Genomic DNA, 144,179 nt, shown 5'->3' with positions numbered 1-144,179 from the left:
CTGCGCCTGCTGGGAAGGACAGCTAAGGAGGCAAAGCTAGTTGAGAAATATCATCTGGTAAACACATAACACCCCCAGCCTCCTCCATTCCTACCCCTCCCACCACTGTGCTTCGGAACATTCAATCCCCTCTTTGATGGACGTCCAAGAAAATACTTCTTCCACATCCTAAACTTGTTAGCACCAGTTAATCATCTTAACCTTCTTCCCCTCCAAATATATGCTCCAATGAGTTTCCCATCAGCGACAGTCACTGAAGACCACGCAATACTTCTGAGGTTGGGTTGGGTTTTGACGTTTAAAACTAGCAGCAATTAATGATTAAGCTGTTGCCTTCACCCTGAGGTAAACACGGGTTCTCTTTTTACTGGGTTGGTGCTCCATATTATTAAGCAAAAGGTATGATTATTAAGCAAAACAGAAGAACTCACTTCTTTCCCCTCAATTAAAGGAACCACTTCCCATTTTTGTATGTCTTTGCATGGCTGTGGAAGAAGAATTTCTGAAAGTAACAGCCTTCCACAACTGTGTGAAATTCAAATGACATGTGCTATCTTCATTCTCACAGGTGCTTAATTTTAGCAAGCCGACATCATGCTATTAAACTCCTGCTCTCTTTTTCATTGAGAGCCCATACAAAGAAACAAGCTAGTGTGCCAAGTTTAGTCAACTGTATCATCCTTCCAAGTGGTAAGGAGGATTTTACATGTCAGGTGCAGCTGTGTAGTAAAACATGTGGCACAATGTGTGGTAAAATGGTCGCCTTGATGTGGCTCTGAGAAAGTAATTAAACATAGGAAGGGCAGACTTCAGCCTTATAGAATCTACTTTGTATTTTATTAGGATCCTGAGGCCCACCAACTGGGATAGTGGGAGAAATGCAGGGGTTTTTTTTGCGAAAATTACCGAATTTGTACTTTCTGAAACAATAAATGAACCAAAATGCAGCTCTCCTTCAAAGTTTGCAATGCAGTTTTCTTGTAGTTGTGTACAAGTATGTGTATATTAGGGGGAAATGTATATAAAGTGCAGATACTCATTATCATACTGAAATGCATTAGACTGGAGGGGGAATTGCTTGCTAAAAATGTATATATTAGGGGAAATGCGCACTAAAATGCTGGCAATTTTTGATTTATTTATAAAACTATTTATATACTGCTAAGTGGCACTGTGGTCTAAACCACAGAGCCTAGGGCTTGCCGATCAGAAGGTCGGTGGTTCGATTCCCTTGATGGGGTAAGCTCCCATTGTTTGGTCCTAGCTCCTGCCCACCTAGCAGTTTGAAAGCACGTCAAAGTGCAAGTAGATAAATAGGTACCGCTCTGGTGGGAAGGTAAACGGCGTTTCCGTGCACTGCTCTGGTTCTCCAGAAGTGGCTTAGTCATGCTGGCCACATGACCCAGAAGCTGTCTGTGGACAAAAGCTGGCTCCCTCAGCCTATAGAGCGAGATGAGCGCGCAACCCCAGAGTCGTCCACAACTGGACCTAATGGTCAGGGGTCCCTTTACATTTTTAAGTCATAAAAAGAAACCCAGAGCAGTTTACAACAATCATACATTTAAACCATACAATAAAAAAGTTAAAATCAGAAATCAGGTGGCAGTTGTGAGCTGACAACACTAAAAACTTGGTTTCTTGTTGTTGTCAAATGAACCTTGCCAACTCATGGAACAACTAATGATGCTTCTGCAGATGATCTCAGTGATTCAACTGGAATATAACCACCCACCCAAAGGACACCAGAGAAGGGACCAATTCAGCTCCCCTTAGGAGGAAGTTCCACAGGGTACTGTGATCAAAAGGGCCCTGCCCCACATCCTACCAACTGTACCTACCTTCTTAGTGGGGTGCAGAGAGGAGGACTACAACTGATGGACAGGTTCATGTTGGAAGAGAAGGTTCTGAGCCATGTAGGGCTTTATATAGGTAAAATAAAATAAAATCAGCAGCTTGAATTTGGCCCAGAAATGAATTGGAAACTAATGTAAATGAAAACAAGACCAGAGCAATATGGTCAGAAAAACAGGCACCAGAAATTATTGTGGCTATTGCATATTTACACCAACTGTAGTTTTAGAACACTTTTCAAGAGGAGCTCTGTGTACAGTGCATTGCACTAACCTAAGATGGATTTGACTAAGGGGAGATATGCTTTCTCCAGGAACAGATGCAGTTGGTATACTGGTTCAAGCTGACAAAAGCACTCCTAGCCACAGCAGCCACCTAGCCATCTAGGAGCAAGGCGGGTTCAGGAGCACCCTTACCTTTGAACCTAGCTCTTCAGTGTGAGTGCAGCCCCATCCAGAAAAGGTTCCAATCCCCATTCACATTTCTGCTAACCAATAATACTTGTGTCTTGCCATGGTGGCTATATTCTAGCTCCACTTTTGGAGGCAGTTGCTGGGAATCACAAGCAAGCAAAGTGCTGTTGTGCTCAGGTCTCGCTTTGGGGCTTCCCATGGGCATCTGGTTGTCCTTTGTGAGAACAGGATGCTAGACTAGATGGGCCACTGGCCTCATCTGGCAGGCTCTTCTTATGTCTGCACATTCATTCCCTGTGCCTTTTGAACAGAACTTTAGTGCAAGGAAGCTAATAACTGGAGTGTGAAGATGTAACAAGCAGGCTATGAACATTCTCAGCCTGCCCAGTCATGTGTAAAGCAAATGAAGAGAACCAGAACCAGACATGCCTGATTGCCAGGAGATGACTTGACCCTCCATACTGTGTCTGTGTCTGTTTCAGTTAAACATCAACTCTGTATACAAACCTGCGAGCTCTGCAGCATCTCAATATACAAAAGACTGGGGGGTTTAAACACCAGAGTTTTAGCAATTCCATTATTTATGTGTTTGATTTAATTTCACCTATGAATCATTCCTCATAAAGCATCCCAAAGCGATTAACAATTAAAACAAGAAGGATGCATATAGAAGCAAATGTTAATCCAACATATATTACAGACTGGGGTAAAAATATCCACTTAAAAGGCTTCAATGAGTGCTGAAGACAATAGAGACTGTGCCTGTCTAACACGTGAGGGGAAGGAGCTCCAAAGGGTTGGTGCCACACTCTAAAGGTCCAATTCCTACATCATACGGAATAGATCTCCTACTGACATGGTATCTGCAAGAGGTATAAAGCACAGTTCTTGGTTGGGTGAGACAATCTTTTTGGTGTCCTGGTCCCAAGCTTTATAGGGTGTTGCACACCAGTACCAGCATGTTGAAATTAGCCCAGTAGCTAATTGGAAGCTAGTGCACTTATTTAGCATTTTAGACTCAAGAGTCTGGGACTAGTCTGCACAGTTTAAGACTTAGTTGGGTCAGACCAAAAGTCCACATTGTCCAGTATCGTCTTTCCAACTGTGGCCAGCCCAATGTTGCCACAATAGGGTGTGTTGAATTTTTCAACTTACATTGCCTCTCAGCATTAACTCATATTTTTACAATAAATTTAACTTGAGTCCTCAGGTGCAGCCTCCCTGGCTCTTTATAGACCCCCAAAGCCTTCTGTTTTTGCCTTGGAAACACTTGAAAATTCACCCACCAAGCTGAATGCAGCCCATCAGATGTGCATTGCTATCCCACCAAAGTTTGCACAGGCTTTAGTAGGAACATTGGAAACCACCTCACAATGAGTCAGACTATTGGGCCATCCATCGCAGTATTGTCTACACAGATTGGCAGCAGTTCTCCAGGATTTCAGACAGGGCTTTTTTCCAGCCTTGCTTGGAGATGCCGGGGATTGAACCTGGGACCTTCTGTGGGCAAAGCAGATGCTCTACCACAGAGCTACAGCCTTTTGCTTTGTGTTAGGCCGTCCTGTGGTTAATCTCCCTGCTGTAGTGGCCTATTGGGGACTACAAAAACAGGAAGGCTGACGGGTAAATGGCAGAGCAGAGTTCACCTCCAGTACACCTGGAGGCTTATAACTCAGAATCACCGAGCAGAGGAATATGACTGAGTGGAGGGTCCAAACTAGATAAAGCTGCATTGCTGGGTTCTTCTAATAAAATGTTTGGAAACTACTTGGCTAGAGCTCTGTCTGCTGCTAGTTGTATATTATACTTGGATTCCATATTGCAAAACCAGAAGGGTGAATCTCTTCATCCAGGTCCACTGTACTTTTCACCTGTTTGGGTGTTTGAAATATTTGAGGCTTATTCGAAAAAGGGGCATAGTGCCGCACTTGCAGAATTTTGTGCACAATTGCTAGCAGTGCCCTGACCACAGATCTGTCCACCAGAACACACTCTATGGCACTCCTGGGCCTTTGTGGAGAAAGGAAGGCTCTGTCGTAATGCACACCCACAAATCTTTCTTGCACATATGTTATGCGATTCATGCCACACATGTTATATCTTTGGTCTTATTCCCATATGTGCTCTTGAGAGAGTGGCATCAATCAAAATATTTTCATGTAATTCATTCATACTGATTTTCTTGTTCTAATAAGACTGCAAAAGGGGTTGCCCTCTCTTCTTTTCATGATGTCATTGCTGTGCTGCTTTGGCACCAGTCAGCTCAATCAGGACAAGGTAATTAAATAAGTATATTCCCCATGGAATCATGAGGATAGCAGGAGGAAGTGCAACACAGGTGGCAAAAAGTCTGATGAGTAGCACGTTTGTATACATACACTTGGTAAGTCACTTTGCCAGCAAGAATATTACTCGCATGTCATGCGCCTTTTCTCTCTCCCTGGAAGGAGGTCTATCTTCTCTCCTGCTTCCTCCCGCCTTTCAAAGTGAAAATGAAGATTATATCAGTCTAAATGGAATCTGAACTGACAGGGGGTTGTGTGTGGGACTTGTTTATTATGATTTGATATTGCTCCAGGCAACATGTGTAGTACAGAAGAGACCACCCAGCAAATTTCCTCTGAGGCGACACAGTCTTTGCCCCGCTTCCCTAAGCATCACAGCTGTGTGGGTCAGGCTGGGCCAGGTAGGGATGCAGTGGGAGATCAGGATGGTGTATGGAAAAAGTTAGAAAACATATGGGTTGCACAGTGTGGTCTCCCATGGAGTTAAGCTAATGGGCAAAGTTGAGACCTCTAGTGTTCCCCTTTTCTAAGTTTGTGTGTTTGGCTTTTTCATGGGGCCAAAGTAACAGCTGCTGGAATTGTGATCCTACGGCAGATCTGATCAAGCTGAGGGAAAGTCCTGATTTAATCTTAAATACTTCTATGTCAGTTAAGTGTTTTAAGCAATATATAAAGAGTGCAGCTACTCACAAATATTACTGCAATTGGCTAATCCTAACCTTTGGCCCAGGGACAAGCAGGCAAGCCCAGGTGCACTTTCGGTGAAAATAACCAAAGAAAAATTTGATGAGCTGGATGTTGTTGTTTTTAAATTCCACCATGTACTGAAGTGGCACTTTTCCATTTTAATTTTTAAGTGGCTTGGCTCCTTAGTACATGCCACTGCATTGGAACTTCAGTGAAAACTCCTAACTTTGAATGTCGCCATTGCTTAGCTTTGCTGGATTTCAACCAATTACTATTTGAATTCTATGGAATGCCAATTTTAATACAATAAAATACAATATAAGAAACAAAAGAAGCAATAAAAATTCAAAAATACAGTATCTAACACAGTCATTGAGATTGCTACAACAATCAGAAAAATCACTGAGTGCTCTGCCAAGGCTATCAGTAATTTTCAAGTCACCCATTGTGGGGGTGGGGAGGGGGAGAGTTTGGGAACCACTGGTTTGAATCATCATGTGACATCATATTTTATTTGTTTACTCAACTTTCCTCCCAAAACTAGATCTCAAGTCTTTTAAAAACATATATATAGGGAAAATTAGTTCAAAAGGAGCTCTGTAATGCCAGAAAGAATTGCGGGGGCTGGAGGAACCAACACATGACAGCTGGCACAACTAAAACCTGCAGTGGCTTGCACTCAGAAGAGAAGAGAGTCCACACTGCAGATCCTGTGGCATGGTGGGGGAAGCAATTAAAAAATAAGTTAACTAAGTCCTATGGGGGTGGTGGTGAGGCAGCCATGATGAAGTTCAATCACCAAAGCTCCTAGTGGGATTACATTCATCCCAAGAGCCAAGGAGTATCCAATGATGCATGGACATCTTATGTCTGTTTTTTTTACCAGACAATTAGTGTTGATGCTCTTTCTGTGTTGTAGGAGCAGGTACATTACCTTCCCTCCACCAGGTACATATGGCACGTGGTGGACTGACTGCACAGATGTGTTAACCAAATTTGTGTGATCTTTCTCGTCCCAAAATCATGCCTTCTCATAGAGCACCCACTTCACATATAGCCTGCTAAGTGCATACAAACTAAGGCAAAGGCTGTTTACATACTCCTGTTTCCTCTGCATTCAGTGTGCTCCCGCTGCCGGATTGGGAAGCGGTGTACACATGATGTTAGCCACAATCCATATCTGTCCTGTTGTTTCTCACACATGAAATTCTATGTTCTGATGTATTTCCCCTCCAAGCCAACTTTGAACTGAATTGAGACTTGAGACAAGGAACTGTGTTTTGGGCCAGAAATGTGTACATAGCCCTAGAGATCCACAGAAACTTTTTAGGTTGTCTTAATAAAATAATGGCATGCTTGTGCTTTGGTACTTCGAAAGGCATTCTTTGGCACACAAAAAATATAATGGACAAATTTATCCTTCTGCTAATTATGGGGATTTGGAAGACAGTGGTAGCCATTCTCATCTGCCTTTTAGGTGGAGTATCACAGGCTCCAAGAGACAGCAAGCTGACTATTTGAGGGATGGATCTGTGGCTGTTCTAAAATCAGTTGTGCTAATTAGTGGTTATCGGAGATAAAAGTCATCTTGGGTGGATGCGAGCTTGGTTAGAAGAAAGTCCTTTCTGTATGTTTAAGTATCTCACAAATATGTTGAACAGGATTGTGAAGAGCCAGTTACATGGAAGAATTAGAGACCCTAAAAAAATCCACAGGAACAACTGTCTTAACCCAGATTAAATGGTTAAGAAGAAAAAGAGAATCCCAAAATATCATGTAAGAAAAAGAGAGTGCTTCATCTTTAAAATACAAGCTGAATGTGGATGTTAAATGCCACATCAAATTAGTTTTATTATGAAAAGACTAAAGCATCTATCACATGCTGCCGTTCTGCTCACGCAACAGAACTTCCTCCTCCTCTCCTGTCCCCTGAAACCCTCTATGCACCCTCAAAATCTGCTCCAGAGGATGGGGGATCCTAAAGAACAGATTTTGAGAGCATGCGGGGAGATGAGAGGAAGCGGAAGTGCACCAAGGAATACATCTCTCCCTTCCTAATGAATAAACGTCAGCTTTAGGGTGGTTGATATTTTAATTAGCATTCATAGCTAACTGTTTGTCATAGCTATCTCGTTATCAATTAACATACTCCCAAATTTCTGAAAGTAATTGTGTCTCTGGGGGTTGTGGAATGCATTTGTCCTGCATAACATAGCACATGGAAGATAGTTTTCAAATTTTCCACTGATAGGATGCTTTGCTGCAGGACTTAATGAGAGAGACCTATTGTAACCGCTAACTAATACCCCGTAAATATCAGCACACAAAATAGACACCTGTTACACTGGGCCTAAATACCAGGAGGAACCTTATTTAATGACAATGCAAACCCAGCACTGCTCTCTCATACTCTGGGCACTCTGTAGGCATTCCAGTTGTGTCCTCCAGATCTTCCTCTATTTGGCTGTCTTTGTTCCCTGCACATTCCTAAAGGAGTGGCCCAGCCTGATCCCAGTGACTTCTTTTCTTCTTCATTTTTTAAATAAAAGTTTCTAAAACTTTGTATGTACAGATGTGTTTTAAATTAAGTTAGCCTATTACATACATAGTTAAAGCTATGGTTTCCCCAGTAGTGATGTATGGAAGTGAGAGCTGGGCCATAAAGAAGGCTGATCGCCGAAGAATTGATGCTTTTGAATTATAGTGCTGGAGGAGACTCTTGATAGTCCCATGGACTGCAAGAAGATCAAACCTATCCATTCATAAGGAAATCAGCCCTGAGTGCTCACTGGAAGGACAGATCCTGAAGCTGAGACTCCAATACTTTGGCCACCTCATGAGAAGAGAAGACTCCCTGGAAAAGACCCTGATGTTGGGAAAGATGGAGGGCACAAGGAGAAGGGGATGTCAGAGGATGAGATGGTTGGATAGTGTTCTCGAAGCTACCAGCATGAGTTTGACCAAACTGCAGGAGGCAGTGGAAGACAGGAGTGCCTGGCGTGCTCATGGGGTCACGAAGAGTCGGACACGACTAAACAACTAAACAACAACAACATTACATACTACACTACATACATTATTTCCCTGAAGAGGGAAGCTGGGAGCTCCCCATATGCATCAGATTGAAAAATGTTGCCCAGAAGCTGCATTCATGCGCATGGTGTTAAGGAGAATATTATTCTATATGAGCAGCTACGCTTGCACTTCAGCTCAGCCTTCAATACTCATAACAGGTAACATTATTCCAGAAATACATTCTATTGCCTGCCAGTGAGAGTTCCTTTATATTAAATGACTGTATCTACTTCCCTTCCACATTATCCTTAATTTTATAGAGGGTGATATAAAGAAGATGAACCTCAGAAACGCCTTTGATCTGAACATCTTAATGAATAGCAAGACGCAGGCATTACAGGATTTACTGCGTGGCTCAGGATGTAACAGCATTGCTGAGTTAAATTGCTGGAGATGATAAAGGCATGTATAGTTTTGAGGGGGATATCAAGGGCATTTCTAATTTCCTCTTCTGATACAAGGAAATTTGCAGCATTTGTGGTGAATGGTAAAATACGAATTTTCCCTACCACAAGAACTTTAGTTCAAGATATATGTATCTTGTAGGGGTATTTTATTTTCCCTTCCCAATTCCTGAGATGTCTATATATTTAAATTTAAAAAAACAAAAACAAAAATAAAATGTATATTTCATTTTATTCTGTAAAGGTTGAACATTTACTTGCAATTCCACATAAATCCTCATATGAGCATTTAAAAATGAAAAAAAGTGGAAAGTGAATTCCCGATCAAGAACAAAGCAGTGCCCTGCCAATATTTGCGCCTGTGTCTTAGGTCTACTTTTTCTCCAGAGTCCTGTTGCTGTGAAGGTCCCTACTAACCTTGTGGAAAGGATGGGGGCATCAGGATCAAGTGTAGCCATTTTTCTTCATCCCACTAGGCCACAAAGAATGCATCTTGGGGAGGGGGGGTCTACCTCTTAATCCAGTCTGAGTTCGTTGACTGATTCTAATAAAATACTTTTATATTCGAAGCAATGTGATGTGACAAGGCATCACCTGATGTTGTCATCCAGCGATGAGCATACAGGTGTGAACCAGCTCATAATGAATAGAGGTCCATTATTTAATTGTGGATTGTTGTTCTGTTTCTACTTTCCCACAATGTGGCTTCTGGGATGTGAGATCCCATATAACAACTAAATTTCTCCATACATGCCAACTATTTTCTTTGCAGTAATGGTTGAATGAGCTGGAACAGTCTTCTAGCTTCAGTTTAGGTTCAAAATGGGAGGTGTCAAAATCATACAGCATGTCTTGTTTCAATGTGAGCCAAAGATATTGGCCATTTAATTAAAATGACTCATCATTTATATTTTTTCCATCACTGGAAACCAAATTGTCAGAAGAAGAATTCTTCTCATAATAGTTCAGCTGCATCCAATCAGCAACAAGAAAATGATGCTCTCTCTCTGTCTCTCAGATTGTGGATAAGAACTGAGAGGATCACACAAGTAAGCTTAAACACATGAATGAGAATGTGACCTAGCCTTTCTGCCAATTCCAGAGGTTTCTGATTTAAAGCTCTCTGATTGTGGTTCACCTCCAGTTCTAAAACCTATAATGCAACGCAGATGTTGTTAGGGGGTGACTGATGGACGGATGCAATTAATTTCCATTTCTCCATTGAGATAGAATACTGAAGTCTGGCGAATGTATTTGTCATGGTCCATCAAATCTATGAGGAGAAAATGGTAACTTGATCTTTGACCTTTCCCTCATAGATCATCATAAATTCATCAGTCTTTCTAATCAGACTGTTATACTTAAACAGTCCCCTGAACTTGAGCATTCATGACTTTTGGAGCAGTGGTTCATTATGGTCTGGTGGTTAAAGAGGGTTTAAAAACTCAGTTCAACATTTTTAACTGAGGTCAACAAGAGGTTATACATCTAATAATAATAAAAAGAGAAAGGTTATCTCTTTCGCCAGGTAGTCAATCGAGCGTCATTATTTGCTGCTGCTGAAGGAGCATTAGAGAACTGATGTGAGGCATGAGCCCTGAGAGGACCCAGCCACCCCCTGGAAGGACAATACCACCTGCTCATTTGGCCGTGACTTTCAAGAAAGTTGAAGGGTCTGGGTATATCTTAGAGGCATGCCATGGATCCAGCAAAGAATGAAAACAAGCCAGCTGCTATAAGTGAAAACAATAACACCTAACCCAGGTGATTCCTACTGCCTTTTGGATCTCCCACTAGTATAACATTAAAATCAGGATTAATGGGCAAAAGGACTAACTTGTGTAATGGTTATGATGGCATCTCTGAGCGAGATGCAACTCTCAAAGCCCCACAGACTTTTTCTTTAGTCAGTCCATTTAGGGCATTGCTAGGTATTTAAAAGACTAGGTTCCTGGGGCCAAAGGATACAGTGTTCAGTAAAAAATTTGCACATGCTCGTTGATATGTATAAGCAATTTTGGGCTACCTCAATTCCTGTTCTCCCAGTAATCCATCCAGCTGCCCTGTAAGGGTGACCACCATGCATAAGGTTGAGGTTGCAAGGCCTGGTTTTTTGATTCACAGCTCACACTTTAACCACTACACTACACCAGTCCTCTCAAATCTTTGCACTCTGTATCCCTCTAAAAAGTACCAGAAAAACAATAATTCGTCACCAGCAAGATGCTGGTTGATCTCTGGAATAGAAAAATGGCACAAATGGTTGACATAATCATTCCCCTCCCCAAACCTCTCTCCCATCAGGAAGTGCTCAAGCTTCTTGGATTCTTGAGGAACCGGGGGGTGATGAAGCAACTGGAAAGAGTTAGAGCAAAGCTGGAGGAAGACTTGCAATGAATCTGACTGAGAATGGGCTAGAGCTCATTTTGGGAACTACCCCACAACACTCATCTACTTCGCTGCCAATGTTGCATTAGCACAGTGCTGGCCAACAGAGATTTTATTTAGGAGGTCTTATATTTGAACATCTTGTGTAGTGAGGAGGAACCTTTGGATGCCAGCTGTGATCAATCTGCAAAACAATTTGTTGGTAAAGTCACTCATATTCCCTTACTTAGACTCCACATTTAGAGCAGGATCGGTGGTTGTGACCGTAGCATCTGCTTGTCATCTTTTAATGTGTATGTTTGCTTGGAGGTTAGAGACCAACCACATGCCCTCTTGATCCTTGTCTGTTCTGGCTGGTGAAAGCCAATGAAGGAGGCCTGACTGATTGGGTGGCTGGAGTTGAATGCATCTGTTATGGAAGGTGTGGTACCATCTATTTTAAGCAAAGCAGTAGAAAGACCTCTGCTTTTTATATATATAAAAAAATCCTCATTGGACTCTGCTCTTTTACACCATGGAAATGTACTTTGTTCCCCTCACTCCTCCACTGAACAAAGGCTATTCAAGCATGTACCTCAGCACACTGGCCATTACCTGCAATGGGGCAACCATGTTTATTTATTTATTTATGTATTTATTCCTATATTTATTAGTCATCTAACAATTAATATCCTCTGGGTGACATACAACACATAATAAAAACAATAAAACCACAGAATGCAAAATACAATTTTAAAAGACAGCATTAAAACAGTTAATATAAAACATAAAATGGTTAGATGCCATACAGTAAGTGGCAATGCCTTATTATATGAGCCCCTAAACCTTTTCCAGACTTATGAAGAGGGGCGCCAACCTACTTTCCTTTTACATTTCTGCATCCCATTTGTACATCCAGAGCCCAGCACCTCCCCAGGACTGCTCCTCCAGGTTACTTGTGCTTATCAGTATGTTACTTTTGGAGCCCTGGAGAAGAATACGCTGATTCAGTGTACATATGGGAGATGCATATGACCTTCCATAGGATGTAATAACCAGCATGCAGTGGTGCGAGTGTGACTGGCCAGGGTAGAGGTAGGAGGGAAGCGATCCTTGCCTGAATGTTCCATTGTGTTGCAGAATTAAACTGCAGAATAATAGCTGCAACATGACCACTAGCAATCTCATAGCTGTCAAGTGTCCCTTATTTGAAGGGACAGTCCCTTATTCCAGCGCCATGTCCCGCTGCTGTCCCTTATTGATGGATGTCCCTTAAATGTCCCTTAAATGATGTCCCTTAAATTTCAAAGGAAGCAGCTCCTCTCCCTCCCTCCCTGCCGGCCAGGGAGGAGGGAGGCTCCAGCTGTGTTGCTTGGCTGTGTTGCTCACCCAATAAGAAGTCTAAGAACGACTGGGGGTGTGTGGAGCTTGCATGCCTTGTGTGTGGCTAGTTAATGCAAGCTGAGAGGTTTTTTGAATGCTGGACGCCATTTTGTTGCATGTGCTGTTGCAAACTTTGCAGTGCAAAGCCAGGCCGGGGAGCCATCTTAAGTTGAGGCTGCATAGGCCTTGTGGTGCATGTGATTCAGATTCTATTCAGTTGAACCTCTGGTTACAAAGTTGGTTGGACAGTGTTCTCGAAGCTACCAGCATGAGTTTGACCACACTGCAGGAGGACAGGAAGACTGGAGTGCCTGGAACAGGTGAGGCTGCAGGTCCCTTATTTTGGCTGCTGGTCCCTTGTTTTCAAGGCTGCTGGTCCCTTATTTTCAAATCTGTAAGTTGACAGCTATGTAATCTACTCTGACAAATTCAGCATTAATGAATGTACAAAATCCAGTGCCTTCATCTTGCCAGATAGAGAGAGTGGGTGGAGTTACGCCAGAGGCTGCAAGGAAATTCCAGGGCATTTGACTTTACTTTCCAAATTTGGACTTGATTAATTTTTCAGCGCTGTTACTTGTCTTACACCCCCAAATCCCAAAGCTGGTTTTGAAAGTGTCGGTCTTTTTATGCAGTGTTGCTTCTGCCTCCATGATTGGTGATGACTTTCATAAATATATTGTGCGTCCTTGCACTGTCAGTCTAGCAGCAAGCAGACTGCAGAGGCGGATTTAAGGCAACACAATTGGTTCTGCCGCACTGGGTGCCAAGCCTAGGAGGGTGTTGCAGGGTGTCACAACTATGATGTAATTAACTGAGCAGAATGGAAGGCAAGAGGCTGGGTGGGTGGGTAGGTGGGTGCAACAGGGCCCCGCTGAAATTTGAAACACCAAAGTCCACCCCTGCAGACTGCCATGAGATTCAAATGGTGAAATGGAAAAAGTTGGAAAACACATCCTTTTGCCAGTCTTTTGTTTCAGGGCTGACACATTTGCCATCCCATTTAACTTAAAAGGCAAGTCTGTTAGCTCTTGCCTCATATGAGTGAGTCTAGTATGTGACCTCTTGCCTTTAATAAGAGTCTAGAATATATGAAAAGCACTTACAGCTTTGACAGTTGTATTAAGTATCCCATTTCCCCTCCTTGAAAGGAAACCACAAAAAGTTATTTAAATCCGCTTTCTACTAGAAATATCCGTGAACATTTTGAGGAAAGCTCAGAAACCTGATGAAACGAGTCTGTCAACCTAAGCCCCAGATATTTTTACACAGTTAATCAAATATTTCAGTATATATTCTCTTCAGCTATACAAATTGCCTGTTTTCAAAGGGTGTTTCCAAAGGCATAGATACTGACTATGTAAAGGAAACATATTTTGAAAGGACTGACTGCTCCCCTGTGATCAGAGAAAGAAAGAAAATATGAAAATTATCACACAGTAAAACAGAAAGAACCACAAGTGACTAAAAAAACCAGCCTTAAAGACTAACAAATATATCGGAGAACAAAGTTTTGCCACAATATTATTTTGTCTTTGAGGTGCCACAAGAGTCGAGACTCTCTGGTTTCTGCTGCTGCAGACAAAACCAGCCTACTCTCTAGAATTTGTCATAGTAAAATTAAAAGCTGTCCTGTGGATTTGATAGTGCAAGGGGTGTGTTTCCTCTAGACCCAGCCAACACATTTATCTTTCAGGAGTATTTGAACCCTGGCTTTAGGAAAACAATCCCCCTCTCTAGCTATCACATAATCAGTCCTCCTCCCTACACCCTCCAAGGAAAAATATACTTCCTGCTTTCTTCCTTGCCAACACTGCAGGCCAAAGAAGACAAGCTTTGCCTATCCAGAGATTCCTGAGGCTCAAACTCTATTGCAAAGCACATCTGAGGTAGTCAAGTCCCAAGGCCTAAACATTGTCATATATTTGGTCATTTTTAATGTTTTAGTCAGTTAGTCAGCTTCAATATTGACACTTTTTCAGTGGTCATCCCATTTACAAGATAGCTGGGGGCGAGAACAATTCACTCATAGATTTGTCAAGCTTCATATTAAAGGTGCCATTCCCTAGCACTTTTATATGAAATACACATGAAGACTCATTGTTTCTCTTCTGAATGGTTCAGAATATAGCAAAGCCAAGTAGGGTCCGGTTTGGTTTCAAATTGGAAGTGTTGGGATTCCAGCATTGCAAGGGGTTGGGCTAGATGGATGACCCTTTGCATTCCTTCCTACAATTCTATGTGTGATGCAGCGGAATTTCTTCCCACATCATGATTAAAATTTGGTAGGGCCATGGCAACCCAGTTAAAGTTGCTTTGGGATTTTTTATTTGACCTGTGTTGAGTCCAGATTTTTTTGGCTTGGGCATGATGCTCTTATTGCCCCCTGCATTATAATAATAATAATAATAATAAATTTTATTTATATCCCGCCCTCCCCAGCCGAAGCCGGGCTCAGGGCGGCTAACAACAATCAAATAATCAAAAAATCAAATAATCACACAATCTAAAAATATTTCATTATAAAAATTAATTAAATCAAATTGATGGCAACCAATTAAGCAAAGTTCTGTGCAGGTTGCCAGAGGAGGGAGTCAGGCTGCGCCCTGATCAAAGGCCTGGCGGAACAACTCTGTCTTGCAGGCCCTGCGGAAAGATGTCAAGTCCCGCAGGGCCCTAGTCTCTTGTGACAGAGCATTCCACCAGATTGGAGCCGCAGCCGAGAAGGCCCTGGCTCTAGTTGAGGCCAGCCTAACCTCTCTGAGGCCTGGGACCTTGAGGATGTTATTATTTGCAGACCGTAGGTTTCTCTGTGGGGCATACCAGGAGAGGCGGTCCCGTAGGTACGAGGGTCCTAGGCCGTATAGGGCTTTAAAGGTTAAAACCAGCACCTTAAACCTGATCCTGTACTCCACCGGGAGCCAGTGCAGCTGGTATAGTACCGGATGAATGTGATCTCGCAGCGAAGACCCCATAAGGAGTCTCGCCGCGGCATTCTGCACCCGCTGGAGTTTCTGGGTCAGTCTCAAGGGCAGCCCCACGTAGAGCGAGTTACAATAATCCAGTCTGGAGGTGACCGTCGCATGGATCACAGTGGCTAGGTCAGGGCGAGAGAGATAAGGGGCCAACTGCTTAGCTTGGCGGAGATGAAAAAATGCCGCCTTTGTTATAGCTGTAATCTGCGCCTCCATAGAAAGGGAGGTATCGAAGATTACACCCAAACTCTTAACGGACGGTGCTGGCACTAATTGCACCCCCGCAAGAGATGGGAGTTGCCCCCTCAATCCCATATCGTCCCGCCCCAGCCAGAGGACCTCTGTCTTTGAAGGATTTAACTTCAACCGGCTCCCACATAACCATCCAGCCACAGCTTCCAGACATCTGGTCAGTGTGTCTGGGGCCGAGTCAGGATGGCCATCCATCAACAGATAGAGTTGGGTGTCATCAGCATACTGATGGCAACCCAGCCCAAAACTCCGGACAAGCTGGGCGAGGGGGCGCATAAAGATGTTAAAAAGCATCGGGGAGAGAATCGCACCCTGAGGCACTCCACACACCAAGGAGTGGCGCGATGACAATTCCCCCCCAAGCGCCACCCTCTGTCCCCGACCAGAGAGAAACGAGCGCAGCCATTGAAGGACTGTGCCCTGGATCCCCACGTCGGCAAGGCGGTGGTCCAGGAGTTCGTGATCGACCATGTCAAAGGCTGCTGACAGATCTAGAAGAATCAGCAGCCCCGACCCACCTCGATCCAGCTGCCTGCGGAGATCATCTGTTAGGGCGACCAGAGCCGTCTCGGTCCCATGACCAGCGCGGAAGCCGGACTGGAATGGATCCAAAGCAGATGTTTCATCCAGAAACCTACCAAGCTGTTCAGCAACCGCTCTCTCAATCACCTTACCCAGGAATGGAAGATTCGAGACCGGGCGGTAATTGGATAGATCTGAGGGATCTAATGATGTTTTCTTTAAGAGCGGACGCACCACTGCCTCCTTCAGTTCCCCTGGGAATATCCCGGTGCCAAGGGACAAATTGATAATATCCCCCAGGGGGGCCCGCACCTCGTCTGGACACGCTCTAATCAGCCATGACGGGCACGGGTCAAGAGGACAGGTGGTGGGCTTTCCAGCTTGGAGGAATCTGTCCACATCGGCTGGAGATAACTGCTCTTATTGTTGTTATTTAATTGAGATACTACTTAATGCCAAAATAGGCTTTTACATTATATTTTCATCTTTGTGTGCTTTAATCTGCATATGAATGCATATAGGTAAAAGGTAAAGGAACCCTGGAGAGTTAAGTCCAGTGAAACGCAACCATGGGGTGCGGTGCTCATCTTGCTTCAGGCCGAGGGAGCTGGTGTTTGTCTGCAGACAGCTTTCCGGGTCATGTGGCCAGCAGGATGAAACTGCTACTGGTGCAACGGAATACTGTGATGGGTGGCAGAGAGCATGAAAATACCATTTACCTTCCCACCACAGTGATACCTATTTATCTACTCCAGTTGGTATGCTTCCGAACTGCTAGGTTGGCAGAAGTTGGAACAGAGCAACAGAAGCTCACCCCGTCACACGGATTCAAACTGCTGACCTTCCAATCAGCAAGCCCAAGAGGCTCAGCGGTTTAGACCATAGCGCCACCCACTCCCTTTTATGAATGCATATATTAGTGAAAGTAACATGCCAAATGCATTATGTTCGGGAAGATTGCTTTGCTAAAATGTGCACATTAGGGGAAATGGCATGCAAGAATGTGTATATTAGGATAAATTTGCACAAAAATGCTGGTGAATTTTTATGAGGACTTAAAACAAATCTCAAACTGATATGGAAATGTGGAGAACTGAATTTAAGATGGGAACATATGAGAAACTGTGGAGAACCAAAGTTGACATATTTGCCTATTCTTAGTGGAGAATGTAAGTGCAAACAGTAGGTGATCTCCAAATTTGTCGTACTCTGAGTATGACTGTTGGATATCAACCAGTGTCATTTGGAAACACGGTGGAGACAACATTAGCTGTTCGAATCTAGTGTTTCCCTTGCTGAAAAGATTAAACATTATTTTATTAAACATAAAATAAATCATTTATAATTGCCACTTGTTTCTGCATGAGAGCCTAAACCACTGTTCTGTGAGAAGCCAGGTTAAAGGGCAACTTGGAAGTTATTTTGGCTTGACCATTTACAATTTGACTATGAGGGTAGCAGAACAGGGTTTTTATTGTCTCCATGTAAAGCCAAAGTTATGGTTATGCACAGGTCACCCACCTCAGTCCATAGTTCTAACAGTACATTCCCCATTTTCAACCCTCACAGTTGGCCTTTCTCATGCACTTAGATACTTAGCATCTGTCTCTGATTAGTGAAGCTGGTGGCTAAAATCAATAGACCGTCTTAGCTGTAAAATATAGCTCCATCCTCCTGACTTCAGCTATCTGTTAGAAAATTCACTTCAGGACCTCCTCCTCCTCTTCCTTCTAATGTGCAAATTGGTTTACAATCTTCCAGTCTTCCTGTTGTTGTTTTATTTACCTGTATTAAAAGCTACTTTTTCTTGTTAGGGATGCTCAAGGATTTTGTTTGGTCACATTTTTGAAGGAACCAATCTGATTAACACTTCCTGAACAAAGTGTTCAGCAATGTGTATGGAAGCCTGCTCCTTCATGTGAGCTTCCTTTTCTGAACTGAGGTAACTGTTAGTGTCTGCTATTAACCCTGATGTCTTGTACAAAGCTAGCTATAAATCATGTTAGCATGTTCACAGAACAATGCCTTCAGTTTGAGGACAAAGTTTTCCCACCCTACTGCAATTTAGATGCAATGTAAACACTGCTCTGTAACCTTTTTTATTTTAAGTGCCAACAGTCTGGTTCCATCCTGGTTCAAGCAGAGCCTGTCCCATTTGTGCAGGCCTGGCCTGCTCCAAAACATTCCTCAGGGCTTAACAAATCCAAACCGCTTCTCCTAACACCACCATTTTTATAGGTTTTGTTGAAATATAGCAGGCAATGCAAAGAAAACAACAGAGGGGGGGGGGAGACATAGGGGCAGTGCAAGAGGCTGGATATTATCTTAATAAGAAACAGTTGGTACACAGGAGATTGTCAAAATAACCAAATTCCGTGAGTAGGATAGAGACTTTTGTATATGCAAGTTCAAGGTGTATGAAATAAAGTCCCACAGATGGTGTGAAATTGTTCTGGGTTCTCAATACTCCTAGCAACACATAGGTTATGTATTATTTTTTCAGTGATGGCCAAGATCCACATATTTTTATACCACAGGGAAAACTGGAGATCTTGTAGCATTTTCCATTTCTGTGCTACAGAGATCCTGGCAGCAGCCAGGTTAAAAGTTCAATAGATCAAAAAGTTTTCATTGGGTCATCATCCCAATAATTCAACTAAGAGATTAATGGAGAAGACTGGATAGGATGTTTCATTATATTAGATATTTTCTGATAAACCACAGTCCAAAGTGATGAAGCTGAAGGGCATTCCCACCAAATGTGAAATTTCCCCTTCTTCCATGTCCTCACCCACAGTCTTGGGTAAGGTGTGAGGTTCCCAATACCACCATTGAGACTACACAGCTGTGCCTGTCTAGCTGGCTGGTTGTGGTGGGGAAATGAAGTGTTTAGGAACTGCATAAAGTGGCAGATGGAAAGGTAAGTTGATGAATGTGATAGCTGATGGATAAATTAATGTAATATGTGTGCAGTAAGGTGAAAACTGGGTAGGTTTTATTTTTTAATTGCATGTGCACTCAGTTCTTCCCACAAGGAGGTAAAGATTCCATATTGGGGTTGTCCCATTATATAATAGAAACTAAGTCTCTCTGAATCAGCTAGCTAACTGTCCAATTAACTGTTTTAACTACTGCATTACCCTGACTATCCACTTAAGTAGCTTTTGTAAATTAAATAGTATATACTGAGACAGTTCCCAACTTGGGAGTTCCAAAGTGGTGTACACAGATAGCCAGAGAGAGAGAGAGAAAGAGGATGGGTTTTTGACTGCGAGATCCATGTATCCCTACAAGGTGAGACAAAGTTAAGTTGCATTTTGCAAGCTGTGTGTGAAATGCAGCTTGCCGGCAAAGACAGTACATAGACTGTGCTGCTGACAGAGGTTGGCCTCTTCCAAGCCACTGAAGAGCAAATGAGGTTTCTGAGTGGCAGTCCAAAATTCCCATATGATGTCACTTAGTGGCTACTGTAATGGTTTATGACATCATCATGTATGGTATTACTTTATTTTAAAAACAAAGAAAGAAAGTCTTGCCATTGGGGATGCAAAATGTTTTCAAAAGGGCTGTCATCTGCTTGGAATCAGAAAAGTTCCACCCTGGGTTGTGCCTGGATTTGATGCTGAAAATGGAAGGTTAAAGAAAACCTTACATTTTAGTTGCAAAGGAGAGACTGGACTGGAGAGTATACCATAAACATGCCTCTAGGCACAGCCTTAGAGCAAAACTACACCAAATAAGAAGCATGTGGTTGCCGCCAAAAATGGCAGACTAATCATGTCCCCTATGTGTCATGTGTTGTACTGTATATCTCCATATCCTGACAGCCTTGGTCAGTATTGTCTAAGCACTCTAAACCAATGATTTTTAAACCATTTTCCAAAGAAGCTTGGCGCTCCATGAAAGCTTGTTAGTCAGAGTTCCATGATGGCAAAGAAGAATGGCAAAAAGCTGCTCCAAAGTGTCATGGCTAATTGTCTCCTGCAAGGTGCATATGCAGAAGGCAGTGCTAGCTGCATTCTAAAATGTATTCTCAGCCCACTTTGGTTGATGACTAGGATCAGGAGTGTTCTCCAAAATCTTCTGCCACACACAAAAGATGAATTGATGCAGGTGAAAGTTCCTTGAGGGTTGATAATCTTGAACTCCACTGCTCTAAATCGGACATCTCAGTTACTGTCCTGTATTAGTTGATGTATATGGTTTTTGTAGCATCAAGGTAACAGGAGCTCTTGTAGTGCAAAACCTAAAACACACCACCTTCACAGTTTAACATTTCCATGCTACATTTGAGTGTTTAAAGCACCTTGTACAAATTATTCAGTAATCCTTACAGCTTTGTAATAAGGGTCAGTGTTGTTATTCACATATTGCAGAATCCTGATAAGTTTATGGCTAAGGTGAGATATGAACCATCCACTTGCCAGTTCATAATCCTACTGAAAAATGATGGATCTGTTGAGGAAGATGTTATTAAAGATGCTATTTATAGAGGTCAATAGCATTAACACATTCCACCATGATAACTATTTTTCCTTTCTCTTTTCTTTCAGGCCCCCCTGTAAGTACCAAAACTTACATCTGTGTGTGTTGTGAAGAATGCATCTGGTGGTAAGGTGACTGGGCACTGGGGGAGAGGGAGGAACATTCCTGAAACATCAGGAATTCTTAATGGACAGAAAGGGCTTAACTGATAAACTGCTGCTGCTCTGATTCACAAAAGATTCAACTGCCTGTGCCACCTGCTCTTCCATATTTTTGGTACCTGTATATTTTGTTGTGGGAGGACCAGAAACATTCCGAGGCTCTCGCAAGCTTACTTAGAGAGCATTTATTTTATGACATTAAAAAATCTCTGGGAGATCCAGGGCAAAAAGTTAAGACGGGTGAGTGAAAATAAGAAAACTCTTATGTCCTCTCCGCTGATCTCCTTGCATCTCTCTCAGTTTGTGTCCTTAAGAAAATGCAGCAGCTAACTAATTTCTGAAAACACTATAGTTTTACAGACCCCAAGTGCTGCAAAACTGCTTGGTCCCAATAGTGCCAGCATGAAGTAGTCTGCCATAAAATGCAGTCAATGAAAAATGCATTAGCCCAACGTGTGTACATCTGTCCATGTATCTGTTTCATTTACACTGCTGCCAAATGTCCAGCTGGCACGGAGCATGGCTAGGGTGCATGTTGCTGGATGTGATCCTGCTCTTCCTTACGTGTCTGTGAACATGTAAGCAGGGAGGATCATGGGAACTCCTTTCTGAATCAGGCCATTGGTTGCCATCTGCTCTAACCAACAGGTTGTCCCCAGCCCTGCCACCCATGCTTTTTTTTAACTGAAGATGCTACAGATTGGAATAAAGATATTCTGTATGCAACATGTGCACTCTATCCACTGAGCTATGGCCCCTTGTGAAACAAACCAAAAGGAAGTTTGGAAAAAAGGAAAATATGCATTACATTTACCTGGGGTCTGTGTACAGACTTTAGAATATTTGTCATTTAGACTGCTGTGTGATTCCTATTAGCTGTATGTGGTAGGGGCTTAAAACAATGAGCCCAACCTCACTGTTCATTGCTAAGCAAAGAGTGTGATGTTTATGTTGTGAATTATGGCATTTGATTTGCTACAGTTGGCCATGACTGCATTATTTTCTGGCCATTGATTTTCCTGCCTTTAAACCAATTTGGTGGGCGCATGGTGCTTATTTTCTTGCCTTGTGAACAGATTGGTGATTGTGTGTGGTATCTGTCTTATATAAATAACTTAAAATAATAATTTAAATAACTTATAATATACTACTTGCATTCGATGTTTTTCTGCTTCGTGTTGATTTACAATGCCTCCTCATACCTCCACACAGAATTTGTGACTGTGGGCCTCCCGTGTCTAGACTTTTGAGATATTTCGGGATCTCAGGCTTGCTGGAAGTCTCTCATCTCATTTACTTTAATGCCCAGACACGTAGTCAGAAGAAACACAACATACCCGACAAAATATGGCCTGTTTCTTCACATCTTCAAGAGCTGTTTGGAACCCGCATTCCAAAGCCGAGAGGCTGAGGACTTTCTTAACAATGCTGATTTGTTGAACAAAACCCAGAAGGGTTTCCTCATTCATGTATCCTTGTATAACAGCATTGTGTAGGCTCAAACCATAGCTGACACCCATTTGTTGCACAGGCTATTTGACAGTCTCCGCCACGGGCATATGGTTGTGTCGTCCAGCCAAGAGTCAAGCTATCAGACCTGGCTTGCTAGAGAGATGCTTTGGGGCTGTAATTCTGTAACCATATATTTATTATTTATTTGTGTTTCACAATTGTATCATGCCTTTCCTCTAAGTTGTTCAAGATACAGCAGAGGTGGGTTTAGGGCAGCGTGACTGGTACCCCGGCAAAGGGGCCTAGGGGGCACCTTCCTGCCTTCTTCTCAAAGTCTAGTAAGTGATGGGCTTTGGGAAGCAGGTGTGAGGGCTCTAGCAGGATCCTAGAGTCCTCCTGTCTCCTTCCCAAAGCCTAGTTAGTGCTTGCCCAGCTTTGGGAAGGGGGCAGGAGGACCCTGCCAGAGCCTCACACCTCCTTCCCAAAGCCCTGCACCTCACTTACCCAGCTTTGTGAAGGCAGTTTTGGGATGGAGGGGTGTCAACATTTGGCCTCGCACAGGGCTTCATATTACCAAGGTCCGCCCCTGGATACAGTATACATAGGGTTATCTCCTTTTATCCTGTAGGCAACCCTTTCAGGTAGGTTATTCTGCTGGGACAGAGAGTGACTTAACCAAAGGTAGTTTACAGCTTACTAGGGATTTTGAACCCAGGTCTTCCACATACAGGTCCAAACACAATATCTGCTTTAACACAAGGGAGTACATGTGCCTGAAGAAATTTAGAGCTGAGCCAAAGGTTTTATTGATTCCTTTTCTGGCTCAAACATGGGGTTTTGGAGAGGAACAGGCAGAAGTTTCATGAAACCACACACACGCTTCACCTGCTTTCACAGCTGTTGCCACTTGTTTATGATTATATGTGGTATCATTCTAAAGCCAATTCAGAGTGAGGAATATTTCCCTCTGCTCTCACGCTGGCATCTTCTGAGTAGGAAGCACGCAGGAAACTGCCAGGCAGAAGCAGGGAGTTTAGAAGCTATTGTAGCAAATGGAGCAAGCATTTTGCATATGTTTGTGTCCCTTATAAATCACCGAACATCCCCTCCCCGCAACTTTGCTGCTTGCAGCCAGGGTGGTCAAGTTGTGGGGCATTTTGGCTCCGCACTAGTAAATAGGATTGGACAGTTGATGTGCTTAAGAGTTCTGCATTCCAGTTTTTTACACAAATTGTTTCCAGCAGCGACCTATACTATTGATACAATATAGTCCGCCTGCCATCATCCATCATGTGTGTGCGTGCTTAGATGCAGAGTGGGGGGAAGAGAGAAAGGCTCTCTTTAGCTCCTTTTATTGTAACTTTCCTTTGAATCGGTCATGCCTGAAGAGGAGTCACGCCGACAACATATTTGAACAACTGGCTCTTTTGAAAGACTACAACATATTTGAGCAAATAGCTGTCGTTTATCCAAGCACTCTCCTTCTCACTCACGTAGGGTGTGCTTGTTCTGTGCTTGTTCGCTGCACATACTCTCCTATGCTAGAATGAATCTACATGGACTAATAATGCCAGTTAATCCCAGTGCAGAAATGCACCTGCTGACTGCACAGCAGTGGGAGTGAATAGTAGCAGCGGGTGTGGTTCACAATTGTACTCAACAAGCTACATATCCTTCTTTAGTGAGCCCCACATCTTTGTCTAGGATACACAAGGCTAACTGCGCCAAGTCAGTTGTATCTGGCCCAGTCTTGTCTACTCTGACTTCCAATAGCTTGCCAGAGTGTCTGGAAACGCCTAGCTTTCCTGTCTATGATCACTTAACTGGAGATGCCACAAATTAAACATAGGGCACCTTATCTGCACAAAGAATGTGCTCTACCGCCACTGGAGTGGTATTCTTCACATCCAAGATTCAGTTAGCTTATGTCTTTATTGTTTCTCTGTACCAATCCAGTTGCCCATGCTCCTTGTGCCAACTTGTCCTTTGCTGTGTTTCTTTTCAGGGTCCTTCAGGAAGACCTGGGCTTCCGGTAAATATTTTTTCCCCTTTTTGTGTTTCTCCTCCTCTCTTCTTCCTTTCTTGCCAGCTGCCTAAAGTCTGTGAATACTGGGGAGGAGATAGCTGGCTACCCATTGCAAAAGAACATATTGTCAGACAATAGGTGTAGATGATATAGTACCCTTTAGATGGTTTTGGACTCACATCAGCTTCATCCTCAGCCAGCATGGCTACTGCTCAGTCCAGTAACATCTGAAGGGTGCCATGTTCACCTCTTCTGCTGTAAAGAGAACTGGATTTCAGTGGGACATGCAGACTGACCCAATGTCAGGACAAAGGTTCTAAGTATAGAATTTCCCAAGTCTTTCTTGTAATGGAGAGCACACATTTCCTTTAAGAAGTTCTTTTGATTTCAGATGAGCTCATAGCACTTAGGGTATTTCCTTCCCACATTGCAGTTTTCATTCTTGGAGTTGCTTCTGCAAGCCACTCCTGCAGAAACATACAAAGGATCTATATCTTGGTCTACTTACAGGTCATATAATAAAGCTCTCAGGAGTTTTCAGATTCTTGGCATACCCAGCATTGACTTGTGAGTAGGCAGAGATGTAAATCTGTCCTATATTATTTAATCGTGGAAAGGATTTGCAGGTTCAGTGGAACAAATACCATTGTGTGAGGAATGTGTTCTTAGTGATGCAGAAATACAGAGCTGACCTGTTTGGCCCATGTGCAATGGAAGCTCCAGTTCATTAGATTTTTTGGTGTTGTGGGTTGATTTCCTTCAGGAATTTGTGGCACAACATTCCTTGAGCAACAAACCATGCATTTTATGGCTTGGGTTTAGCACAAACCAAGCATCAGGAAAATATAATGACAGAGAAGACACATCCTTCCAGCCCACATTCAGACACTGGCATTTTGGGAAGCTGCCAGTCACATTTATAGCACAGTTAAGAATATAAAAGTTGCCTCATATTGGACACCCCATTGTCTATGTCAGGGGTACCCAACACAGTGCCCTTCATATGTTGCTGAACTGTAGTTTCCACCACCTCTGACCATTGGCCCTGTTGGCTGGGGCTGATAGGGATTGTAATCCAAGGACAGTTGGCTGGCTACCCCTGGTCAATGTAGTCTAGTGCTGTGATTGGAAGCATGTTGATTGTGACCCTGATTTTAGAAGCTTGGAGGAGCTTCCCCACTTCTGCTACCTAAGATCTCTTGATCTGGTTGATATAAGTTTCATTGCCACCATTGATTTCACTTCCTGGAAGTAGTAGTGGCTGATAAGGGGGTATGGAAAACAATACCATTAATCAGCTGTCAAATGGGAGGGGAACATCTGGGGCTTACCAACCAACATCTGTGGGAGTAGCCTGGGCAAGAGATACTCATGAAGGCATGTGCTGGTAATTTTGGGCCAATTGTGTAATTAGTCTGTAATATCCACATGGGTATGGTGAACTAGCCAGTCACCAAAACAGCTGCACAGTGCTATATGTGAGGCACTATTGTTTTGGCTGCTTCCACCAGGTCATGGATCACAGGCACCCCTCTCTCACAACCAGCATTGGTGGTCACTTGACCACTTTCTGCCCCTCTGTAACTAGCTGTCACTGCTGGAATGGAAGGTGTACCTAGCTTACCTTGGGTGGTTTTGCATTTGCCTAGCTGGGATAGGATCTATTATCAGAATCCATTCCATTATCCTTCTACGTTTGCTAGGTAGGAACATGGCTAGTTCATTAAATCTCTTCTTAATGGACACATCCCCCATTCCTATTTGTAGTTCCTCTCAAACAGCAAAAGATGTAAATATTCTTTTCCCACCTTGTTGACAGCTTGCATTCTTCTTTCCCCTCTAAGCTTGTTTATATGAATAGTCTTATTATCAGAGATTAAAAACAAAACCAGCATGGTGCCGGTCACTTTTTATGGGATTTGTAAACATATACCTAATGCTAATCCACATGGAAATCAGGTATTAGTGATAGTCTGTGGACATGATGGGTCACAAAAAATATGCCAGAGGGACTTCATACTGGAGGACTGACATTTCCCCCTCTAATCTAATCTAATCTAATCTAATCTAATGATAAGTTACTGACTTCAGAAGCTAGTTCACTCAGGGGAAAGCGAAAGAGCCTATCTATATGAATAACTATAACCACAATAAATGTACCACTGTTTTTCACTGTAAGTATGGGAATATGATATTGGAAGTCAGTTCTCTTTTTCATTAAAGGGACGTTTCTCAGGGCAGAAGTCAGTTTTAGGTCCAACATGGGGTTGGTGCCAAAAACCATAGTCTCTTGTTGAGTTTTCTCCCCAAAAGTTTTAGAAATGCCATCCCATCAGATGTCAAGGAGAAAAAGAACTATACAACTTTTAGAGGACATCTGAAGGTAGCCCTGTATCAGGAAGTTTTTAATGTTTGACGTTTTATTATGTTTTTCTATGTGCTGTAAGCTTCCCAGAGTGACTGAGGAAACCCAGCCAGATGGGTGGGGTATATATAATAAAATTATTATTATTATTAATGTACAAAGACACCCATGATAGTCATCTACCCTGGCCTGCCAACAACACAGCCTACCCCACAGTCAAGGGCTGGGGAAATGTATAACATGATGATGTCTTGATTCTGCTCAATATGCCTAAACATAACAGGGACGAGTGGGAGAACTTGAAGCCGGTGTATCATTTTTGTTGGCAGCTCAGTCTGAAAAGCATAACATTTAGTTCTGTTCTTGCTTGCTGTTTTGTCAGTGTGTATAAATATCTGAGCTCAAGATATATGACTGGGCATCCATCAATTGCAAAGCATGCCTTCGCACATTAAAAAACAAAAACCTTGTTATATACATGGACATGATAATGGAAAAACATCTGGGAAAACTGAGCTGTTTATCAAGGCACGTACAAATTAGTAGTGTGTGCATGTCTTGTACTCAGGTATCTATACCTCAATTCAAAATGTCAAGTAAGAAGCTCTCCTCCTTTTTATTTCTTGATTTCAATTTGAATTAACCCAAAAGGTTCAGCTTTGATAATTAGGGAGCTTTAGGATTAATTTTCTGAAATTTGGGAGTAAAATGTGTTCAGCTTCAGAAATCAGTTTGGAAAGTTCTTCTCTAGAAAGACCACACAAGGGTCAGACTTGAAGGTAGTTCAGATCTTAGATATGACACCTTTGGATAAAATATCCCTCAAGTGTGACTTTCAAATGCAAAGAAATAAAAATAAGGGACCTAAACACACTTTGTGGAATCTTAGGGGATAATAACATCAAGATAGGCCCTTGTTTTTCATGTGGTTGTATAGTGTGTTGGCTGCTTTGGTGATGAAAACCTTAGAAACACATGGTAGGCAGGCAGCCAGGCAAACCATGCTGACTTATTAAGCTATGAAGGTTGTGCCAATGCACTGTGAGGGGTATAAACATTACTCATGAGTGAGTGTGTTTCTTGGCATTACATGATAGGCACCCTGCTCTCTTAAGCATCAGTAATTTATTCTGAACATCATAGGCAGGGATGTGTGTGTGGTGCAATTCAAGAGGAATCTGGAAGGCAGTATTGGGTTCAGAATTCAACTTCTTGATAAGATCAGCTTTATTTCATTGTCTAAAAGCATGTTGCTAGCCTTTAGGGTTGCAAAGATATATATGAATGTTTTTGCACAGAGAGGGCAGGGCATGATGCAATGCACATTGTTCAAAATAGAGAGTCCATTACCAGACATAAGACTCATAAATGCTAGAATGTACTTTGTGACTCTCGTATACATCCTTACCTAGGAGTAATTTCAAATGAACTTAGTGGGACTTAATTCTAAGTAGACCTGCATCCACTATGAGGTTGCAATCCTGCCCATTAGCTGGGAGTAAGCCCCAGTGATTTCTTAGTAGACATAGTTAGGACTGCAGCCAGGAAGATCTGAAAGTGCAACTTTTTTCCCAGCTTACAACATGCACATTTAAAGCAAGTAATTTCTATGCCCCTTAGTCAGTGGCAGGACTTGGGGTGTCAAATTTCAGCAGCACCCTGTGTGACACCAAAATTTGGCACCCCTTCCCTTCTTGCGCTCCATTATAAATCATAGTTGCGGCATCCCTGAGGCTCCACACCCAGTGTGACCAAAGTGGCCGTACTCCCCTAAATCATCCTTTGCCTTAGTAATATCTTGAGCAAAATTTTGAAAAAGTGTAGAACTGATTTTCTCAAATTAACTGATACAAGGGTTCTTTAGCTGTGATTCAAGGGCTTCTGGTGCATTTTTCAGGGGCATGTTGATGCCACACTGTTAATAAAAAAGGAAAATGCTAAAGAGCTATAGATTCCTGTTAGTAGTTCTACCTCAGGCTGAAGAGGCAAGCCACAGAGAAGCTGCTTATTTCTTTGACAGTGCAAGTTTTTTTTGTTTTGTTTTTTTTTAAAGACCCTTCTGCTAATGTGTGATTATCCATCACACAAATAGCAATGGAAGCAAAGAACAGCAGGTGATTAATAATCATAAGCCTTTCAAATACCTTCCCCACATGGTGACATAATAATGATTCACAACAAACAAGCAAGGGATCCAAAATAAAACACAATTTAAGAACCAATGGGCTACCACTTACAGTGGTACCTCAGGTTACATACGCTACAGGTTACATACGCTTCAGGTTACAGACTCCGCTAACCCAGAAATAGTACCTCGGGTTAAGAACTTTGCTTCAGAATGAGAACAGAAATCATGCAGCAGTGGCGCAGCAGCAGCAGCAGCAGGAGGCCCCATTAGCTGAAGTGGTACCTCAGGTTAAGAACAGTTTCAGGTTAAGAACAGGCCTCCAGAACGAATTAAGTTCTTAACCTGAGGTACCACTGTATTATACTAATGGATTAGGAAATATACTGCTAAACAGAATATGTCATTAGACTACGAGAGGGCTCATTTTCTTCTTTCCTTGGTTTCCCATAGGCATCTAGTTGGCCACTGTTATAACAGGATGCTGGACTAGTTGGGGCTTTGGCCTGATCCAGCAGGCTCTTCTTATGTTTTGTTCTTATGTTCTCAACAACTTTGATGTGTTATGCAATATTGCAAATTTGTGAAACTATAAAATGTTTCTATATAATGACACCATGTATGTTTCTTTATCAATTTTCTGCACAGCTATACATACATACTTATAGACATATTTAAAAATTTTTTAGACATACACCTATACGCACACAAGACCATGCAAGCAGATTTATACCGTTGCATTGAAGATGCTCCAACCACATAGTTTCCACTTCGGATTCCATAAAATACGCAAACTTCTGTATTTTCAACCTAACACACAAACATCTAAACCAAGTACATAAATTTTAAATTAACCAATGCAGCTGCTTGAAACACCAAGTAAAAGCTCATTTGTGTCACTTTATAGCACCACATATGGCCAGTTTCCAACTGCCCTCTGATTTTGCATTAATTGTTAGGGAGACAAAGGCGCCATGGGGATCCGTGGACTACCGGTGAGTCTTAAACCTCTTGCAATTACCTGACACACCTGCTTCTAAACCCTTTGCTATCCATGGCCCCTTTGTGGGGGAGGCGTGATATATTCATTATCTCAGGGTAATAATGACTCTGGGTCCATTTCTAGTTTGGCTGTGCAAAAGGCAAAGCATGAAGCAGCTGCTATTAAAAAAAAAATAACTGATTTGATTGCTGAGAGCTTCATAGCAAGAGGCAGAGGAAATCTCAATGACTAGATGCTTCTGTTGCATAAAACTGCAGGGATCTTTAATTACCGTATTTTTTGCTCTATAAGACGCACCAGACCACAAGACGCACCTAGTTTTTGGAGGAGGAAAACAAGAAAAAAAATATTCTGAATCTCAGAAGCCAGAACAGCAAGAGGGATCGCTGCGCAGTGAAAGCAGCAATCCCTCTTGCTGTTCTGGCTTCTGGAATAGCTGCGCAGCCTGCATTCGCTCCATAAGACGCACTCACATTTCCCCTTACTTTTCAGGAGGTAAAAAGTGAGTCTTATAGAGCAAAAAATACGGTAACTGAGGAAGAGAACTTACATGGAAACTCACTGAGCATAAATTAATGGTGGGATGTGAAAAAGAAACTGATCTGTTTGGAGGATTGCCTGTACTATAGGCCCTATAGCACCAGGTTTTCAGCTGAAACAGGAGTGATGGGTGTATGTGGCAGGGAAGGATTGCTTCTAAAACAGATTACTTTCTTACAGCTTTCCCAGAGTTGGAAAAGGGTGTAAATAACTGCAAAGATTAAACTGTTATACATTTTTGGCCTAAGGATGAGCATTGTTCTCTTGGGACAACATAGCAATGTCAACACCATAAAGGTGGAACATGTTTCAATTTAATGCTAACCACTGCTAAATGTTCTCTTGTCACATCACCTCCCAAAGAAGTGTCTGCAACTTGTAATTTAAAGATTGGGGGAGTACACTCTGCTGCTTTCCTGTAGTTAAGAAACAACACTGCAAGAATATATTCCCACACTCACTGACCAAAGAAGTGTTGTCCTCTATAATGCATACAAGTGCATGTCAGTCTGTGTGCATTTCCAGTAACATGCATAAAAACTAATAATTCCAAAGGCATTATTCCATGCACCTGGATGTGTTGTAGATGTGAGAAAATGTTTTTGTTTGACATACCTCAAACTTGAATCTCAAATATTGACAGAATGAGCTTCCCCCTAGTTAAGGAGAAAAACAATGAAACTTTTTCCAATGTACAAAAAAAGGCATAAAATAAATGCAACAATTGGCACCCTCATTCCTGGTTCAATCAAGATACACTCAAGCTTCTGCCCATGGTCTGCCTCATAGGTTGATTCCAAATGATCTATGTTGTAATACATCAAATGCACGCCAATTAGAAGTCAAAACATGAACATTTCAAGTAAATAACCGAATGATAAAGACCAGAGCATTTGAAAATGTACTCTACAAAGGCCACCAAGACCAGGAACTTCTCAAATCAGCAAGTTAATTAGCAAACATAAATAGAATGATCAAAAACTTCACTCCATCACCTGTGATGTTGCCCCAAATGATGGGACATCTGACATCCAAGTAGTCATGCAAGACTTGATTGCATTTTTGAGGAAACACAGCACAACACTTCTGGAAAGAGTGTTGATAGGTGAAAATTTCTAGTGGGTGTTGGCCATATAATCTTGCATGCAGCTATATTTCATGGTGGCTAAAGCTGCACAATATTGGAAGTATTGTTTAGTTCTGGGTATCAGTTGTTGTTTTTAAAAGTCTTGAGAAATGGGAGAAAATTTACAGAATAGCTGCATGAATTACAAAAGGTCTAGAAGATCAAGTCATATGAAGACAGACTGAGAGACCTGTGCATGTTTAGCCTCCACTAGAGAAATGCATTGACAAATTTCAAATATCTGAAGGTTGTTAGTAGAAAGATGTCAAACCAAGTGAGAATTTCCACATTCTTCGCAAGAAATGAAAGAAACAACAAGTTTAAAATGGAGAGCAGTGAATTTAAATAGAATGTTAGGGGAAATGTGTTAAGTAAAAGAGCAAATTGACAATACGATAAATCCATGAAGGCTGCAGTGTCTTTTATGGAATGTTAAGTATACCATTGTAGAAGTAGTTTTCTTGTTTATGAAGTCTGTGTCTTCTGGATTTTATTTTATCTTATTGTACACCACTTCAGCAGCTTTTGGCTATGAGTTGACTTCTGAGTCTGCAAAACAAATACATATATCCTTGGGAATATCAAGGAAAAACTGTTGAGAATGGTGTTGGCATTCAGGTTCTTTTTAACATACCATCAACTGAAGAGTAGTCTGCAGTTCAGCTCTAGTATTCAGGTTAATATTTGTTTATAATTGGTCAAATGCTCGTGCTTCAGTGGTGTGTTGGGTGGTAACAACAGATTACCTTGCCAAAGGGATGCTTTTATTCTGGTTATTGTGGCATTGGCTAGGATGGGGTGAACTTGCATTAAGTGACGCCATCAGAACTGATCTTCCAAACAGTAAATCTTTCTTGATTGCGGTGGGTCTAAGGAACCTTGCCAAATCTCTTGCTCCTTCCCCATTGCTGACTTTTCAGCTTAAATCTAGCCCAGCCTAGCTAACTCTATGAGCTTACTGCTAACGCATACCATTTGTTTTGCCATTCTTGAACTTAAGCTGGGTTCCTAGCTTCAGCTGCAGCAGCTCCTGCCGCCTTCTTAGGCTTCTTTAGGGTCTTTGGACAAAGAGTTAATCATGATGCAAAACAATCCCTGTTCCGTACCACTTCAGACAGCAGATGAGCAATTGCATGGCTGAATGTGCCCTCTGTCCCACACGTATAAAATTCCTAAACATAAAAAGTAGCATCTTATTGATAAGACCGGGCTGGAACACATCTCCCAGGCATACTAGTTTTCTACGTATGTAGATTTTAAAAAAGAGAAATATATACATTCTTTCATGCGAACCCTTATGGTACGTTTCAGGAACAGTTTTTCACCATATGATGCACTCCCCTATCCAGAGACGGGGATTCTTAAAAGTGGTTTAAATGGGAGGGAGTCTGAAGCAAATGTTGCCATCCACTGTGCTTGTGCGTGAGCATTAAACAAAGCATGTTTCAATGTTTGTCACATGGGGATTTTTGTGTGTGTGCTTCTGTGTGTGCATCTATGTTGTTTGGGGGCTTAGTGTGCCTTAACACTGACTCCTGTGTTTGTGTCTCTCTTTCTCTCTTCCTTCACCCTCTTGCATGTGGCTGCGACTGGTGTAAATGGTGGCCCAGGGACTAAAGGGGCAACCTGGAGAGAAGGTGAGTCAGCTCTTTCCAGCTCATCACTTCATTACCGTGTCCTAAAAAAACCCTATGTCCCCTGGAAACACCTCCCTAACCAAGGTATTTTGCCCTGACAACAAGTTTGCCATGTGGTTGGTTGGAAATTAGTCCACGTTATCCCTCTCTAACTTCCACCCCTGCTCTTCCTGGACTAGAAGAAAGGAAGAAATCCCAACCTCTACGTGAGCCAAAGGCCCAGTTTAGAAGTACAAACTTTACAGAAATTAATATATGCAAATAAGAAATAGCAGGGCGGGTTTTTTCCCTTGGCACTCTGTGGAAAGAGCCCACACATGTTCCAAGACAGCAGGGGAAAAAATTGTTTACTATAATTTATACTAACATTGTGAAGGCTGGCTAGGCAAGCTCAACATTTGCAGCTGGACCTTTCTGGTATTTTCTGGAACTATTTTCTGTTTTGTTGCTGACAGCTGTGATTGGTGCGTTCAGGAAAGATACACGTGGAAATGTGGTTAACTGCACCAGCTGTGTCCTAGGCGGCCAGATGCGTTGTGTTGGGCCAGGTCCACCATTTCCTGATTGCAGCCTTCTATTATCTAAAGGGAAAGCCTCATAAAAAATAATTGAGGAAAGCAGGTGTGAAGGGACCCTCAAACGTTTACTTTAATCTGTGGTGCTGTTTTCGTTTGCTCCTATCTAGAAAAGCATTACATCAGTTCTTTTTATGTTTGGGCAGAGGTAAGTGGTAGCCCAGAACAGATTGCAATGGAAATATCATATTTTTATTTGCTTTGCTCCAGACAGAACTAGGGCTTTTTCAAATGCCAAATGTATGTTGTGTGTGTGCCAGTAAGCAGCACTATCATTTCAGATGTTGCAGCACCTCAGAAGAAAAAAAAGGGGGGAGGATGTTTGCTGCAGATTCTCTGTCCTTCCCAAGGAAGTACCACAAAAAAGTTGACTGTTTAGAAATCCTGTCAGCCTGACATGAAGAAGAAAAGATACTGCATGATATATTCTGGAGTAGAAGAGCAAAGCAGCTTGCAGACATAGGCCTTGGTTTCCTTTAGGTCATCCAAGACAATTAGTATAAAAACCTTCATCAGGTTTGACATTAAATATTTGGGCATGTTTAGGTAAAACAAGTGGAACCTGAAGCATAATGCTATAGAGTACCCTCACCTGCTAACAGAAGTAATGCTGCTTAGGGTTCTTTCCAGCACTCCAGCCCTCCTCTAGCATATTGGAAGTTGTCAGGGACTCAAGCAGGCCAGTTCTTTGTCTTCTCCTCCCCACCCACTCTCCATTTTCCATTTCCCTTTTCCAACTGGACTCAACATTCTGTGACTCCTGGATGCCACTGAGCATGCTCTGTCCTCATTGGGCCGTTGTTTTGCATACCTCAGGATTCATCCAAGCATGCTCTCTTGTTTCTCAGAAGTCCTGTTTTGGCTATAATCCTCTTGGCACTCCACCACCTGAGCTTATTATTAGAGGGAACCCACCACTCCAAGCTGCTGGTGTGACACTTGTCCCTTTTTATCTGTCTAAGTATTCAGCTCTTCTTATGTCCTATTCCTCTTGTCCACTAGTGCAGTGAATGGCTGGCTAGCCATAATTTGCCAAATTAAGACGTGGGAACTCTATATGGGCTGCACACCCTGTCCATCCTGTGTGATTGCAGAGACCCTTTACTCATGGGTACATAGGTTCTTTGCACTACAGTCACTTCAAAACCCCCATCATTTGTTCATTCCCTGTTATTAATAAGCAGCAAAAATGCAACATTTAAGGTGTTGAGGACAGTGAGGTTTAGAGGGGAGAGAACTGGAGATTTATAGAGCTTTTGTAATGGTTATCTATTCATTTACAAATTGTACATTTGTAAACTAAGCAGACATTCCAAGGGCACTGGAATAAGCATACAGTCAATCCCAGATTCATAGCACCATCAGTGCTGTGGAATCTTCAACAGCATCCTTGTCTCCAGAAATTTTGTTACTATCTAGGTCTCCCACTTAAACAAAAACCAAACTGATTTTCCATCCCCAATGACATAGACAGTTGTGAATCATATTCCAAATATTTAGAACAGCGCTTCGTAGAACTTTGCCAAAAACAAAAAACCCAACCAGCTTATTTTTGACCTTCACTGAGGGAAATAAAGACAATATGAAGCCATTCTGAAAGAATATGCCTTGAGAAAGAAATTCTCTCAACATTTTGAGGTGGGGCTACTGCTTACCTGTCTTGACCTTACAAGGTGGCTAAAGGGATTTTGTGGGGGTAGCTCTAACTTCACAAATAAGGCCAGTGCTCCACACAGTGGCATGATGCTCCCATGGTGTTCCAGGAAGTATGTGGATGGTATGAAGCTGGGGAGAGAGCCTTGTCCCATTGTGTGCAGTGCAAGGTTTTTTTAAAAAAAGTTGAAGCAAGAAAAAACCCCTGAAAAACCCATGGCAACCTCAAATAGTTAAGGAAGGTAAACATAAGTAGCACCTCCTCCACCCAAAATGTTGGAAAATTGCAGTTAGTGGCCACTAGGGATGAAGGGTGGAAATTTGTTTCAGTTTGCATTTGAAAGCAAGCCTACTTAATTCACACTTCCTGAAACAACTTGAGAACCTAAACGCATCCATCCTTCAAAATTAACACTTCTCTAAATTTTGTGGTGCAGTTCTCTAGCCAAGTTAGGTGTACATAGAAGTGTAAAAGGTAAAGGGACCCCTGACCATTAGGTCCAGTCGTGACCGACTCTGGGGTTGCGGCGCTCATCTTGCTTTATTGGCTGAGGGAGCCCGCGTACAGTTTCCGGGTTATGTGGCCACCATGACTAAGCCGCTTCTGGCGAACCAGAGCAGCACACGGAAACGCCGTTTACCTTCCCGCTGGAGGGGTACCTATTTATCTACTTGCACTTTGACGTGCTTTCGAACTGCTAGGTTGGCAGGAGTAGGGACTGCGCAACGGGAGCTCACCCCGTCGTGGGGATAAAGATAATGATAACTAGAAGTGAGACAACTCTGGCGCAAGAGAGTAGAGTCAGAATCTCTACATAGTGAGATTATACTTTCCATCCTCAAGGAGCTGCGAATGATGCTTTGATCTGATTTCAGAATAGGTTCAAAATGGCTCCCCGTCTTGTTTGGGAAAGGCCAAGGGACCTGCTGTTTTAACTGGAAGAAACCTGCTTTTGATCATTTTTTTTCTCAAGAGTGTGCAGATGTATTGTTCCTTTTAATCTCTTTTGTAAACTTTCCTTTTTCCTCCTCGTTATTTCCTTGGCCACGCTTTCCTTTCAGCCCTCAGTTGTTGTTCATTTGAATCTTTAACTTTAAATATTCGCTTTGGCTTTGTCACTTACATTCGTGTATTTTCCCCCCACTCTCAAATACTTCCCTTCCTTCCTTTTCTTCAACAGCCAACTCTAAGGCATTTCCCAGTCTTGTTTTGGTTTTGATTTTCACGTCCATGTTCTCCCTCTCCTCCTCCTCCCATCCCTTGCAGGGAGCCCCAGGAGAAGCCGGCATATCCATCATCGGTCCCCGTGGCCCACCAGTAAGTTGCCTTCTCTGTTTTTTTTCTTCTACTTTAATTTTTAAAGGGTATGGATGAGTTGCCCAAAAAATACAGGGAGTGGGAAAATGCCACTAGTCAGCTCAAAGGGCCTGTAACTCTAAATGATGTGGTTTACATCCCTGGCCAGATTTGTTTTTATATTGAAATTACAGACTATATATATTGGTTAGAAAGTACATCAGTCTCAGCACAAAAGCTCAAACTGGCCATACCAGTGGTTTTCCCTCCTGTGTTTAAAAGTAAAGGAAATATTTTCTGGTCTAAAGGGAAAAGCCAGTAACAGAAAGCATATTACACACCCTTGTTTTTTAGCAAAAAAATAAAAATAGTATTGCCTTCAGATAATACCAGCTGGTCACTGATTTCTGGTGCAATGTGCTAGAAAGAAATTTGATGTCGTTTCCCAGAAAATTTGTGGTGGTATTCCCCCACCCCCCAAAAAAAAACTTTGCAAGGAGCAAGACTCTTCACCAAGAGTGTAGCTGAAGGAAGTAAGGAACTTTCACAGCAGAAGTTTGTGGTCTACTACAGAGGACTTACTAGCTTAGGCTGTTTGCTACATCTGACTTCACGACTGAAGGTCTGCTGACAAGTGTCTCCAAAAGAAAGGACCATGGCCACCTACTTTTTACAGGTGGACAACAGCCAAGTTGCAGGGGACAAAAGAATTTTGTCAAAATATTGTTTGTTTGATTATTGCTGCAGAGCTTTTAGCAGGGCTAGCCCTATTACTAGGCGGAGTGAATTGGTTACCTCAAGCACCTGACTTTATAGGTTCTATGAAATAGCAAAATTTATTCCTGTTGCATTTTTATTCCCCAAGAAAGGTGCTTGTGGGATTTTTCTGCCTCGGGTGCCAAAACAACTTGAACACCCTTAGGTTTGCTATACCTTGACTTGGCAGGAGGCATGTGTTGCTATTTTGCCCCAGATTTTTATGTGCATATACTAAACAATAGGTATTGCTTCACCTGAATGCTTTAAAAAGGACCCAGAGAGGGCTCTTCTTCACCAACCCAAGGTGAACCATATTAGCAGCATTCAACACTGTAAGAAATGAATTGGTGGTGCTTCAAGATTTTATTTATGGTAAAATTCTAAGAGGTTTTGTTGAGTTTCTTCTCAGGCAAAACATCTGTGGAATTCAGAGAGGTGTAGAAAGTTTGTTGATAAGACCAGCAGAATTTCTCAGGGAGGTCTTGCCACAAAACTACTGTCCACTTTAGTGAAAACAGAATGGGATGTCTTGTTAGTTGACTACAAGAGAGAGAGGCATGCACTGGTAGAGGTTGCCAGGCCTAACCCCTGGCACTTTCAGTTAAATAATGTCAGCTAGGGTGGAAGAGATTTGTGACTGAGGCCTTGAATAGTCACTGCCAATCAGATTAGGCAATCCTGTGACAGATGGCCTGTCTCAGTACAAGGCAGCTTCATATAATTTATATCTAAAAGTTAGTATCTTTGGGAGATTGCATTATTTATGCTTGGGCTTGCAGATGTAGGTAAAACCAGGTGACAAACTGGGGGGAAAGATCCCTGAGGTGCTTATTTGTTTTATGCTGCATTTTTATGTGTTTCAGCCCATTTTATTTTCTGACTGAAAACATAAAGTTGCCAAGTTTCTCTCTTTTTACTGCCTTCCAGTCTATAGTGTTCATATGTTGCCATAATACTCAGTGGCCACAATCTAGCACAGAGTTAGGTATGCTCAGGCTACTAAAACCAATGGTTTAAGTGCATTTATCTCTGTGTTGGACTGTGACCTTTTTCTCCATTGCATAACTAAGCTGAAAACTGCTCCACACACTAACAGAATGTTATATGCCCTTTTCACACTGCCGCTCTGGATACAAACGTTGCACGGAAGAGGAAGCAGGATTGCACTTCATGACCCCATCCCTGAGCCTCAAAGTGTGTCCCACAGCAGGATACAGATTCCGCATTCAGAACATAAAGTGTTCAGCATGTGTGCGCATAGTCCATGCGCAAGGCCAGGGAAACGTATGAAAGGCAGGGCCAGGGCTAGTGCGCATGAATCTCCTCCTCGTGTTGATTTTATACAGAATGGCTATGACTCGGCTTTTTCTGACTCAACAGTGTTCTTCTGCAAACACTAATGAATATCATAAGCACAATGTGTGAAAGGGGATGGATACTTTCCTTCAGTTTTGCATTAATGAGCAGCCCACATTGTGCTGCAGCTTTGGCCAGAGAAGGCAAATTTCAACTTTGAATTATGAGTGATGGTGCAACCTGCATCTGTATAATTATAGAGTAGGTTCAGTACTGATTCATCCTGTCCCTTAGCATACTTTATTTTGGGAGTAAAATAATTTTGCTGCCAGGATTTGCATTTCAAGGATAAGAGAGGCAGGAAAGAAAAGCGCAGACACAGAAGTGTTGGGAGCTGAAAGTTTTAAGAAGGCTAAAGTGATATAAAAGAGGCAATTGCACAGCAGAACATTATCTTTGTGCATGATGAATCTAGCAATTTCAGCTTCTAGCCAGGAAATGAAATCATACTGTCCACAACACCCTCTCACTGATAACCTGGCAATTTGCCCACAAGACTCCTGCAACCTGCCTTTTCCAACCCATCTTTGAGGGCCAGTTTTACAAAAATGAAAAGGCATGTTGATTTTGCCTTGAGACTCCTCACTGGAGAGCATTTACCTAAGCTTTATTAGAGTGAAACTACTTGAGAGGAAATAATTTCAGGACTGTGGCTTTAATAAGGCACGTATTATGCTTGAAGTGAATTGTTGCCTGCCATAATCATCAGTACAGGGGAAAATGCTTTTTCTCCATCTCCTTCTCCAAATCAATTGCAAAGATGATTTAGTTTTATGGTGACCTGGTGATAAGCGCTAAGGAGCACCTTGATAGCAAAGAAACGCAGGAGTACTCTGGAATAACAGCATGCTTTAGACAGATGTGAGATGACAAATAGTTTCCAGACTGTCTTTTGGAAGCGAGATGATGTGAGCAGTTGCACATCCAGAGCTTTTCAGCTGCTTAACATTACTTGGGTTTGCTGGCTTGAGCAAAGCATCGTGCTGAGCATGGCAGAAACAGACGCGTTCCACGACTTGGCAGTTCCCAGAGTTCTATTCTTGAGAACTTGATACAAACAACATTTGAGGAAGAGAAAGCTCCATGCTTCTTGGAATCTCTAGTGCTTGAACTTTTGCTCTGGCCTTTTATTGTCTCCAGCCTAAAGAGTCGAAAGGAGCAGCGTAGCAGTTTACAAGGAAGGTATCAGAGGCCAAGTTGCACCCTTTCCGGCTTTCCTCTATTCTTTTCTCAGCACTTTCTTGTCCATCAACATTCAGAGACAATCTACATGCAGAGATTTATTAGTGATATCCTCTTCTTTCTTGCTGTTTTGGAAAGCGACGGAGTGGACAGGCCATGGAATTTATAGCAGATCATCCCCCCTTGGTCCTTAGCCAGTGGCTCCAGGTGGTTTTATATATTCTGCCAAAGCCAATATGACCAAATGCAACATCACAAAGCTTAATATTTTTTAAGCAAGTTTACACCCATCACGGGACGCGGGTGGCGCTGTGGGTAAAACCTCAGCGCCTAGGACTTGCCGATCCCATGGTCAGCGGTTCGAATCCCCACGGTGGGGTGAGCTCCCGTCTTTCGGTCCCAGCTCCTGCCCACCTAGCAGTTCGAAAGCACTCCTAAGTGCAAGTAGATAAATAGGTACCGCTTTATAGCGGGAAGGTAAACGGCGTTTCCGTGTGCTACGCTGGTGCCGGTTCGCCAGAGCAGCTTCGTCATGCTGGCCACGTGACCCGGAAGTGTCTCCGGACAGCGCTGGCCCTCGGCCTCTTAAGTGAGATGGGCGCACAACCCTAGAGTCGGACACGACTGGCCTGTACAGGCAGGGGTACCTTTACCTTTACCTTTACCTTTACCTTTACCTTTACCTTTACACCCGTCACACCAGCATTTTAAAAAAGCACTGTTTGGAGCAATTTAAGGCACTTTATAGCCACAGTAGTTCTCCAAGGAATTTATGAGACGATTTTGGTCTTCATTCTCTGGCTTGTGAAAGCCCTTTTGTAATATGAAAGGGGGGTGTATGTCAAAAAGCAATGGTTTTCAAAGCATGCACTTGGTAATTCTAGGGTTCCATGGAAGCTTATCAAAGATTCTTCAATGAAACATTCAGTAAGGGCAGGCAAACTTCTCCAAAAAACAGCTTGCCCACTAATACCAGGAATGTTCCCAGGTACAGGGTGGGTGGATGTATTCTAGGTTTCGTTAAAATGGGGAAACAACAGGATCCAACGAGTGCCGCACATGAACTGAATGACATTTCTACAAAATGCCCTGGAATTAAATAGAAGTATCTATATTCTAAACAAAATGCTTCATTAACCTGGAGGTAGGCTGTATGAATTGTGTATTGATTTGTAATGATTTGTTGGGTCTCTGGACCGTAATAAAGATTGATTGATTGAATAGAAGGATCTGCTAATTTCAGTTCTTTCTGTTTCTCATTTTTCCATCCTTAAATTCAGTTCTCTATATTTCTGCAGCAATTTGTGAATTGAAATAATAAAATCCCCGTGAAAATTCTTCAGTATTTTAGTGGGAATTTCTGCTAATAGACACACTTCTGTATGCAGTTTGACTAATGTGCATATTTTACAAGCAGTTTCCCCTAACATAATGCACTTTTGGTTGTTCTCACTATATATAAACACTTTCCCCTAATATAATGTATCTTTTGTACACATTGATTGGAGAACTGATTTGCAAAGTTCAGTTAAGTATGAATTTTGAAAGATGACTGTATTTCAATTCTCATCCGGTTTGGAAAGTGTGAAACTGAAGGATTTGCCTATACATGTGAACTGAACTGAATCCCCCCTCCCCCACAATCCCTACTTGGGACGTTCCACTAACGAGCAGAGGTTCCACGGTATACAAGCAAATGTCTCAAGAGAAAAGGGTTGGAAACAAGTGCCTTACAGAGTAACTGTGAAACCCTTAGGCTACTTTTACTTCTAAAATGACTGTAATGCGGCTGCAGATTTGCTACAGTTTATTGTGTATAATAGGGTTTCAGACTTCCACTGGCAACAACAAAAAGGCTTCCCCACTTTCTAAATTAGGCTATTAGAATCCCTGATCAAAAGGAACTTGGATGCATATTTTTATTTTTGTACAAGTAATCCTAGTGTATAACCTATGTAGTAAGTAATTATCTCTAGCATATGAGCTACTGCTTGCCATCTGGCTCCTCCTGCTGCTACTATTTTGCACCTGGGTTTGGTTGGTAGAGCTTGCAATTCTAGTGCAAACGCAATTAGATCCTGCAGACCTGGTCTACCTGTGCCTGTCTTAGATTGTGCTAAGTATTAAATGGAAAGAGGTTGATTTGAGATTTTCAGCACCTTTATCTGGACTCTTCTCAATCTTAAATCTGCTATAAGAGTTTATAATCTTTTCCCCATTTTATTTTGTTCAACAATTGAGGTAAATGTAAGCAATTGCTTATATAAACAATTTACACACATGAGTAAACTTGTAACTAAGCACAGAATGTTTCTTTGGATCAGATTGTAGAACAATAGCATGTAACTATTCTTTGTCTGTTAGACAAAGAAGGGTGTCTCCATTTCCCTGAGTATTAGGAAGTCCCAGGGGAAGTTTTAGAGGGTCAGTTTCCTTGTGGAAGAGAGAAAACTGGAGACTTGCAGTGTTTATAATAGATGTATGTGTTATATAGAGAGTGAGAAGATAGGATGTTATTTTTTATTTGTTCGGTTACATCCGTGTCCTGCCTTCTTAGTGTGGGCTTACGAACTTAGTGATTTACAACATAATGGTCCTAAACAATGGTTTAGTGTTTGGTGTGCTGTACATGAATTTGGGCTTACATTTTCCCTCCCCTGTTCCTCCTATGGTTAGTTCAAACAAACCAGGTACAAACCAGGGTTTGTGATATGGCTGATTAACAAACCATACTTTAAAACTATTAGTTCTAATTAGTTTAAAAGTGAAAGCAGATGCCTGCAATATCCTCATGGCTATTATTGGGTGGGGGGAGTCTGCAAGCCTGATGCTTGTGCATGCAATGCCAAACCATACTTTAGTGTTACATGCAAACATGGCCGTATCACAATTTTTTAAAACCAACAAACCCACAATATCAATTAAAACAAAAAAGCAGTAAGCCAGTGCATGAAACAACTGTTCATGGCACACATACTCGTGCAGTGGCTTGTATAAGCCACTAGAAATCAAGTTCCAGACTATACACACCCAAAGTATGAACCATTTTGTATTATTGAAGAGTATGCTTATAACAATATGAGCAAGTCCAGTGAAAGAACACTTATATATGATGTACATTACCTTCTCTCTCTCTCTCTCTCTCTCTCTCTCTCTCTCTCTCTCTCTCTCTCTCTTTATTTTTCAACACATGTGTTAGAAGCATTTTAGCCAGTCATGAGTTGTGACATGTCTCCAAGCACTGATGTTTCTCAGAAATTCGAAATCCAATATATACTTGCAAAATTGTCAGATCAGACAAGTGAAAATAGGCAGCATTGTTTTCAGGCACCCTTAGCAAGTAAACCTAAAAATTAGCTACACAGTGAAAGCGCAAACTAGGTACAGTTGAAATACATGGAACAACCAGAAAGGGACTTCTGGGAACAGGCACAGGATGTACACATTTGTTGCTCCATCTCCTGTTGGCATTGCATACCACCCTTGCTTAGGACTGTTCTGGCAACCATATTTGCTTCAACATTTTCCTTATGGGTAAAATGAATGAGGAGATATGAAAGCCAGACAACTGGGCTTGAGTGATCAAGACCACCATCATCTTTGAGGCTCAGTATACATCTCACAGCTGATTGACCACCATTAAATGCCTCATTTTATGGCACTGTGATGCGGTTATATAAAGTATTCCTATAAAGTGATCCCAGGCACTGCAAACTGCACCAAAAGGACTGGTGAGCAAGCTTGAATTTATAACACACATGTAATTGATTCAGAAACTTCAGACAAACTGTCTGGAATTCAAAACGAACCCTTCTGTAATGCTGCTGGGCCTCTTTATTTCCCATCATTCATGTGAAACCAGCCTGAGTGGCTATAGCTGAAGAACAATTGAAGGGAAATTGGAAATTACATAGTCTCTTCCACAGAACTGCTTTCCTTTTAATTTCCTCAACACCGGTTATTTGTGTTATATCCTCCAGCAGTTATAATTGTATCTGTTTGGGAGTAGAATACCAGGTTCTTTGTGATAACCTTGCACAGGTTTCTCTTAGCATCCCTCCTTCTAATAGTGAGCTCAGGTGGTAAGCACTGACAGGATTGGAGCCAAAATGGACCCACCAAGAAGCAAGAAGGACTTGTCAGCCTTCTTATGGGAAGACCAAAGTTTGCAGAAGCTCAACAGTCTTTAAAAGCCAAAGTCAGTTCTCAAGAATTCAGTGAGGACTGAGCATGCTCAGCAGTTTGCTTTGTTTGATGGTTTACAATGATGTGGTGGAATCAGCATAGTAAGTGTCGAATCCATGTGGTGAGGAGCTTCACATCAGCACTTTGTCACATGGAGCGATCTTCATGTAGTTGGGATTCCAAGTGGCTGGCCATTGTACATCTGCTTATTTCCTTTGGGCCCAAGACCTTATTTGCACATATCATCCTTCCTGGTGTGTTTGCTCCAGGTTCTGCAGTTCTTTCCACACTGATTCGGGAATAGGTTGCCCACATGGTTTGGCCTCATGGTGTGTTTGCAGGACACATAAGCAATGCCCAGCCCATAGAAGACCTATCATTTGCATAGCTTATAAATATATCCTCAGCAAAGCTGAACCACATGGATGGAAGTCTTTCTCTGTGCCCAGAACAGTGTGGGAGCAAATGCAGAAGGAACAGAAGCCGCATTAGCAATATGTTTAAAGGTCTAAGACTTGTAATTTTGGGGGGGAAATAAAGGTATTGGGGACTACACTTAAAAGGGTACTGAAACATTTAAAGATTTGTGGTGGCTAAGCATCAACATAAGCATTTTCTGAGTGGTGGAGAAATGTGCAACTTGAGATTAGAGAGTCCAATATTATTTAGTGACTTGCGGTAGCTTCCAGACACCACAGAAATGGCTTCATTTTGTACTAGTTCTCCGCAGTCAAGAGCTAATCCCTCAGGTCATGTAAAACAAGTGTACATATTTTCATCTGGCAAATGATGGAGAGTAGGAAATCACAAGGCCTGATGGAGTGATTTAGTCACACATGTTGCTGTCTCATCTGTTTCTTCTAATCTCTTTTTCCGCTTCATTCTATTCAGGGACAGCCTGGAACAAGAGGTTTTCCTGGGTTTCCGGTAAGTGGCACTGCTAATGCATACTGGTATGTATGAATGATATATTTCTAAGTGCAGCATCCCTTAAACTAAATGCCTCTTGACGCATCTGTTCTAAAAATGGATGGCTGGGGATTGTGTCGCAGAAAAGACATTGCTATTTCATTCAGTGCTTTGATTTCTTTAAAAATGTATTTATTGTTTTTAAAAAATTGCAAGTAGAGAGGTCTCCTATATTTTCCTTACAAATGAGTCATTAAAGCAAAAAACTGTAACATAAAACTATAAATATGTGTTGTGATTTGAACTAATTTCTAGATCTGTTGCAATGCTTTTTCAGTCACTAGACTCCCTTGTGTTTTCTGTCCAAGACCTGTCAGGTATTCAGTCTTGTGGGCTGTATATATGGGCTAAGAACACAGTCAGAATATTTGCCTGTTTAAGACTTCATTGCTACATACTTTCTTGGGAGAAAGGCCCATTGAACCCAGTGGGGCTTGCTTCTGAGTAGACCTGTATAGAATTACACAAAAAGTCAACTGCTCACCTCTTTTCTTTTGTCTTAATTTCAGGGTCAGATTGGTTTAGACGGCAAACCAGTAAGTGAATATTTCCCCTCCCCTGACTCTTGTTCTTGCTCATACTCCTAGTCAGCAGCTTTCTGTCAATAACACTTTCAAAATGTTTATCTCTAAATCATTTGGTTCAATAATTCTGGGCAAATCCATATATGTGAAGTGGTGCTGGTGTGCAGACTACCAAAAGACACGTCTTAGAAATTAGACTTGTCAGAAATATAACATATAGTTGGAGACTCTTTAAAAATCCACCTATCATACACCAGTGTTTCTATTTCTATGTATGTGTGTGTTTAAATTTTGAAAGCTTTAAAACCCAATTTTCAGGACACATGGGGGAAAATACACTTACAAGATATGGACCCACATCACAATTCAGCCAAAACTAGACCTGAATAAATATATCTTCAGAAATTCTTTTAAAGACCAGTAGCGATGAGGCCATTGTGGTGAGGTGGAGCCATCCTCACAACATTAGCATTGTTACAGGGGCACAGTGGCTGAAAGGTCAGGGCTGTGTAGGAACCAGTGTCAGGAAGGCTGCTCTGCCCGAAATTTGGACCCTACTGCAAGAGGCCATCTGTACATATCTCTGAGAGGAGTGAGTTCCAAATGTGTGGGGCCACCTTTAAGAAAGCCCTGTTCCTGCTACCTGCCAGCCTAATGGCTCTTGCTAGCCAGTTAAGAGAGCAGGGTCACAGCTTTCATTTCAAGGCTTTGGCAGGCTCATCCACTTGCAGGCAGCCCTTCAGATAACATGATCCCAAACCGCTTAGGGCTTTAGATGTCCAAACCATGAGAAAACTATTGCTGTAGGAAAGAAACAGGAGAACACATGACTAAACGATAATGACAATCGCAGAAGTCTGAGGCTTCAAAATGTCCTAGTAACTAGAATGGCCACCCCTGATGCAGTCTTCCTTTCCATTTCAGGGGCAACCTGGACAGAAGGGAGAAGTGGTAATAAGACTTTAATCTATTTCTGTGCAATATGCTGGGTTGAGCTGGAGACTTTCAAGCTTGAAAAAGGGCAAGACTGGCAGGGCGGGTTTGTGGGGTCCTCATTTCAAAATGGAACTAGGGTTGCCATATTTCAATAAGTGAAAATCTGGACACAAAGGTTGCTGAGTTCTAAAGCTTTTTTTTGGTTTTGTGTTTTTTCAGAAATTCACCAAAAATGCAACACTTCCAATATGGGCTGCCATACGCCTGGGTTTTCCTGGACATTTTAACCAGTTTCTGAAAATTCCACCAGGACACCATTTTCGAAGGACAAATCCCAGGTGTGTCCGGGAAATTCCGGACATATGGCAGCCCTACCTAGAATAGATCTCCCATTCTTTTCTCTCCCTACTCTAGCAATTGAAAGCAGGAAAGTGATTTCTGCTGGCAAATTTGTAAATAAGACCTCCACCCCCCCACCCCACCCCGTAAGCAGCACTAGGTTATTGGGTCATCATCAACAAATTTATTGTACTAGCCTTGACCACTTTAAAAATAAACTCAAAAAAATTCCAATCCCTAAACAATAAAAGCATTGTATAATAAGAAAGTTAAAGTGCCTTCTAATGATATTAAATATTTTAACATAATTAGAGTAAAACTGAATTCAAGGTAAGATTAAACTAAATACACTCTTAAAGCTCCTAAGGCATGGCCTCCTTTAATACACTAGTTCTTTCTGTTAGATGTTTGCTTGCAGCTAAAGCATACAATGTTGTTCTATATGTAACAAATGGATAAACAACTCCAAAGAGAAAATACAAAATTTTTTGGTCAGGATGGGTTGTTAAACTAGACAAAATATTTCTCAATAATTTTTCCCTTGGACTATCATATACAGGACATTTTGGTGCATAACAGATTACATTCTCCACCTGCTTTGAATTATAGATGCAAATCTGTTGTGAAACTGGTATCTGTTTGTCTCTACCATTTGACACGACAGAAGGCATAATCTGTAGGCGTAGCTCTCAGAAAGCTCTGCATAGGGGAAACACTGTCACTTCTTATTGATATCTAGATCTTCAACATTCCTCTTTGAAAGAATGACACCAATGGGAAAATTTAGATTGTTGCTCTGGGGGTGGGTGGGCCAGGAGAACCCCAGAGCAATGCATGCAAGATAAAAGGGGGGGGGTGTTCTGTCCGGCAAGCAGAAATACTTGCACTGGCAGATCTATTAGAAGAGTGCAACATTGAATTCCTCCCCTTGTTCCACCACCAAACTTATCATAATATGGCAGGTTCTGGCAACACCAAGGTAGGCTGCACTTTATTTGTAGGGTATGACATCACCACTTCACAGGAGTCCTTTGTGCATGTGTGGTATGGCTTTATAGCATCAATGAAGTCTCTAGACCAGGTGTAGAGAATTTTCTACAACTTGAGAACCGCATTCACTTCTGTGAGACCTTCCAGGGTTCAAATGCCAGTGGCAAAAGTGTGCAGAAGGCTAGTTTCTTTACACACACACACACACACACACACACACACACACACCTTGCTATTCTCCAAGCAAGAAACATGAACTGTTCAAGGACATATTCCAACCAGTTACAGATGGGTAGCCGTGTTGGTCTGCCATAGTCGAAATAGAAAAATTCCTTCCTGTAGCACCTTAAAGACCAACTAAGTTAGTTCTTGGTATAAGCTTTCGTGTGCAAGCACACTTCTTCAGATACACTGAAACAGAAGTTACCAGATCCTTCTATATATTGAGAAGGTGGGGAGGGGTATTACTTAGAAGGGTGGTGGGAATCGGAGATTGGCAGATAGCTGAGATGAGCCTGTTGACGACTCTTAACGACTGTAATAGGTCTTACAGGAAAAGGCAAGGGGTGAGAAGGTGAGAAATGGCTTAGTCATGTATAATGAGATAAGAATCCAATGTCTTTGTTCAAACCAGGTTTCTCCATTGTTTTAAGTTTGGTAATGAGTTGTAATTCAGCAGCTTCTCTTTCCAGTCTATTTCTGAAATTCCTTTGTAGTAAAACAGCTACTTTGAGATCTTGTATAGAATGTCCTGGGAGATTGAAGTGTTCTCCTACTGGTTTCTCTGTTTTGTGATTCTTGATGTCAGATTTATGTCCGTTTATTCTTTGGCGTAAGGTTTGGCCTGTTTGTCCAATATAGAGAGCTGAAGGACACTGTTGGCATTTGATGGCATACACAATGTTAGACGAGGAGCAATTAAATAGTCCCGAGATGGTATGTGTGATGTTGTTGGGGCCAGTAATGGTGTTGTCCGGGTGTATGTGGCAGCAAAGTTGGCATCTGGGTTTATTGCAGGCTCTGGTGCCAGTGTCCGTGTTAAGTCTGGTTGTAGTATTATTGTGGGTTAGGAGTTGTTTAAGATTGGGTGGCTGTCTGTAGGCAATGAAAGGTCTTCCTCCCAGAGCTTGAGAAAAAGAACTGTCATTGTCCAGGAGAGGTTGTAGATCTCTGATGATGCGTTGAACTGTTTTAACTTGGGAGCTGTATGTGATGACTAGTGGAGTTCTGTTATTTTCTTTTTTGGGTCTGTCTTGCAGCAAGTTCTCTCTGGGTATCAGTCTGGCTCTGTTGATCTGTTGTCTAACTTCATCTGTTGGGTATTTTAGTTCTGAGAAGGTTTGCTGTAGATCTCTTAGGTGAGAGTCTCTGTCTGTAGAATTGGAACAGATGCGGCTGTAACGTAGTGCCTGGCTATATACAATGGACTGTTTGGTATGTTTGGGATGGTAGCTAGAGGCATGTAGATATGTTTGTCGGTCAGTTGGTTTACATAGACACCACCTTATACCGTAAACCAACTGACCGACAAACATATCTACATGCCTCTAGCTACCATCCCAAACATACCAAACAGTCCATTGTATATAGCCAGGCACTACGTTACAGCCGCATCTGTTCCAATTCTACAGACAGAGACTCTCACCTAAGAGATCTACAGCAAACCTTCTCAGAACTAAAATACCCAACAGATGAAGTTAGACAACAGATCAACAGAGCCAGACTGATACCCAGAGAGAACTTGCTGCAAGACAGACCCAAAAAAGAAAATAACAGAACTCCACTAGTCATCACATACAGCTCCCAAGTTAAAACAGTTCAACGCATCATCAGAGATCTACAACCTCTCCTGGACAATGACAGTTCTTTTTCTCAAGCTCTGGGAGGAAGACCTTTCATTGCCTACAGACAGCCACCCAATCTTAAACAACTCCTAACCCACAATAATACTACAACCAGACTTAACACGGACACTGGCACCAGAGCCTGCAATAAACCCAGATGCCAACTTTGCTGCCACATACACCCGGACAACACCATTACTGGCCCCAACAACATCACACATACCATCTCGGGACTATTTAATTGCTCCTCGTCTAACATTGTGTATGCCATCAAATGCCAACAGTGTCCTTCAGCTCTCTATATTGGACAAACAGGCCAAACCTTACGCCAAAGAATAAACGGACATAAATCTGACATCAAGAATCACAAAACAGAGAAACCAGTAGGAGAACACTTCAATCTCCCAGGACATTCTATACAAGATCTCAAAGTAGCTGTTTTACTACAAAGGAATTTCAGAAATAGACTGGAAAGAGAAGCTGCTGAATTACAACTCATTACCAAACTTAAAACAATGGAGAAACCTGGTTTGAACAAAGACATTGGATTCTTATCTCATTATACATGACTAAGCCATTTCTCACCTTCTCACCCCTTGCCTTTTCCTGTAAGACCTATTACAGTCGTTAAGAGTCGTCAACAGGCTCATCTCAGCTATCTGCCAATCTCCGATTCCCACCACCCTTCTAAGTAATACCCCTCCCCACCTTCTCAATATATAGAAGGATCTGGTAACTTCTGTTTCAGTGTATCTGAAGAAGTGTGCTTGCACACGAAAGCTTATACCAAGAACTAACTTAGTTGGTCTTTAAGGTGCTACAGGAAGGAATTTTTATATTCCAACCAGACAGAGACACTCAAGAAGGGTGCAAAGCAAGGATGGAAAGGGATGCAGCTGAGGAGGATGTGTGGCCCAGGAAGAGTTGCAAGTGCCATATAGACACCCCTGGGCCTCATATTCCCCATCCCTGCTCTAAATTTGCAAGAGAACTCCAGATTCTTGTGAATATACCTGGTACAGTGATTTTGTCATAGCTGGACCTGCAAATTCTCGTCTGGATTCCATATTTTTGTGGAATCAAGCTGCATCTGTAGCTGTACCAAAGGCAAATCAGTACTACATCTAATATCAATTAGAAAATTTCTAGGCAAACTGCTGCCGTTCCTCTTCTGGCCACAGGAGTGGATAGGACTGGAGCGAGGTTTTTCTCCTCCTGACCCTGCAGCCAGGAGGCACTGGCTTCATTGAATACAGTACAGTATCAACATAACAGTTATATGCACTGGGAAACCAAAATATTGTGTGACTCGCTTTCTTGCAATATTCACTTTTATTCTGATGGTCTGGGACCAAACCCGCAATATCTCCAATATCTCTCCTTTCCATGATGCTAGTCACCATACGTTTAGTTAGCTTCATGACTCAACAAGTCTTAATTTGCATTTGTGCTTACTGTTCCTTGTTGTGACTGTTTTGTTAAGTCCTTTCAGATTTAAGCTACACTGGGATAATTAGAACCTTCAGGAGGATTTGCTAGGTGACTGGCAAGTCTGAAATGCATGGTGCACTGGGTCATCTGATTGTTTCACCATCAGGTGGTAGCTCCACATCATTCCACCCCTCCTCCATCCAACTTAACATGTACTTAATAGAAGGATAGGGTGGGAGGGGGAAACTGTGCTGCTTGAGATGAATGGGGCTGAGTGCTGAGAAACTGTGTTAGAATATCCTGTTTTCATTATCCAGATTTCTTTTTTTAAAAAACCCAGAAATACTTGTCAGGGAACCCACACAGTTTTGAAAATCAACTGTTCACAAAATTATTCAAGTCAATAACTTGGAAAGCAGAGTTAGTAATAGCCAGATACAGGCCATTTAGCCTATCTTGCTTGTAACTGGACACACTTTCACATACTAAATTCCTGGTCCATAAATTTTATCCACCTTGTTAATTCTGCTGCCACCCTGTGTGTATTGGCCCTGTTTTACAAAGTATCTCATTTCAGTGTATGCTTCGATTCCTGGATTGCTCGAGTCATGCTTTTATTTTCTACGAAGCTGCAGTTTTACCCTGTGTCTAAAGCAGAGCGAACCACAGGATATAGTGTATACTTTGCTTCCTCTCTGAGTTAATGAAATAATCCCACCCTACAATCTATCAAATACTACAGGCCTGTGGTCTGGCAAGCTTCTGCTTGCTTTGGCCCAGAGCCTACAGAATTCCAATTTAACCCCACTGTTCAAATTAATTGTCACTCTGTTAATATAGTATATTTTCACTACATTATTTGTTGCAGGCAGATGCTGAAACATGCCGTGCTTTCTGTATCTGATGAATTGATTGTGAGATTTTCTTTTAAATTAAGTTTTTGGGGCGATATGCACATATTTTGTGACCCTCTAAGTCAGCACAGCCCACCAGGCATGTGTTGTGTGGGCCAGCCAGGTGTTTGAGAAAACCAAAATGCGTTTGTTTTTTAGGAGGGGAGGGAGGGAAGCTCCAGGCAGGCGCCAAAGACAGTTTTATTGAGCCTCTGGTGGCCTGTGTTCAGTTCACTGAGTCACAAGTGGAGCAAGTCTCCACCAGGCATATTTTCAGTGCATCCCAAACACCAGAAAGGAAGAGGCCAAGCACAAGAGATTTTAAATAGGCTAAAGCCTATGACTGTGCTTCGATTGACTTCTCCATCACTTTTCCTCAGAGAGCTGTATCCCTAATAGGCATCAGAGGTATGCCAAAATATCACAGAGTAGTGTGCAAATGAAAGGTATGCCATACCCTGTTGTTGCTGTAAAAAATGTATGCAGGTCCCTCTTCAGATAAGTTTGTCATGTCAGCACTATCTTATCTTTGAAGAGAATGTAAAAAAAGACATTTAGCACACATCTCACATCATAGCCTGATTTTTATTAGTCTAGCTCAGTGTTTCCCAAACTTGGGTCTCCAGGTGTTTTTGGACTACAATTCCATCATCCCAGACCACTTGGTCTTGCTAGTTAGGGATGATGGGAGTTGTGGTCCAACACAGCTGGAGAACCAAGTTTGGGAAACCAACTAGCAGCTGGACGCTATTGTGCTTTGAATGTGGGTTGTTGCTGTTGTTTTGCTACTTTTTGGTTGCTTTCTTTTAGTTAATTAATAGGCTAATGCTGCTGATTTTATTTTTAATTGGGCACCTGTTATTTTTGTTTATAAGCCACCCAGATCATTTCACCAGACATGTGCACATGTCACAGCATACCTTAGCAAACTAGATTAAGGAGTGCAGTGGTGTTGAGCCAGAGCCACCACCTGCTGGCAAGACAATAAGACCTCCACCTCACTGTGGATTTCACACTTGTCATTCACAAGTCGGGGCCCTGCTGTGAAGTAGCTAATATTCCATCCTCCACTCTGCAAGAAGCAGTGCACAGTTTAGACTTATTTGTCCCATGTGTGAAAAAGCTTTTACTCTTCCTGTATTAGGAATGGGTTAATCTATCAATTTCAGTATCTTCCAGTTTCTCATTTTTCCACTCTTAAGTTCAATCTCCACATTTCTACATTGGAATATTTTTTTAAGCCCTCCAGAAAATTTGTTAGTATTTTTGTGCAAATTTCTCATGTGCATTCTAAATGCAGTTTTGCTCAGTGTGCACATTTTTCAAAGCAAAATGCATATTTGATTATTTACTGTCACTAATATATGCATTTATGTGCACATGTTACCATAGTCTGTGCATTCTTGTACACATTGTTTGGCTGGAGAACTGCTGTGCAAAATCTGGATAAGTCTGACTTTCTTAGGATATCCATTTCGGTACACAGTATTGTTTTGAAAAGTGCGAATCTGTCGTCTTTAAATGCAAACAGAACTGAATTCCTCCCCCATCCCTACTTTTGGTGGTGCTACTCCTACAGACTATGCATCTCACTGCCCACACTGCTGAATGTTCCTGGTAACAATGTCACTAGTGGGTAGTCTCTCCTGATGGGGACTGCACATGCTAAAGAATATTTAATTGATGCGCAGCATCACCATGAAAGAAAGATTTCCCACATCTGCACATGGAGTAGATGACATCTGTAACAGGCCCAATTAAGATATGTTACTTGGAGGATCCTAAGGATACCTGATTATGGAATTAAAAGGTTTGGTGAGAATTATCGCAAAAGGGGGTACAGCTTGCCTATGCTTCCTGTCTGTAATGCCAAAGTTTTATCTGAAGCTTACATCATGTGCTGTCATATTCATCATATTGTTCACTTTGTTTTTCACTTGATGTAACCTCTGCTTGGGTTTTCCTCCCCTCAAAGGGCCCAGCTGGTCCCAAAGGACAACCAGTGAGTAATTACTTGTACATACTTTCTGTTCACACTTATTTTTGGCATTCCTTATCACCATTATATATGCGACATGACTCTATATTTGTCTTCTACTTTTTATAGGGAACTGCTGGACAAAAAGGAGAAAAGGTGAGCTTAGCAGAATTAATATTCTACCTACAATAAAGAAGGGAGTTCCATGTTGGTTTGGGTTTCAGTTTCTAGAAATACCTGTGTTCAAGGCAGGCTAAAATAGTCGTGTGCTCTCTTAAAGAGGATTTTAACTCACATTAAAACACAAGTTTTTCTAGAAACTGGAAGCTGAAACAACCTGGAACTCCAGGCTATTCATTTACCCTGAATCAATAGTTTCAATATCCACAGTTGCTTTTGAAAATAATGTCACCTTTGCACATTTGAATCCATGGACAAAGTCCAGTCCACGGGATGCTTAAATCAGCATTATCCTCACTGACATGGATGCATTCAAGTCAGCAATGCACCTGCTATGAACCTGTCTCCACGAATCTATTTTGGTTACAGCATTCATGATGTAAACTATTTTCTTTTAATCTCCTACTTTTGCAGGGTCAATGTGGAGATTATCCACACAGGGTAAGCAGACTCTTCTATTTTGTTTGTAAAGTGACCCTTGCATATTATCCCTTGTTTATTTGGATGGCTTTTATGGAAATATAGAACTTAAGAGTTCTTAGAGTTCATCACTGGCTCCTGCAGTCCTTTCCTCACCCCCCCCCCATCCACATAGATATTTTATTACCTGACTGCCTTATTGGCAGATACAGTGAGTGCAGAGAGTTTTCCGAGAAACATTTCACCAATTTCTCCATCTGGCTAGCAGATCTGCCAGTTAGGATTGCTCTGACCAGTTTCTCTGTATTAGAACCATAGAATTGTAAAGTTGGAAGGGACCTTGAGGGTCATCTAGTCCAACCCCCTGCAATGCAGAAATCTCAGCTAGAAAGGCATACATTGGGGCTGAAATTATTATAGGGACATAGGTTTAAATACTTCATATTCAGCTTTTGAGAAGTCTCCTAATAAATTTACCCAAAATCTGGCCCTTATCCCAGAGAGATATAGATGTTCTGTTTGTCCAGGATCCTGAGTGATGACAGGATGCAGATAATGACCCTTTTAGAGGTATCTGAGGCAGAATAATGCAGGGAACAAAGGCTGGCTGATTGGCTGTGTGTTCTGGCCCATATAATTACAACAACAGAGAGCCAAGTATATTTATTTAGAAAAGCAGTGTCAGTCAATTGCGATGGGCTTTTTATTTTTAAGTTAGAAGCATAGTTTGCCTGAGCAATGCTCTGAGTTCAGCTGCACTCCCTTGCAAGTTCTCCCAGTGCTGATCAAGATGAAAAGGAGGGTCCACAGAATATTAAAGCACTGAGAAACTAATCAGGGGTAAAGAGGACTTGACCATACCATAAGATCACAAAGAAAAAAATAGTGTGGCTTACTGTCTCTGTTGGATATTTGGAATTGTTATTTAAGAAATTATACCTTCCCATCTCAGATGGTGCTTTCAGCTACAGGAGATCTACATAATAAGAGGAAATATAATAATGATCCACATCCTATGAGCAAATAGATTAAGGTGGAGAAGCTCTGGCAAAGCTTTGCAACGGGAATATGCCTTGAGCCTTCCTCTGCTACATTCTATACTAACCGGCAGCCTATGTTTTGTTTCTGGGGGTGAGGAACCTGAGAGTTGAGCCGCAGCCAGCAAAGTTTGAGATTTTAGCTTCCAACTCTAATTAAAATTATAGGAACTTAAAGGTTTTCTTTTTCTTTTTAAAAACAATACTGGGCCTCAAGTGGATACCAAAAATGTTCTTAAAGACTTCAGAGCCAAATGATTTCTTAAAGTCATTAAAATGTTACGCTTTTTTAAAAAGCCGTTAAGCAGATTCATGATTTTTGAACTTTGAGAGGTGCTAGACAAGAAGATTAGGCCTATCCTGCTGCCTGGAAATCTTGGATGGACTCAGGGCACTGGTCACAATTTCCATCTTTGTTAAGCGTTGCCCTTAAAGGCAGCAATACTTTGCAAATTATCAAGGTAAGGTGTCCCCCCCCCCCATGGATCTTAAAGGAAGGCATTTAATTTCTTTGTTCCATAATAACAAACTTATATTCTTTTCCAAAAAGAGGAAGGAATAGCCCAGATAGTTGTTTTAGCTTGCTTAGGATTTCTGAATAATGGGTTTCTTACCATTGTGTCTGTGGCATATGAACTGATTTTTTGGCCTGGGTTCCCCTCCTCTACCACTGTCAGTAAAGCAAGGACTGAGAATCCAGCCCCACTGTTATGTAGTTCCCTAGCCTGCTCGTCGAGCAACAAATTAGGAAAGCTGATACTGTGCTCTCAACGAAGGAAATGAATGCATCAAGAGGTTATGTATGCGTTGCACAATGCAAGCCTTGAGGACAGATGAGGTAACTGAACCAGGTAAAAAAGGCAACAGGGTTGGGCAGGGGTTGCAAGTTGTCTTCGGACTAGATTTAGGAGTTGGTGAAATTCATTTTGCTGCTGATGGTATAGAGAATCAAATTGACCCAGCTCTGTGTTGCTCTGTCTCCACTGTCCCCCTAGGAATACCTAAGCACCACACTTGCAGCCCTGCGCTCTAATCAGATCCTTACACTGAAGGTTTGTGGGGGAAGGGTTTAACTGGTCCTGTTGCAAAAGGCCAAGGAGATGAATCCAATATTGCATGTTCTCAGTGGCAAAAGATCCAGTAACATACCAGTGGGACGCTACCCCCCCCCTCCAAAAAAGGAAAATGTGTAAAATATATGCTACCATCAGACTTCAGTTTTTCACTGTGGGAAAAGGCAAATGATGTAAAGAAAAACGTTCTGTATATCATAGTCATGCCATCTGAACTATCCTGAGCTCATCTTCCAATAGTCGTTAATGACTGTCATCTCAAGATTTATTTAGGAACACAGGAAGCTGCCATACTGAGCCAGGCCACTGTTCCATATAGCTCAGCACTGTCTACACTGGCTGGCAGCAGTTCCCCAGGGTTTCATTCCCAGCCCAACTTGACATTTTGAAGGTCTAAACTGATCAGCACTATTTTTGCCTTGTCTGTGTTTTTAGATCTTGCCTCAAGAGGAGTCCCTTCCATTGAGCAGTTTCACAGTTGATTATAAGACATGTGAAAGGCACTCCTAGATCATAGAATCATAGAGTTGGAAGGGACCCTCAGGATCATCTAGTCCATCCCCCTGAAATGCAGGAATATGCAATTGCCCTATATGGGGATTGAACCTGCAACCTTAACATTATCGGCACCATGCTCTAACAGCTGAGCTAGGAACGGGCAACCTGTGGCTTTCCTAATGTTTCTGGACTACAACTCCCCTCATTCCTGACTGACGAGGGCTGATAAGAGTTTGGAGATCAGCATCATCTGGCAGGCCACAGTTTCCTTATACCTGCCCTAGATACTCCCATGCTTCTTATTAGGAAAGGTAAGACACCAGAAGAAAACAGCTGGACCTAAGGATGGCATTCCAAATCTTCCTCAGTGTCATGTTTGCTCAAATCTAACACCTCACACAGAACAGATGGAATATGAAAATCCTATTCAGGTGTTTATGTCGTACTGTCTCAGTCACATAAAGAGAACTAGTGGGGCTGCATGTGCTTGTCTGCATGCCTCACCACACCCTATACTGTGTCCCCACAGTGTTGATACATTGGGGGAAAGTCTGAAGGGGATATGCCTGCTGAGCATGCAGAGGCTGCCTTCAGGAGCACTCAGGGTTCCAACTCACAGGGCAGCCTGTGTGTTTGTCAGGCAATTCCCACCCTGCTTTAGATCTTCCCCCAACATGTTGATGGTGCCGGGGACAGGCAGATGTGTGGTGTTGTGGTGGGGGCAGAGGAATCACACGTGGCTCTGCTCTTTCTGCACAACAGAGATTGTGTGGAGAAAAACACCTGAAGAGGGCTACAGCTTCCCAAAATTCAGCTGACTTTGTCGCCTCTTAAGAATTACAGGGAATGTGCAGTGCCTTTTTCTGTGATTCACAAACTGAGCCCCTCTGTGGTCTTTGGATCTGCTGTTGATTGTGGCCTTCTTAATCCAACCATTGCTCTTCCAATTTTACCACCACAACACATCTTCTATTTTTAACAAGCTGCCCAGAATGACTGGGTTGCAGTGCTGCAATATTGTGATGACATTTCAGTTTTGCAACAAGACTGGAACTTGGCCTGCACTAAAGAGCAAGCAGCCATAAATAAGGGGAAGAAAGTGTACTCTCTGAAGTGTACACAGTTGCTGTCATGGGAGACCTGCAGGCATACCTCTCAGCCTCAAAAGAAATTACAGGCATCTGCATTTTTGAGCTTTAGCAAGACCTGATTGTTCTTGCACATATACTAGTGAAAATCAGGAGTGATTCTAGTTGCAGAGTGAGGATAAGCATATGCAGCGGTTGGAACAGTTCATTGAATATTTGGCAGGCAGAATATGCATAGATATGCATAGATATGTTTGTTTTCCTGGAGCCATTTTTGTGAGGTGGAATGGATAACTGTAGCATGGAACACATGGCTTTGGATTTAAAATGGACACGCATAGAGACAGCTGTGAGGCAAGACATACACACGCTCACACACGCAAGGTAGAATGATGTGGAGTAAACTTTGGAAAGGTGCTGAAATTAGAAATGCATCCCATGCATACTAATTACTTTTGTGAGGTCAGGTATGGTAAAACTGAAGAGTGAAATGACCTCCATGTGAAGCTCATGTTTGGAACACTGAAGGAATGAGTTCTGAGAAAAATCTCCTATAGTTGGACTTGGCAGGGAGTGAAACTTCTGCCAAGATGTAGAGCTGGATTCCTTGTTGGAATGAAGTCTTCAAGTTATTCTGCATTCATCCCTTCAGAAATTTAAAAGATGCCTTCTTCATATCCATTTTCACGGGGGGGGGGGGGGTGTTTTAAAAAAGCAGGCACACTTCTTTTACTATAATGACTAGTTTTCCGTAATACAGTTTGGCCTATCTAAGGGATGAAAAATGGCTTGCTGAGAATATCTGTTGTAATCAGAATAGCTTTTGCAGTGATTAGCAAATTTGCTATGGAATTAGCTAGCAACAAAAAAGAATGGTCAAGAAATGAACTATATCTGGTAATAAGGAGAGCACAAAAACAATCAGTGAGGAATGGAGACTTTGGGTGAAGCAAAGAGAAGAATACGATGCAAACAGAGAAGTGCAAATAACAAGTCAAGAAGTAAAATTAGAGCAGAAGTACTCTGCCTAGAGACTACAGGTGTGGAGGGTAGCAAGTGCTATGCTTAGTTGCAATGATGCACAGCAGAAGGTGACAGCATAATCGGCTTTTTCTCTTCCATGTTATATAACTAGAAAGTATTTTTTTAAAAAAGCTAGAGTACTCTGAAGCGTGAAGAATAAAACCAAAGCCTATGTTCAAAATATTAAAATGGAACATAGAAGAGCTCAAGAGGCTTGCCAAAAGGTTCCCAATGACAGATAGCTTTTCCATTGCCCTTCATTCTTGTCTCTGAACTGTGACTTACTTTCATTACATCCTTTCATTGTTTTCCTTCCCCACCCCCTTTCCATTTTCTTCATTGGCTGTTCTGTATGACTTTTGATGCCCTACTGACCTCCTTTGCCTTGTGACCTTTGGCCCTTGCCCTGTGACCTCCTGGCTCGGTCTTCTTCAGCTGTTGCCTCTTCTCAATTCAGTGCGGCTGGCTCCACCCCCAGTCATAAAGAGACGCACCTTCCAGGTATCCTTCTTCTTTTCCTGGTTTTAAGCATTTTCTTTTCATTCAGAGACTGGCGATTAATCAGCTTCTTTTCTTCCTTAAAGAGGGTTTCATGAAAACTAGAAGAAGCAGGGATCTCTTTAGAGAGTCAGTTTTATCCACCATTTGACATGCCTGTACATCAGAAATGACCCCACAAGCTGGTTTTAGTTCACTTGTGTGCTTGCGCTCTCAGTTTAAGCAGCTAAGCATGAACAGAAATATTTTGGCTGCTTCTCCTGATGATCTGATTTCAGGGCCACACAAGATGCTGCAAGAAAGAGTGTTATTGAGGAAGAACAAGGTTTTCACAGGATATACTTGAAGAAAAGGATTGCTTCTTTTTCTTGGAGAGAGAGAGCAAATGACCCCCTTGCAGTACTATAGAATATCTGAAGGAGAACTGAATCTAAGAGCCCCCCCCCATGCATTATATTGAGGCTGTGTTTACCACGAGACTATGCACTGGTGTCATGCAGGTATCGCCTGCAGTAAACATGTAAACATGTATTTTAAGGCAAGTTTGCACAACCTGGGACCTATCAAGCAGAATGTAGTGTATGGTAACCCAGAGGCTCAGCAAACTGTCTAGACCTTTAAAAACAAGGGGACTGTTAAGCACCTAGAACACCACAACACATTGTAGGGTGGCTGTTTTCATCTTCCTAGATCAGACGTTCTCAAGGCCTGGCAAAGTGTGACAAACAGGCACCCATCTCTAAATACCTGAGGATTTGTGTCATGGACACCAGACTTGGTCATGGCTCCTCTGGGAGTGTCTACTCTATGTTTACTGTGGAAAGTGTTGGTTTTGATAGGTCAGTGTAACTTTACTAAACACAGTTGCCACACAAAATAATATCCTGATTGCATCCACAGCAAACACCCTTTGACTTCCCAGACAGACAGAATGTAGCACTAATAGTAAGGGAACCTCTGCTGACAATCTCTTCAACTCCTCTAGAGATAGCTATGTCACTTTGAATGAAGGCACTAGAATGAATTAGCTTGTATATCTATGGAGATTTATACATGGGCATTTGGCAAGTACTGGCTCAGCTGCCTACAACATCCTTCAGAGGATACAGCCGCAGTGCCCTTGGCTTTGTTTGAGGACAGTATTATGTGTGTTTGTGTAGATAAGTGCAGATGGTTCATCTCAGCAAGAGTTCTCTATAGTGAGATGCCAACCCACACAAAGCCTCTTGTTACTGTGGCATTATGGTATGCTTATGAATACTTTTAGCCTGGAATGGCCCTCTAGGATTCATCTGGAATGTAACTGGATGGAGGGAGTAAGTCAGAGATCAAACGCCATACTTATCGGATGTCATATGCCTATTTTTAACCATTAATTGGAGCTATATAATTTTTTTTAAAGTTTTGCTAAGCACCAAGTGGTTTCATTGTGTGTGGATTTAATGTTCTGTTAGAGTTCACTGCAGGCTATCTCACACAACCACTTTGGCTGGGTGTAAAAAAACAAAACAGGGAAGTCAATGAAACAGATGGCTGGAATTCAGGACATAGTGAAAGTTGGGTAGAGAAAAAGCAGATGCAACCAGGGTTCTTACTTCATACATTCTATTTTGCATTCTGTTAGGAAGGAGCAATATTCAGTGGAGATAGTAATAATAATGCACCAAAATAGATTGTATTTTTTATTGTATTTATTTAAAGGATTTGTAGCTCACCCTTCATCGGTACTGATGCCAGGGTGAGGTACAATGTAAAATAAATGATAAACAACATCAGGAAAACAAGCAAACAAAATTCTTAAAGCCTGAGAGAAAACATAAGCTTTTAAGGAGTCTTTTGAATACAGGAAAAGAAGCAGCAGAAGCAAGAACAGAAATGAGACGGAGATGGAACAGAAGTAGTAGTTTTAGGGGGCTGTTGTCTTGTGTCATTCAGACATCCCTGAAACCCCCAGTCTGTAAATCTGTAAAGAAGGGCAGAAGAAGGAGAAGCCTTAAGAACAATGGCAAGGGCTCGTTTGATGGGCTTTAGTATTGATGCTCGCTTTCCCAGTCTAAGATCTGATTGAGAGTTGTAGTCCTTCTGACGGGAGCTTTAGATAGCCCATCCACACGTTGCCCTTTGCCCAAGTTTTGGAAACCCCCTTCAGGTACTTACTAACAGCAATTTGCTTGGCTTGGCTCTTCTTCCTTTGCTCGGGCTCTGCTTGCTATAGATCACACTCCAGTGTCATTGTGCTGCACTGATGATAGCGTTGTTTTCAATACACCTCAGGGTGAACAGGGACAGGCAGGAATCCAAGGGCCTCCAGGGCCACCTGGGCCACCAGGCCTCCCAGGGACTCCAGGACAACCTGGACCAACTGGACCAGCTGTAAGTACCTCTTTAATTGCTTGTGTCTGTTTCCCATACTTCCTGTTCTCCGAAGAATCTGGCTTTTACCTCCATGGTGGTTCTGCAATGGTGGTGCCCCAAAGCCTTTCTTCTCCCATGTTACATGAGGATTCCATTTCCTCTACCCCAGCCTGTGTGAACTTCCAGGGTGAAGAAGTCACACTCTGGCTGCAATTATGTCACTCTCAGCAGGACGCCCAACTTTTAAAAGCCACAAATTCTATTTGATGTTCTGGTAACAGCACCATCCCTGCAGGGACAGTAAGCATTTTCAAAAGGTCAAAATCACTCTTGTTGAAATAAGGGTTTACCAAGCTGGCGTCTCTGAAAGACACATTTCTGTGTTGCCTTAGGGAAAAGCAGGAGAACCAGGGAAGCCTGGCAAGGATGGAAAGGTATCCGTTTCATCTTTTCCTTTACTACGGTTGCTGCATTTGCTTGCATGAACGTGATTTATTTCTTGGTGCCTTCAAGGGACATAATGAATGCTGGCTCAACAGTGCCATACAACTGCATGCATTAAGGGAAAGGTAGGCAAGCAAGCAGTGAAGGGAGTTGGTCATTCAGTGACCATTCTCTTGCCAGCTTCGTCTGAATGTAGTCTGCTAAAAGTCCAGTTACTCGGTTCTCGGATTTTAAAACCCCTCTGAACTCTAGGTTGTTTTTTTTAAAATCCTATGAACTTCAGCCTAATGATTTGAGTGCATGGTGGAGGGTTAACTTGAAATAATTGGGAGTGAGGATTTTTCTCAACTCATCTTGCTTTAATCCTAGGATAAGCACTTATAAGTACAAAACAGGCTTATTATCTGTGAAAAAGAGAGGGAGGGAAAGAGACTTGAGCTGCATACACACCATACATTTGAAGTACTTTTAAAGCATATCCTGCCTGCCTTAAGAATCCTGGGAACTGATTTGCAGTGATTTACAGTGCTTTAATGGTGTGGCTTGTCTGCAGTCATGGGCCTAAAATGCTTTTCTTTTCTTTTTTTCCCATCCCAATAAGCTCTGTCTCTTCAAATTTGGGACCATAGCCTAGTAGTTTGGGTGTATGGAAAGATGTTTGTGAAGTATCAGCTGACATTTATTAAAATGAATAGTTCAGGGTCTATAAAGGAGAAATAATGCAAGATGGTGCATGCTTGATATGGGGCTTAGAATTCATTTACTTACTACAGAGGATAATTTCTGAATACATTATTTAAGTAATAAAAGATAAAATATATGGTGATATGGTATAAGGAGAAGTAAATGTAGTACAGACCTTAGCATATTGCCCAGTGCTGTGGGGATTTTCAGGTTTTTACTGCTTCATGATGTCATATGCTTTTATCTGCAGGGCTTGCCAGGACCTCCTGGACCAAAGGTGAGTAAAGCAACTCAGAAGAAATACCAGATATAAAAATTGCCCTCTAAAATTTCAAATACTTTGTGAGTGAAATGTGAAATGCAGTGAAGTCCAGAATGTGGTTATAAACTGTGTTCTCAGGATGCTGCAAAATGGTTTAATTACAAGAGAGTTAGTCTATCATGCTTTGAGAATGAACAAGGGAAAACCCTACAACACAAAAAAGTATTAGGAATTTTCTAATTAATTTGTTTATTTAAGGACCCATGACCCAGACTTGTCATGTTTAATGCATCTTAGAAGCACAGGCTCAAATCTATATATAGCAAAGGAACAAGTTCTGAATAAACCTACTGTGTATGTACCTTTGGAAGGTATAGGAAAATAAGGACAACCTGTTTGCGTTAATGTGTTTATTAGCGTGAAAATTAGTAATGCGTGAAGAGCTCATGTTCCTCCTACTCATATTCTTATCTCCACATAAGACCAGTTTTGAATCAGGCCCTACCTGATTTAAATCCAAACTAAGATCCAATTAGAAGAGGTTGGGAAGTATGCCAGGAACTAGCTAGGAAGTAAAATAATTCTTCCACACCTTTTGAACAGAGAGAAACTTAGCTTTAAAAACCTGTATATCTGTAATGAGCTCCACAGCACAATTAAGATTGGGTTGGCAGGCTCTGGAGGAGGAAGAGGAGGAAGAAGAGGAAACTGAGGAACAGGGATCTCCCCTTTCCACCCTGATTTCAGTTACTTTGGAAGAGAGAGCAGGGGTGCAGGTTCTCCCCTCACCTTTTTTAGGGAGGGCTTTGGTCAACTGAGAGGGGAAGCTGAACAGGGAGGCATCAGTGACTGAACAGGAGGGTGCAACCTTGTCATTTAGAACCAGGCAGGGAGCAGACCAGCTTGCACCGATGGAGTGCAGCATCCCAAGCCTTGCTTTACAAAGCTTGGCAAGAGGGGCAGGGAAACTTGTTGGGACATATTCATCGCTTCTGTCCAATTCTGAACTTCTTGCCTGCTCCTGAACTCCTTAATCCTGACTCCTGAGCACTGGGTCTGCTGCCAAACCTGCACTGTTACTTGCCTGAATAAATATCTCTTTCTTAACTTCAAGGAAGAGCTTCTGTCTGAAAGTGTTGGACGGGAGCCAGGACAATATTTTTGATAGTATAAAATTCTCTTTGCTACTGCATGCCACTACTTTTTCTACTCCGCCAAAGAGGGGCAAGTAATACCCAACATTTGGTCACACAGAGATCCCTAAAGGCTAGAATGGTCCAATATTAGAGTTACGTGAACTGAAAAAATTGCCGGGGACATGAATACCCCACAGCTCTTCTTTGGGACTCCTGTATCTGTCTATGTCCCCCTCAGATTCTTACATTCATGTTCATAAAGGGAAAGGGGTTTCAGTCTGAATGCAACCTAACTCAATCCTTGTTTGTGTTTTTATTTCAATTGGCATTTACAGGGGGACCCTGGAATTCAGGGGTACCATGGAAGAAAGGTATGGTTGTTGTTTTTTAGAAGCATAAGACTAGAAAATGAAATAAGCACAGCAGCGTTTGAAATGCATTAATGTAGATCTGAGCCATCTGGGAAAGTGCTGGCAAAGATACACCATCCTTGCCTTACTCATGCACACAGACACAAGCATATCCTGGTTATCACACTTTGCTCATTTCCTACCTTGAGCAACTTCGGCTGGGAGTGACAGGGCTTGAAGTAAGTGTGACTTCTTCCCCTGCAGCCATCACAACCTCTGTCATGCCCCATGGGTAGAATCTGTTAACAAGAGAGTGGGACTGGAGAAGTTCCCAATTTTTAAGGCTCTCTTGGTTGCTTATGACAGTTTCTGCCCGGAGAAACTGTAAGCCCCTGAAGATTTGACACCTTTCTGGAATAAAACTGAGTTTGAATCCACATTCACATGCAAAATGTACAAACTCTGGGTATCCTTCAGTGGTTCCACCCTTGGCTGAATCTGATTAGACCCGATCCAAGCTGTCAGAGGGGCACATGAAAACCTCCTTGCACATAGAAAGCTAATGTCAGGAACATACACACAGAGAGATTTTGATAATATGAGCACTTTCAAAGAAGCAATTCCCCATGTATCTTCTGGGCTGGTACAGTCCACTGAAACCTTTGGGTCAGCTCTTACCTACTTGCCTTATATGGCTGATCTTACTTACCACTTTGTTGGAGTTTGTGACGCTCTTCTATTTTTACAATGAGTCCTTTTATTATGATTTCCTTGATTTATCGTGCTGCAAGTTATATTGAATGTTATAAGCCTAGTAGGTTCATTTTGGTGCTAGGGTTGAGAGTCCCAGCAGTTTCCAAGAGATGGCTTCTAAATCTTGTGACTTGGGTCATGGAACTCAGATGTTAGGTGAAACATGGGGAAAGTGTTGACTTGGTTTGGTTGGCATCCGTCTGTCTCGGGAGACAATGGTGCAGTGTGCCTTTGGGGGTGAAATCAAGCTATTGGAACATTATAGCGCCTGCTGTGGCTGTAGATACTGATACAGGAGAGGTATGTTTTGTTGTTGCTTTTTTGAATACCTTCCTGTATTAATCCAGGCAGGACAGCAAGGGTGTCATCCTGCGATTACTGTCCACCACTTCTTTAATAATATTTCTTCTTAGCCAGAAAACTTGACTTTTTATGACCCTTATCTGTACCTATACCTTCCTGTCTTTCCTTGTATCTTTTCCCCAGGGTGAGGTGGGTGAGGCTGGCTTACCTGGCACCCCTGGCCTTCCTGGTCCTTCTGGCCCAAAGGTAACTTTTGCATTGCATCAACAACTTCCCATGTCCCAAATTCAACCGATTGCTACTTCACTGTGTTACAACAGTGATGTTCATATGAACATCCCATACATTGACAAGAGGAGTGGTGTTGCACCCAGAGTATATTCTGCGCACATGTGTGGCTTAGGGCAAATATTTTTTCCCAGTCTTGACCTGAAGGTTTAGTGACCCATTGTGATGGGTAGTAGGTACACTCCCCCCCCCCGCCTCACTTTTGCTAGGGCAGGTGAAAACACCACTCTTTGGCCAGGAATTTCTAATTCCTGCTGCAGAGGCTTTCTCCCATTAATTAGTGGTGAGAGGAATGTATTTTGCAGTGCTTTCTCCTATTCAGATCTCATATGTTCTAGAATTGAATCCTGGCATTGAAAACAGATGCTATGGCTGGGTTCTAGCCCAAATGATGCCCTGTGCTCTTGTTTCTGGTCAAAGAAAGTTGCTTGGTTTTATAGTGCTTGAAAAACCTGTGGAGCCAGAGACAAAAGAAGAAGGAAAAATGTATGTACAGTGTGCGCTCTGTCATACCATCTCACATTTTTTTTGTCTATCTACAACCTACATGGTTTTCAAGTGTGCCACCCTTCATTTCTCATCCATTTCTCAATGCAGCTCATTTTCCCTAATTTCTTATTTCTGCCTGTCCTCCCCCCCTCTTTTTCTACCCCCCCCATTTTCTTCTCTATGTTTTCCCTTGCACAGGGTGAAAAGGGGGAGCCTAGCATGAAGGTAGGCATGGTGTCAATCTGGTATGGGAATTGTTACTCAGAACAATGTATTGTTATAAAAATCTTGACCCAAGATTTAATAGCATATCCATCTGTGTTGTGATTAAGCACTAGCAGACTTCCATGTCCTGGCTCCACTAGGCACACACAGAGAGACACGGTGAAATCTATCTTTATGAGTTTGGTGGAATTTGACTCTTTGCAAAGGCATTTCTTTGACTACTCAAACTGGCTGATGATTTCTTGCCCTTCTGTATCTTGTGAGACGGGTTGGGGTTTCTTCACAATGTCTGGTTAGCTGACACATCAAACCCACTCCAAAATCAGCAGATCCTGATGTTGAGGTTTGGCATGCTCCTTTCTTTTCTTCTGATGCTCGGAGCTCTTTTAAGAGAGGCTAACATGATTTCATGCCCATATGTTATCTATTTGATTAAAATGTATATTGAGCCTATAAATTTTGAATATATCCCTGTGTTTTTTTTAAAAAAAAGGTATTACAACTTTGGCCAAGATCCACAAAAGACAAGGCAAACTATAACAGGCTGTATGATTTAAATGTCTTCGGGGCTGGTTCTAGCTCAGTTGGTTAGTCTGATGCTGATAACACCAAGGTTGCAGGTTCAGTCCCCGTATGGGAGAGCTGCATTTTCCTGCATTGCTGGGGGTTGGATTAGATGATCCTCAGGGTCCCTTCCAACTCTACAGTTACACACTACTTTGTGTGTGTAAACTCATCTAAAAATGTCTATTTGGATAGCTTGTCAATGTACCCGCTACAACTTACTGAGACAAATTTGATTTATTAATGTATATATATATGCTGCCCACTCACATACAATATCAAGACGGTGCAAAACAAGATATGCTAATACAATTGGCTTCCCAGCACATGTATCGAGGTAATTTAATGGTCATATCCTCCCTATTCTTTTTTAAGTACAGATGCTCCATTCTTCCCTTATTCCTTACTGTTCATGAGCAAGAGAAATACATGCACTAAGGTACTAATAGGAAAGAAAACTTGACATCCGTCACCTACTATGCAGAAAGGCAGCCCCTTATAAACTGCTGCCCTAGGCTGCTACCTAGACTGACTTCATAGTAGGTTGCAATGAGTCTGCTTTCAAAGACACCACAGTTATTCACATGTTGTGTCTGTCATTACCCAACAGCAAGTTGCATATTAAGAGGAAGGTGGGTAATCATTAGCAACTAATATCAGTGCTAACTAGCATATCCCAGTGATGTTCTCCACACCTACCTAGAGGCTGCCTCCTGATTTTCCGGGCAGCTGAAAAAAACATACACATTCTCCAAGGTGAAAGGGATTATACATCAAGAGTTTCACAACCTGTCTGTGAGCACTGCCAGATCATTAAACCCTGGAGATCTGGAGATCTTCTTAATCCAGGTTTTCCAATTGGATTGTGATGAGAAGGAAGCGTCAATTTCATGGTTAAGAAAAATCAAAGCTCCATGAAACTTGTAGTTTAAAGAGGAAACCAGCAGGAGACTGTCCTGGTGGGAAGAAATGAACAGGATTTTGTCTCTTCCTCCCCCGCCCCCCCAAACAGCCCACCCTCAAGCTTTGAATTGAGATCCTGGGCTGCCCTCTGCTGGTTTGTTAGAAGCAGAAACAAATTACAGTACGTTGTTTCATGTTAGCTTTAGTGAACATCAAAACTGTTCTCCCATTTTTGGCACTTGTGAACACATATGTTTGGTTTATATACTGTTCAGATCCTATCTATCTATCTATCTATCTATCTATCTATCTATCATCTATCTGTCTGTCTGTCTGTCTATTTATTTATTTCCTGGTGTCATGCGTATATGCGGTCGCGTGTGAGTTGATCACACATAAGTAGGGGGTGTGCGCCTGTATATATTAGTGAAAATGACATTCAAAGATGCATTCTGCATTTTTGAAATTGCTTGCAAAAATGTGTATATTTGGAAAAATTGTAAACAGAAATGTGTTTATTAAGAGAAATTAGCACGTAAATGTACTCAGATTTTCATGAGAAGGTTTTTAAAAAAATAGAATACTGATGTGGAAATGTGGTGAATTGAAGTTAAGTTTGGGGAAATGAGGAACTGGGAGTAACTAAAATTGTCACAATCATCCATCCATAGTCCAGAGATACACTCATGTCTATATGTTACACACAACAAGGAAGTGTCATCCAAAACTCCAGCATCACTGAATTGTACTGCCTCTCTCCTCCCATAGTATTTAGGCTCACTTGCTCCATGTGGTCCATTGTACATCATCCCATTTCTGCAGTCATTATGTGGTAGGAAAACACATGATATGATGACGCCAGGGTAAATGATCGCTTGCATTGCTGGGGAGAATTTGACACACTACCCATACAACAAAAGAGTTGATCTGTGTTTTGGACACCGTGCAGAGAAGTTGTTTTCAGATGTAATAAATTCAGCACAGTGAAGTTCTGTATTTTCTGGGAAGGTAGTTAACATCAGCCAGTTGAAGTGACATTGAGAAGGTCATAAGTCAATCCCTACGCCTATGGCATATTAGCATAATATCTCTGCAACACTACCTAACACCACAAGCCATGAGCTGCACTGATTATTTATTTGCTGGCACAACCAGTCCCTAGTTTGATTCTGGCATTACGTTTTGACATTTTCCCCATGCAAAAGATGGAGAAAACCATGTTCTCATCATAACTTTAACACTTCAAATGTTTAATACTAAATTCAGGATTTACTAATTATATTGTAAGAAATTAGCACAGCAATGGTTGACTTCTACTCTGAAGCGTCAGAGCTTCTTGAGATCTTATGGAATACAGTTTTCTCCAGTTTCAGTGGTTACCAACAAAGGTCATATGGGGACCTATGTTTTCCCCTCACTCTTCCATCTTCATTATCTTTATCTTGTTTTTTTCCTATTCCAGGGGGAGAGGGGCATGCCAGGGCTACCAGGAAAACAAGGAGTTCAGGTATTCTGCAAGGAATGGAGTCTGACTTATCCAACCACCCTTACCCATACCTCTCAACTGACCCTGAGTCTCAGAGATTACACCAATTACCTTTAACATTCTCTACATGTATTCTGTACATGTATTTCCTACTCTTAAAATACAAAAAGCTCAAAGTCCGATTTAGCAAAAGGAAGAAGAACCAGGAATAAATGTTTTGCTGAACAAATGGCATGCCTGTTCCTCAAAAGCTTTCCCATTGTGGAAAGAAGTGAAGTGAAATGGGTGCCTTAAGATACCCACTGCAATGACTGTGTGGTCCACTAAACCAATCTGTGCTTCATTTGCACCACGGAAACAGAGCATAAATTTGACTGATTTGCCATTGGATCAAGGTTCAAATGTTTATTACTTTTCCACTTGAGTATGTGCTTAGTTTTAAATTCATAGCTGCGATTCAGATTAAACTCCAGTGCACATATTGTAGGTCAGAATAATCCTTATTTAAAGGATTCCGGAATTGCATTCATTTACATGTTAAAGGACTGACATGCCATCTCTTCAATCAAATCCACCCTCCCAATATATATTTATCCCCTTCATGTCTCTAGCCCATAGTTACTAAACAGTACTCACATCTGATGCATTTCTGAATGTTTCTTTCACCTGTTATTACATAGAATCCCTGATTTCCATCTTCTGTCCTTGTGTTTTTTAGCTATGCCCCTGATTTCTGTTTCAGAAAGTTGAGAGGTATGATCCTTCTCCCTCTTCTTCCATCCCCATCTGCTTCACACTTTTCAATGTTTGAACCTGTTTGCCCTTCTTGGTTTATGATTTAAATCTGCTTCTCCAAGCAAGTCTCTTTGTTGTTCATCTATTGCACTAAACTCTCCAAACCCTCATTATTCTATGTCTAACAATAAATATTTCCATCCATTCCCACTTCTTTCCCTAGGACCACTTGCTCTTGTAATCAAATGCTCTCATTGAAGAGCCTAACAGATACTAATATGTAGAATGTGCCCACCTCCTTTATTTAGCCAATAAGCACTCATCTCAAGGTTCACCTGCACTGCAATTTTTGTCTCGGAAATTCTTACCACTTGATATCTTTCCCAAAGGCTTCCAGTATCTTTCTTTCCCTGCCCAGGTGTTACATATTGGCCGCTTTGATGAGCTTGCTCCCCATTAGCATCATTTCCAGTCATTAATAGGGAGCAGTCAAATACAGTGGTCTACACTGGGCATTATTTTTGCCATAAAAATGCTACTGAACGTGGCCTCATCATGGTGACTGGTCCTTCTTCCTGCTGAAACACTTGTAAGTGTATTTCAAATGGATCGCGCCATTACATTCTGCATATCCATGGCCATCTTGAGGCCATTGGGAAGGATATGTGGAGACACAAGGTAACAGCCTTTATAGGTGTACTTCCCAACTTTGGCTGTGTTCACATGTAATGCTAAACCACAGTTTATGTTACAAAACTGAGTTGCAGTGAGCCTTTGGCTTGTTCCCTCCTTCTCTGGCAAAACCATGAAGAGGAGTTAATAAGTTTTTGTTTCCTTATTTGACTAACTGCAGCTTGTTATGTTGTTCAAACCTGGGCAGACTTCAGATACTCTTAAATATGGTTTGCTAAAACAAGTCAGCTTCAGACTGTGACTTGTAAATCTGGCTTGTTTGAGTAGATTGTAGCTATGATTAACCACAGTTTAGGGTTGCACAGAATGAACAGCTGTGGTTAATATAAAATGGAAGCAGAAGATTCTAGCCTTCCTGCAGCTATGCCAAAAGAGGAGAGGAGAAGAGAAGTGAATGCAAGAGTCCTAGGCTCATTGTGGCTTGTCCTCATAATGTTAAGACATAGTTTAGCATTACATGCTGATGGAGCCATTATAGACAGAGATGGGGTCCCTTATCATAGGGAGGCCATTTTCTGTAGTATCCCTTTCATCAGCCTCAATATATGCTTCAGGCTTCACAAAGAATCACCCAAGTTTGATTCAGATGAACAGCCAAAATAGCTAAGTCATCAAAGGACAATATTTTTTTACGTGGACTGTTCTTTTAAATGCACTGACATAATGCAGATACTGTAGCTGACAATCTCCTGGATAATGTGTGAAGTCATATGTAAAAGTAACCAGTTGTTTCTTGTGTGGTGCCTTTACCACCTCAACAGTTTGCCTGAATCCAACTGCAAAGCAAAGGTTAAGTAACTGGTAGAGATATGAGGACAAAACCAATCACTCATTTGTCACATGTTATACAAAAAATCCTGCATATGTGAGGAATTATTTATTTTCCTGCCATTCAAAGTACAAAGATCTCCTGACAGATCCCGTGGCTGTATAGCATTCTTGCTACATTTCATTTCATTCCTCCACCTTAATGTCCCATTACTAATATTCACATTTTCCCTCAGTCATAAAATAATACTAGATATGCACAATTGCATCCATGAGACCATAAACTGTTCAATAAAGTTGATGGTGAAAACCTTAAGATTATGAAACAGCCAAGGTTTGGTTTCTGCTAAAAGCAATAGCACAGCTTCTCTTTAAAAACAATAGCAAGATGCATTGATAATGCTAGTGTAGAGGAACTGTGAAACACTCCTGTCTAGACCCAAGAGTCTTAAAACCTCCGCCCTCAGGAAATTCTTTCCACATTGATTTGTCTGTGGAAGGACCCCATTGCATGTGCTGAGGAACCCCTTTGTGGTACCGAACAATCTGTAGTGATTTCTAGGGTGCCCTCTCAGCACACACAGTGCCCCAGCCAAGCACATGTGGACCAGTGATGTGCTCCACAATGCACCTAGCACTCCCTGCAACCAAACATTACAGGAGATGGTAATGGAAGGCAAACTGTGCTTGAGAGAAGTTTGTCTGCCAATACTGAATTCCTCATTGAGGAATCCCTTAGGGCCAAGCCAGAGGTGACAGCAGCAGACCTTTCTCTTCCTCTTCCTTTCTCCCCCTCCCCGCCCCACCTTTCTCTTTCTCTCTTTGAACTAAAAGAGGAACACAGGTGTGGATTTAGGTTTAGAAAATTTGCTCCTAACTGCAGCTTATCTCCCAGCAGTGTGCCCCTTTAGGTCAGAGGTGGGGAATTTGCAGTCCTACGGGAGTTATGAGATTCTGCTACTCCCAGCCAGCATGGGCAGTAGTCAGGGCTAAAGGGAGTTGTAGTCCAAAAACAGCTGGAGATCCAAGTTTGGGGAACATTGAGCTGGATGGACCAGTGATCTGTCTCAGTATCAGGGAGCTTCCTGTGCTCTTGTGTGTTGATGCTTTTGTTATCTGTGCTCTGGCATCAGAAAAGTCTTTGCGGGGAGAGGCTAGAGGGAAGTAAGCAGCGGGTTTGGCAAGGGATTCATTCACACACACACCCTTTTTCTATGAAAAATCAGATGCACCCAACACGCCCTGTGCTGCTGTCACATCTAGTTTGGCCCTAGTAATCTTCCAAGGCTGTTGGCTTCTATTTTACATTACCTTAGGTATGCTTTGCCCCCTCCCCAAGAAAAAAAAGAGAAACTTTCTGAAACTTTCTCTCTTGAGCAAACACCTTTTTTCACCATCTATCAAAGTATCCCTGTCTTTCCTTTTTCTCTGTCAGGGGGATCCTGGAATTGCGGTGGCAGGCATGAAGGTTAGTTTTCAAGTGCTAACCTCTCAGGGGGGAGGGGCTGTAGAGCACTCTTAGGAGATGAAAACAGAGGTGTGCTCTCAACTTAGCATCAAATAGTAGGGAGCAGAGAACTGAAAAGCAAAGCACAGCCCTGAGATTAGAGCTGCTGTTTTAATAAAAAGCATTTTTTAAAAAGAATTATCCTTAATACTACTTACTTTTTTGCCAGTTCAACTGCTAAATTTTGGGGTTTTATTGCACTCTGAAACATCACATCTAGTGTTTTGTAATGTAGTAGAGATTATAATGCACTGGAGAGATCCTATGAGTACAAAGTTCCTTCATAGTAAAAAACACCAAAGTGACACTTAGTCAACAGTGCAAATGTTTAAGATAATGTCTGGTAGTTCATAAGGAAGTTCATAATGTGCATCCATCAGATTAATTAAATAGCCACAATGGCAGATTCTCATATCATGCACTGTTGTTGTTTTTTTTAAAAAAGACGTAAAGCAGCTTTGATGTGCCAGCAAACCAGTGCTTAGAGTGGTGTACAAAAATATAGTACCACAACCCACATGAGATGCTGGTGTTACAGAGACATTATAACACTGTTGCAAACAGAAACACAGACCAGAGTGATTTCTTTTAAATGATCCAGACTAGTATGGAATCTAAACACATATAAAAAAAACGCTGTGAAATGCTTTTTTAAAAAAATGTTTGAAAAGAATATTGAATTTGCCATAGCTCACCATTGCCATCTAATGCCACTTTTGTATAATGCACTTTACAACACACATTTTATTTGCAGCTGTATAGCTGAGTCCGAGGCACCTGCCTTATCAGATTAATTTTATAGCGCTACCAAAATTCCCTTTAAAAGGTAGGATATGTGCAGAGGGTGGAATGTTATATTTGTACTCTGCACTGAAGCAAATGGGACTTCCTCCTCCCTGGGAATTCTGTTGGCGAGGGCTGGGCCACCCAGAGCTCATCCACACTTCCATTTGCCCCATGATTTCTAGACACAGGTCTGAGAAGTTTTTTTTCTTGTCCTGCCGCTTTCTCCAAGAAAATCTGCGGGTTTTTGTTGAATCAGAACAAATGGTGTTTGGGTTTTCTGCAGATTGATGTTGGTTCCAATTCAGCAGTAAACCACAGGTTTTCTCAGGGAAAGTGGTGGGACAGAAGAAAAACCTCTTGGACCAAGAAATCATGGGATGAAGGGAAGTGTGGTTGAGCCCCCAGTGTCATTACCAGAGTTTCTCCAAGAGCAACACGTTATTGTGCTCCATTCACTTCTATGGGAGAATGTAAAGAAGGGCACTATGGCTCTGGTGGCCCAAATCAACATTGCTCCTATCTGCATAGTCATGGTTCTCTTTTTCCAAAGTTGCCTCCTTAGGACAATATTTGCAGGGCAAAATCTGCAAGCGAGGGAAGACTTCAAATCCTTTCCCATCTACTGATTCTCCCCAGAAAATAGCCCTGACTGACATTTGCATTAGAAGGAAAACTTCAGAACTCAATGTTTTCTTCATTAGTTCCACCCTCAAACTTGAATATTAACAACTCTTGCCCATCTGTATTTCTGCAGATTCAATTTTTGAGTCTTGAAATAAAATACTTTTGGTCCGTTTAAAGCTGGATAGAAAGTTGCATGAGTGAATTTCACATCAGTACACAGCTGTGTGAGACCTAGTGAAACCCATTAGACAGACGTAAATGCAAATTGAAATAAAGTTCAAGTGGGGCTTTGGCATGAGGTCTTCTTCAAAGAATGGTCACCTACTCTGCCTGTTAGTGCTGGAAGTAAAAGAATCACCCCTCTCCTCTCTTCTTCTCTCAGTTTGTTTTTCCATCTTTTCCTAATGCAGGGTGAGCCAGGGATTCCAGGAGCAAAGGTATTGCACTTAAAGAAACGTCTGTTCTTAGTCTGCTTTGTCTATGTTTTATTTTAAGTCTCTTAAGGAGATCTGGTGTTATAATCAGGATGTGAGTATGTGAATACTTTGGTCAGTAGAGATGTTCCCTATTTTCCTCTCCTCTCCCCAGCAGGAGACAAGTGAAATTTCACAAGGGTCTGTAGAAGTATCTATCTATCTATCTATCTATCTATCTATCTATCTATCTATCTATGGAGTTACTATACTTTAGCTCTAGATCCTAGATCTCCTCCCCAAGCTTCAATAGAAGGGCTTCAATAATGACCTACTTTACAGGGTTGTTGTGTAGATTACTGAGATTAGGTGTGTGAAGTGTTTTCACCACTTTAAAACTCTATATAAATCCTACTGATGTTGTTGTTGCTATCAGCAACAAAAGTAGAAGTTTTAGCAAGTTTGCTATTTCTTTTAGGTGTTTCAGGGTTTGGCTATGTTGTGCTTGGAGACTACCAGTCAAGCGTAACAGACATAATTCTCTGCCTCCCTTTTCTTACCCATCCTCCAAATAAAGGGAGACCGTGGAGTTGCAGGGAAGATGGGCCCCCCAGGTTTGCCAGGGAAAAGGGGGCAGAGGGTAGGACATTGTCAAATGCTTGAGCTTGGTTTGCTTATTTGTATTGTCCTTCCCCCAAACCTTGACCAGGTTGCTTTGAGCTGCATTTTCATGCTTGCCAAAGAATGCTTTTATCCTATTTCTTACATGTGTGGAGTGTGCTGTGTATGCCCAAAACTAAACCCAGAATTTGAAGCACCCCTGTTCAGAATACTCAAACATTAGCAGTCTTCTGAAAGAGATATGTTTATATATTGTGTCTGCTTTCACCCTTGGAATAACAAACAGGATAAGTATTGTGATGGGAGGACAGAACGATTTGGATGTGTGCTGGGATGCCGGTTTATAAGAGGATGCAGTTGCTGCTGACTTTGAAGATAGCAAAATCCATGCAACTGATTAGTATTAGCTCTGGCTGCAGCTTATTAACTCTTCACATTTCCCAACTTAATTTGAAAATGAAGCACTCCATTTAATGCCTTGTGTGCACTTTGAAATATAAGTGAACTCAACTTCTCCGCTGCAGATCCAGATAGTAGATGAAAATGGCCCTCTGAGTAAACAATTTCCATCTGTACTCAAAAGTGTTATTGCCATGTCCATTTGGACCACTGCAAATGCGTACCATGCAGACACAGAAAGCAGTTATATCTAGAACAGAAGTTGGCATCCTGAGAATCTCAGCTGTTGTGGTTTAACTTTGAAGGCTGTCTTGGTCGTAGAAAACAGTTGGAAAGGAAAGTCAGACAGAGCTTTCAGCGGTCAGATAATCAGGTTTGCTCCACGCAGCTCTCAGTATTTCATTCTGCCCTACCACTTGGCTCATTCTTCCTCAATCTCTGTGCTCCCCTTCTGTTTCCCTTCCTTCCAAAGGCCTATTGTCATAAAAACAACTGCCCTTGTTAACTCTCAGGCCTGCTTATCACATCATGCTTGCACATGCAATATTAGTGATACCCTTCCCATTAAGCAATGTGTCGCTCATATGGTTCATACCCATGTGATCCAGCCGTCAAGCAGAAATTTACAAAAATGGGCTCTCATTGGGGTACATGGAATGGTTTCAGAATAAATGGTCTCAAGATAGCCTTCTGTACAGCTGGTGCTATTACAAATCAGTGTGATCAATATGATTTAAATCATGATTCCTATTTTGAAATCCAGACATTTCTTGAGCAAAAATGCATTCTGGCCAGCTCAGATAATCAGAACAGACTGGGTTGCATTTCCCTAAGGATGGGGTTACGGTCTCTGGAGTTCACAGTCTGGTGCTGCTGATTGATGAAGCACTGTCACTGGAACTGGTAGATCGGCTGCAACCCCTGCTAGATTGTTCAGCCACAATTATTGATGCTCTGGTAACATTTAGTGTGGACTCGTGAAACGCACTCTGTATGATATATCCTTTGAAGACCTTGGAAACTTCTATTAGTACAAAACACAGCAGCTACAGTGTATTAGCTATAGAGACTGCATCTCACCAGTTCTTAAATAACTATAATAGTTGCTGGTTCCTTGCTAGGCTCATTTGAAAGTGCTGGCTATTACCTGGATAACTTGGGGTCTGTTACTTAAAGGACTACTCTCTCCCACTTGATTCTACCCAAAATGAAAGGTAGAAGGCCTTTGTTTGGATCCCACAACCATCTGACCTTGTATTTACAATGTCTTTATTGGACTAGCTACCCCACCACTCATTATAAAGTGTTTTTGGCAGCAAATTCCTTTGCTTATTTTCCCAGGCATTTCAATGTGTTTAATAGCTGATTTAAATTGCAGTTGGATGTCTGCTTTGGTTTTTTGGGGATGGATGCTGCTGTTTCTGTGTTTTACATTGTTTTGATGTTGAATTGTTGTGTTGTTTTTGTTTGTTCTTTTAACTGCACACTGCCTTTGGGGCGTAAGCCAAAGGTGGCTCATAAAAAGATCAAAATGAATTTGTTTGCGACTGAATGCTGCTTTTATGTAATGCAAAGGCACAACTCAAAATGTTTGGCCATTCAGCCCGCAGACCCTTTTGTACTATGGAGTGATCTCTCCTTATAGCTGAAGCATCAGTGGTGTAGTTAGCCACTAGGACACCTGGGGCAGCGTGCATGCCCTGCACCCAGGGGCAAGGGAAGCCACCCACTGGGTGGGGTTTAGCCGGGGCAGGCCACCGCCTCTCCCTCATCTGTAGGGCAGCTGAGGGGGAGGCAGCAGGTGGCTGCAAGCTCCACACTGCTGTTTCGACACTGCGGAGCCTGCAGATGCATGAGCCACCGTGTCACTCCCAGGAGAAATGCGTGGTTTGGGCACCCCCGTGGTGTGGCACCCAGTGGCTCCCCCGCCCCCCCCCCCATCTATGCCTCTGTGAAGCATGCACACCTGCACAGAAACTTGGCAAAATCACTGAGGGCTCATCCACACTTCCGCTTGTCCCATGCCTAGAAAGTATGGTTCGAGTGGTTTCCTCACTCCTTTTCCAGGGAAAACTTGCTCTTTAGCTCTAAGTTGAGCAAACGTCTATCTGGAAAAAGCCTTAATTGCTCATTAGCTCAAAGTGGGACAAGAGGAAGGGTGCTAAGCTTGGGTTGCAACAGGTGGCCAGAACTTTCCTGAAACTAGGGATGATCATGGTGTTTCTGTGTCAGATAACTGAAATGGCAATACCCATATTGTTTGTTTTATCGAGCTTAGGTTCTTGGGCATAACACAAGGGTATAAAGCCATCCATACAGGTGCTGTAGATGGATGATCTTGGACATATACAGGATTGCATCACCTTGAGTACCTGTGACGCACCTGCCAGTTCCTGGCCCCCAATATCAAACCATCAGATAAATGATTGTCCTGTGAAGATGGTTTCTTCACAAGAGTTTGTGAAATGCAGCCTTTCAAAACTGGAAAGTTCATTAGATGGTGATTAGTTTTGAGAGATTGTTTCATTTTAAACCATGTTCTTTGAAAGAGAGAAACTTCTTGTAGCCGGAACTTTTTTTAAAAAAGAAAACCAACCCATATATATATATATATATATATGTGTGTGTGTGTGTGTGTGGGTGTGGGTGGGTGTAAAAGAAAATGGACACATGGCCATGCTGTGATATAGAATCAAAAGGCAAACGATGGTTCTTCAGAAGGAAAACTAGCAAAGGAACAGGAATAAAGCTGTAGACATACTTGCCATGTTGTGTCCAAAGATAGATTTACCGCCATTCAGCTGATCCTAGTGCAGATTAAACCAATAATTTCAGCAGGTATCCAACCATGTGTATATTTCACCAACAGGGCGAGAAAGGAAAACCTGGTGATCCGGGACCTCCTGGAACTGTAGGACAAAAGGTTTGTTTTGTTACCTGGGAAGGGGATGTGGTAACAGGTATATTTTCTTTATTTGCTTGCACAGAAACATTCAGGGAACAGGGCACCTCCAAGTATGCATCTTTATGCTTCCATAAAAACAGCAAATAATCTGACTGGGGAAAAAATATTTCACTGGACAGATCTTTGTACATTTGTTTTTTTAAAACATTTATAGGCCGCACTTTCATATGAAAAATCCACAAGGCTGAAAAATCCACAGACTGAAAACACACTATTACAGTAAAAATGTCAACACATCAGTGATAGCTGGTTGGAAAAGGATTTCAAAACTGAAAGACCTGTTTGAATAATTCAGTGGTTGTTTTTTTCAGAAGATGCCTAAAACTTCTACAGTGGTACCTCGGTTTAAGAACAGCCCTGTTTACAAACTATTCGGTTTATGAACTCTGCAAAACTGGAAGTAGTGTCCCGGTTTGCAAACTACCTCGGTCTAGGAACGGAAGCCGAACGGTGGAAGGGCACTGGCGGCAGGAGGCCTCATTAGGGAAAGTGCACCTCGGTTTAGGAATGGTTTCGGTTTAAGAACGGACTTCCAGAACGGATTAAGTTCGTAAACCGAGGTACCACTGTATTGGCATGGAGTTCCAAGGGGGCCAACCACATTAAGGGGTTGGAAAGGCGGGCCAAATCTCAGAGGCATGTGGGACCACCAACAGTGGCTCATCAGAAGTGCTGCATCTTAGTCAGCGTTCCAGACCCAATGAACATGAGTAATACCCATTGATCTGTTTTGCTGCCTCCCCCATTCGGTTTTATATTTCCTAAATACTGGTTGGCTTCTCCAACTGGTTTCACAATTAGTATGTGTAATGTCAGCAGTCAACTGACTAAGGGGTATTAGCAGCAATACCTTCTCATTTATCACTTCCTTCCCTTGACTCGTTCAGAAAAAGCCTTGTTATAGAAATACAAGCATTGCAATCATTTGACCACTGTTCTTTATTTGTATATCTAGGGAGATAAGGGAGATTCTGACAATGCACTTGGAGGAGGTAAAGGGGAACCTGGACCCCCTGGTTTACCTGGACCTCCAGGACCAAAGGTGAGTAAATTCTCCTTGCTCTTTTATATACATACTGTGGGCTGCATCTGTGCTTGGGTTGCTCACCAGCTCCACCTACTTCCCAATCCCTGGAGACTTTGCCTCCCCTTATATTCCCCATCACACAAGAAAAAGTCCCTGACTCCTTACAGTTCAACAAAGCCCCTTTTCCTTACAGCTCCCTACACTGCAGGAGCAGCCCTTGAAGAGGGTAAGGTGGAGGGGAGTGGCAGGTGGCAGTAAAACAGGACTAGGGAGCAATTGCTGGGGAGCTGCACCAGTCTGTACTGAATGTTCCTCTGTGGCTCACTTGCCCACCTGGGCCACTTCTTCCCTCCACCTTGCCCTCTTCCACTAAGGGATGGTTTGTGTGTTTTTGGCAAGCTGTCAACCCACTGTAGTTTGCAGCGCCACCTGTCCTTGGCCAGATGAACCACAGCTTGATAACACTTTTATGCAAATATAGTAGAGGAAGATATGCTTACTGAAGACTATTCCAGAGTGGGTTAGAATCTGACTATATGTGCACTTATAACTACACTACTGGTTTTTCTGTGAAGCACGTCCTCCTCTTTGGTGCTTTCTCTTCAAGATACTTGAATACTTAGAGATACTTTCAAGCACTGAAGTATCTCTAATCTAGATGGAAACTCTGGTTTCTAACCACCTATGTAATATTTTTCAGGGTCCCAAGGGTGAACCAGGAAAGAATGAAATGGTAGATTACAATGGCAATATCAATGAAGCTTTACAGGTAATAAACTAAGCTGACACCTACAACACAGGTGTGTACCGTGTGTTGCTATTTGTTTGTTTTATGGTGATTTTTTTTGAAGAGTAACAGGTTGTTTCATGCTGATTTAGCTGCAACAAGTGATCATCTCATATAGCAGGCATGTCCAAAATCTGTTTCGGGGGCCTAATCTGGTCCGCCGGTCGATTTAATCTGGCCCCCATGGCAGTATATGTCCTGGGCAAAATCCTAAAAAAAAGCTCAGCAACTTCAATCCTATGAAAAGCTCAACAACTGTGGTCAGCCCTCATGCATGTTTACTTCATCAAATCTGGCCCTCTTTGAAAAAAGTTTGGGCACCCCTGTCATACAGTTTATTGCTACCTCTGTAGAAGTTATAGAATGGAGACTTGGGTGTTATATTTATATATACAGATTATTATAATCACAGCCAGTGATTGAGCAGCACTGGATCATGATGGAGGCCTAGGACCCTCGTACCTACGGGACCACCTCTCCTGGTATGCCCCACAGAGAAACTTACGGTCTTCAAACAAAAACATCTTGAAGGTCCCAGGCCACAGAGAAGTTAGGCTGGCCTCAACTAGAGCCAGGGCTTTTTCGGCTGTGGCTCCGATCTGGTGGAATACTCTGTCACAAGAGACCAGGGCCCTGCGGGACTTGACATCTTTCCGCAGGGCCTGCAAGACAGAGCTGTTCCACCAGGCCTTTGGCCAGGGCACAGCCTGACTCCCTCCCTCGGCAATCTTCGCGGAGCTCTGGCCCAATGGTTGCCAGTGGCTTGAATTAATTAATTTTATAATGAATGATTTTAGAGTGTTGTTTGTGCTGTACTTTTGTACTGTTTTATTGTTGTTAGCCGCCCTGAGCCCGGCTTCAGCTGGGGAGGGCAGGATATAAATAAAACTTACTATTATTATTATTATTATTATTATTATTATTATTTGGAGATCATTCATGTTTAGGACTACTCAGATTTTAGAATGTGCAGGGGATTCTGGTGAAGTCACCTATTGAAGGTGGTAGGATTAGTTTGCAATCTCCTTATTATACTGCATGCAAAACAGCATCTTTTACCTAAAGTAGATCAGCAAAAGTATGGCATTCCTCTGGGATATGCATAAAGAATCCCAATCACTGCATGAACAGAAGTCCTACTTTGGGGAGTGTTAGCAAACTCCAACTCACTGGACAAAGCTGAAGGGCCTATTATGGCATGCAAAAATATTATGCCTTGAAAAAAGATAATGCAGCCACCATGAACCAATAATAAGATTTTTGAATGACATTTAGACTTTACTGTGAAGCGGGCTTCAGTATAAAACCATCCAGATGTCCACTAAGAGCCAAACTACATGTGGCACTAAACACCATACTGTATTAGTAGGTCTAGCTTATTTTGGATTTTCTTTTGATGTTTGGAGCTGATATCCATCCCTTACACTGTTAGTAAATTTCAAGCCAAACTATAGATGATGCTAAACAGGTCACTACGAGTTATGTGAATCTTTTTAAATAGCAGGCATGAGAGGCCCTGAACAAAATCAAAACTGTGGCTCATAGAGAGAGTTTTTAAAAACTCTTTATTCCCCTGCCATGATTCCAATTAAAATCACCCCTGCAGTTGCTGTTAACCCCAGGAGCAAAACTTCCATTGCTACGTGCAGATAATTCTCTTTGAAACCATGATTTGATAGAAAGGGTTATTCTCTTGGGCCTGTGGAGGTAATGTCAGTGATAGGGAACCAACACTGGTTTAATTTGTAGTGATGCATTTAGCATCAAATTTTTGGGCGCCCTAAGCTTACTGACATCACAAGGAATGTTTAGGAAGCTATGGATCTTGGTCATTTTCTAAAAATATGCTAGACCTACAGCTCTGAATGCAAGATATGGAGATGACCAAAGACTGTCTGAATCTCCAAGACCACAGAATATCTGAGTCGAAGGAGGGACAAGACATTGTCCGTTTCTCACATCTAATACCTGAGAAGCTCTGCTTAGCTCCAGCAAGATGTTAGTCTCATTTGCCTTCAGACTGTACACTGCGGTGCTATTCAGCATGTCTCTCAGTATTCTAACTTCTGCACTCCATGATCTCTTTTATACCCTACCAATAGGCTGTCAGCTAGGACAAAGAGGACATTAATTCAAAGTGCAATATTATATAATATGCCTGAATAGCTCTTGCCAGCAGATCAATTTTTGCAAGAGTTATACAGACATAGCAGTAGTAATAAGATAGTTCCCCACCTGCCAGATTAATACTGCAGATGTTTCAGATTTGTTACCTAGCTACAACAGATGTTTATAAACCCATTAGGCAGTAGGAATCAGTAAAGAACTTCTTGCAATACTTATATTTTGAATAAGAGCTTACCTCTGAAATGGGTTTTTCCCCCTAATGAAGATTTCTTGTCTGCTTAATAAATTCCATTTTGTACCTCATATTAACCTATTCTTTTCTGGTCTTTACCATGGGAGTTCAAGCTATTTCTGTGCAGCAGAAATAGGCATGTAAACTGATGGGTTCAGTGCAGCCTGATGATTGATGATGGGTGGGAGCAGTGTACACTAATCAGTAGTATGGCTGTCTAAAGTATTGAACTATAAAATGGACCACTTGAAGGGCTGTAGGAACCAGGTCTATAGTATATGTACAGGGAGAGCTGTATGGAAATTGCTTGTTTGGGGAGAAATGGTTTTGAATTTCAAGATACTGAAGTAGTGCTGGTTTCAGATTAGGAATGCCAACTTGGATGCTTTCTTCTATGCATCTGTAACGGCTGATCAACTTGGACATTTGTAAACATATAGGGTGGTATATCCAGTTGTGGTGCCCTACTTGTGCACTGAGTTCCACTTCTGTAAAAAGGATTCCCTGTTACCATTGATGCCCCTCTTCATCTGATTCAGAGGGCTGGGAGACCCTCTGCAAGGAGGGGAAGGGAAGAGGAAGTCCCTTCACATTTGCTGAGTTGAGTCTCGCCCATATTATGAAGATGCTGTAAAGCTGCTATTCTCCCTAAAGAAAAATTACAGTGTAAAAACTATTTTGAAAATCCAGAATGGAAATAAAACCTACATTACATTCATGCAACGTGTGGTTAATTGTTTAAGCATTGGTTTGGAGGTGAAAGTAAGAGAGTTGCTTCTTCAAGAAGAAGCTTTAATATATTTTTTTTGGTTTTTTCCAGGAGATACGAACCTTGGCTCTTATGGTGAGTCACCTTTCCTCCTATATGCACTGGCGTTTATAAACAAAGTTCTGTTACATAAAAGGGGTTAAATCAGCAACCGTTGGAAGACGCCTAGGAGGTCATCTGGTCCAACTAGTGCGCAGGATCAGCAAAGCAAGATGCTGCTGCAGCATCGCTGACAGATGGCTGTCCATCAGCCTCTGCTTAAGTACCACAAGCAAGGGAAGAGCCCACCACTGCCCAAGGCAGCCTGGTTCACTGTCAAAGAGCTCTTAGCATTAAGAAGGATCTACTTTTGCAATGTTTTCATTTTTAAAGGAAGAAAGCAAGTTATTTTGTAAACATGAGTTTTTCTTTCATCAGGGACCTCCTGGACTACCTGGTGTCGCAGGTCCTCCAGGACTACCTGGACAGAAGGTAAGAGTCACAATCTGAGATTCCTTAAAAATGACTAGGGCATGATCTAGAAAAAACAAAACAAAAACACTTTAAGGCCCAGAAGGTTTCAATGCAATAGATGATTACGGTTACGATTACGATTACGATACCTACACATGTAGATGCCTACACATGTTTCTCTCTCTCATTTAAATTCAAAAATGCTGAATTTGTGATTATGCTCCAAGCTTACTAATAATTAGGACCTTTCAATGCAATCCTATATTTGTTGTTGTTTAGTCCTTTAGTTGTGTCCGACTCCTCATGACTCGGGCACAACTAAGCGACTAAAGAACAACAAATATAGGATCTACTCAAAAACAAGCCCTGTTCAATGGAACTTACTCCTGGGTAACTGAAATATACTCAGAGTCGCAAAGTGATTTCATGCTCTTTATTCAGCTCATAGTGGTGAGGAGGAATGAATGAATGTCCCCTCACAGTATCTGCTTTATATACATTATTTACACAATGGGCTGCACATGATTGGCTAATTCTGGAATTCTACTGTAAGCCAATCAGGTTGTGGATTCACTTCTATCTGGAGCAGGATTGGGTGGTTCCTGCCAACCAATCATACTGCTGCATTGTTCTAGGACCAATCAGACTGCTGCATTCTGAATCCTATTGTTCTAGGACCAATCAGACTGCTGCCTTTTGGATCCTATTGTTCTAGGACCAATCAGACTGCTACAGTTTGGATCCTATTCAACTCAGTACATAACACCCCTCCCCTCTAAGTTCCAGTCCTGCCCGGGAGGTCGCATTCATAGTCCTCAAGGTATGCCGGCGGCCTACGTGTGCGTTGTGGCCTGGGGTGTTCCCTGGTCCGGGCTCCGGGTTCTGGCTCGTGTTCCAAGGATGCTGGCTGTGATGCGGCTGTTTGGTCTGGTGCAACCGGCTCGCTCAGTCGTGGTTCTGGTTCCGGTGTCCTTTCGGCCTCACGGGTCCTCTCTGTATTTACTGATTCTGCCTCTCCTGCTGGCCCCTCCTGCTCTATGGGCCTCACTGCCCCGCTGTTCCCTTGGGACTCCTCTGACCTGTCCTCCTCCTGGTTTTCTCCCGGGAATCGTCGCCGTATCTGGTCGCAGTGGCGGCGCCAGCATTGCCCCCCATCCGTTAGCACCTCGTACGACACGGGGCCAGTGACCCTGGTGATTGTGGCGGGTACCCATGCTGGGCCTGCCCCAAAATTCTTTGCGTACACTGGGTCCTGGGCCTCGAAGGTCCGGGGGTTCCTGCCTTCCCCCACCACTACCTCATCCTGAGCTCTATCGGGGTGAAGGCGGTCCAATCTGATTGCAAGGCGCCGACCCATTAGTAGTTCAGCGGGGCTCCGGCCAGTCGTTGAGCTGGGGGTGCTGTGCTGTGCTAGAAGGAATGTGGCAAGGCGGTACTCCCAGTCCCCTTGCGTCATGCGGCGAAGGGTGTCCTTGGTGGTCCGCACCATGCGTTCTGCTTGGCCATTGGTGGCAGGGTGGAACGGCGCCGAACGGATGTGGCGGATGGCGTTCTGCGCTGTGAAGGTTTGGAATTCTCCTGACGTAAATGCAGTCCCGTTGTCTGAGACGAGAGTGTCAGGGAGCCCGTGGGTTGCAAACAGCCTGCGTAGTACCCGGATGGCTGCGGACGTGGAAGTGGACGGTACCAGTGCGACTTCCAGCCATTTGGTGTAGGAGTCCACCACTATGAAGAATGTTTTCCCCTGAAAGGGGCCAGCGAAATCCACATGCAGGCGTGACCATGGTGCTCGGGCGGACTCCCAGGACTGGACTGGGGCCCTTGGGGGATCTGGGCGGGATTCTTGGCAGGCCTGGCAGTGTTTGACCCAGGCCTCTATCTCTCCATCGATCCCCGGCCACCACACATAACTCCTGGCAAGGGCCTTCATTCTTACTACCCCTGGATGTGTCTCGTGTAGGGCTGTGAGGACCCTTTTGCAGAGGGGCTGGGGAACAACGACTCTGCTTCCCCATAACAGGCACCCCTTGTGGGCCGACAGTTCATGTTTGCGGGTTGTGTAGCCGGCGAATTCTGGCCCGGGGCTGCTGCTGGGCCATCCCCTCCACACCCAGTCCAGGACCCGGGAGATGACCCTATCTTTCTTGGAATGGTGTGCAACTTCTTGTGCCTGAATGGGGCGGTCGGGAAGCAGCTCCAGGCTCATAACCTCTTGTGCAGGTGCTGGGTCAGGGCCTGTTTCCGGTAGTGGTAGCCTGCTGAGGGCGTCCGCATGGCCCATCGCCTTCCCAGGTCGGTGAATCAGTGCATACTGGTAGCTGGCAAGGAAAATTGACCACCTGAGGACGCGAGGAGACAGCACTTGGGGGGTCTGCTTTTCGGGGGCAAACAAGCCAAGCAACGGCTTGTGGTCAGTCACCACGGTGAAGGGCCGCCCGTACAAGAAATCATGGAATTTTTTTACTCCCTTTACGATTGCCAGACCCTCCTTGTCGATTTGCGAGTAGTTCCGCTCGGTTGTGTTGAGTGTCTGGGAAAAGTACGCCACCGGTACCTCTCTTCCATCCGGGAGTTGGTGCCCCAGGACAGCTCCAATGCCATAGGGTGAGGCGTCGCATGCTAGCACCACCGGCAGCCTCTCGTCGAAGTGTGCCAAGACCGAGTTTGAGACAAGCAAGTCCTTGACTGCCTGGAATGCGGCCTCCTGGCGCTGGCCCCACACCCAAGGGGCCCGCTTGTCCAGGAGTCTGTGTAGGGGCTCCGCTACCGCCGCCTTGTGGGGAAGGAAGGAATGGTAAAAGTTCAATAGTCCCAAGAAGGCCTGAAGTTCAGTCTTGCTCTTGGGCGCTGGGGCATCACAAATGGCCCGTACCTTGTCCCCAGTCGGGTGGACCCCTTCTGCGTCCACCATAAATCCCAGAAAGTCCACCTGAGGCACTCCTAGTAGACATTTTTCCCGCTTCACCTTGAGACCCGCCGTCTGGAAACGGTGCAGAACGGTGCGGAGGCGGTCCTCAAACTCCTCTGGTGTGGGGCCGGCAATCAACACATCATCGAAGAAGGGGGTGACGCCAGGAATCCCTTTAAGGAGAGAGTCCCTTATATTCTGGAATATGGCTGGTGCCACGCTGACACCGAATTGCAGCCGCTTTACCCTGAACGCTCCTCTGTGCGTCACAATCGTCTGTGCCTCTGCTGTGGCCTCATCTACTGGCAGCTGTTGATATGCTTGGGCCAAGTCCAGCTTGCCAAAAATTTTCGACCCAGCCAGGGTGGCAAGGACATGGCTGACCACTGGCACTGGGTATGCGTGGGCCGTGAGGGCCTTGTTTATGGTACATTTGTAGTCTGCGCAGATGCGGACCGAACCATTAGGCTTGACGGGTGTGACGATTGGGGTTTCCCAGGGAGCATTAGGCACCGGCTCCAGCACTCCTTGCTCTACGAGTCGGTCCAATTCCTCGTCTATACGGGGTTTCAAGGCGAACGGGACCCGGCGGGCCTTGAGCCTGACCGGTCGTACTGCGGGGTCAAGCTGTAGCGCAATGGGGGGGCCCGTATACTGTCCCAATTTCCCATCGAAAACCCCTGGAAATTCCTTGCATATGGCGTCCACGTCCACTTGTAAGCTAGTGTGGTTCACCCCGGTGACAGCTAGCCCCAGTGGTCCAAACCATGCCAATCCCAGTAAGCTAATGTAGGGGCCCTTGACCACAAGCAAGTCCAGTTGCCGCGTCCGCCCTCGGTATTGCACCCTGAAGGTCCCCACCCCCATTGTGGGGACCTTACGTTTCTGGAAGTCCCGGAGGGTGAATGGGGCCGGCCTGAGTTTGGGACCCCCAGTGGGACACAGTTTCCTTAAGGTCCTTGCCGAGATTATGGATAGAGTTGAACCCGTGTCAAGCTCCATGCGGCATGGGGCCCCCTCTATCTGTACCTCTACATAAATTTTCTCTACGTTGGGGTGGGGCAACTGGTATACCTGGAAGTCCGTGAGCTCCGTCGAGTTGCCTTGGTGCGTTGGGCCCCGGGACCTGGGGCTCTTGGATTGGTCATCTGATGCCTGGTGTCGGGTGGGCCGAGCCCGACACACCCGGGCGATGTGTCCCGATTTTCTGCACTGCCTGCACTCTGCGTTGTGGAAACGGCAGGTCCTCCTCTCGTGACTCTCCCCGCAGCTTGCGCAGTTCCCTCCTTCTCGTCGAGGCAGCTGTGGTCTGTGCGCTGCTTGAGTGCGCTGCTGTACTCGGTGCACCTCCTCCCTGTCGGATCCTGAGTCGTCGGTGAGGTCTTCATGGTGGACCCTCGGTTGGGATGGCAGGCTCGGCCGTGCCTCTTGGGTCGACCTCTCGGCAGCTTCTGTTGCCAGGGCCTCCTCCAGAGCGACCTGGAACGTTAGGTCCTTCTTAGCGTAGAGGCGCCGTTGCAGCTTCTCATCCTTCAGGCCACCGACGAGGCGGTCACGAAGCATGTTCTCCAGCTCTGAGAAGTTGCAGAACCGGGCGGCTTGGCGGAGAGAGGTCACAAACCCAGTTATGGTTTCCCCAGGGGCTTGCCGCTTTGCGTAGAAGGCATTTCGACGAGCCACCACTGAGGGCTGCGGCGAAAAGTGCCCCTTCAGCTGTTCCATTATTGTTTTGTATGGAACAGTAGCGACGTCTTCAGGCGCAAGGAGAGCCCGGGCGATTTCAAACGTCTCCTCTCCGCAGACGCTGAAGAATATCGCCCTCTTCTTGGCGTCTTCTTCGTCGGTGACCCCTTTGGCTTCTAGGAGGAAGGTGAAACGGGAGGCGTACGCTTCCCAGTCTCCAGATGCTGGGTTGAATGGCGAGAAGCTGCTGTTGGCTGCCATTCTGAGTTCCTTGTGCCCCGGAGCTGAAGCCTGGATACACGGTGCGAGGCAGCGGTGCGGCAGTTGGCGGTGCTGCGGTGCTGTGTGTGGCAGTCAGCTCAGCGGGATCCCACCTTCGTCGCCAGTGAAATATACTCAGAGTCGCAAAGTGATTTCATGCTCTTTATTCAGCTCATAGTGGTGAGGAGGAATGAATGAATGTCCCCTCACAGTATCTGCTTTATATACATTATTTACACAATGGGCTGCACATGATTGGCTAATTCTGGAATTCTACTGTAAGCCAATCAGGTTGTGGATTCACTTCTATCTGGAGCAGGATTGGGTGGTTCCTGCCAACCAATCATACTGCTGCATTGTTCTAGGACCAATCAGACTGCTGCATTCTGAATCCTATTGTTCTAGGACCAATCAGACTGCTGCCTTTTGGATCCTATTGTTCTAGGACCAATCAGACTGCTACAGTTTGGATCCTATTCAACTCAGTACATAACAGTAACTGAAAAAGATTGTGTATAAGCATTAATAAACTACATGACCAGTAGAGTTATTTTCCCTGTGTATCCTCATCACTCCATAATGAAAAGGCAGCTGTAAACTTTTCTTCCTACTCATTATATCTCACATTTTATAACTGCAGAATAATAAAACCTAGTTTTAGTATGAGGTGGTGCTGTGCATTCCATTACTAAGGGGAAATGTTCTATAAATGAAAGTACGCCTGGATAATGTCTGACACAAGAGACTTCTTTTTCAGTCACCCTTGTTTTAGTCAACTGCACTCTAAAGGCTTTTCTGCGCATTACATTTACCCCCTGATTGCTATACCTGAGGTAAGTGCATGTTAGGTACAAGCCAGATAGATGACACACCTGGTTGTAAATTAATTTACCACAGACAATTTTTTAAAAAACAACAACAACCGTATGTCCATCCACAAGCATAATTTAAAACCTGGTTTTGTGTCTGATGGTTGTGCTGCATCTATGCTACGGCAGGGAATTAGTTCATTCTCAGTGGCCATAAAGGAAACATAACACAAAACTGGGGGATGAATTTCAATTGCCTCTGTTAGTTAAATGCCACTAGGTGTGTATAGTGGACGCTAGGTGCATACACACTATGAAATACATTCAAAGCACATTTACCCCCTCAAAGAATTTAGGGGTAAACTACAGCACCCAGAATTCTTTGAGGAAAAGTAGTATGTACACAGGCATCAGCACAGCTGGGGGAACAGGCTGCATTTTCCCCTGATATTCCCATCTTGGAAAACCTCTTCCCCAAACTTGGCTCTTGTGCGAGTCCCACTGTGGTGTGGGAGTTCTAGGGCACTGCTATTGTCAAGTGAATAGGACTGCCAGGTTGTTGGCTGGAAATATCCCAGTCGAAGCAGAAGACAACCCAGGCTTCCCCACAAGTTCCCCTCTTAGCGTTGCCCATCCTCCCAACCTCCCTCCTGTTCTCCACTTGTCGTAATAAGCAGACTCTAGATCTACTGCAAGAAATACAGGTGCCAGAAAAGAGTGGAACAAGCGAGAGTGGTCATGGCTCCTTCGTGCTCCCTGCATTAGGGAATTTTAATGTGCAGTGTAGATTTCCAGGTTGCAGTCTCACAACGTTCTGTAGCCACTGACTATGCTCAATCCTCATTGGGTTGTTTGGTGTTTTCCCGCACCTGAAGGTTTGTATCTAAAGGTTTTTATTACTATTATGCAACCCTTGGAACTCCTCCACCAAGCCTGCTGATACCACTCTCTTTTGCCTGGATTTTGCCTTGCACCTGGAGAGTGAAGTTTGCTATAATTACCTATGATTCCTCTACCTGCAGAGTTGTTTTTCGTCACTTCCCGTGCTTAACACACAAAGAGGTGAAATAGCCCTTCACAATTTAATTTTTTTAAAATCTCCATTGGTTTCTGCATCTTAGGGTGAAATTGGCCTGCCTGGTCCTCCCGGACATGATGGAGAAAAGGTAAGGGCTAGGTAATGGGAGTGTATTAATTTGGCTGGCCTTTCAAGCACGAAAATAGATGGGTCACAGTTTCAAATGACTGAAGGTGAGATTATCTGCTCTCTAAAACTGGAATTACTATAAAAGGCACTGATGATGATCTTGATTTAAACTGTTTCCATAAAACAATAATGCTTTTGGTGGCTCCATTTGCCAAGTGCTTGACCTGATCTGTGGCAGCTGTTGAATACATACCTGCCATTAGCCATACGATATCAGAACTTCCAGATTGTATGCTTTACCAAACTGGGCCGGGAGACTTCAACACCTGACTGAATTGTCATAAGGCAAGATGCTGCCTTATCTTCCCTCCTGATGGGTCTACCTCTTTCTTCACAAGTTAAATACAAAATGTTCTTCTCAGTGAACTCAGTGTGATTTTTGCATGCAGAAATCCAAATCCTACACACATTTATCTTGAAGTAAGTTTGGAACGCCTCTCTGTTTAGCATAGCTTTCTATAGGACTAAGATGGTGAAAGACTGAGAACTTTAAATGTGTTTTAATGTGTGTGTTTTTTCTAAGAAGAGATTCACAGTAATTTGCAGTGGTGTGGAAGGAGCAGAGGGATGGACTTAAATTTATCCCCTCCATCCTGTGCAGACACACATTTTCACACAGCCCCCTCCCCACTCTCTCACACATACAAGCATGAAACTCTTAATCTCAGGGTCATGGGTTCAAGCCCCGTATTGGTCAAAAGATTCATTCATTGCAGAGGGTCAGACTAGATGACCCTCATGTTCCTTCCAAGTCTACAATTCTATGATTCTATGAACTTCAGGGTCACACTCATATAAATGGGATAAATGGGATGTCATAATGGGGTGAAATCCTCCCATTTTTTTATTTGTGCACCTTTGGACAAATGCCCTCAAGGTGGCCTACAAGGACAATCCATATAAGACACAACAATAAAAACAACAACAAATGAACAGCCAGATTTATTGTTTATAATTTGTTGTGTATTGTTTTACTGATTTTCCTGTTAGCCACTTAGAGCTCATTTGAAAGATACTCTGGGTTATAAACGTTCTTCAATTACACTCTTTATTATATTACATCTGCCACTTTTTCTACCGAATCAATCCATCTGCACTGAATTCCCAGGACCTTTGCCTAGTAGGTTGTTGACTAGGGACGTGTCAAGAAACACATTAGAGAGAGTTCTGCGAGTAAAGACCACAAAGGGTGTTGTCTATAGCTGCTTGCTAGCACTGAGTTCAGTGCCCTTAGTACTTGGGTCTCAATAAGTTTCCACTCTGATAATGCCAGCAGTGCACTCATGTTTTTCTATTGCATTGTATAGTATTTAAAAATAAATGTTTTTTCTTCTTCTGTAGGGTCTTGATGGCTTAGCTGGAGAAAAAGGTGATCAGGGGATGCCAGGACCTCTAGGCCTAACAGGTCCAATCGGACTTCCAGGATTAACAGTAAGCTATCCAAAGAATTAGATCATCCCCCCCCAAAAAAACCCCACTTCTGTGGGGAGAGTCAAGCATTACAAAACACTGCCTTGAATTCTTTCTCAGCTGAAGCTGAGCTAATGGTTGCTCACCTGAGGCTCTGCAGTAAGTTTGTGAAGGAGGTGAGATTTAAAGCAGGAACTACCACTACCACAGCTCTCACCTTAAGTCATTACACTATACCACCATAGTGCTGCTTGCTTGAGAAAAAGGCTTGTCAGAACCACCTGCTTTTGAAATCGATTATATTTGAACAAAGAGGGGGGGGGGAGTGGAAGCATCTATGCCTGAGATAAAACAGGTTCTAATCAGTTCTGTGCAGGAAGGGCACAATTTCTAGAAATATGGAATGTGTGTTTCTTAAGAGTTTGGCCATTATATTTCCTTTCTGAACATACTTTGCCAGCTTAAGACATTATCTAAATTTGTTAGAATGGTGCCCAGCTATTTTGACAAAGATCAAGATAGGTAGCACAGCTAATTCAGGCACACTGTCGTATATTTTGGGAGGGGTGCAAAATGATGACTGCAGTTCTTCTTCTCTAATGGATGTCTTCATCTGCATGTTAAGCCATCTGAAAGCTCTTAATACTGTAAAGAAATAAAAATCATACCAGTGCTTGGGTTTATGCTATATTTGCTGCATTTGCAGGGAGAGAAAGGAGAACCTGGCGCAAAAGGAGACACTGGAGATTCAGTAAGTTGTCATTCCACAATTTATCCTCTAAAAACAGAAGCTGAAGCTTACTGGGAGGATCACTGGTGTAGTCAAAGCATCCGTCAGGGTTTTATGGGTTGTGAACTTTAAACTGCCTACTCCAAAGTATTCTACTGAAAAAGGGGCCTGCCTTGACGTGATGGCAATTGACCTGTGGCTGACCTCTGAGTACTCACAGAGTAAGGGCAGGGACCATTTTTAACAGCAAAGGGGATTTCTGGGTGAGGACCACAGCAGCCTTCCCTACTCACAGCATGGTTTTCTGCATCCCCTCTCCCCAAGCACTTCTCCAGCCAACCCCACCTCTAATGCAGTGCTTAGTTGAGAAGAAAAGACACCCAGAAGGATAGACTTCAGAAACGTAAATGGTACCCATCTGCTCTTTTCATTTATTCCATAGCCATTCACTTCTCTCATGAGCCCACCATTCTGAAGGTTACATAATGTTCTCTTATGCAAGCTGTTTACTGTGGCACTGACCTTTCTTTTTCTGTTTGGGGTTTCAGGTACCAGGGCCCCCAGGGCCGCAAGGCCCACCAGGAACACCAGTAAGTCCTATCTGTCAACTACATATATGGTAGCATTTTACTGAAACTTCATACGCAACTCTGTTCTGCAAGGCTGCCAATAGTCAATGTTAACTGCAGTGCACGGCGTGAGCAAGCAAGTAACTTAGTTATTATAGTTGTTCAAGCCATTTTTATCTTGTCTTTAGCTTGAGACAGTTTGTGGACAAATTTAAAATAGAAACAAAATGAAAACAATACAACATATAAGATATATAGGCATATATATATATATATATATATATATATATATATATATGATTGAACACCATTGCAGTTAAAATATAGCAATAAGGAGCAATTTCTGGGTAGATGAAATCAACAAAACTGCAGTGCTGGCAGCACAGCATATTCTGGTCCTACGGTTTTACCTACTGTTTGCTGTACGAACTGAGCCAGGGCACCGTACATAGACCAACACGTGCCAGTGAAGAATGTTTGTTTTTGTCGCAATATGATCTGCAGACTAATTCAATAGATTCTATTCTACAGTGGTACCTCGGGTTAAGAACTTAATTCGTTCTGGAGGTCCGTTCTTAACCTGAAACTGTTCTTAACCTGAAGCACCATTTTAGCTAATGGGGCCTGAAGCAAAGTTCTTAACCCGAGGTACTATTTCTGGGTTAGCGGAGTCTGTAACCTGAAGCGTCTGTAACCCGAGGTACCACTGTATTCCTAATGAAAAAGTAGTGTCGGGATGCTGCAGTTTTAAAGCAGAGTAGCAGAAGGTGGCTGCTTGTAACTGCTTCTGCAAAGAAAGGCCTTTCCCACACCAGTAGCAGTTGGCAGGGGTGGGGCAGTCATGCTCACCTGACCTCCAGTTGCCCACATTGCTGCTGTATACTAGGATGGATAGCAGGGAAGTTGGCATGGGTCAAGTACACCAACAGAGCCTGTTTGCACTCCCAACAGTGCATTTGCACCTCACTGCCACTCTGTCCTTTCCCTTTTCCATCCCAGTATATAGCAGTGACACAGGTGACCAGAGATCAGGTGTGTGTCACTGCCCTACGCGGCTGTCCACTACTGTCACCCACCATATGCAAGGATATGCTATGTAATGTCTGTTTGCTGATCCTGTTTAAGGACGAAAGGATGGGTACACTTAATGACACTGCTGTAGCAATCAATAGTAGACATCTAAATATCCCCATTTTATTTTATATATACTGATGCCTTACTGTTAATCCAATCCTTTCAAACCGATGTATCAATCAACAAGAAAGACTTGGTACATCACTACTGGCACAGTATATAACTGGAAACGGTGGGAACAGATAAAAACAGCACAGGGGCTGCTCTAACTGTTAGTTGCTGTAATTTATATCATTAACAAGGAAGTAGAGGGTGCAAAAGAATGAGTAATGTAGGAACTGTGTGCTACTGGACTTCTGAAGTATAACTCACCCTAACTTTTATTCTTGTTTGTTCCAAATACAGGGTCTTCAAGGTGGTCGAGGACCTAAGGTAAGAATGAAGGACCATCACATTGGATTAAATAAGGCCCTTTTAGAGAAAGTGTGTAAGAAGCTGCTCCAAAGGTCAAATTATTGGCTTGGGACAGTTCAGAGTTTTTCCAAACATGTCAGCGGAACTAATATACCCCATCTCCCCACATTCAAATAGTGTCAGGTTTTGAAGCAGAAACACTTATTTCAGGCTGAAATAAACCCATGCTTCTTATACCATTATGTGTCAGTGCATGTATGTAAAGCCCAAACACTTGTTTGTTTCTGCTTTTTTTGTTCCGTGCAAAAAGGCCACTTAGGTGAGCAATTTGAAATAGGCAAACAACACATGATAAAAGGGTTTGTGGGTCCCTCCTCCCACACCTTCCTTACTCAAAATGGCTCCAAAGCTGTTTTCTTTTTCTTATGTGGAAATTTGATTCTAATATGTGTATTTGCCCTTCCTTTCCTGTGTGATTTGCACTGAAAAATCAGGATATCTTACAAATATTTACTCTTCATCTATGGGAGCTCAGAACTTCTCAATTTGCATAAACTCTAGCATCGACTACAGAGACTGATTATCCTGTCACTTTCACTATTGAACACTTTAAAACCAGTGGAGCAACTTGGCATTGTCTAGTGTGAGAGTGAAATTGGCTGCAAAATGTTTTTCAGTCATTGCTATGTCTTAGATGCTACTGGGTGCCTTTGCTATGTGTAATTAATATCTGTTTAGAAAGATTCCAAGGAAGTGTTAGGCTTTCTCCTGATACATCTTTCCTTTAGGGGGAAGCAGGCATTTCTGGAATGAAAGGCGAAAAGGGTGCCCAGGGAGAAAAAGGAGACCGAGGTCCTCTGGGATTGCCTGTAAGTATCTAGAAAGCAAGGAGAACTTCACAGGCCATCTTTAATCCAAGCTTTCACCAAATACTAAAATAGGAAGCATAATTTGATAAAATGACACATGGAATGAGAAGCTTCAAAACACGATGCCATGCTGTGAAGTCCACGAAGCTGCAAAGATGTCTTGAGTTTGAGAATTCTGGTCACTGACTCAATGTCCCCTGGATTTTGATTGCTTGGGTGATACCAACAAGAGAAATTTTACTTCTGGGCTCTTGCCACATGTGTTTCTTATGCTCATAATAATCTTCAAGTGCCAATACATTCAAGCAAGAAACGTAAATAGGTTGTAGATTCTATAAACAAGGCTGCTGGTTGGGGCTAATGAGAGCTACAGTCCAAAATGTGAAGGGCATTAGTTCAGGGAAGACCAGGCTGAACTGCTAAGCCTAGGTCTGGCAGGGTTCTCTTCTCGAACAAAGCCAGCATTCCCTGTTTCTATTAGGGTTCTGTTTCTAGAGTATAATACTCCTCACCAGATAACTCATTTCCTCTCTTAAATATGGACCAATTGACACAATCAGCCCACATATACCCTTTTTGTCTTCCTGCACTGCAGTTTGCTAATGGCAAATGGGTGCTTTGAAGATTTCATCCCAAGCCATGGTTCCAGTTTCCGGATTGCAATAAGACATGCCGTTGCTCAATCCATAGGACACCTGTAGCTTGGTGTGCCCACCCACCATAGGGCACTCTTTTCCATAGGCAACCTGCAAACCTAGTCCAGAAAGAAGGAGGGGGCTACAAACTCCCTGGTCATTTATTTATGCAGAACCTACAGTTATGAAGTTCAAGGGAATGTTATCATGGACACTTAGGGCAGGGACAGCCACTTTTTCACAGGAGTATTAATGTCAGCTAGCAAAGGGTAGGCAGAGAGTAGAAAACTGCTGAAGCCACCCAGTGGCAACTGGGAGGAACGGGGACTTCATCCTACCAGAGATTGTTGCTTGGTCATTGCAGAATAAAACTCTGAGTTTTCAAACACTTAATATATACTGTCACATTAATTCTTACAAGCCAGTAAGGCAAGTCAGTATCTTTATCCCCATTTTCCAGAGCCTGAGAGTTAATGTGTTATCTAAGGCTGCTTAATAAGTTTACAGCTGAAATGAAATTTGAATTGGACACCTTCTGGCTTACAGCTCACATGCTGGGAACAACACCACAAAAGACACTGTATAGAAAAGTGGCAACCAGACCACAGGGTCCTCATTTTGGCAATGTCCAGCTGCTTATGGCAGAAGTTGGAAGCTAGAGACCCATGTGCTTGCAGTAGAGATGGACCAGTGCCATATCTCACTATGCAGCTGCCCTGTTTATACAACCTCACTGATATTCCCAAGATTGCATGTGATTTGCCTTCCCTACCACCTGTGCAAGTCATCAATGGGTGATAGTGAAACAATGCAAAATGGATGGCAACTTGGTAAGATAAGCATGAGCTGGATCAGCTGGCAGATCAAAAAGGAGAATTCTGATCTCTGTATCTGGGCTTTGGGCCATATGGGCAGCATCTCTATTTTAGTGAATTTCCATGGCATTCATACATCAAATCCAAATGGATGGGGACAGGTCTTGTTATTCAGAAACTAACCTGAACTATCTTTCTAGTTCTCTAGACTTCAGCTGTGTGATTGTTTGGCTGACGGTTTGCTGGTCTTTGTTTAAATAGGTTGCTGTAATGTCATGATTTTAACATAATTTTCAAAGCAGGGCAGAAGCACTAAACGATTTAAAAAACTAAGAAAGTGGAAACTCACTCGGAGAGTTCAGAAATGTTGTCAACAGAATGCAAGACATAACAAACATGGCAATTTTTGCAGGACCAATTTATAGGTGGAATATTATTATTTTTAAGAAATCTAAACTTTTGAACTTAACACAGAGAGTTTAAACAAGTCTGGAGAAAGAAATACCCAGGTCAACAATACTACATTTGCTAATAAATGCACATAGCAGAACATTGCTTCCTGTTAATAGATCTTAAAGGCTGACTTTGACGTATAATATTATATCATTTACTTTTGTTTATACGATGGTTTATATATCCTAGCTGTGACACAACCGGCTAGTGGTTCCTGCTGTATATGTTCATCCCTATCTGTAACAAAAGCTCTGTACCCAGTCACTTCAATGAAGTCCAGGAGAAAATTGGAATGTGCCTGAACATTAGTTGCTTGAGTGGAAGTCTGTTCTCCAAACATGGATCTTGGATAAGAACAACAGCGTGCATTCATAGAGTTTTTAGTTAGCTAACCTTATGGATACATCACCATATTAACTGATGGCTAATTTTTCAAGACTTATGCCCCCTTGTCCTTGCACATTATCTCATTAGAAATATTACTGCAAGTTGGTGCCAGTTTCAAAGTCTCTTGATGTACCCCTAGCAGAGGATGAGATGTGTGCATATGAAGATTCAGCACCATTACATGAGCAAATACTGCAACAAATATAGCCAAATTCCAATGTGTATAGAAAGAGGTGATGTCAAATGCATCTTGCTACCACCTTTCCAAGAGATGAGAGTACAGAAGATGTTGTACAGGAACTGGTCAGAATTTCTTCATACACTGGGGCTCTATTGCTGAAAATTTTCTCTTTCAGGGTCACATCATTATACTCTTTAGAGTGTATCTGTGCAAGAAAGCAGATTACAAAAACACACGAAACTGTTTCAGTTACTAGAGCTTGGGGGTCACCCAGTGAAATTGATTTATGGTAGGTTCAGGAAAGCCAAAAGAAAGTATTTCACAAGACACATAATACGGACTTCAGTAACTTGGCTGGATTTTTTTTTTAAAAAAAAGATTAGAGAAATTCCATTGACAGAAATTTCCTGTGATAGCTAAATGGATTCTGTGTTCAGAGGCCATGTATCTTCTGCAGGTATTGTGTTAAGTGTGTTTGCTAATTCAGACAGCCTGTCTAGATTTAAACAGTGCCCATCTTTCTTTGTATTCTCTCTCTTGCTTGAAGAACCTAATAAATCACCAATGATCATTGTTTAATTTGCATTTCAACCAACCAATTTCTTCCTTCAAGTTGTTGGGTTTTTGTTTTTGTTTTTTAAAAAGAAGCCCATCAGAAATTGGCAGCTTAACAAATTTATGTGCTTGATCATTCACAGTTCTAATAGTCTCTCCTATCTAGCTAATATAATCAGTCTTATTGCACATTTCACTTGCTGGGTTAGAAACAAACAGACATAAGCTGACTAGTATTCAAATACCTGAATGAGAATGCAGCCTATGTGCACAACATGCAGCATCAGTAACTTGTTTATGTATGACTAGAGCTTGGGGATGGACAGATCTGTCAATTTCCCCCCGTCTATTTCACATTTTTCCAGACTTGCATTTTAAAGGAATTAAAAGTCCACATGAAAATCTATGTGCATTTTTGTGAACATTTCTCCTGATATATGCATTTTTGTGCACAATTTTGCCTAGTATCAGCATTTTAGCAAGCAGTTTCCTCCTTATAGAATGATTTATTTATTTTTTACTAACAACACATTTTTGTATGCAATCTTTTGGTTGAAGAATTGCACCGCAAAATTCTGAAAAGTATGAATTTCAGAGCAGAGCGATGTTTCTGTTTCTGTTTGTTAAGTACAGCTTTGGGAAGGTTGCATTGGAATGCAAACTGAACCAGTTCCCCCCACATCCCTACTAATGTCTTACCTACCCTTCACAATGACATCCCAAGGTTGGTTGCCACTATCTAAAAATGCACTCCTGAAAACAGTTAAAACACATTAAAATCAGGACAACAGGGTGGGTAGACAGGGTGAGGTATATCTCTCACAGGTGTGGGATAGAGGCCAAGGTAAAGACCTGTGCCTTCATCAGATGCTACAGTAAATGTGCTGGGATTCAAAGCAACTCCCACTGATGGCCTAAGGATTGCCATCAGCTCTCCTGTTACCATCGCAACCTCAGCTATAGTGCATGAGACAGCAGCGATGCTCTCCCAAAGCTAGGCCTGTTTATTCTGGTAGAGTATGCTGGTGTGCTGCATTCTCACTGGCAACCTAAAGCAATCAGACCATGTTACATTCAGTGTCTTGTTTTTTGTTGGTTTCCTTGTAAGTGCCATCACCTGTCCCTGAGATCCAAGTTTTGTTGTTTTATTGTGAGCATATGTTTGTCTCCAGTCACTGCTTCACTCACCTCTCCCTTCCCCTCCTCCTCACCCTCCCTTCCTCCTCGCCTTTTGTTTTGTTAACCCTTCCTTGTCTGTCCAGGGTGCTTCAGGTTTAGACGGCAGGCCTGGCCCACCGGTGAGTTCCATTTCTCTCTTACCCTACATTCCTATCCCCTAATGCTGTGGTTTGTCTTCTTTGTCTTGCCACAACCATATTTGTATCATTGTCTTTCCAAAAAGCTGAGACAGAACAAATGCAGCTGCTACATTTTTGATGCCGAACAACCATAAAGTTTTAATTCACATCGTTACACATTTCCACAGGTCTGGGAATTTAGCCCTAAAGATAACCTGGTTTTATTTTATTTACTTGTAATATATTGTAAATTATAAATGAATTTTTTGCATGTACCCATTATTAATGTTATGTACTTCTGTCTCTCATATTGTCAGTCGTCAACTGTCTTCTTTTCTCTCCCCATGGAAAGCTTGCTTAAAGCATCTCCTTCCACTTTTCTCAGCCATAGTAATGCTTTGTAAATGTCTTATGTGAGCAAAAGGCACTCTATTGCATTTTTATTTCAAGCACATTCAAGCAATGCATTGCAACCAATTTCTTGTTCTGATCTCACTATAGCCTAGGATGCTTGTCGTATGTGCATGAGACATGGGAATGAGGCTTAGGGGCTCATTCACACTTTTGCTTGACCTGTATTTTGGTCATATTGTGTACCAATTAATTTCCCCAGGTCTGAGAGCTTTTCTCATTATCTTGTGGCTGTGCCTTGCAAAAACCCAGTCTTGCCTGCTGAATCAAATCTTATAAGATGCACAGAAAATCCAAAGAGAGATTTTGCTTAACCAAACTTCAGTTCAGCGGGTGCAATCAGATTTTTGCAAGGCACAGCTGCAGAACAAGAAGAAAAGCTCTCGGACCCAAGATAATTAATTGGTACACAATATGATCAAAATACAGGGCAAGTGAAAATATGGATGAACCATTATTTTAGGAACAGTGTATTGCAACATGTCAAAGTGGGACTTCATATTTACTCAGTGATCTACTCAGATCCATCCTAATCTAAAACGGACAATGCTCTTGAGTTTGTTGGTCCCAGGAGGCTTAACAGCAGCTTCCATGATAAGGCTCTAGAGTTCTCTTCCTGTTTTGGCTTGGGTCATTTCCAGCCAGTTCACACAGCCATCAATCCTTGGATAACAGTTCCTGACTCATTTGCTCACGTTCATGTAGTAAATCTGAAACTGAACTATAATAAATATGGACTCTTTGATTTGTGTGTCTTGCTTTCACCTTTTGGGGGATAAGTGATAATGAAAGCAATAGAGAGGTTATCATTTTGGCAATGCAAGAGACTGTGAAGGTGTCAGAATGCTTGTGAGGTATGGCTAGATATGCTGTAACACTGTGACTAAGCTGACTAGGCTTGTTCAGAATTGACAATATTGAGTTAACTACCTATGAATTCTGCTGGCCAACTCTTCATGCTGAAAGACAGAATAACTATACTAACCCATTTTACAAAGCACCTCCTTGGATTGCAAATGGGCAGCTGTTTCCATTAGGTCTTCATATTGTGTCACAGACTCCATAATTTTGATTTCTGTGAAATCACAATGGAACCTCCAGTGCCAAGTTGTTGTAGCAGGTTGTACTGCTTGTTTTGTATTTAAAAACTAGATTTCTTTATGTATACTTGAATTTATAGAGCAATACCTAGGACTGAGGGGGATCAGTGTGATATTATGTTAAACTTATAATTGTGCAGCCACAGAGCTACATCTCCCAGAGTTCCCTGGGAAGACGGATTGACTGATTAATTTGAGTGTATGAACTGATCCTTAAGCTAGATTGTGCATGGATTTATTTGATTCATAAACCCAATAAAATTTTGGTAGAACTTGGCTATAAAAAGGGAAATGCTATTGAAGGCACTTCCAGATGGGGGCTATATGTTACACACCAGTTAAGATCCAGGTTTTCTGTGTGCGCAGTTGGCACACAACCATCCACACACTTGTTTTTCACATGCATTCTGCTGTTTCCCAGCCACATTAGTGGGAGGTCCTTGATTGGTGGGAAACATCTGTTTCCATGTTTGTGTGTGTTTTTAAAAATACATTATTTAGCTCTATAGAAATTATGATAAAGAGGTCTTGCACAAAATCTTTGGTTTGTTTCTTTTTAAAGAGAAGTTTTGATCTATGTGCTGTGATTACAGTCTCCAAGGTATTCCCCCACTTGTGATGAGATCTTTAGGGAATAGCTTTTCCAAACTAGATTGTTTGGATTGGTGATACCAGGCAGGCTGGTGTGCTGAAAATACAATGGCTATGTTGTGCTCAAGTGGAAGCAGGCAGGGATGTGGCAATGGAGACTATTATCACATCACCACACATGTGATAAACTATTCATTAAATAAATAAATAAATAACATCCACAAGCCTATGGTGACCACAGATGTTTAACATGTTATTTGTTACTTAATGGGTTTTCTGCAATAAGAGAAATGTAAAAGAATATGTGGGTGGGTATGTTGATAACATCATCATCATGTGGACAGTGGGGAAAAGCCTGAGTGCGTGAGCAGCACTGACTCCACAATAAGCCTCTGTCTTGTCTAGAAGCACCCGGAGCGAAAACCAAAACACACCATTCTCTGCCCCACTGAAGTTAAATTTAAATGGCAGATAAGGACTTGAAAATGAACAAGACCTTCTCATGTTCACTATTATATTACTGTACATTTGCATTACTGCCTGTGGCATGGTGATCTGTCAACCTGCATGATGAGCTGCCTATGTAAAAAGTGATGCAAACTTTACTTTTCCCCTACTCTACCCAACCACTTTTAAAAGGCTTTAAGTATGAACATGCATTGCCCCCCTTTTGCTACAGCTTTTAGCTTTGTTGATGATTGTAAAGGAATAAATATTTCATCTAATGTTTCAGGAAATGTCTTTTATATTTTTTATCATCTCAACCAGCCCAGACGTGGTTCTGCTTTGTATATACAATAATGATGGTCATCAACTTTAAAAGCTGTAGTATTTAAGTGTATACCTGAATAACCAAAAACTCCTCTCTTTTTTCCTTATCCAGTTTGAAATATGTTGAGTAAATGGCTTCATGGACTTATTTCTCCCTAAAATTTCAGGGTACTCCGGGACCAGTTGGAGTTCCAGGACCAGCAGGACCAAAAGGAGAGAGGGTGAGCAACCTATAGCAAACAGGTCCATATACCGGCTGTCTGTTACAAGTCCAATACATCTTAAACGCAGCAAATTTTACTTTTCTGATATTATAAGTAATGCTTCCTAATGGATGGCATGATGCAGGTGGTGCTGTGGTCTAAACCACTGAGTCTCTTGGGCTTGCAGATTGGAAGATTGGCAGTTTGAATCCCTGCAACAGAGTGAGCTCCTGTTGCTCTGTCTTAGCTCCTGCCAACCCAGCAGTTCAAAAGCACACTAGTGCAAGTAGATAAATAGGTACCACTGTAGCAGGAAAGTAAACAGCGCTTCCATGCGCTCTGGCTTCTATCACAGTGTTCCGTTGTGCCAGAAGCGGTTTAGTCATGCTGGCCACATAGTCGTCTTTGACTGGACTTAGCTGTCCAGAGGTCATTTACCTTTTTACCTTACCTAACGGATATTTCCACTGTCTCTTTTTCACTTCTAATGTGTTTTGTTATGTGAACATGATACCTTTTCAGAGATAAACAGTAAAAGGAATGTTTATTTAACACTATTCTGTTGCTAGTCAGCAAAATACAGTTTAACCGACACTTTGGGGACCTTTTTGCAGGGATGGAGGTGGAAATCTCTCCTCTCCAATTCCACGCTAGCTTGAGAAAAAATTATGTGAAACTGAAAATACAATTCTGTCGCCTAAGGCTCAGAAGTAACTTGCTACTATGAAAGATATAGTATTGGTCTACCTTCTCTGTGCCTGTAGTACACTTTCAAAATCAGGACATACTTCTGTCTTCCTAAATTCATTTTAGGGCAATAAAGGAGACCCTGGAACAGCAGGACCAACAGGACCAGCAGGACTTCCTGTAAGTATAGAGCATCATTTCTTCTTCCTCCACCTCACTTTCCCCATGAAATTCACTTTAATAATTCTACTGCATGAGAACATAGACCTTCTGCTGCAGTTACTTGAGTAAAGCGAAATGCTTTAAAATTTCTCCATAAGTAAAAAAAAGTATGATCAATTTTCTGTCTAGTTCAAAGGTGGCTAACTCCTAGCTTGGGGGGCTGGATCAGATTCCACAAGCAATTTTTTTGCCATTCTCCACAAGGCTTTACCAATTTTGGTGTAAGAACAGCGGGGGTAATATTTAGGCAAATGGATGGGATGAATACAGAGGTTAAGACGTCTCCAACCCGCCCAGTGACCTAATAGCAATTCAGATCTTCTCCATCTCAGTCATCAGATGAATCACTTTGTGAGCAAGGTTGTAGTTCTAAGGTGATATATGTGGTTCTCCTCGCCTCCCTATTTTATCCCAACAACCCTGTGAAGTAGGTCTGGCTGAGAGACAATGATTGGTCAAATGTCACCCAATGAGCTTCATGGCTGAGTGGGGATTCAAATACAAAGCAGGGTACTGCACTGGCTTTAAAATGAGTAACTTCTTTAAACATTCATACCTATATTATAGGGTTCACAAGGCTCACCAGGTGAAAAAGGAAACCGGGTAAGTCTTAAATTATGGCTCTTTCACTATTAAGGCCTTTAAGGAACGGTGGAATGATTAAATTTGTGAGGACATCAAAAGGGATAAGGTAAAATCTAACTGCCTAATAAAAAGTATAACCCAAAGACTTATCATCCTTTTCAAGGATGTTACCTGTTCAAGAATGTAGGAGCCTGCAGTAATATTGGCTGCTAGCAATAATAGAACCAGAGTTCGAAATAATTCTCATGAAACACTTGGAAAATCTTAAAATAAAGTTGTGATACAATACTTGAAGTAACAAGATGATAAGTCTTCATAGCACATCACAGTCATGATGAGCGTTACCTCTTACTTTATGATTTCTCCAAGGCTGCTGTTGCGTAGAGTACTTAATCATTCCACCTCTGCTTTTATAACTTCCTTTTGATTAAAAAATAAATAAAATGTAGTTATTATTCCGATTACTCTATCAAGCAAGTTCCTGATACTTTTTCAGTTGGTTTTAAATTTGAATAAAATGTTTAGAACAGTCTTGGTTAACTAAAACTGAAAATTCAGAAACCACTTCAGGCTGGGTTTCTGTCCCAACAAGTTTATTGGCAGATGAGAACTGTCACAGATTGATGAGCGAACCTTCTGCCCAGTTAGACAAGAGACAGCTTTGTTTCTGAATTGTTTGTAATAAAGCTCTGGGGAAAGTCAGGCCAGTTTCACTCTCAGTGCCATTCATAATTCTGAAACCACTTAAAGAGAAGAAAGATCCAAAGCACCATGCAGGAGTATGTTTTGCAAAACTGCAACAAATACTTTGAAATCACAATACGGGGGCAGGGGATGAGTTAGAGCAACTGTGCACACACAAATCCTGCATAAGTATCCATTTAGTCATTAAGAAATGAAGAGTCCTTCCATATATCATTAGTAGACACTTTATGACTAATTGCTGTTTTGGAAACGTTTCTTGAGTCGGGTATGAAATGTGTGGTGCTATGGATGTAAAGCAGTCAAGGGCAGCCTGTTATTTAACTTGCAGCATGATTTGGCAACGGGATACTCTGTGCAGCAGTTGCGGAAATTATCTTTCCAAACTAGATTTGATGGTAGCACAACCCAATATTGGTTGCATTATGCTGTATGTTGAAAAGGGCTGATTTAAAGCTCAGGAGGAGAGGGCAGGAGACTGCTGACCCCTTACCTTGCCCCTCCCACCCCACCTGCTTCTTTCCAGCTGCTTTTATCCTAGCAGGATTACTTCCAGCCTAGGAGTCCTCCTGGCTGAAAAAGAGCTAAGAAGACATAATTTGCGTAGGGAGAAGTACAGAGAACAGGAGGTTCTCCTGCCTGCCCCTAATGTGCTTTTAAATCTCACCCCAAGTTCTGTTTTATAAGGATCCAGTGGCAGGCCTGATTCTGACCCATGAATGTCATGCTGCCACCATCCCATGGAGCTTGGTCCTTCTTTTCTGCTAATCAGTCCCATTGGCTCTTGTGTGATACCATAGGGGTTTATCTCCCAGAAAGAGCAGTCAAGAAAATAGAAATAAATGCAATATTATAACAGATCATGGGAATGGAGTATGCTCATTTGGACAAACCAGCTGAAAAGGTGCCAATGCTTATACTGTGCATTAAACTTGAATTTGTTATTTCAACTGTTTTTTCTTCTTCTCCTGTCTTTGTGTGGTTTGCGTGTGTGTGTTCCTTGCTTCTACAGGTCTACCTTTGTCCCCCTTATCCCTTCCTGCTCTTCTGCCTTTTCTCCCGGATCCTTCCTTCTCTTCCTGCCGCAACCCAGTCTGCATTTTCTCCTGGATTATCCTCCCTCTAAGCCAACGTTTGATCCTGGGTGACCTCTCCTTTCCCATCCATTTTTCCTGCCAGTTTATTTTTGTTTTATTAAAAAAACAAACAACAAACCCATTTATTTCCCTTAAAAAAATATACCCACTTTGCCTGATTTTATGTCGTCTCCTTGCGCCACCTAATCCTTATACCAGTTACTAAATGAAACTCCCTCTGCAGCAATCCCACTTACATCCTACATCCACAAGCACTTATCAAAATGTTTCCCTCTTTTGTATGTTGCTGATTTTTGTAAATTGGCTTGGAAAGATTTCATAATTATGTTGTCTTTCTGACTATTGGTCCTTGGCTTGATGTTGGCATTATTCATTCAAGGTGACTTTGCACCATTGTTCAGAGAGGTAGCATGAGGCCGATGGTTTCCATTTTTATCCCTTTGAGGGTCTATTTTAAGAACTTAAGTAGAATAGAGCATTTTTACAAGAATTTGCCAATGTTGCCTCTCCTGTTAAATAAAAAAACATGGTGGATCCAGCTGATTAATATGTGATTTTTAAACAGAAGTGTGTCTTCCTAGGTTTATTTTAAAAAATAATACAGAACTTCAGCAAGATTATGTTTTTTTTCAAAGTTAGTCATTGAAAAAAAAGTGTAATGATCCTCACCACTCATTTTACTTTTATTGTCCGCTTGGATATTATAGGTCAGAATTCCCCACTAAGCTCAATGGGATTACTTCTGAGGAAATGTGAGGAGAAGCTGTTCCCAATGCTAATTATTCTGAAACATTTCAGGAGGAACAGTGATTATTGAATCAATCAATCAATCAAAATAAGCTTTATTGCACTAGCCAAAGGCCATGACAAAACAATACAAACACTGTCCGGAAAAGAAATATCTATATAACTATATAACTGTATAATGAAGAGCCACTGCATGAAAATGGAAGACAAACACCTTGCTATTGTTTAAATTTGAGGTTTTAATAATACAAAATACACATACATTTAAACATAAAATGCCAAAGCCAGCCAAAAAATAATAATAATCATGAAGAATGTTAAATGAAAAAGAAAATCAAGCTTTTGAAGTTAATTGTTAATACATTACAGTATTTTGTTTTTATGAGACACTGACTTGAAATGGATAATCCTAAATCTTTTATGTATCTTTTTTAATAAACTATTATTCACAGGGGGAAAGGGGCAAGAAAGGCTCTAGGGGGCCTAAAGGGGATAAGGGAGACCAAGGAGCACCTGGATTAGATGCACCCTGCCCATTGGTATGTTGTGTTTTATAAGGCACATTGTTTTATATTTTAAGCCACTGGGGAAGAACGAAGGACAAGAGGCAATGACACCACAATGCAGGAACGTCTTGAATTGATTTCTTTAAAAAAAAGAAAAAAAAGAAGAGGGGAGCTCTGCCATACCTACTGAAGTGATAAAGGAAGCCAGAGCAAGCCCTGGCCATGTAAAACTGGCCCAGTTGAAAAAGCAATACCACTTAAAAACTTCTAGATTTACTGTTACAGCTTCTTCCATAGACTCAAGGCCAATTCAAACATGTGTGTTCACTCGTTCACTTGATGACTTGCTGCTGAATTAACTATCTCAAATGAAATGTGTTATGAGGCAATGTGAAAACTGTGTGATCTCATCTACAGGGGTTTGTTGGTAAAGGGTCATCACTTTACATTATAATCATCAAGTGAATGTGCATGTGTGAAGAGGGCCTGAGTAAAAGTGAAATCTAAAAGTGCCTTCTTCCTTCGCCCACTTTGGAGATGAGCAAATGTTGTATCAGAAAGATGTTGCAGCTGATTGTGTTGCAGGGTACTCAGTTTATGACACCAGTGGAAAACAGACTGATCTAGTCCAAAGAAAAAGGAGAAAGTTCTTGACATTGAGCCACTTACATACAGGCAAATTACTCCAACTGTACTTTTAACAAAGAAGCAAATGGCTTTCTGATGACAACTGAAAGATAATTTGAAACACGTGCAGCTATGTGGAGAGCTTCAGAATTCCTTACCACCTATGTCTCAAAATAAGCTTTATTTTTTTTAAGGAAATGTTCTAGTGCTAACTTTTCAAGCCGTATTTTACTTGGTTTACTTTATCTGGGTTATAATAGCTTGTATCTGTATCTGGCCAGAGAACATGACAAGATTTTATTCTGTTTTCTTAATCATATCAAATTAACAGTACTTCAGTAAGATTTTCTAAAGATATTTTAAAGTTAAGCTAATAAAAAATGTGACAAAACCCCAAAGTATTCCATTTCAGCTACTTCCTTAACTCTGTGAATTCTGTAGCAAAGCCATCCAAACAGCTAAAGCACGCCTGCCACCAAGTTGCTTTTAAGTATCAGCTTCCTGGGAAGTCTTTCCCCAAAATTTGGATTCTCTAATCTTCTCCATTTAAAACTAGTAGCTTCTGATTATTTCAGAATACTATTTTTTAAAAAAGCTATCATTGTATGCCATTGTACATAAAAACACTGGGACCATAACCTGAGTGCCTTTGAGTACATCATTGTTCTACTGAGTTTCTCCACCCATAAAATGGAGATTATCTACACTGACTAAAGTAATTCTAGTGGTTGATTTCACGAACAGGGACTTCGAGGTTTTAAAGGCGAGAAGGGTGAGCCGGGGTTACCAGGGCTGGACGGGCTGGATGCCCCTTGCCCATTGGTATGGTGTTACCTTCCCTTTCCTGCATGTTTCAGTTTGCTTTTCCTTCCATCCTTTATTGCAAGACCCTTTCCATATCCCCCCCTTTCTCCCAAATGCTTGATGTCCATTGACACCCATAACAGCTTTTGGAGTGAGACCGGTTGCTACTACCATTTTCCTGCAATATATGAGGATAAATATGCTGGTTTAAGGAACATAAAGTTGCTCGCTCATATCTGCTTTACTTCTTCTTTAACTTTCATGATCTTACAAATATCTCACACCACATAAAAGAGCATCTAATTCACATATATAAACTGTGACCCTTCCGCAGATCTTGCTATTCGCCACATCATCCTGCCTTCCCACTTCTGTCCCGTAACACACCTATTTCATATCCTCTATTTCAGAATTACAGGTTTCCCATGTATCATGGCAAAAGACTGTGCATAGTTCTTTCGTTTTTTAATTCTGAATTTGTAACTTGTTCAATTGTAATCTGTTCCTTGAAGATTTCAGGAGACAAGTTATTGACTGGGACCATAAGGTTTGAATATGTTACACTGATTCTGGCCCAAATGCATCAGCTACCAAATAATTTCCAGGCTCAGTTCAAAGTGCTGTTTTTGCCATTTAAAGAGAATCACCTCTCCAGATGAACCAGCCCATGCCCTGAAGTCTTCATCAGAGGCTCTTCTCTGTATGCCCCACCCAATGAAGGTGCAGAAAGTTAGCCACACAATAATGGGTCTTTTCAGTGTTGCTCCCCCCCCCCCAGTGGAATATACCACATTCATTACTGGTTACACACACAAGCACACACACTCCTACTCTGATACACTACATGGATACAAACACACATGCAAAATCTTGTGAAAAGTCAAACTGATGCCATATTCTTAAACCAAAGCAAGAAACCCAATGTTAAAATATGCTTTCTGCTTCAAGCATGAAAAAATCCTTACTTTTTAACTTGTCACTCTGCTGCCATAGTTCCTGGACTGCTCTGTATTCTAAGAGCATGTATGAAGTCCATGCTTTTCAAGTGTGATATGCCTAATTTCTGCTCTTTACTAATAAATATGCTTCCTTCTGCCTCCCAGCCTCTGCAAAACAAACACACTGTTATGACCACATCCTTCTGTTGATCCCCTCAATTGTAACTCCTGTTCCCTAACTTTGCATTTTACATGCATTATACAATTCATTCCTGCCAATGGGACCATTGTACCAATGGGAACTTCTTCATTCATTGTTAATGGCTCTTCAGTTATTGCATTTTGCAGTTGTATGTACCAGCGGAAAGATGTACTGTCAGGAGAGTGTCTGCATTAAGGATAATAGGTTTAGAAAGCATGTGGTTATTTCAGTGTCAAATGATCATTAATTTATGACACTTCTTGCCACTATATTTCAAGATTGCCATAATAAAAAAAGTATTATTTCACATGAGAAATCTCTATTTAGAAAGCATATTAGTTGTCAGAGGAACAAACCAGTCATAATTCTGCCTGAAGTTTGATCAATCCACAAGTCTGACCAGCTCTTTGTTTTAATAGGTTTGTGTGTATGTATAAATGTATATGTGTATATATATATCAAACACACACGTTAAAATACTGGAATGGCTAATGGGTAATCCAATTAGAAATCTGGGTGACAGGAATACAGCTTGCTGCACACACTTGACAGTATATGGGGACACACTGGGACTTTCCTTTAAACTGGCTCCCCTCATATAATCATGGCTTGGTGAGTATAGCCTTAGAAAATTATTCTATTTGTGCTTACAGATATTTTAAATAATAGATGCACACACAGCCTGCAAAGCACTAAACAAAACATCAAAACATTGTAGTTTAAGGACTGGGTAAATGCTATGTCCCCACCACAGCCTACCGAGAGGAGAGGCTTCTAGAGGCTAAACCAGTCAGTAGTAGCTGTACATTTAGAAAGTAATTTATGAACCATAGAAATCAGTGACAAAACTTCCATAGGTTTTAATGGATCTGGATTCCACACTTATTGGACAGTAAACTGATTGTATGGAAAGGCCCAACATGAATTTGGTTGCAAGATTCCAATTTGGAACATGTGGGCCTTCTATTATATGCAGAGGCAGCCCTCTTGTACCAAACATGTTTATTCAATCTATGGCTAAGCAAGGTGTATTACATTGGGATATCTCATCTAAACAGATTTTAAATTTTGAATATTTTCTGCAGCTATATTATTTATTTCCTCTCCTGATTTATTTTAGTCTTCTGCTGTCTTGAACTCCTTAAATCGTTCTTTGTTATAGGGGGAAGATGGCTTGCCAGTTCAAGGATGCTGGAATAAGGTAATGGCATGATTGTGATATGTGCTGCTTCTGCATGGTGTAACTATAACAGAAAAGCATGAAGGGTTGGCCATAGCACACTTCTGTCCCAATTCAAAAACGTCTATATTATAGGTACTATGTTATTGTTCAAATATATGAAAAGATGAATACATGGGTAATGTATCTTTTATAACTCAGACCAAACCAAACACATTAGCAATTCACCATGCTGTAAGCCGCCCAGAGTCGGGTATACAGTGGTGCCTCGCAAGACGAAATTAATTCGTTCCGCAAGTCTCTTCGTCTTGCGAGTTTTTCGTCTTGCGATGCACGGTTTCCCATAGGAATGCATTGAAAATCAATTAATGCGTTCCTAGGGAAACCGCCTTCAGACCAGGTCCGGGGACAGTCTGTCCCCGGACCTCTTCTGAAGGCTGGGGGGGGGCAAGGGCTTTTCTTCCCACCCCCAGCATTTTAAAAAACCCCGGGACAGCGGAGGACTTCTCCGCTGTCCGGGCGATCTTAAAATGCTGGCGGGCGGCATTTTAAAATCGCCCCGGGACAGCGGAGGACTTCTCCGCTGTCCGGGGCGATTTAAAAGCCCCTGGGAAGGCAGGCAGGGGGGACAAAGACTTTTGCCCCCCGCCAGCCTTCAGAAGAGGTCCTGGACCTCTTCTGAAGGCGGGCGGGGGGCGAAAGTCTTTGCTCCCCCCCTGCCTTCAAAAGCCCTCCGGGACAGGCAGGCAGGGGGGAGCAAAGACTTTCGCCCCCCGCCCGCCTTCAGAAGGTGTTCCCGCCCCGCCGCCCGGCTTCGGAGCACCGTTCCGAAGCCGGGCGGCGGGGGGAGGTGTTCCCTCCCCCCCGCCAGGCTTCGGAGCACCGTTCCGAAGCCGGGCGGCGGCGGGAGGTCTTCCCTCCCCCCCGCCCGGCTTCGGAGCACCGTTCCGAAGCCGGGCGGCGGCGGGAGGTCTTCCCTCCCCCCCGCCCGGCTTCGGAGCACCGTTCCGAAGCCGGGCGGCGGCGGGAGGTGTTCCCTCCCCACCGCCCAGCTTCGGAGCACCATTCCGAAGCCGGGCGGCGGCGGCAGGTGTTCCCTCCCCCCCGCCCGGCTTCGGAGGAGCCTTCCGAAGCCCAGCGGCGGCGGGAGGAGGTGTCCCCGCCCCGCCGCCAGGCTTTGGAGGAGGTCCGAGGACAGTGGGGAAGACGCGCTGCGCTTCCCCGCTGTCCCTGAGATTTCCCTATGGGCTGTCGTCTTGCGAAGCAAGCCCATAGGGAAATTCGTTTTGCGAAGCGCCTCCAAAACGGAAAACCCTTTCGTCTAGCGGGTTTTCCGTCTTGCGAGGCGTTCGTCTTGCGGGGTACCACTGTACATAATATAATCATAATCATATCAAAAGCCTAAAATTATAAACTGTAGACAGTATTTTAAGAGCCTAAGTAGACATGACGCTAAACACATCATTAGCAAACATCTCTGTATGCTGTCTCTTTTAATGCAGAGCGGGCACAGGAGGGGAGTGCTGCAAAGAGAACTTTCCTTCTGGGGTCAAAAACAGCTGGAAGGGATTATCTTTTGGGGGGCCCATGATAGAGGAAAGAGTTAAACCTTCTATCACCATGTATTTTGGTCCTGACAAAAATCACCCCAAGTCCGCTATTCTTTTTCTTTTAATCCACATACCTGCTTACTGATGATGTGTTTGATGACATTTCTAGTTTGGTCCTTAGAAGTCAGAATTTGACATTCATGAGAATGTTAGACTTATTTAACAACTCACTTGTTATTCAAACAGAGACTTTCATAATTAAACATCCAAAACTTTTAAAATAAGGTTTTAAACCACTTGGTAACTTGTAATTTGTACAGAGGTTACATATCTATGGGACTCTCTGTGTAAAAGTATTTGCGAACCTTTATGCATTCAAAAGTATGCTATATGGCTGAATCCAGCATTAAGATCCCCTGGTGCATCCATTGTAATAAAGTATCTCTCCATAAAGTTCATGCTGTGATTTACCTCTCACAATATGTCTCGTACAGTATGATTACATCTTACATGCATTTAACTTGTGTAGTTTCAACCCTAAGAGGTTGAAGGCCAGCTGGTTGAAATTCCACAAGTTAAATGCAAGCAAGGCAGAGAGCTTAGCAGCTTTTCTGTGCCAGGTTTTCCCAGTGCAAAAAGAGCTTTTAAGTTCTCTGCCTTTCTTGTGTGGGCCATGCCCTCTCAGCACACCAATGCTGGGATGCTCTTGCAAGATCTCACAGGGCTGTCCAAGTTCCTGTGAGATGTCGTGTGAGCATCCCTAACCTTCCAGAGCTAGCATGCTGAATGGGCCTTGCCCAGCAAGCAAAGCAAAAAGCTTAAAAGCTCTGCAGATCATAAAAGTGCCACTGATTAAAGTGGAATTCCAGTGAAGCATTTTGAACTTCAAACTGCAGGCTATGAATATAGAGGGAATAGGACCAAATGGGTTACAAATTTCTCCAAGTCAATTACTGAAGAATGCAAAATGAACAGGTGATTTCCCCAGGACTTCAGTTCCTAAGAAAAATGCCTGTCTACAAAGCTAGACATTTTCATACTGATGAAACATGCAAAATCTCTCTCTTTTACATCAATAGGACTTCAACATGCTTAGCTTTGATTACATGCTTAGATTATTTCCCTTGGATCATACTCACATATACCTTCACAGCACTTCTTCTCAACAGAAAATCCCTTTCAAAATTATTATGTGTGATATTAACATAGTTTTATATTTTTCTTTTGCAGTGAAGATTCTAACCATGGACTGGCCTGTGTGTGTATGTGTGTTTGTGCATAGAATATTTATTTTTATACAGTGTTCTTTTTGGAAGTGCCAAAAGATAATGCATTTTTCAAATTATAAAGAGCTGCATATTTTTGTACAGAAAATGCTACTTTTCTCCTTTTTATCTGATTGTCAGTCATTTGTATCGTTATATGTATATTGATACTATGCTACTTGCATTGTGGAATACAGCTGCAATATTTGCATGATATTTGTGCACTCATACTAAGTGATACAGCTAAATAAGTTATTGCATTAAGGTGCCAGGAAGAATCACTCTATTTACATAGGAAGACAAACAAAGCCATTTGACAATGAATGCAAGAACAACTTAAAATACTATGGACTTTCATTATTAAAATGAAATGAAATTAACATTCGTAAAATAAATCATATATGTATATAATGGTATTTCATGGGAAAACTTAAGCCAACAAAGTGAGAAACAACAGGGACCACCTGTGTGCAACCCTATTGCCAGCAGAGGGCACCACTGATGAAATAACTAAATTTGTAGGAGAGAATTTGTGGATAACAAAACATGCACATACATAAAGCACTGATCTTCTAGAATCAGTTAAAGCAAAGGTTAACATTTCAGTGAGGAAGTCATTGGTGGGAACAGCAGGCTTCCGATACACAACTAAGTGCACAATCTTATTACATCCTTACAATAAGGAAGTTGGTCCCACTGAACTCAGTAGAAACTTCTAGCATTCATAATAACCCTTTTCAGTTCTTGGACATCTTTTAAAAGCTGATGCCTCTCTTCCCATGCATTGCTGCTCTTCAAATATTTCATTCTAAGGAGCATCAAATGTTATTGCACTAAGATGCATTTATTCAGCATTTCCCAGTTTGCCCCTGCACCCTGCGAGATCTCACAACCCAAACAATGGCTGTTTTCCTCTGGTTTTAACACATGTTGCTTCTTGTCCTCACTTCAGTGCCAAACTAAAGCTAATGCAGGAGACTAACATAATTAATTGTGGCCACTGTCAGTTAAAACACATGAACCCAACAGGCCCAGAGTGGTGGTCCTGACCCCAGGAGCCCCCAGGCAGCAGCTAATTTTACACACACACACACACACACACACACACACGCGCGCGCGCAAGCAATCCATGATAAGGATCTCAAGGTCACATCTAGTTGTGCCCTCAGATCAGTGAACAGTCAGTTTAGTTTCCCTTGACATTATTAACATATGATAGATTCTTAACTAAATATATGCTGACCACTTCACACAGAGGAAAGAGCAGCTTTCTGGTCAATCCACTGAAACCAGGACAAACCCAGAGCAGGATATGCTTTGGCTTGGTAGGTCATGAGGTGTGTGTGCCTCAGCTGAACATTTCCAATTATTTACTCATTTCCCCATGTGACTCATCATTCTTCTCATATCCTTCTAAATCTCTTCTGGCTTCTCAGCATTTTCTTGAACTTTAGTATGGAGAACATAGTACTACAAGTGAAGGCTTAGCCTTGTGTAGATTACTGCTATGTATTTCTCTAGTCTTGGAAGCAGTACTAGTTATGTATACTATAGACGCAGACCAGTATTTTAAAAGATGTCACTCAGTTCATGCACCATGCAAATTCGCCATCATGACTACCACTAATATCCACACTAATGACAGATCCGCAACATACATTTAAAGCATACCCAACACACATTGAAAGAACATTACTTTCTCCAAAGAATCCTGGGAACTGTAGTTTAAAAAAGACAGAATTGTAGCACTGTGAAGGGGGAAACTACCGATCCTGGGATTTTTGGGGCGAGTTATGTGCTTTAAATGTGTTGGATGGTCTTTAAATATATGGTGCATATCTGCCCCAACTCTGCAGCTGACAATTCAAAATGTGCACTGCATCCCCATGATGCACCCCAAACCAAGTTATGAAACCCAATTCAGATTTAGTTCCCTATCAGGGCACAACAGGAAACTAGACTGTTCCTGGTTTACAATGTCACTATTCTGAGTAGAGCAAAAGATTGTGCGACATACTAGCTGCAGTCCACTCACATTATTTCAGGGAGGTGTGATAGACTCCCATCAATTTCAGAAAAGGGATGACACAGGTGCAAAACCCAAAATAGCTAAGTGAAAAATACTTGCTGCTAAGGATTATAAACGTTTATGTTTAAGTGGAGCCCTGTGGAGCACAGATAAAATTAGATTTGAGATTTTGCATAGTTTTAAGTACATGAGAGCAGCACTTTTACTAATATCTGAAAGGACATTTCTATATGAAATAATGTATCTGTCACTTAAAGGGTCAAACTCCTTGGCTGATAGCCAAATAATGAAACAAGTAAGAGAGTGGAGATATTTGTGGAAGGCCTACAGTGGTGACAGAAGAACATCCTGCTTGAAGGTTTGCTGAAGCTATTGAATGAGTTGCCTCCAAGGAGCACGGAAGTATTCTTGAGCCACGCGCACCAGAGTTTTGTTCCTGAACAGTGGACCTGGTGAGGCTACAGAAGATGGACACCCCAGTGGTTTTTGCTCTCTCCTTCCAGAGGTCGGCACCAGTGCCAGATGTGAGAGAAACTGGCTTCTGTTTCATCATTTTTCATTCAATTCAGTCTGTTATGATAATAGGAGCCTTCGTCCGAAAATCTTGACATGTCATGCAGCAGCTGATGTGAAGAACATTAGGACATAAGACAACTTTCTGTGATTGTTGCTTTTTTCAGAAGAGGGGCTATTCTTCTCATATTTCTAAGCAATAAACTTGAATATTGATTCTGAAAAGCAGCTCAGTGAAGATACAGCAACACTTTGCCATCTTTCCTGGTTGCCCAGTGACAAACATTCATTTACTCACGTGATGATTCCATCCTTAACCTTTTCATGGCTTCTCTTCAAAAGCTACCGTTTATTTTTCTGCAAGAAAGTTATTATCCTTTTGGTGTACTAGAAGTTAATTTTAAATTTGATAAATGTTTGATTTCTTTTCTACATAATTTTAGTTCTACTCATTTTCAGACATTTTTCATACTAGAAACATATTTGTCATGAAGTATTTGCTGCCATGATAAAACTCTGTTCAATTTCTCTAGGTTCCCTTTTCAGTGGAACTACCCCAGTGCTAAAAACATAAGGGTACCACTTTAACAGACTGTACTAGTTTATGGGACAAAAGATTAGGGGGGAAATATAACTTTCCAATAATGTGCTGACAATTTTAATGACAACTTCGTCCCTTTTGAATTTTGATAGTTTTGTAATATCATCTGAGTTATTTAAGAAGTCTCAAGTGGATGCAATGTAGTCCCAGTAACTTACTATTTTGTCAACTAGGTTTAAAACTTCTACTGATTCCTGTAGTCCATGTGCATTATTGTTAATTTGTTTTAAGTGTAGGTATCTCTGGGATGTCTTCTATTGTGAAGACTTGTGCCAAAAACACATTTAGTTCAGCTGTAATTTACTTGGTTTTTTCCCTTTTCTGAATGTTCCCCTGGGGCTCTAGCGCAGTTAAACTGCCCCAACAGCTCCTTGCATACAACACTTTTGTATACACTTGGGCTCCCTTATCCCTTTCACAGGAGGTAATTCTGTGTCTACATCTGTTTACACATGCAGATCTGCATCCTACATTGCTGAAAATGGATTCATGCAGAAGTAGCATATTCACATTGGAATGCCCACAAAGCTCTAGATGAGAACTGTCAGTAAACACTCAAATAGCAACAACCCATATATTCTTAAGGAAACAGACATGATTGCTTTGATTGTTGGATGCTTCTTTCACCAGGACAGAATTCATAGAATGAGGCTCCCCCCACCTTCCCTCTAGTCCCCTGAAAGTCTGTTAGTAGGGACTGGGATACTTTGGGGATATGCTATGGGGCCTGCAGATTAAAATCCCTCACTTCTGAATAGAACAGCAATATAGGATCTAAACCATTATGTTTCATTGATTGCTTATAAATCATAGTTTAGTGCAGAGCCTGAACTATTCAGTAAGAAAATAGAAGGATTTCACAATACTGAGAACAAACAGTATAAACTGGTTACTGGAAACCTTAATTGCCACTGGGTACTATTTCATCACTAGATGATTTCTGCCACAGCTTTATCTGCAGAAAAACCAGAAATGGGCAAGTCAGAAGTGATACAGGGTAGTTGTTCATGAGACTTGCGCTTAAGTTCTTATAATTATGCCACACTGGGCAGTTAAGTGTACTATTATGAACCAATGCCATTGAAATCAATGGGGCATAAGCATGGATCTGTGTTGTAGTGTACCCATAATTTAGAAGTCCTGCTAGGTTTCAAGGATTGTTCCCATCACAACCTCCACATATACAATCTGGTCAGCAAAGAGGTGTTCACTGCGATGTTGGAGGAGGTTCCATATGGACAATGGGGATGCATACAGAGGACTGCCCAGCAATGAGGAGAAAGCCCTCTGCACTTATGAATTCTTTATGTATGCACCTGCAAAATTTTGGATTGGACTGAATGTTCTTCAGATTAGGGAGAGTGTGTGCTCACAAAGAACAAGAAGAAATTGAATGTTACTTCAAAACATTTTTGATATAAGACTTATTCAATGTAAGTATTAACAGGGACTGCTATTTTTGCATATCAGGTTTGTTGCAGAAGTTCTTGTTTTGTTGAGGTAAGAATGTGTCCAACTGCAGGGCGGTGTGCCTTTGTACTTTAATATATTCATATTTTAATATTACATTTCCTTTTTTATTTTGTTATATATTCTGTAGCTGTATTTTGATATGGAAAGCAAGAAAATTGTAAGTTCCTAAATCATTTGTTGTTAGGGATAATGTTTTCTTGCCTTCCAAGTACACCCATTGGTGTACACTAATTGCTTTTTTGCTGATGGGCAGATGTTCAGCTTGGAAGTTTTCTTTTTTCCACAGACTACCCTGGGGACCAAACAACTGTGGACTCCCTAAATACAGGCCCCCAATCAAGCTCTAGCAACTCAGTTATGTTTGGCTAACACCAGGAAGAGGACAGGGATTCACATTCCAGTGAATGTGCATCTAACTCTGCACCCCCATCATTAGCTATGTATAATTATACACCACTAGAGCGGGATTGTGGGATCAAAATGGTCTCTTTCAATAATAGTAACAATTTACACAAAATGTAGGGACCAGGAAGGGCAAAGAAATGGTCTCTTTTGATGACAGGTGGTCTCTCTAAACGAAAACAGACTCAAACATGTCTGTTCTGTTTGAAACGATTGTGAAAATGAAACTAACCTCTATACTGCCAATTTTGTGATCCAATAAAACACTTTCCTGTGCTTTAACTTTCAATATCCAAGTTGTCCTAAGTAAACAACTCCTTGCTCAGAGACACAGTATACCTCTGGACATGAAGAGGTTGAGGAATGAGCAAGAGAGGACTGCCATCACCTTCACACTCTCCTTGTAAGCTTCCTCTACTGAAAACAGAATGCTGGACAAAATGGATCTTGCATGATCCCCAATGCATTTATGAATTAATTGAGCACTTAAACGCTAAGTTCATTATGCAGTCTGTATAATCTTTGGGCATTTGGGTTGCTTGCATATTTAAGTTAGCTCTCAATAGTTTTATATCTAAATAACTAAATACCAGCTTTGCTTTATAAATGATGTATGGAGAAGGAATTATAGTTTTTACATGCATTAATCTTAGGTTTTATTGCTATTATTTTTGACTAGTTACTATATTATTTTGAGATTTCATACAGCAATGGGAAGTTTAAGGGTCTGATGGTAAATCAATTAGCTACCTTTTCCTGTTAATACATTGCTCCTGGTGAGTGCCAACTTCCATTTAGAAAAAATTCCGTATGTCTTCGCATCCCAATACACTTCAACACCTTACTTCTACATCTTTCATATCCTTTCAATCAGTGCCACTAATTCTAGTGACTCTTGCAAATGAGTGCACATCCTCCTCATGCAACAAATATATTTTCGTAAAATATATTTAAACTTCTATTCAATGTATCTACCAAATGTTCTCCAATATATGTACTCAAAAATTTCTAGTCTTCATTCTACATGTTCTTCCAAAACTAGAAATCAGTGCATGCCAAACAGCAAAAAAGATATAGAAAGTGAAATTAATTCTAAATATGTTCTAGCAGCTATGCAAACTTTTCTATGAGCATGAGAACTCCTAGAAAAGACTATCTACAATAGCTCTGTGCACTCTTGTGCAAGCATTTTTGGAATGCTAGCAGTAATTTTTCTTCCCCTTCAGTTAATTATGGGATCCAGCACCACAATGTCTAAAGATGCATGTCCAAAAATCATGTTTTACATGCAAAGGAATTGATTTTTTTGAAGAATTTCCTGTGAGTAAAGACCCATGGAAATATTTCCAAGGGCCCATCATATCTTACTCATGTGACTTACTGAAAGATGACAAATTAGTTTTATTTGCCTTCCGTGTGCATTTACCAACAACAACAAAACTAGTGTCATGAATTCAAAGTGTTAATTTAGGACAGACCCTATAGGAATTATTTCCAAATCCAGGTTAAGGTAGATTATAAATAAATTCTAGGAACCTTCATAAATAGTAGGTAAAGATATTAAAATCAGGGCAGACAGAAACCTGCCATTTAAGATTATTTTTGTGGTATCCTACCTCATAATAATCAATGGGACTCTTGTAATAGCTTCAAAGTCATCATTTCATTCTAGATATTTAAGGTATCAGAATTTTTTTAAAAAATTATATGAGTAGCTAATCTTTTGAATTAATTTTTTTTAAAAAAAAAGATTTTCGTTATAGAGCCAGTTTTTGCAGGAAACTGATTTGCAGAAACAATTTGTTGTTGTTTCTGGTTTTGTCAATTTACATGACAAAATATGCTTTTTATCTGGTTTTATTTGATGTACAAATATTTAAAATTTTATTAAACTGGTATATATTGCATTGTTGGGGCATTGTTTCTACATTCTCCTACATAGGCTTCAACTGATTTGAGATATACATCTTTGTATCTACATAGGTTGCGATGAAATTTTCAGTTTGTTAAATCACTGCTTGGCACGCCAACTAAATATTGTAGGGTAATAGTTAATAAACTTTGTGAGAAAGCAACTTCAAACTCTTTTTACTTCAAACAGATAACTAAAGGTATTTATCCATTAAAATTGGATTATATACCTAAGCAGTTACTATTGTTGTTTTTTACCTTTTTCTTCAGGTAAGCCTTTATCTATCAGAGATGGAAACTCATCAAATTATATGTAGCTTTAAAGTACAACCCAATACAATTCTACTCAGAAGTGTATCCCGGATAACAGGGTACAAAATTGCAGCCTTAACCTAAATAATTCTGTTTAAATAGTATAGGTGTGTGTGATAAGCTATTTTGAAATTAACTGCAGCCAAAGTTTATGTCCACTTTAAAAAAAAGTATTTCAAGCTTCTGCTGAATACTGATTTAAACGTTTAGGGTTATATCCAACAAGGCATACACAGAGTAGAACTACTGAAATCAATGGATAAATGCAGTTTTATTTTCAACATTCCCAACAAAATTACTTTTTGGAGAAATGGAATCAAGCATACACCTCATCATTATTCCGTAACAAAATGTAAGGAGATGATAAAGTAGCAGCAAACAAAATTGTTCACTTTTTATGTAAAAATATACTAAATCAGGATACATACACATTTGTGGCTTGAAAAGCAGTGACATGGTTTTCTTTGCAACATTTCCAAATCACATTTTTATGTTGCTGTACACACAGGAGAGGGAGCAGGGATGTCTTCAACCAATGTGCATTACCTGCTACTCCCCACCCATTCCAATTCAATGAAACTTTCATCTGCACATGGGCCAGCCCGTCCATGAGGACTGGTGAAGCAGTCAACCCACGTGGCAGATCCAGCCTCTAAGGAGCATGTCGCCCACCGCTTCCTGTGCTTGTCGGCCGCCACCTCCTCTGCCCACAGCCTGTTCCCTCTCTGGCTTTCTTTGACTCCCCACCACCACCTTCAGCATGCTGAGCCTTTTCCAGACCACCTCCAGTTGCCTCAGGTGGCTGCTGAAAAGTGGTGGCAGGGGGCGCTGCAGAGGAAGCAGCAGCACTTTCTATTTTGTCTCATGCGGCAAAAACATCCTAGGCTGGCCCAGACAATGGCTACCTGAAATGAACACACCTCAGATTAACTGCTGCTTATGTTTTCAAGTCAGGTGGAAGCTGGTTTGAGGGGAAACACATCAAACACCAGGTAATTCCCAAGAAGCTGGAGGATAGATAGGGATTGTGGTTAGCATCATGTGTCCATGGTTTCAAACCATCAATGCTGGGAGCACACTGAGCTGAAGTAAACAGCAATATGCACATAGCCTCAAGTATAAGAATAGCTTTCTTAGGCAAAGTAGATTATAAGCAACATCGAGGATATACGCTCAAATGCCATAACTAGTTCTCCATTCTTTATCATGCACTGTGGGGCAACAATTTGATCCTACTCCAGGAAAACTACAAACATTCACTGTGCTAACATTTACTTGTATTATTTCTGAAGTGAGGTTATTATTTGGAAAATGTAAGTTTTATGCAATTCTGTACTGTTGGTTTATTGTATATGATGTAAATATTTATCTTTTTAAAATGGCAAATGTTTACGATTTATTATTTCATGCAGCTGATTTAAAAATAAAGTGTGCATTCTCTTACAAAACCTTATCTGTATATTAATTGTGTGTGTGCCTGCTATTAAGTGGTGGATTGTTTTAACTTTTTTTTACCGTGCTTCAGTTTTCACTGAAAACTTTGAAACTGCTTAGCAGTCTCTACTCAACCTTTATATTTATAAACAAAGACCATATTTCCAATACAGTGGTACCTCGGGTTACATACGCTTCAGGTTACAGACTCCGCTAACCCAGAAACAGTGCTTCAGGTTAAGAACTTTGCTTCAGGATGAGAACAGAAATCGTGCTCCGGCGGCGCAGCAGCAGCAGGAGGCCCCATTAGCTAAAGTGGTGCTTCAAGTTAAGAACAGTTTCAGGTTAAGTACGGACCTCCGGAACAAATTAAGTACATAACCCGAGGTACCACTGTAATCTCTCCTCACAATGAAAGTGATATATTTTAAACCACTGGGAGAAATAAAAAGCTTAAAATGCTATACAGTCATACCTTGGGTTACAGACGCTTCAGGTTGCGTTTTTTTGGGTTATGGACCCGCCAAAACCCGGGAGTACCGAAACGAGTTACTTCCGGGTTTCGCACATGTGCAGAAGCGCTGAATCGCAACCCATGTGATTCATGCACAAGTGCAGAAATCATTGCCAGACACCAAAAGATATAGTTATAGGTAGGTAGCCATGTTGGTCTCCCGTAGTCGAAACAAAATAAAAAAGTTCCTTTCAGTAGCACCTTAGAGACCAACTAAGTTTGTTATCGGTATGAGCTTTCGTGTGCATGCACACTTCTTCAGATAGATATAATTCTTCAAAAGATATCATTGTCTTGTGATCAAGATTCCTGCTGTATTTCACTATTAGGACTTTTTTTATTTAAGACTTATAAAATGGTGACAAGTAGTTGCATTTGTGATAGGAAATGAGATTTAAAAGGATTTTGATGTATTAGTGATGAAATGTTATTTCTATCTTATTAGTTATGCATTGAGTACTGCTATGTTATTCATATTTACTTTTTCTCTCTCTCACCTTTCTCCCAGTAGAGGACCCAAGGCAGCTCACAGCTAAATACAGCTAAAACATGCACAATCGGTATAATTATTAAAAAATAAATTTTGTTGTTGTTGTTGTTTAGACAAATAAGTAACCCTATTAAAAACAGCCCTGAAAGACTTCTAAACCATTTAAAAGCACAAGTAGATCACACACCTTCATAAGGCCTTGCTGCAACAGCCAGTTAATGGCCAAAGGTTTCTGAATCAAGTTTTTGCCTGTCCACAAAAGGAAAGAGCCAACCTAGCCCTCTGTGGCAATGAGTTCCACAATTTGAGAGCAGTCACTGAAAAGGTCTACTTAGCATGCCTGTGAAGGTGGCAAGACATGGGAGTAAGGCCTCTCAATAATATCTCGAAGTCTAAGTAGAGTCCTATAGGGAGATGAACCCAATTATCCAGAGACTTTTTTATGTAGTTGAAGCATTTTATAAACATCTAACTGGAAGCCTCAGGAAACAAAGCAGGACTTACTTCCACATAATTTTTTGCTGGGACAAACTGCATATTTTACCAGAGGCATGGTCCTTCCCTTTCTTTGCACACAATATACTCACATTCATTTATTACAGGAAGCAATCTGCCCGACATGTTTAAGAACAGATGATGCCACCTCAACAGTTTTAAAAAAACGCAACTCCAAACAAGTTGCCGTTCGACCCTTACTGCGCTAAACAGTGGTAATGAAAAGTGGGGAAATGATGTGCCACCCTTTCAGTGAATAATTATGGGCGAAAAGCCTACGCTGCGGTGGCAGCTTTGAACACACAAGACTCGTACTTTTTGTGCGGCATCGAAGATGAAGAGGGACATCTAGCAACACAAGATTCCTCACTGATGCTTCCTTGGATCTCAAGCGCGCTCTGCAACATCCTCGCCAAACAGCGATCTGAAGCAGCTTGCGAAAGAGTACAGCGGTGTTGTAACACCAGGTCCAAAGAAGCACCACTGCACAGTATTTTCCCAAAGAGCCCCGCCCCTTTCTGTTTGGGCAGGTATTCCTTGGCAGAGAGCTTTCTTTTAGGTTAAAGTCACCGCTGCGAAGCAAGAATTAGAAGAAATCGCGAAGAATTCGGGAGCGGGAGGCGCTGGGAACCTTCAGAGGTAGGAAGAGGGTTAGTGGGTTATTTCGAAAGGGTGTCCCGATGGCTCCAAAACTGACCCGCAGCCGATCCAAACGAAGAGCAAGGCTAAAAAGCCCCGCTGCTGCTGCTACAGCTGCCAGCATCGCTGCTCCCTTTCGGCGACCCGGCCCCCTTGGCGGCTCTTCCCTGAGGCACCAGGAGAGCGCCGTCGACGCCAGGGCTGGCGGCGGGGGCGCTCGGAGGACCGCGCTGTCGTGGCTCCTCCTAGAGGTGGTATGTGGAGAAGGACCCCCCTTCCCCTCCCTACCACCGGCCTCCAGAGCTGCCGCCATTGAAACCATACAATAAAAGCGACGGAAGGGAAAGGAGGAAGCGCGACGCGGGCATTGCGGCGGCGCCGGAGCGGAGGCGGCAGCAGGCGGGCAGGTGACCGGGAAGGCTCGGGGCGGGGGGAAAGGCTGCTCGGTTAATGCACCCCCGGAGGACAAGCCGTTGGGGCCCGCAGGGGAGGGTGGGGAAGCAGGAGGCCTGTCGCCGTCATTGGCCGCCCCCGCCCCTCAGCCAAAGCGCCGCCGCGGGAAGGGAAGCGGCCCCCGAAAGCAGCCGCAGCCTCCCGCCCCCCCACCCCCACGCATGGAGGCGATGCGGGGAGAGGCGCGTCATCCCCGGTAGGGAGCAACGCGAGGGGAAGAGAGAAAAGGCGGCAGAGCGAGCCGTTGAAACAGAAAAAAGCGGGAGTGGCGGCGCCTCAGCGCGCGAGATGAGAATCTCTTCCCGCTGAGGCTGCGGCGCTTTTCCCGCTCCCGTTTTGTCCTCCTCAGAGGTCAAGAAAATGCCGCCGAGTGGCGTGAAGGGGTGGAAGGCGCCGCCGCCCTCTGCGCTGTTTCTCTCTAACCCCCCCCCCCATTTCTCTCGGGGGGCGCGATTCCCTCTCTCCCTCCCCACCGCACGGCTTTCCCAAGGGGGAGTGAGGTGAGGAGAGGTCACTTCCCCGGCGCTTCCCTTTCCGGGGCGCCCTTTCAACGAGAGCCGGTTAACGGCATCTCAACCCCTCCCCTCCCCCCCCCCGCTCATCTCGGGCCACAAGCAGAACGAGGAGGCAGGAATTTGACGAGAGAGCCTAGAGATAGACGCCTCCCCCACCCGAGGCTAGGAGGACGGGAATTGCGCGGGAAAGGGAACGGCGTTGGTTTCCCAGAGTTCCCTGCGCCTGACTGGCGGCTGGCGCATAAGCGCACGCTCTCCATCCTGCCTCTTTAAACGCTGTCCCCCTCACGCCCACCCACACACCCTCTTTAAGAAAAAACTGCCAGCCCGCGTCTTTCAACCGTCCGACCTATGAGCGCGTGCCCTAAAGAACGTTAGGCGGGGCGGGTCCCTCAGTGCGCGCGCGCCCCGCCCCCGACTCCGTATTAGCTACATCTTCCTCCACGTTCTCGCTCGCTACGTAAATAAGTTTTAATGCTTTGGCGGTTTGAATTTGAAAGAAACAGAAAGGTTCCTGCTTGAATTTAAAGGCCAGCCCCTTTAAAGAGTGGGGCGTTCTTATATGAGGACGAGCAATGTCACACCTCCCTCTTCTGAGAGGGAATGTTATGGATGGAGGAAACGGCCGCGGAGCATGCGCAGTGCGTTTCTTTTTATGAAGCGCTGTGTGTGAGTTGCGAGGTGTTGAGGTTTCTTGTTTTGTTTTTCCAAATGGTTGTCTACCTCTTTTTACATTTTCTCTTATTCTCCCACGGAGCCCCTCAATCGATCACTACTGCCATAATAAAAAAAGAACACATATCATGGTTATATCAGCCACTTTGAAACCCCGCCTGTTGACAGGGATGTAAATGTTTTAGATAAATAATAGCTATATATTCTGCATCATGCCAGAAGATTCATGAAGTTGCCACATAATTTGAGCAATCTGATCTCCCTATCATTTAGGCCCAGTTTCCACTGAATTGGGACGCGGGTGGCGCTGTGGGTTAAACCACAGAGCCTAGGGCTTGCCGTTCAGAAGGTCGGCGGTTCAAATCCCCGCAACGGGGTGAGCTCCTGTTGCTCAGTCCCAGCTCCTGCCAACCTAGCAGTTTGAAAGCACGTCAAAGTGCAAGTAGATAAATAGGTACCGCTCCGACGGGAAGGTAAATGGTGTTTCCATGCGCTGCTCTGGTTCGCCAGAAGTGGCTTAGTCATGCTGGCCACATGACCCAGAAGCTGTACGCCGGCTCCCTCGGCCAGTAAAGCGAGATGAGCGCCGCAACCCCAGAGTTGGTGACGACTGGACCTAATGGTCAGGGATCACTTTACCTTTACCTTACCCACTGAATTGGTAGTCTGGTGATTCCCTTCTCCCTATCATCTAGTCTAGTGTATATACTTTTCTGTATGGGGAACATTAAATCATGGATATCTCCCCCTGCGAGCAGAAGTGCTGCAACCACTTATAATGCTCTATTTCTTAAGTTTTCATTCTTGTTTTTTTTATTTGTATTTGTGGTTTTACATATTTAGGTAATATATGTGTGTTTTTCCAGTGCACTGCTTAGAAATATTTTGTATATTAAGCAGTATAGAAATGGTGTTAAATGCATTTTTTTTTTTTAAGAAAAGAAAAATCAGAAGTGCCCTTTATGTGCTTAGGAAACAAGTGAGAAGGAGAAGCAGTATCGGCATGTCTGCTGGCCTTGCCCACAACCTGTACACCTTCGGTTGAAGGTTTGGTTTGCTATATATTTGGGAGCCCTAAGCTTCCAAACCTTATACTGAATGTATGAAGGCGATGGATGAGAAGTCAGTAGGCAAACTGGAGGTGGGACCAGTGGGCTCCACGCCCTCCTCTCCCCTGATTCCCTGAATGCATGGAGAGCGTTTCTGAACAGGGCTCACATCACCTAGATAACACTAGAATTAGGTCGCCCTATCTCAGAAATACAAGTAGACATGCAGCTTTCTACACAAATGCAAAATATTGTGTATACTAACATCAGGAATCTATCCACAGACAACACTTCTACCTTCTGGGGTTTTCACTTTTCCTATGTTTCTGTATCTTAAAGAACTACAAGTCTGACAGGAATTGCATTAAACAGGTGTAGTTTGCTTTATTGTTTTATCCTCATTCTGAGAATGCTGCAGCTGTTTGAATTTCAGCATATAATTTGGTACAGGCAAATCCTATTTTGTGCACATTTGATGCACATAGGACCGTGCACACACTTGCCAGGTTTGGTACCAGAAGAGGGCAGAATGAGCTTACACGCAGTCCACTGACTGCGCACAATGACCTGGGACGTAACCCCCGCATAAATGGGTTGCCTTCATTGAAGGCAGAGAGCCTCTGCCAGGGGAAAAGGTTTGCCATCCTATTTCCCTTCGCATAGGCACACAAAAGCTACACAGCACAAACAAATAACAGTATAATGATGCATTTAACTAAGCCTAAGTACATGTAACTGAAATAATTGCAGTTACTTGTCCTTTTTATCACTGCTCCATTTTCCTCCCCTTTGTTGTCTCCTGTGTGCCTCTTTCACTTTGTAAAATGCCAAGCACACAATGGGCATTATGTACAGAATCGGGTGTGGGGCTGTGGCCTAGTTTCTGAGCAAATACAGGCTATTTTACCAGATGTGTGTAAGCCAGGTACATCTCCATAGTTAGCTCACAACCCTGAGATCCATTTATCTCTATGCTAGGACAAGTTTCATCTGTGTATGAGGCTTCCAGGTTAAAAGCCACAAATCAGGTCAAATAAAAAATGGAAATTACTTATATATTACTTATTACCTATAAGATATATATGCCTTTGTGGCCATATGGAATCAAAATATAGTGTATTCCGATGCAATGGAGGATACAGCTTCCGTATTTTTCATAGTTGTGTAGCAAAGACAATTTCAACAGGTACAATTATGCTCACTCCTTGACAAAGCTGTGCCTTTCAGAAATTTTCACTTTACGCAATTTTTAAAAGTATAGAAGCCTATTTTTAGTTTGCATTGGAACAGCCTAGGATAATATGAGAGGCTATTACATGAACAGGTTTGGTTGTAATAGTAGAAATTGAATCAGACAAATGGGACCTATATCCAGTGTTGCAGTGCGGAGTGCTCTTGCTCACTGTTCCAGTCAGTACCCTTCCTCCAGGATACTCTATTCCATTTCCCCACATGGTTCTCCAGATCCCCTGGGCAAATCAGTGTTTCGTGGTCACAGTCTTCACCCTGTTTTTGAGGTGTGTCTCACACAGGTTTTTTTCTCTCTCAATTTATTTTTGTACTGTACTTCTGCGACATGGGGTTCCTTCACACCTGTTCATAACATCATATGTGTGTGTGATAAAGGTCTTGCTGCCTGAGCACTGACACTCACATGAACATCAGACGAAGAAACTGGCTATGAAACTTTGTTTCAGGTGTATCATGGGTGTTGGCAGCTGTGCCATTTTAGTTGTTCACGTTGTGGACTAGTTGGTACAATATTGAAAGTATTGTTTGCATACCAATTACATTACTATAGGTCATTTATGTTTTGCAGTTTGTTAAGGGTTGCTGGGAATTCTAATTTTGTTGGGGGTAAACTACAAGGCCCAGAATTCTTTGCAGGGGAATGTGTTCTGAACGTATAGCATAGCCAGGTATAGTGTGTACACAGCCTTAAATCTTGCTCCCCTACATTTAAAAAAAAATCCAGCTCCTATTATATCACACCCAATATAAATCCTTGTTTCACCCTTTGTATGTTTTATATTAGGACAAGCAAATAAGAATAATCTGCCAGAAGACTGAAAAACACAGAGCGACAACATGTCGGCCCGAGGTGGAAAGAAAAAAATGACCAAAATGTCTCGCTCCAGCAGAGCAGGCGTTATTTTTCCAGTGGGCAGAATGATGCGATACTTAAAGAAAGGAACATACAAATTCCGGATAGGAGTGGGAGCTCCTGTCTACATGGCAGCTGTCATAGAATATCTAGCAGGTAAGAACATGTTTTAATTAAATTAATGAAGTGGCAAGGCCAAGTGCTTTCACAACACTTCTGGAAATGAGGCTGTATAATGGTAAAGAAATCATTTGCTCGTTTGATGTTGTTGAGTTCAAGCTTTTAACAGAGTAGTGGGAATAGTAGACATCCGATCATGCATGCTTTATCCCAAGTGGGAAAGCTTTTCTTTTTTGTAAGAAGCTTTGGGCACTATATAATTGAAAAGCAGGATATAAATAGAAATCGTCAAATAATAATGCAATCCTAATCCCTCAATTATGGCTGGAGGGGTCAGGATGGCACACTGTTTGCCTCTTTGCCAGCAGAGAGAAGTACTGCCAGTGGAGAGGGTTCCACTGTGCTGGAAGGCCCAGGTGGGCAGAAAGCTCTTGCCAGTTCTCCTGCTAGTGGGAGCAAGAAGAAAGCTCTGAAATGGTGCCTTTAGGAGCAGGGTGCTAGCAGCCTGGAACTGGTATAGTGAAAAGAAAGACTGGAAGCCACCCCACTGCACTGCAAGCTGGCAACGCTCGGAATGTGCTGCTCTGCTCCACCCCCATTTAGTAAATTCAGTAAATCATTAAAAGCAAAGGTATTGAAATGCACACATCCCAGGCTTTTTTCCATTTCAAGGAAGGACCTAGAATATTACAGATCTAGGAAATGAAACCGTGAGGTGGTTCACAGATGGCCTAAATGTGTAAATTATTTATATAGTGAGTCCCAGGAACAGACGTATCTTGTTACTGACATGTATCCCAATGTATTTGTAGCAGAAATATTGGAATTGGCTGGTAATGCTGCAAGGGACAACAAAAAGGGAAGAATTGCTCCAAGACACATCCTTCTGGCAGTTGCTAATGATGAGGAGCTGAATCAGGTATGCTTTACAAACAATTTACAGAAGATAATTGCATTGGATAACTGTTAATTACTGTTGTAGTGCTGTAGTTCAACACTACTAGGGGAAAAAATGTTGAAAAACCAAGATCTCATGGTTTCTTACAGTTTTTTTCTGAATTTGCCAAACAAGGTGTTGCATGGTGTCAGGGAACTGCCATCAGTGCCGGAGGGGGAGAGCAAAATCCAGAGGGATTCCGGACAGCGTCCCGGGATTGGGAGAGGCAGCCCATCTTCTGGGGAAGAGAATCAGCGTAGCACCAGTGGAGAAGGGGGGCAGATGGGGGAAGCGGCGAGGTGGTCCCATGACTCCTTGCCGGGGACCAGCAGGGAGAGTAGAGGTCCTTCGCTGCCTACGCCCTCCTTGCGCAGAAAGCTTTCACGCAGAGAGAGTAGGAGGAGACTAGGCGTCAAAGAGCTTCTTTGCTGGAAGAAGTTTAAGAAACGCCCACTGACGGATTCTGCCAGCGATTGAGACAGCCACGGGTGAGTGGCTGTCCGGACAGAAAAGGTTCACTCAGGCAACCCAGCCAGGTGTTTGCACCAGCTTACGCACGAGCAACCCCTAAAACCACTACACATGGCTTGCAGTTATTCTTCATTAACATGTTTGCTGTTCTTTGTTTAAAAGTTTCAAGGGGTGGGGGAGAGAAAGTGAAAAAATAAACATTAAGGATGGAAGTGTTTAGAGTCAATTTAAAGCATTCTTATCAACCTGCTCTGCATGGGGCAGCTCTACAGTCATGTGCTTCTGATTTGAATAGTACATTTTTATTAACTAATATTCAGTAGTTAGACACGCTGCCCCAGCACATAAATGTTTAAGAAAGGGTATACTAACAGCTATACTGTTATAATGCCACAAAATGCAATCACCTAAACTTCAATCCCATACCTACTTACCTGGGAGTAAACTCCATTGAGCTTGGTCCAAGTTTAACTGCTGGAGGTTTCTGCTGTTGCTTTCCAGTTGTTCTGTTTCAACCATGACTGCCATGGTTTGACACCACTCTGAAATCTATACAGAGCAGTGTGCAAATATTTCATTGAATCAGATTGATTTAGAGGCTGGGGGGCATTCCTCCCTCTTCTCTCCCCTCCTTTTTGCATGATTCATGTGGATGAAAGCTGAAGCTCAAGACAGGTGTCACAAAGAGTAGCCTATCAGATTGAGATGTGCTACTTTATACAGTGGTACCTCTGGATACGAATGGGATCTGTTCCGGAGCCCCGTTCGCATCCTGAAGTAAACGTAAGACGTGACTGTTTGTGTGCGGGTCACATTTCACCGCTTCCGTGCATGCGGGTGACGTCATTTTGAGCATCTGCGCATGCGTGAGCGACGAAACCTGAAAGTAACGCGCTTTGTTACTTCCGGGTCGCCGCGGAGTGCAACCTGAAAATATTCATCCCGAACCTACTTCAACCTGAGGTATGACTGTATCTTTGACATCCATAAACTATGGTACTACCAAAATTATGACGTACCCAATAGAACAGGCTTCCTCAACCTCGGCCCTCCAGATGTTTTGAGACTACAATTCCCATCATCCCTGACCACTGGTCCTGCTAACTAGGGAACATGGGAGTTGTAGGCCAAAAACATCTGGAGGGCCAAGTTTGAGGAAGCCTGCAATAGAACATACATTTATAAGACCCAACCAAAACGTAACATAAAAGTGAATAAACTTCTCTATATCTCCTCAGTTGCTGGATATACTATACTGCACTGAAATGTTTAAATATGTTATTGTTCTTGAATGTTTCTGCCACACTTGCCACGATGCCCTCCACACCAGTGTGGTGTGCCACACCCTTTGAGAACCACTGTGGTAGATTGTTAAAAGGGATGGGAAAGTGTGAGAGAGAAAGTTAAGGAATGAGAGGAGTGGGAGGAGACAATGGGCATGGGCATTGCAGAAAGGATTGATGATGGTTCAGTGTTTATGCGTGTGTTCAGAGGCAGCCCACTCCTGAGTGTTAAGTTTGTGGGAGGGCAAAAGTCTGCAGTAGTTCAGTGATGAGGAGCTCATACTCTTCATGATCTCAGAGGTGCCTTTATTCCCAGAACTCTGGCCCAACATTGAAAGTAGACTCCTGAGTTGCCCTAGTGAGGTCTTGGCATAATTTACATTGGAGGAAATTGGGGCGAATAGGAAGGGAAGCAGGGGTTGGTTTTCCCAGATTGGGGAAGGAACACGAGAAGTGGGATGAAATAGTACACTCTCTGGGTGAAGTTTGCAGCAATGGAGAGGGATACTTAACTATTATAGAGAGAAGTGCTAGTAGTTTAATCTCTGTGGGAACTAGGCCACCACACTGCAAACGCTACATTTTTAACCGGGGCAGGGAGGCTACAATTGCTTAATGTTTTATTTTTCTAGAATTCTTACTATAAATTCATTCACTTATCTTGGGCTGGGCATTTACTACTGTGCCTCTGTGTTCTTCGACTGTTAAAGTGGATCAGTGTTCTGTGGTTTAAATGCAATATACAGTGGTGCCTCGCAAGACGAAATTAATTCGTTCTGCGAGTTTTTTCGTCTTGCGAATTTTTCGTCTTGCGAAGCACGGTTTCCCATAGGAATGCATTGAAAATCAATTAATGCGTTCCTATGGTCAAAAAAAGTCCAAACAAAGCCAAATTTGGTACAAAAAGAGTTTATTAAGTGCTCTTTAAAGTCACACATACTGTAAAGAGCATTTCAAAAATTGAAGGAACAATAATTTAAGTTTCTAAACATGACAGAAAAGCATTTAAAAATCACCAAAGTGTACTGTACATACATTTTCTAAGACTCTGGGGGACAACTCGAAGAAGGTTCCTCTTCCACTCTTTGCTTCTTGCTGAAGAACCTGTCCATGGTCTGCTGCTTCATCCGCCTTTTCAGCACCTCCCTGAAAGACGACATGACCCTCGTATCAAAAGTGTTCGCAAGGTCACGTGTCAGGTCCTTGTCAGGGTGGTGCCGCTGTGCAAAAGCCTGCACATCTTTCCACTTCTGGCAAGTGTCCCTCAGTTCTTTGGAGGACAGCCGTTCCTCAGTTGCTTCCTCCTCTTCCAGCGAGGCCTGACCCAGTCCACAAACAGCACACGTGTGACCCTTACTGTTGGATCGCCACATGACACTAAGCTGCTCCTTGTCGACCTTGTGTTTCTTGAAGGCCCGTGGGTTCTCCGAGTGGTACACTAGCAGGGGCTTGATCTTCAGGTCGCCACTTGCATTGGCACAGAAGAGCAGGGTCAGACGGTCCTTCATGGGCTTGTGGCCAGGCAACTTGGCCTCCTCCTGAGTGATGAAAGTCCTTTTGGGCATCCTCTTCCAAAACAGCCCGGTCTCGTTGCAGTTGAAGACCTGCTGTGGAACGTAGCCCTCCGTCGTCACAACCTCCAGGAACTCCACTGCAAAGTCTTCAGCCGCAGGAACATCAGAACTGGCAGCCTCTCCATGCCTGACCACGCTGTGGATTCCAGATCTCGTCTTGAACCGGTCAAACCAGCCTCTGCTTGCCTTGAAGACTTCTGGCTCGCCTGAGGTTCCTGGCTGTTGCCGGACGAGGTCTGCGTGCAAGGCCTTGGCCTTCTCACAAATGACGGCCTCAGTCACTGTGTCCCCTGCACGCTGCTTCTCTTCTAACCAGATGAGCAGCAACTTCTCCACCTCCTCCAGAACAGCTGGGCGGTTCTTCACGATCCTGGTGACTCCCTTGGCTACATCAGTCGCAAGGATCTTCTCCCTCATCTTCAGGATGGTCCCGATGGTTGATGGATTCCTCCCGTACTCTCTGGCGAAGTCTGTCACACGCATTCCACCGTCGTGCTTCTGGATGATCTCCTTCTTCATTTCCAGCGTAACCTTCTCCTTCTTCCTCTCGCCGGCTTCTGCAGCAGCCTTCTTCTTGGGCCCCATGGCAGCACAGCTCCTACATTCGCAACCCCCCCCCCAAAAAAAATCAGTGCTTCACATCCAAAAAATTCAAAAGCACCAAACCTCCCAGAAAACACACAAGCTTCCAGATTCTTGCAAACCCCTTCTCAACAATTCCCTGACCCCCCCAGCCACCCACCACACAGAAATCCAAACCCAGAAATCTTTTTTTTTAACAACAGCAGAATGCCCCAATGGTCACAAAAAATCATAAAAATGCAGGAAAAAAAACACACAAGCTTCCAGATTCTTGCAAACCCCTCCCCAACACCAAGTCCTTGAATTCCAAACACCCCAACCCAAAATCCAACACCCCCCCAAAAAAGTCTTCAAAAACCTCAAAAAAGGCTACCACACCGCGTGCTATGAGTTGCTCCTCGAAGTCAAGTCGCAACTGCACCTCTTCAGGCAATGCACCCTGGGTATTAACGGTTTTAAGAAAAAGGAAACAAACTTGCAAGACGTTTTTGTCTTGCAATGCAAGCCCATCGGGAAATTCATCTTGTGAAGCAACTCAAAAAACGAAAAACTCTTTCGTCTTGCGAGGCACCACTGTAGTAGTGTTGTCTTTACTTGCTGGATAGCTTGTGGGTTGTCTTTTTTATATATATAAAATATTTATTAGGATTTTACAATAAACATAGGTTTAAAAAATTAAGAAAATTAAACCGAAGATTACACATGAACAGAAAAAGAAAAAAGATAACAAGAATAATACAAAAAAAAGAGAAACAAGGACCTAAAAGAGAAAAGGGAAAATACAAAATACAAAAAACAGATGGCTAAAAAAGAAAAAGAGGGGGGGGGGAATTGAAAAAGAAAAAATCCATTTTTCAATATCTTTAGGCTCATTTACTTATTTCCTTGACCTCCTCACACCTCCCCTTTTTGTATTCCCGTTTACAAAATCCTTTCAGCAAATCCTTACCCTCTTTCATTTATCTTTACTCTATATCTTAACCTATTATAACTATATATTTTCATCCATATAACAATCTATATTTGCATATTCTTATTAACCTTATTACCAAAACCACTTATTTCCATTCCAACATCATTTTAACATTCATTAATTTTACAGTATTTCTGCAAATAGTCTTTAAATTTCTTCCAATCTTCTTCCACCGACTCTTCTCCCTGGTCACGTATTCTGCCAGTCATTTCCGCCAATTCCATATAGTCCATCACCTTCATCTGCCACTCTTCCAGGGTGGGTAAATCTTGTATCTTCCAATACTTTGCAATAAGTATTCTTGCTGCTGTTGTTGCATACATAAAGAAAGTTCTGTCCTTCTTTGGCACCAATTGGCCGACTATGCCTAGGAGAAAGGCCTCTGGTTTCTTCAAGAAAGTGTATTTAAATACCTTTTTTAATTCATTATAAATCATCTCCCAGAAAATCCTTGGGCACGTCCACCAAAGGTGAAAGAATGTACCTTCAGCTTCTTTACATTTCCAACATTTATTGTCGGGCAAGTGATAGATTTTTGCAAGCTTGACTGGGGTCATGTACCACCTGTATATCATTTTCATAATATTCTCTCTTAAAGCATTACATGCCGTAAATTTTATACCTGTGGTCCACAACTGTTCCCAGTCAGCAAACATAATGTTATGTCCAACGTCCTGTGCCCATTTAATCATAGCAGATTTAACCGTCTCGTCCTGAGTGTTCCATTTTAACAGCAAGTTATACATTCTTGAAAGTATCTTTGTTTTAGGATCTAACAGTTCTGTTTCCAACTTTGATTTTTCCACCTGGAAGCCAATTTTTTTATCTAAATTATAAGCCTCTCTTATTTGATAATAATGAAGCCAGTCTCGCACTTTATCTTTTAGTTTCTCAAAACTCTGCAATTTCAATTTGTCTCCTTCTTGCTCCAAGATTTTCCAATATTTCGGCCACTTGGCCTCCATATTGAGCTTTTTCAGGGCCTTTGCCTCCATCGGTGACAACCACCTTGGGGTTTTGTTTTCAAGTAAGTCTTTATATCTTGTCCAGACATTAAACAATGCTTTTCTGACAATATGGTTTTTAAATGCTTTATGTGCTTTAACCTTGTCGTACCATAAGTATGCATGCCACCCAAAAACATTATTGAAACCTTCTAGATCCAAAATGTCTGTGTTCTCAAGAAGCAGCCAATCTTTCAACCAGCAGAATGCTGCTGATTCATAATAAAGTTTAAAGTCTGGCAGGGCAAATCCCCCTCATTCCTTTGCATCGGTTAATATTTTAAGTTTTATTCTGGGCTTCTTGCCCTGCCAGACAAATCTAGAAATATCTCTCTGCCACCTCTTGAAACAATCCATTTTGTCCAGAATTTGTAGTGATTGAAACAAAAACAGCATTCTTGGCAATACATTCATCTTTATAGCAGCAATTCGACCCAACAAGGAAAGCTTCAAATTTGACCATATTTCTAAATCCTTTTTCACTTCCGACCAACATTTTTCGTAATTGTCTTTAAATAAGTTCCCATTTTTAGCTGTCATATTAATCCCCAAGTATTTCACCTTCTTAATCACTGTTAAACCTGTCTCTCACTAGTTTTGTCAACTTAAGCCTTCTGCTTAGCTCCCAGTTTCTACTTTCTTTTTTTTTAAGAATAATTTTTTATTAACCGACCAATCACATCAAATCAAACCAAATTACATAAATTCCAAATTACACAGCCAAATTTTAAATTTTTGTTGGGGGTACCCATATTTCAAGTTCTGAAGGGGATCCAATCAACTTCTTGCTTCTTACTGCTGTTTTAATGTCCACAAATCTAACCTTATGATGTTCACAGTACTATCCAGTCCTTTCTTCTTGTTTTTCCACATCTCTTATTGTTATTTTCATATATTTTTCCTTTCTCTTTGTGACCTCTGATAGTCTCTACAAGCTGGTTAGACAGTTTGTAATCCTGCGTGGATATTATTATTTTTTATCCAGTAGCCATATCCAGACGTTTTCCATGTAACATCACTTCCATACATCAAAACAGTCTTAGCGTCATTAATCTTCACCAATCTGCCTCCTTTCTCAAAACCTCTGAGGAGATTCACCAAGAATGCAGTCTGAAAACAAGTCCGTTCCTTCTCTCGGCTATAAATCCTTTGGTAAGATGGCAACTCCGAATTAATTGCTGCGCCATTCCAAAAGCTCTTATTGCTTCTCGATCTCCATAAAGCATACTTTTGGTTAAAGTTTATCTCCACACAGACCTTAATCATCCTGCTTGGGTCAGTTCAACTGACGATTCTAATGAGGAGGGGTTCTTGTAAATCACATAGAAGGAAAGTAAAAAAGGTTCCCCCCCCCATTCAGTCCCGTTGTCAACATACCCAGCCTTTGGTGTATCTTCATTGTAACATATTCCTGTTTCTCCAACCCGTCGTCTTCTTTCGCAGAGGTCACTTAAATTAGCAGACTTCACTCCCCTTCTTCACTTGAAATATGTGCATTTGCTTCTTTTGTAATTAATTATTCCAAATTGCTGCAGCTAGTGTGCGATCAGAGACAGCGTCCAGGAGAGCCGATGTCCACACGGGGGCATTCTGCCTAGGGCCCTCACCCCCTTCTTTCGAATTAGGGGGTGATTTATGGGCACAGCAGGCAAGGGCAGTGTTCCCCATTTCCTTGGGGCAAAAAGGGAGGCTGCCTACTCCCATAACAGCCTCTTAATTACCCCGTGTGGGTCGGAGAGATGGTATTGTCGGCCATCTTCCAATGCGCCCCCTAGTGGCCCCCCAGTTTCTACTTTTGGCAGATTGAGTCTGAATTGTGTTGGCCGCAGCGTTATGTAGCCAGGCATGCTGCTGAGGTGCCAGACTCCACTCCAGAAATACTTGGACATGCACAAAAGAGTGGCTCAGTTCTCATCCATGAAATATTGGAGAATGTTATAACAGCATAAACGAGTATATTGTCACCAAAGCTCATGGGCCTTCAGTATCAGCAATCTGATCTATAAATTGTGTCTTCCTTTTTGTATTAAATGTAGGAAGTATAACTGAATTTATTATTTTTATTTTGCTTATTATTATTTTTTTTTTTTAAGCATGAAAGCAGAGCTGCATATTTGGAGTTTTTCCATTTTGTACAGTGAATTGTTTGTAAAAACAACAAGCAAATCTATCAAAGTGAATGAGTACCCTCAAGAGAACTTGTATTCAGGTATGTCCTGTCTCTGTACACTGCTTCTTTCTGCAGTTGCTAAAAGGAGTGACCATTGCAAGTGGAGGTGTCCTGCCCAGGATTCATCCAGAGCTTCTTGCCAAAAAACGAGGCACCAAAAGCAAATCTGATACTATCCTTTCACCTTCTCCAGAGAAGAGAGGGAGGAAATATTTGGGGACCAAGAAGACTGGAAAGAAAACAAAGGCTGCAAAAGCCCGGGCACCCAAAAAGGTAAGCAAAACTTGGACCAAGCAGCTCTATTTGGAAAACAGGCTATGCTATCCCTCTTAGGATTGGTCTCATTGCCTCATTATAATGCCTTTCTTTGTGGTCAGGTTCATTTCAGAGGGTGCTCATTATTAATAGCCCCAGTATATACTGTGCAAGAGCAAAGTAGAACTTCTTGTAAGATAACTTTCTCTGTAAGTTATTTTAAAGGAGTAACTCAAGCTTTTCAGGAGTTTGGCTGCCATATAGGGTTGTAATGTATAAGAGGGGGGGACCCTTACATATAATGCTATCCTTAACACTTAATAGTATAAAGAGGGAATAGACTTCACCATTTTGGGGGGGAAATAATTTGGAAATTAGTCTCATTGGATTATATCCAAAGGTTCCCTTCCTCCAAAGGAAGCTCCTTCCATCTAAGAAAGTGAACCTTTGGGTGACTTCGAGTTTATTTCCAAGTAGTTATGCTTAGGACCACAGTCTTGGTGTTCTTGGTTTTTAACATAGATTTAAAGAGCTGGTTTGTTTTCTCCACTTCCAACATACGCCAGGAGATAGAAAAACTATAGATGAGTCACACATGGATATGTTAACAGTTCATGTTTTCAAAATCTATCAGAGCTGCAAATGGACACCTGACCTGACCAAGATAGCACAGATTAAAGTAAACCCAACTCTGCAAGGCAAAATATATTTATGTTTAATACTAGCATTGATCTTCACATTGTCCATTTGAGAGCCAAGTCACACCTTTACCTATAAGGTGTTAAGATCCTTACACAATGGCTCTTCTGTTTTGTTCTTACACAGTAAGATGCTTATGTGAACCAGCCCCTCATGTGGAAAACAAAAAAGTTACCACGTCAGAGGAAACTCTAGTTGTGAATATTGGGGGGGGGGGGTGTTTCTCTGACAGTACATTTCCCCACCTACTTTGTTAGGTTTTCTTCTTCTTAATGTTTCTTTTCCCTGCCCCCAATAGAACAAACAGAAGGAGAATGAAAAAGAAGGAGCATCAAATTCAGCAGCTGATGATGGACCTGGTGATGGGTTCACTATACTCTCCTCCAAGAGTCTTCTTCCAGGACAGAAGGTACCAAGTTAGAGAACAGTACAATAAAATTATGTCCACACTATCCACACCAAAATTTGCTCAGTTGACTCTCGCTTTGCATATATTTTAGTCAGGGTTTCCTCAAGATCCAGGAAGTATTTTTATGAAGCAATCCCTTCTTTTAAGAAAAAAAAAATCATGATGAAGTAGCCACTCTGCAGATTTTCACTCTAGGAGCTACATGTTTAAGCTTTCTCCTGTTTAAAACAGGCCATGCCCCTGCTATTCAGTCATGATTCTTACTGAGGTCTCACCCCTCTCCTCATTCACAGCAACGAATATTCTCATTCTCTCTCTCTCTCTCTCTCTCTCTTACACACACACGCACACACACACACGCACACACAGAGAGAGAGAGAGAGAGAGAGAGAGAGAGAGACACTCTGTGAGAAAGTATTGCATGAAATAGGTATGGGTTATTTATAAGGCACAAATTCCAGGGGTCTGGGACTGCATTAGTTTGCACTGCAATAATCTTAACATCTCTGAACACTGTGCTGCTACTTCATGCACTGTGCTGCAATACCTCTCCCTATATAAACCAACCCGGATTCTGTGATCACTATCTGGGGCCCTGCTTCATGTGCCTCAAGGGGTCCAGAGGGTGGCAACACAAGAATAGGCCTTTTCTGCAGTGGCTCTCCATTTGTGAAATGCTCTCCCCAGCGAGGTTCGCTCACTGCATGCCCTCATTAAATATCCTTATGTGCCAGGTGAAAATGTTCCTCTTTGACCAGGATGATTAATATTCTGTGGGCTTTTAAATGTGTTTGTGGGAATGGGGCGGGGGGGTATTGTTTTGTTTTGCTTTTGTTCTCACTATTTGTTCTTTCTCTGTGATGTGAACCACCTTGAGAACTTCCAATGAAGGGCAGTATATAAATTTAATGATAGTAATAATAGGAAGATGCAGCTTTAGTAAAATTGAAATCCAAAAATGTTAGGTATTTCTTGTGCAAACTGAAAACAATGAACCTATTAGAGGGGAAGTTATGTGCCCTTAGTCCAGTTTATTTCAGGTGAATCTCTGTAACTATAGATACATATGCATATAGTAAACACAGAAATCAAGTGCCCTGATCAGCTGGGGGCGGGAAAGCAGGGTTCTTTCCATAGGTGAATGCGTAATTGTTTCCATAGGTGAATGAGTAATTGCTTGCATAATTCCTCCCTGCATCCAGATGCTTGCGCTGCAGTCAGAAAACCGGCAGTTATTCTAACCATTTGTTGGTTACGGGACTGGATTTTGTACCCTCTCTCCCATTACCTCCTTCCCCTGTATGGGTGATCAGCGTTATCACCAGTTATCTGATACAGGCTATGCTCACAGAAGCCCAATTACTGCTGTGCACATGTGCAGCTGGATTTGGGCCAGATTAATGCTTTACTTGATTATAAAGATAGGCATTTAAAAGATAGCAGGGGTTTCTAATGAAAAGAGCACGTGGTCATCCTGTATTTAAAGGCTCTGTTTGAAGTCTGAAAAGTGAGCTGCTCGTAGCCCTAGTTTGAAAGTGAGAGCCGTGCAATTTGATAGCAGCTTGGTAGCAATAAGAAAATGAAGTACAATCTGCTTTCTGTTTTAGTAGTTTAGTATTCAGACAATTTCACAGCATCAGTAAATAAATGCAAAGTGCATAGCAGCACACACACACACACACACACGGGATGTGAACAGGCTAAGACTACATAGGAAATATATTAAAGTTATGGTTAGCAGCTCACTGAAAGCATAAACTTGGTTTGCAGCATAAAGGCAATTTATTTGCTGGGAATGTTAGGAAAGGACCTGAAAATAGAGCGTGTCAGTATCCTGATGCCTTTATATGAATCTATGATATGGTCACTTTTTGAATCTTATGTTTGGTTCTGTTTTCCTCATCTCTAAAAAGTATCTCTGGATACAATCTGCTGGGGTCATAGAATAGGAGACGGATTTTGATTTTATGCAATCCGATTGCAGGTTTCCTGAAGACAGCTATTTGGCATGTTTGAAACAAGATTCTGTACTTTATAGTCCTTTAGTCCAATCCAGCCAGCTTCTTTATATTCTTGTGAATTCTTTCTCCTGTTTCATTGGCATCTTGCAGCTCTCTCTGACGCAGAGTGACATCAGCCATATTGGTTCTATGAAAGTAGAAGGCATTGTGCACCCGACTACTAGTGAAATAGACCTCAAAGAAGAAGTAGGTAAGTCTCTAAGACTCTTTTTTTTTAAGGAGATGGGGATATTTGAACCTTTGAATTGTAATTGTAACCCTTTTCCAGGGGGGCTGTTGAAGTCTAACCTTAACATCAGAACTCAAAACTAATACAACTTCCATCAGCCCCAGTCAGTGTGGCTAAGCTGACTGGCACTCAAAGCAGTTGTAGTCCAAACCTCTGGAGGTCTCCAGGTTGCTGAAGTCTGAGTTATGTGTAACAAAAGCCCTTACAGTATTTGTACAGCAGTTTCCATCTTGGTGGCAATTGTTTTATTTTTAACAGTGATATCATTCAAATGTCTTGTTTCAAGATTTCAGATGCCTATATATCTCATAACACAATAAGTTGGTGCAATACTATGTTTGCTTTTTAATTACACCATCCTAAAGTTGGCTGCATTTGCTATGTACT

General features: G+C 42.3%; 3 protein-coding genes and 1 long non-coding RNA gene across 57 annotated transcripts in view; 2 read left to right on the top strand and 2 right to left on the bottom strand.

Annotated features, from left to right (window-relative positions):
* Nucleotides 1-24,323: 24,323 nt before the first annotated feature.
* Nucleotides 24,324-118,435, top strand: COL13A1 (collagen type XIII alpha 1 chain; the record flags this gene model as incomplete). 48 transcript variants are annotated; one of them, XR_013986110.1, is made up of 40 exons in its annotated part: nucleotides 24,324-24,344; nucleotides 29,788-29,823; nucleotides 33,108-33,134; nucleotides 36,630-36,680; nucleotides 45,033-45,068; nucleotides 45,620-45,646; nucleotides 46,559-46,585; nucleotides 54,043-54,069; nucleotides 54,175-54,201; nucleotides 54,640-54,666; nucleotides 59,800-59,865; nucleotides 62,137-62,235; nucleotides 62,610-62,651; nucleotides 63,596-63,622; nucleotides 65,079-65,114; nucleotides 66,333-66,395; nucleotides 67,125-67,151; nucleotides 70,081-70,125; nucleotides 73,736-73,768; nucleotides 75,628-75,654; nucleotides 76,208-76,270; nucleotides 79,520-79,573; nucleotides 80,571-80,657; nucleotides 81,343-81,411; nucleotides 84,609-84,632; nucleotides 84,975-85,028; nucleotides 91,793-91,837; nucleotides 93,220-93,309; nucleotides 93,995-94,039; nucleotides 94,567-94,608; nucleotides 96,067-96,093; nucleotides 96,864-96,944; nucleotides 101,233-101,268; nucleotides 104,309-104,362; nucleotides 105,158-105,211; nucleotides 105,821-105,856; nucleotides 108,837-108,923; nucleotides 112,624-112,662; nucleotides 115,422-117,327; nucleotides 117,363-118,435. XR_013986110.1 is itself a non-coding variant. In XM_081004710.1 (40 exons), the coding sequence occupies 37 exons, from the start codon at nucleotides 29,803-29,805 to the stop codon at nucleotides 112,659-112,661; spliced, it is 1,662 nt and encodes a 553-aa protein (XP_080860836.1). In that variant the 3' UTR covers nucleotide 112,662; nucleotides 115,422-115,449; nucleotides 117,743-118,435. The 48 variants fall into 48 exon arrangements, 47 of the variants coding, with proteins under 47 accessions (XP_080860836.1, XP_080860833.1, XP_080860822.1 ...); XM_081004710.1 differs by lacking the exon at nucleotides 108,837-108,923 and adding an exon at nucleotides 110,262-110,289 and having other exon boundaries at nucleotides 115,422-115,449; nucleotides 117,743-118,435; XM_081004707.1 differs by lacking the exon at nucleotides 108,837-108,923 and adding an exon at nucleotides 110,262-110,289 and having other exon boundaries at nucleotides 115,422-115,453; nucleotides 117,743-118,435.
* Nucleotides 109,046-111,380, bottom strand: LOC308476842. Its single transcript, XR_013986127.1, has 2 exons — nucleotides 111,287-111,380; nucleotides 109,046-109,513 (listed from the first exon to the last, which is right to left on the bottom strand). It is a non-coding gene; the product is annotated as an uncharacterized lncRNA (long non-coding RNA).
* A 7,708-nt stretch (nucleotides 118,436-126,143) lies between the features above and the next one.
* Nucleotides 126,144-144,179, top strand: part of MACROH2A2 (macroH2A.2 histone) — a 21,025-nt gene continuing 2,989 nt past the window's right edge. Inside the window, exons 1-6 of one of the 7 annotated variants that reach the window (XM_081004752.1) lie at nucleotides 126,144-126,269; nucleotides 130,997-131,221; nucleotides 131,998-132,104; nucleotides 140,255-140,452; nucleotides 141,432-141,542; nucleotides 143,654-143,753. In XM_081004752.1, the coding sequence (XP_080860878.1) occupies nucleotides 131,050-131,221; nucleotides 131,998-132,104; nucleotides 140,255-140,452; nucleotides 141,432-141,542; nucleotides 143,654-143,753 (688 nt within the window). In that variant the 5' untranslated portion in view covers nucleotides 126,144-126,269; nucleotides 130,997-131,049. The other 6 variants (XM_081004756.1, XM_081004751.1, XM_081004757.1 and 3 more) reach the window with 6 other exon arrangements.
* Nucleotides 134,770-135,991, bottom strand: LOC308476830 (putative CENPB DNA-binding domain-containing protein 1). The gene is made up of 2 exons (XM_081004779.1): nucleotides 135,514-135,991; nucleotides 134,770-135,177 (listed from the first exon to the last, which is right to left on the bottom strand). Exons 1-2 carry the CDS (start codon nucleotides 135,967-135,969, stop codon nucleotides 134,917-134,919), a joined length of 717 nt encoding a protein of 238 aa, XP_080860905.1. The 5' UTR covers nucleotides 135,970-135,991; the 3' UTR covers nucleotides 134,770-134,916.

Source organism: Podarcis pityusensis (genome assembly GCF_964106645.2).
Source record: "Podarcis pityusensis genome assembly, chromosome: 5".
NCBI lineage: Eukaryota > Metazoa > Chordata > Lepidosauria > Squamata > Lacertidae > Podarcis > Podarcis pityusensis.
Note: the sequence above shows the minus strand (reverse complement) of the source record. Positions and strands in the feature narration are given on the sequence as shown.

What these genes read in the sequence shown, in the direction of transcription:
- LOC308476830 (XM_081004779.1), bottom strand. Translation starts at nt 135,969, where the DNA reads ATGAAGAAGGAGATCATCCAGAAGCACGACGGTGGAATGCGTGTGACA. An exon ending in TTGCAGTGGAGTTCCTGGAG is followed by an intron (nt 135,178 to 135,513) that starts GTTGTGACGACG and finishes CTGGAAGAGGAG; the next exon opens with GAAGCAACTGAGGAACGGCT.